The sequence below is a fragment of the Salvelinus fontinalis genome, chromosome 15, assembly GCF_029448725.1.
Source record: "Salvelinus fontinalis isolate EN_2023a chromosome 15, ASM2944872v1, whole genome shotgun sequence".
Taxonomy (NCBI): Eukaryota; Metazoa; Chordata; class Actinopteri; order Salmoniformes; family Salmonidae; genus Salvelinus; species Salvelinus fontinalis.
The window spans coordinates 24,163,082-24,307,260 of NC_074679.1; the positions used below are offsets into that span (position 1 = coordinate 24,163,082).

The 144,179-nt window shown below is 44.5% G+C and overlaps 1 protein-coding gene and 1 pseudogene across 2 annotated transcripts; both read left to right on the forward strand.

The window, feature by feature from the left end:
* The first annotated feature begins 5,659 nt into the window (after positions 1-5,659).
* On the forward strand, positions 5,660-66,844 carry LOC129811592 (coiled-coil domain-containing protein 9B-like). 2 transcript variants are annotated; one of them, XM_055863024.1, is made up of 14 exons: positions 5,660-5,979; positions 15,211-15,312; positions 17,199-17,303; positions 17,485-17,640; positions 17,838-18,002; positions 21,443-21,514; positions 56,280-56,464; positions 58,589-58,638; positions 58,761-58,811; positions 58,952-59,048; positions 60,375-60,408; positions 60,530-61,238; positions 61,596-61,678; positions 62,258-66,844. In XM_055863024.1, the coding sequence occupies exons 1-14, from the start codon at positions 5,968-5,970 to the stop codon at positions 62,282-62,284; spliced, it is 1,848 nt and encodes a 615-aa protein (XP_055718999.1). In that variant the 5' UTR covers positions 5,660-5,967; the 3' UTR covers positions 62,285-66,844. The 2 variants fall into 2 exon arrangements, with proteins under 2 accessions (XP_055718999.1, XP_055719000.1); XM_055863025.1 differs by lacking the exon at positions 5,660-5,979 and adding an exon at positions 6,015-6,643.
* Positions 66,845-81,367: 14,523 nt separating this feature from the next.
* LOC129812096 (1-phosphatidylinositol 4,5-bisphosphate phosphodiesterase beta-2-like) lies at positions 81,368-111,198 on the forward strand (annotated as a pseudogene).
* The last annotated feature ends 32,981 nt before the right edge of the window (positions 111,199-144,179 follow it).

The window sequence follows — 144,179 nt, forward strand, 5'->3', positions numbered from 1 at the left end:
CTCGGGAGCGCCACTTGCTGCGCCACTGAGTAGCCTCGTTTCACTGGCAAAAATAAGATTAAACCATCTAGTGTTCAGCGAAATAACAACACGTCAAATACAGGTAGCCTAGTCAAATAATTAACATCCAGTCACATTAACCGTTACTCTCTCACGGGAAACCTCCACTCTTGCGCGGACATTTAGAAATTAAACATGTACATTTGAAAAATAAGCTACGGGAGTTTTTTGAGCGTGAATTAAGACTACTTTCATGTAGTAAGACATGTATAAAAGCAACAGATACCATTAATAAGAAGGTGCTAGAAGCGTCTTACTTGTATATGGTGAGCTACCGAGTGGCTAGGACAGGCAAGCCCCATTATTATTGTGGAAGACTTCATTCTTCCTGCTGCCGTGAATATGGCTGGGACAATGCTGGGGGAAAAGGCCCAAAAAACTATACAGACAACACCTTCATCAAACACTGTTTCACGACGCATCAGTGACATGTCAGGAGATGTTTTGAAACAATTACTCCTTCGCATACAAGCCAGTGAATTCTATGCATTACAGCTGGAGTCAGACATGGCGTGTCTGGCACAGCTCCTGGTATTTGTCCGTTACATTTATGGGGGGTCAATTAAGGAAGACATCCTTTTCTGCAAACCACTGGAAACCAGGACAACATGAGAGGATATTTTTAAAGTACTGGACAGCTTTGTGACATCAAATGGACTTTGGTGGTCAAGATGTGTTGGTATCTGTACTGATGGCGCAAAAGCCATGACAGGGAGACATAGGGAGTGATACTGAGTAAGCTGGGTGCGCAATTATGCAGGTACTTTCCCGGAACGGACAACACAAACAACTGGATTCGTTAGACCCTTTCATGTCCTGCCTCCAGTCCACTTACCGATATCTGAACAAGAGAGTCTCATTGAAATTGCAATAGCAGTTCTGTGAAAATTGAATTTAATCAGAAGCCAGATTTCTGGCTAGGGCTGCGACCCAGAGTTATATCCTGCCTTGGCAAACCGAGCTGTTAAGACACTGATGCCCTTTGCAACCAGGTACCTATGTGAGAGTGGATTCTCGGCCCTCGCTAGCATGAAAACTAAATATAGGCACAGACTGTGTGTGGAAAATTATTTAAGACTGAGACTCTCTCCAATATAACCCAACATTGCAGAGTTATGTGCATGTAACAGTATAACTTTAAACCGTCCCCTCGCCCCGACACGGGCGCGAACCAGGGACCCTCTGCACACATCAACAACAGTCACCCACGAAGCGTCGTTACCCATCGCTCCACAAAAGCCGCTGCCCTTGCAGAGCAAGGGGCAACACTACTAATAGGTTTCAGAGCAAGTGACGTAACTGATTGAAACGCTACTAGCGCGTACCCGCTAACTAGCTAGCCATTTCACATCCGTTACACTCACCCCCCTTTCAACCTCCTCCTTTTCCGCAGCAACCAGTGATCCGGGTCACGGCACCAAAGTAACAGTATAACTTTAAACCGTCCCCTCGCCCCGACACGGGCGCGAACCAGGCACACTTCAACAACAGTCACCCACGAAGCGTCGTTACCCATCGCTCCACAAAAGCCACGGCCCTTGCAGAGCAAGGGGCAACACTACTAATAGGTTTCAGAGCAAGTGACGTAACTGATTGCAACGCTAGTAGCGCGTACCCGCTAACTAGCTAGCCATTTCACATCCGTTACATGCATCCCTTCAAGCACACCCTTCTCATTAATCTGTGGTGAGTTATTCACAATTTTCAATGAACATATATGTTTTTATATGTATGATGGCTAAATGAAGAGCAAAATTATTGATTATTATTATTTGTGCCCTGGTACTATATGTCACGTTCCTGACCTATTTCTGTTAATTTGTTATATGTGTTAGTTGGTCAGGACGTGAGTTTGGGTGGGCATTCTATGTTTTCTGTTTCTGTGTTGGTTTATTGGGTTGCCTGGTATGGCTCTTAATTAGAGGCAGGTGTTTGGCGTTCCTCTAATTAAGAGTCATATTTAGGTAGGCGTTGTCACAGTGTTCGTTGTGGGTGATTGTCTTCCGTGTCTGTGTCTATTTCACCACGCGGGACTGTTTACGGTTTGTTTGGTTTGTGTAGCCTATGTCTCCTATTCGTGCGTTTTCTTGTTTTATGTAAGTACGTCGTCTAGGTCTGTCTACACCGTTTGTTATTTTTGTTAGTTTATACAAGTTCGTGTTTCGTTAATAAAATATGTCTGTTCTCTACGCTGCGCCTTGGTTCCCTCAATACTCCTCCTCTTCCGAAGATGAAGAGGAGGAGGAATGCCGTTACAGAATCACCCACCAAAAATCCAGAACCAAGCAGCGTAATTTGGAGCAACAGGGAAGTATACAGGACTTATGGAGTTGGGAGCAAATATTTAACGGAGAAGGACCATGGGCTAAAGTGAATCACCGTCCATGGGAACACTCGGAGAGTGGAGGAGAAGAGAGAGAGGAACCGGAGTTATGAGGGAACGCGTCTTGCACGGAAGCCCAAAAAGCCCGTGAGTAACACCCAAAAATTTCTTGGGGGGGGGCTAAGAGGTAGTGGGCCAAGGGCAGGTAGGAGACCTGCGCCCACTTCCCAGGCTTACCGTGGAGAGCGGGAGTACGGGCAGGCGCCGTGTTGCGCAGTAGAGCGCACGGTGTCTCCTGTACGAGTGCATAGCCCATTCCGGTTTATTCCACCTTCCCGCACTGGTAGGGCTAGATTGGTCATGAGGCCGGCTCAAGCGTCTGGTCTCCAGTGCGTCTCCTGGTTATTCCACCTCCCCGCACTGGTCGGGCAACCGGGAGCATTCAACCAGGTAAGGTTGGGCAGGCTCAATGCTCAAGAGAGCCAGTAAGCCTCCACGGTCCGGTATTTCCGGCGCCACCTCCTCGCCCCAGCCTAGTACCTACAGTGCCTACACTACGCACTAGGCTACCAGTGCGTCTCCTGAGCCCTGTTCCTCCTCCACGCACTCTCCCTGTAGTGCGTGTATCCAGTTCGGTGCCTCCAGTTCCGGCACCACGCACTAAGCCTCCTGTGCGTCTCCAGAGCCCTGTACACACTGTTTCTTCTCCCCCTACTAATCCTGATGTGCTTGCCCTCAGCCCGGTGTCACCAGTGCCGGTACCACGCACCAGGTATAGAGTGGGCTTTGAGAGTCCAGTGTGCCCTGTCCCTGCTCCCCGCACTAGTATGAAGGTGCGTGTCCTTAGCCCGGTGCCTCCAGTTCCGGCACCACGCACCAGGTCTACAGTGCGCCTTATCCGGCCAGAGCCATCCGTCTCCCCAGCGCCATCTGAGCCATCCGTCTCCCCAGCGCCATCTGAGCCATCCGTCTCCCCAGCGCCATCTGAGCCATCCGTCTCCCCAGCGCCATCTGAGCCATCCGTCTCCCCAGCGCCGTCTGAGCCATCCGTCTCCCCAGCGCCGTCTGAGCCATCCGTCTGCAATGAGCCTGCAAAGCCGCCCGTCTGCCATGAGCCTGCAAAGCCGCCCGTCTGCCATGAGCCTACAGAGCCGTCCGCCAGACAGGAGCCGCTAGAGCCGCCCGCCAGACAGGAGCCGCTAGAGCCGTCCGTCAGACAGGATCCGCCAGAGCCGCCAACCAGACAGGATCCGCCAGAGCCGCCAACCAGACAGGATCCGCCAGAGCCGCCAACCAGACAGGATCTGCCAGAGCCGCCAACCAGACAGGATCTGCCAGAACCGCCAACCAGACAGGATCTGCCAGAGCCGCCAGAGAGCCATGAGCGTCCAGAGCCGTCAGCCTGCCATGAGCGTCGAGAGCCGTCAGCCTGCCATGAGCGTCGAGAGCCGTCAGCCTGCCATGAGCGTCGAGAGCCGTCAGCCAGCCATGAGCGTCGAGAGCCGTCAGCCTGCCATGAGCGTCCAGATTCGTCAGTCAGCCAGGAGCTGCCCTTCAGCCAGAAACGGCTATATACCCAGAACTGCCCCTCAGTCCAGAGCTGTCTCTCTGTCCGGAGCTGCCTTTCAGTCCGGAGTTGCCCCTCTATCATGATCTCCCTCTCTATCTTGATCTACCTCTTTATTCTGATCTATCCCTCTGTCTTGTGCTATCCCTCTGTCTTGATTTATCCCTCTGTCCCGGTGCTGTCCCTGTCATGGATGTTACTAAGAGGATTTTGTGGGGGTAAGATATGGGTGGACATTTTTAGGGGTAGATGGAGGCTAGGATTGATTAGGGTGGGGTGGGGACCTCGCCCGGAGCCTGAGCCACCACCGTGGTCAGATGCCCACCCAGACCCTCCCCTAGACTTTGTGCTGGTGCGCCCAGAGTTCGCACCTTATGGGGGGGGTTATGTCACGTTCCTGACCTATTTCTGTTAATTTGTTATATGTGTTAGTTGGTCAGGACGTGAGTTTGGGTGGGCATTCTATGTTTTCTGTTTCTGTGTTGGTTTATTGGGTTGCCTGGTATGGCTCTTAATTAGAGGCAGGTGTTTGGCGTTCCTCTAATTAAGAGTCATATTTAGGTAGGCGTTGTCACAGTGTTCGTTGAGGGTGATTGTCTTCCGTGTCTGTGTCTATTTCACCACGCGGGACTGTTTGCGGTTTGTTCGGTTTGTGTAGCCTATGTCTCCTATTCGTGCGTTTGTCGTCTAGGTCTGTCTACACCGTTTGTTATTTTTGTTAGTTTATACAAGTTCGTGTTTCGTTAATAAAATATGTCTGTTCTCTACGCTGCGCCTTGGTTCCCTCAATACTCCTCCTCTTCCGAAGATGAAGAGGAGGAGGAATGCCGTTACACTATAAGAGCTCTTTGTCACTTCCCACGAGCCGGGTTGTGACAAACTCATTCTTATGTTTAATAAATGTATTGTATAGTGTGTGTGTGGCAGGCTTATAATGATGGCAATAAACAACATTTGAAAGTGCACTGATCCTGGTGCTAGAGGGGGTACACAGCTGGAGGTTGAATGTTTGAAGGGGTACGGGACTATAAAAAGTTTGGGAACCACAAATTACATATTGCTGTTTTTCTAAAATAATAATCTTAAAGTATTTGTAAAATACCACTGTTGAGAGCATTTGATATGTGTAATCCTCTAGCAATGTTTGCTATGTGGGCCTAAGTGTTATTTAACCCAGAATAGTGTGCTGGGATGGTAACTTAATACTCTATCAAAGAAGCTGTCTGTCTGAAGCACTCTGGGAAAACTAAGCAACTGAGTGCAAGTCATAGTGTTTTGATTTCCCTGCCGCTTCCTTGAGCAGTCTGGCATTTGTCTGCCTGGAGCATACCCTTCAGGAGGAGTCGTGGGAAATCCTGCAGTCAACCCCCCACCCCAACCGATACCCTGCCTGGGCACTCACACTCACAGGCAAACCAGCTGTTAAAGAGATGGTAGGGGGATTGTTCTAACGACCAAATACATCCATCTCATTATGGGCTAGTACATGTTTGGAATAACATTATGACAGTGGCTGCAAATAGAACGCTGAATGGTACTTACTGGACTGCTGTTATTAGTATTGAGGGACTGTATCACTCTTAGAAAGACCAAAGATTTGCTTACTAAAAATAATCTCCCGTTTCCCTTTAAATTCAGAGAGGTGGGTAGGAGTGAGTGTATTGGTAGGGGGACAGTATTTAACCAGTGTGTTCTGAGCAGAGGACAGAAGGAGGAGGGGACAGGCAGGGAAAGGGGTGTGAGAGGTAATTTTAACTGAGAGCAAGTGCTCCAGAGAGAGGGAGAGAGCAAGAGCATGTGTGTGGGAGGGACAGAGAGTGAGAGAGTGTGAGAGCAAGCCAACGGACGGGGGCTGTAAATCCATTAACAGGGGCGCTCTGTGCATTTGTTAGACATCTTGGCTGTCAGCCCAACTTGGCTCATTGTAATCAAGGCATGATCGTGGACTACAAGCAGCCCTCTCCGCCACCTCGGCTGTTGCCTCGCGTTTGGACCCAGCCCAGGTTTCAACGCTGACATGGAGAGACTTGTGAGTGCCTTCTCGCTCCCTCTCACAATCTTTCTCTTGCACTCTCTCTAGCTCTTTCTCTCCCTGCCTCTCTCGTTGTCTCCTGCTACAGGCTAGTATCTCTGCTCCCCCCTTCCTCCTGTCTCCAGCTGGAGGTTATAGTTGTAACTAAATGCAGTGCTTCAGTAAGACATCCTGTCTCTATTCCCCTTCCTGGCCTACCAGTAGGTGCTGGGGATGCTGTGTGGGAAGGGACTAGAGAGAGAGAGGCTCTGCCGACCTCGGTTCTGCAGGCCTCCCTGCCTGGGCATGGGTGTCATAAACTGGCAGTCTCACAGCCTATGTGGGTGTTTACGTGTGTGGGGCTCAGCCAGATACCGTGGGCTAAGGACCTGCCTCCTTCACAGGCGATCACAGTGACAGGGGCTCGGAGAGAGAAAGGAGGTACCCCAAACCCAGACGGGTACATCCACATCCCCCTCACAGCGTTTTCCACATGTGGTGTCTCTCCCTCACTGTGATACTGTAGCTGGCTGTTCTTGTGAGCCGCCATTCGCCTGCATGAGTGCTGGTGGTGTTCCTTTCCCTTTCTGTCCTATTCCTGGTGTCATCATGGCCTGTTTTGTTTGGATACCCTGACAACCAGAACTCTAAAGCAGCTCGGCACTTCCCGCCCTGCCTCTCTGTGAGTCCCAACCTCTATCTCACTGTTTTCACAGGCTTTAGATTGAATTTGATGCTATCTCGTCCTGTTAAAGCAATTTGCTAATGTTCAGTTTGGGCTGTCTGTGAATCATTGCCATTGGCTACGCTGCACTGGAAACATACTTCAATCTTTTCAGTCTGTCCATTTAAAAAAAATAGCATGGCTGATGAATGTGATGAATGAATGTGATGAATTTTCCAACTGCATGTTAAGGTTTTTGAGGAATGTGAATGTTGGTCTTATTAACATGGAGCTTCAAATAATATATTATTTTCTTCAGTTAATTTTAAAACAAGATATTTGACCAACGCCCCTCTTCCAAAATCTCCTACCATCTGCGCCAGGAGTGTGGCAGCCACTCTTTGTGGCCAGTGCAGTGGCAGTGGAACGGCTTGGAAGGATCCCGTGCAGAGTCAGAGTGCTGTGTGGTGTAGGCTACGCTGGGAGTCATTGTTCTGCAAAGTGGAGTGTCACATGGAGCAGCCAGGATCATCTTTTGTCGTCACTTTGGCGGCGGTGGGTGACTGGCAGGCAGGCAGCTTTACAGTGAGTGCCACCTCCTGGCTCTCTGTCTGTGGCAGTCGAGCTGTCTGCTAGGTCTGTGCTGCAGACCTCACGGTAGTCCCTTTATATGGGGGAATTGTACAACATGGGGTTGAAAGGGATATGTTTGTTATGGTTTCCTCCCTGGTTAAGATTGTTGTCACACTGCCTCTCTGATGTCAAGTCATTGTATAACTAGATTTGAGAAGGCCTGGGTCTAGCTTTGTTATGGCCACTTGTTTGTTTTTTTGTTTAGACTGTCACCATTAGTGTTATTTGCTGTATATTTTGACCTTTCATACTCTTCATGATAAACCCATTACAAGGATGACAGGGGGAGGACAATGACATAATTGGCTTTGAATATCCACTTTATTGCCCTCCTGGCTCTTGTTGGTGTGTGTGCATGTGCATTTGTGTGTGTATTGTAGGAGCTCAAGGTTTACTCGCCTCATGAATGCTAGCCTTATATGAAGGATCGAGTGAACTTTGGGAATTGTATCCCAGAGTGGTGTTTCTGCTGTGCCAATACAATCTGGTCACTTTTCTCTGAGCACGGTGTGTGGCTGTTATTTGTTCAGAACGGACACTACAGTTTGTGTGGTGTGGGCGTTCACTTAGCCTGGAGAGGAAACAAGTGTTATTCAGAGCTACGTCATTAGCTCTGCTCAGGGCTTCCAAGTGCCTTTTTAAAATGTTCTCCGCTTGAGTTTTACTCGTCATACACAAGTGTCAGCACAGACACTGCTGGAGTGACATCTAAAAGGACCCACAAGGATCACAATAATGCAATTTCATACCAACACCAGCATTTAATTAGCAGATCAAATAATCATAAGTTGAGCTCAAAACCTGCTGCTTGTACAGTTAGCTGTAAGCACTTGTTTGCAGCTCCCAAATAAGATTTTTGATTGAACGTAGTGATGGTAGGCTACTTCTCTTTCCATAGTATCACATACAGTACCAGTCAAAAGTTTGGACACACCTACTCATTCCTAGGCTTTTCTTTATTTTTTTACTATTTTCTACATTGTAGAATAATAGTGAAGACATCAAAACTATGAACTAACACATATGGAATCATGTAGTAACCAAAAAAGTGTCAAACAAATCAAAGTATATTTTAGATTATTCAAAGTAGCCACACTTTGCCTTGAACACTCTTGGTATTCGCTCAACCAGCTTCAAGAGGTAGTCACCTGGAATGCATTTAAATGTTTATTTAACTAGGCAAGTCATTTAAGAGCAAATTCTTATTTACAATGACGGCCTACCCAGGCCAAACCCGGACGACACTGGGCCAATTGTGCACCGCCCTATGGGACACCCAATCACAGTCAGATGTGATGCACCCTGGCTTCAAACCAGGGATTGCAGTGACACCTCTTGCAGTGCCTTAGACCACTGTGCTACTCGGGAGCCTCAATTAACAGTGCCTTGTTAAAAGTTAATTTGTGGAATTTCTTTCCTTAATTAATGCATTTGAGACAATCAGTTGTTGTGACAAGGTAGAGGTGGTATACAGAAGATAGCCCTATTTGGTAAAGGACCATATTATGTCAAGAACAGCTTAAATAAGAACTGAGAAATGACAGTCCATCATTATTTTAAGACATGAAGGTCAGTCAATGCGGAAAATGGCAAGAATTTGGAAAGTTTCTACAAGTACAGTCGCAAAAACCATTAAGCACTATGACGAAACTGGCTCTCATGAGGAGTGCCACAGGAAAGGAAGACCCAGAGTTACCTCTGCTGCAGAGAATAAGTTCATATGAGTTACCAGCCTCAGAAATTGCAGCCCAAATAAATGCTTCACAGAGTTCAAGTAACAGACATAACTCAACATCAACTGTTCAGAGAAGACTGCGTGAATCAGGCCGTCAAGGTTGAATTGCTGGAAAGAAACCACTACTAAAGTACACCAATAATAAGAAGAGACTTGCTTGGGCCAAGAAACACAAGCAATGGACATTAGACCGGTGGAGATCTGTCCTTAGGCTGATGAGTCCAAATGTAAGATTTTTGGTTCCAACCGCCATGCCTTTGTGTCACGCCCTCACCTTAGTATTCTATGTTTTCTGTATTGGGTGGGTATGATTGTTTTGTATTGTCTAGGGGTTTTGTATGTCTAGGTGTGTGTGTAGTCTAGGCATATGTAGGTCTGTGGTGGCCTGAATTGGTTCCCAATCAGAGGCAGCTGTTTATCGTTGTCTCTGATTGGGGATCCTATTTAGGTTGCCATTTTCCAGTTTGGTTTGAGGGTTATTGTCTATGTGTAGTTGCATGTTAGCACTCATATATTATAGCTTCACGGTCGTTTTGGTTCTTTCTTTCTTTCTTTCTTTCTTTCTTTCTTTCTTTCTTTGTTTGTTTAGTGTTTCTTCGTTTGATTAAAAAGAATGCATACATATCACGCTGCGCCTTGGTCTCATCACTACGATGAACGTGACACTTTGTGAGACACAGAACGAACGAATGAACGAATGATCTCTGGCTGTGTGGTTCACACCGTGAAGCATTGAGGAGGAGGTGTGATGGTGCTCTGCTGGTCAAATCCAATTTTATTGGTCACATACACATGGTTAGCAGATGTTAATGTAAGTGTAGTGAAATGCTTGTGCTATCAAATTCACAATTACCTTATACACACAAATGTAAAGGGATGAATAAGACTATGTACATATAAATATATGGATGAGCGATGGCTGTGCGGCATAGGCAAGTTGCAGTAGATAGTTTAGAATACAGTGTATACATATGAGATGAGTAATGTAGTATTAAGTAAACATTATTAAAGTGGCGTTATTTAAAGTGACTAGTGATACCTTTATTTTCATTTATTTAAGTGTCCAGAGATTTGAGTCTATGTAGGCAGCAGCCTCTCTATGTTAGGGATGGCTGTTTAATAGTCTGATGGCCTTGAGATAGAAGCTGTTTTTCAGTCTCTCGGTCACAGCTCTGATGCACCTGTACTGACCTCGTCTTCTGGATGATAGCGGGATGAACAGGCAGGGGCTCGGGTGGTTGTTGTCCTTGATGATCTTTTTGACCTTCATGTGACATCGGGTGCTGTTGGTGTCCTGGAGGGCAGGTAGTTTGCCCCCGGTGATGCGTTGTGCAGAAGGCACTACCTTCTGGAGAGCCTTGCGGTTGAGGGCGGTGCAGTTGCCGTACCAGGCAGTGACACAGCCCGACAGGATGCTCTCGATTGTGCATCTGTACAAGTTTGAATGTTTTAGTTGACAAGCCACATTTCTTTAGCCGCTTGAGGTTGAAGAGGTGCTGTTGCGCCTTCATCACGCTGTCTGTGTGGGTGGACCATTTCAGTTTGTCCGTGATGTGTACACCGAGGAACTTAAAACTTTCCACCTTCTCCACTACTGTCCCGTTGGGGCTGGGGGGGTACTCCCTCTGCTGTTTCCTGAAGTCCACCATCATCTCCTTTGTTTTGTTGACGTTGAGTGAGAGGTTATTTTCCTGACACCACACTCCGGGGGCCCTCACCTCCTCCCTGTAGGCCGTCTCGTCATTGTTGGTAATCAGGCCTACCACTATAGTGTCGTCTGCAAACTTGATGATTGAGTTGGAGACGTGCATGGCCATGCAGTCATGGGTGGACAGAGAGGAGAGGGCTGAGAACACACCCTTGTGGGGCCCCGGTGTTGACGATCAGCGGGAGTGGAGATGTTGTTTCCTACCTTCAATACCTGGGGGCGGCCCATCAGAAAGTCCAGGACCCAGTTGCACAAGGCAGGGTCAAGACCCTGGGTCTCAAGCTTAGTGACGAGTTTGGAGGGTACTATGGTGTTAAATGCTGAGGTGTAGTCAATGAACTGCATTCTTACATAAATATTCCTCTTGTCCAGATGGGATAGGGCAGTGTGCAGTGTGATGGCGACTGCATCGTCAGTGGACCTATTGGGGCGGTAAGCAAAATGGAGTGGGTCTAGGGTATCAGGTAGGGTGGAGGTGATATGATCCTTGACTAGTCTCTCAAAGCACTTCATGATAACAGAAGTGAGTGCCACGGGGCGATAGTCATTTAGTTCAGTTACCTTAGCTATCTTGGGAACAGGAACAATGGTGGCCATCTTGAAGCATGTGGGGACAACAGACTGGGATAGAGATTGATTGAATATGTCCGTAAACACACCAGCCAGCTGGTCTGCGCATGCTCTGAGGACGCGGCTAGGGATGCCGTCTGGGTCGGCAGCCTTGTGAGGGTTAACACGTTTAAATGTTTTACTCACATTGGCAATGGAGAAGGAGAGGCCACAGGCTTTGGTAGCGGGCCGTGTCAGTGGCACTGTATTGTCCTCAAAGCGCGCAAAGAAGATGTTACATTTGTTTGGGAGCAAGATGTCGATGTCTGCAACGGGGCTGGTTTTCTTTTTGTAATCCATGATTGACTGTAGACCCTGCCACATATGTCTCGTGTTTGAGCCGTTGATTTGCGTCTCTACTTTTTCTCTATACTGACGCTTAGCTTGTTTAATTGCCTTGTATTCGGTCATGTTTCCAGTTGCCTTGCCATGATTAAAAGTGGTGGTTCGCGCTTTCAGTTTTGTGCGAATGCTGCCAGCAATCCACGGTTTCTGGTTAGAAAAGGTTTTAATAGTCACAGTGGGTACGACATCTCCGATGCACTCGCTAATAAACTCGCTCACCGAGTCAGCATATACATCAATGTTATTGTCAGAGCCTATCCGGAACATATCCCAGTCCACTGTCAGTGATTTATTTAGAATTCAAGGCATACTTAACCAGCATGGCTACCACAGCATTCTGCAGCGATACGCCATCCCATCTGGTTCGCGCTTAGTGGGACTATCATTTGTTTTTCAACAGGACAATGATCCAACACACCTCCAGGCTGTGTAAGGGCTATTTGACCAAGAAGGAGAGTGATGGAGTTGACCTGGCCTCCACAATCACCCGATCTCAACCCAATTGAATGGTTTGGGATGAGTTGGACCGCAGAGGGAAGGAGAAGCAGCCAACAAGTGCTCAGCATATGTTGGAACTCATTCAAGACTGTTGGAAAAGCATTCCAGGTGAAGTTGGTTTAGAGAATGCCAAGATTGTACAAAGCTGTCATTAAAGCAAATGGTGGCTACTTTGAAGAATCTAAAATCAAAAAAATGTTTGGATTTGTTCAACACTTTTTTGTTAACTACATGATTCCATATGTGTTATTTCATAGTTTTGATGTCTTCACTATTATTGTACAATGTAGAAATAGTAAAAATAAAGAAGAACCCTTGAATGAGTAGGTGTGTCCAAACTTTTCTTTTGCTATTTAATGTTTCAACCAGTTCATGTGGTTGTATCATAACCGTTTTTATTCAAAGCCAATCGGATGTTTTATTAAGTTATTGACAGTTGTGTAAATTCCTACTAGTGGCCAATTTCAAAGCTGCAAAAAAACTTGTGTGGAGGCGTCTCTCGGCTAAACACATTTTTCAGATATTTTTCTGATAAGTGATCATACTTAATGTAAAATTATGTAAAATGTGTTGTATATGCACATGATAGCATATTACATGGGCATTAATTACTATTTCTTGCCAGTTGAAAGTATGGGATTTTCATGCTCGCGGTCGTGCCACGTCACAGTCAATACAGTAGCAACATAACTTGGGGAACCACAACAATATAATAGATCTTAAGCACTGACTGCTAACATTTCTTTTTATACATTTTGTCTTATTTCACTGTGAAATTAACTTGGAATTGTTAAACATTGTTGCCTTTTGTAAATTTGACATTTATCTCGTGTGGGCTTCAATGGGAAAGTAGCACAGAAAGAACCCTCTATACAGAATATAAATGGAAATAAATAAATATTGTTCGGTATGATCAATACTGACTTTGCATAATATTGTCATATATAGTGTATATTAATACCCCAAACCATAGGTTTCCAAATATATTCTAAGTAAACTTTGCTATTGTGTCTTTTTTACCATAAATCATTGTTGTTCCAGTATGCTCCAATTATGCCCAGTTTGTATTGCAACACATTGTGCTTGTGTGATATCCATAATATTGAATAGACCTGAGCATAAATGTTTTTTATTTAAGTTGAATAAAATACTTAAACTACAGTTATGCATATTATGCATCTGTCCATGGTGCCTTCACCAAGATTTTAAATACAATTAAAAACCCCTGTACTCTCTCCACATCGTTTGGAGTGGACAGGTAGTCATTGATGCAGAGAAAGAAGAATATGTTCAGGATTGAAGGATATCAGGCATAGAAGACCTACAAGTAGTGGACAAAAATTGAAACAAATGAGGGACAGGAAGACGACTATAGGATGACTACTCATGCAGTTAGGGCCGGGGCGTTGTCATATTGTTGGCCCTCATTCATCCAGGTGTTTCTATTTTTTGGATCACCATTTGTAATACAACAGTAGAGCGGGAGATTTGAAACAGTCTTCAGATAGGCTTTAGGAAGGCAAGTTAAACTAATTAACAAGTATAGGAGTACAGCAAATGTTAACAGCTTTCAGATAATTCATTAACAGTTGTTTGTGTTATGGTCTTTGTGGATGGTGTCTTATCTACAGAGGGCCGGTACAGGTTTTTGTTCTAAACAAGCAGTAAGACACCTGATTCAACTAATCAAGTTTTGATTGAAGTCTATGATTAGTGGAATCCGGTGTACACTGGTTGTCAAGAACAAAAGCCTGAGCTCAAATTGATCTCTGCGGATACGATTGGACACCCCTTTTTATTAATGCTAATTCAATGATAAATAGTGATGATCATTTTATTCTAATAATTTTAGGGGAGATTATTGTAATTGTAAGCTTACATAAGAAATGTCATTTTGTAAGTGTTTAACATTTGGAAATTAATTACAATTGATTATTTAAGAGTGGGCTTATCTGGAACAACCATGGGCTTAAAGGGTACATTCAGTACCCATTAAGTCCAGTCTGTACTTTTAACATATTTGATCAAATATTTTGATGTCACATTAAAAAAATTGGGAAATTAAAGTCATAAAACTTCACGAGAGATTAATCTTTCATCTTATCTCCACTTTTCTTATGAAAATTAGGGCTGTGTATGTTAGAAATGTCTAAACCTAGATTTTGGTGGACTTAATAGGTACACTTACCCTAATAACATCAGAGACTGCTACGAGAATGCTCAGGATCAGAAGCCCAAAGTTTAACCAGATTTGTATTTTAGATTAGATTCTCCATCCCTGTGATTTGTGCCCTGAATACATTTCAAAATGGTGTGTCTGTCAACTTACCAGCTGTAGTTTTTATAGTTAATTGGATTTGTGTTATTAGGCCTAGCGGCCTTCATGGTTACTGTTTTGACTATTGTTCAGTCAAAACCACGGAGTGTCACAGTGGTATGACATATGAAATGCCTTCTGTTTTAAAAGTGGTGTAACACACACCCTGTTACAGCCCCATAAGAAGTCATCGAGGCTTTAGTCAGAGGCCTTTTGTCGTATGAGGAGACATGCTGGTCTGTTCTGTAGTACTGACAGCATCAGGATGTTTAGGATGCTATGCTTTGCTCTGGTATTCCTACTGGGTAACTGAGCCCAATTATGAACAATCCATGAGGACACGTATGTTTGTGGGTTTGTGTGTGTTTACTGCTGTTACTGTGCGTGACCGCAACAGACACAATTGGTGTAGAAAGATGGAGATAATATTTCATACTCATGGATGGATCCTTCCGTAAATCACGTCAAGCCGAGAATTATAAGAAGATCATTTTATCAGTGCTTGCTACATATTGTTGGCCGGATTTTGCTGAGAGTTAATCATTCTGAATGCCCATCATGCACTAGATTGTTTATTGTAGATACTGTAGCCACTCACAGGTAGGCTTGGTTTCTGTACAACACTTTGTGACATCAGCTGATGTAAGAAGGGCTTTATAAATAAATTGGATTGATTGAGGTACAAATAAGATTCTACATTAAGGCTCTGATGAGCTGAGTATTCTCTCTCTCGTCTCCAGACCCCCAGTGACGTCATGTTGAAGAAAGAGAAGGATGTGGAGCTGGATAAGAGGATTGAGGCGCTCCGCAGGAAGAATGAAGCACTCATGAAGAGGTACCAGGTGAGTTAGTGTTCAACTGTTCTTACTCTGAAACAGAGACACCATTTTAAATCTGCACTGAGAACATGGAGAAGTTAGAGGATTGGGGTTGACAGACCTGAAATTGTTTATTTAATTTGACAAATTATTATACAAAATTCTTGCAACCAATATATTGTTATATATATGGGGGATACAACCATCCAGCTCTACAGATTTTTCTGCGAAGAGACAGAATAATTAGAACATTTGTTCTGGTACTGTCCAAATTATGTAACTTGTTTTTGGTCGCAGGTTCAGGAATGGCTGAAGTATTGCAAAATTTACCTGGAGCTAACTCTGCAAATTAAACTGCTGGGTGATTTTGAAAGTCATAGTCAATCGATAAATAATATAATACTACTTTTAGCAAAAATGTTTATCTTTAATTTACAATCTGTGGAAACTGTGAGAATAGAAAGGTTCAGAACTTTTGGAAAACATCACAGCACAGTTGAAAAATATATGGCAAATAGAAATCAGAACTCAATGGTGTCCGTGGGGCGACGCACAATTGGCATAGCGTCGTCCGGGTTAGGGAGGGTTTGGCCGGTAGGGATATCCTTGTCTCAGTATGTAAATGTAATAAAATGTATGCACTCTACTGTAAGTCGCTCTGGATAAGAGCGTCTGCTAAATGACTAAAATGTAATGTAAATGTAAATGTGTTCAGAGATAGATGGGAGGGGTTGAACGTAGCTGAAGGATGGGATTAAAAACAAACAAAAGATAACTATTGTAAAATACATTGTGTCTGTAAAATGTATATAGTATGTGTAAGCTGGAAGTAGAAGCCAAAGTGGTGTTGTCCATTAGTTTGCTCCAATTAGGGGAGGGGTAGTAGGGTTAGGGGAAAATAATGAAGGAAAATGTATTTTAAAACATATACAGTATCAGTTAAAAGTTTGGACACACCTACTCATTCAAGTATTTTTCTTTATTTTTACTATTTTCTACATGTCTTAAAGTAATGATGGACTGTTATTTCTCTTCTTGCCATAATATGTACTTGGTCTTTTACCAAATAGGGCTATCTTCTGTATACCACCCTTACCTTGTCACCACACAACTGATTGGCTCAAACACATTAAGGAAAGAAATTCCACAAATGAACTTTTAACAAGGTACACCTGTTAATTGAAATGCATTCCATGTGACTTCCTCATGAAGCTGGTTGAGAGAATGCTAAAGAGTGTGTAAAGCTGTCATCAAAGCAAATGGTGGCTACTTTGAAGAATCTCAAATATATTTTGATTTGTTTAACACTTTTTTGGTTACTACATGATTCCATATGTGTTGTTTCATAGTTTTGATATCTTCACTATTTTTGTACAATATATAAAATAGTACAAAGAAAGAAAAACCATTGAATGGGTACGTGTGTGTGTATATATGTGTGTGTATACACACACACACACACACACACACACACACACACACACACACACACACACACACACACACACACACACACACACACACACACACACACACACACACACACACACACACACACACACACGTGTATGTATGTATGCATATGGGGGATTGGAAATTATGCAGACAATTACATTGATTCAAGCTACAATTTATATGCAATATTAAAGCTGATCTACACCCTAAAGAAAGAAAAAAAAGACCTGCCGTCTTTCTGGATTGGTTTAATCCTCATATCCCCAAACCAAGTGACATTGGAAACCTTCGATAATGATAAGTGTCTAGCAACTAGCCTTGTATGGACTGAAGATCTAAGACAAATACTGCATTTTAACTCACCTTTTTTACAGGGTTTGTTGACGACTAATAATAATATCAGGTTCCTGATGTTGTCCTGTCAAGTGTTTCTTGTTCTGTTTCATTCCATGCAGGAGGTAGAGGAAGACAAGAAGAGAGCGGAGAAGGAAGGAATGGTACTGCAAAGCCCTAAGGGTAAAGCAGGGGACTTAACCATCACCATCAACAAGTCTACCAGCGTGAGTTGCCCCGTCTGCCTACAGAGATGTGCACAGAGATGCTTTTACATACAGAATAGTTCTGAAATATGAATATTCTTACCAACACAATTACCATATGCATACACATATTATCAGCAATAGAGATGTTTTACTGAGATACTGTGATTCACACTGTCATGTTCACTTTGCTATTGAGTAGGATCCCCGTGTTGTGATGACCAAACCAGGCACGGGTGGTTCTCCCACCCCAAAGTGGGTCCAGGAGCTTGGGGAGAGGGAGGCGGAGGGGAACCTGCTGTGCTCTGGGCGGGGCAGGAGGAAGCAGCTACTGGTCACCATGGCTGGCAACACAAAGGTAAACAACATGACGAGCCTATGAGGGACAGCAGGAATTATAAAGTTCTGTGGCCAACTGTTGTCAAATGATGCCATTGAATGATACAAATTATGTTTAGGGCCAGGACTTTTTTCTGATAAGGTCACTTGGTCAGGGCAAAGTCCTAACCTCATTGAAATGATTCATATTGATGATCCATGTTTGTTTGATCCCAGGGTAAGAGGGTGGTGAGTGAGAGGCTGGAGAGAAGGCCAGGTCCAGGTCCCCTCAGTCCACTGGATGTGAAGAGCCCTACAGAGGACAACCAGCACCGTGTGGAATCAGCAGCAAGAGGAAAACACCAGCAGACTCACACAGCAAAGAGAGAAACAGGACCACAGGTCATCAATGCATACTTTGGGCCGAATCCTAGCTTGAGACATGAGACGCTAAACTGAGAGTCCTGGAGGAAACCGATAGGCCTATGTCATAATAGCCTGCTTTTTATAGATTGAGAATATGGCAGTAGTAAAAAAGGCTATGCACTTTTTTACACTGTCAAGACTTTGGCTAGTTTATATTGCTTCCACATCATTCCCTGCTCTGTACTTGTTGTCTAGCCACCTTCCCCTCCCCTCCCTTGTGTCTGTCCTCTCATACGCTGCTGTCTTGTTTTACATAGTTGTCAGACATGTCGGCAGGCCCCTCCCCTCCTGTAGTAAAGAAGCACAAAGGCTGTTGGACAGAGGGAAGGCTGCAGGGGTGGTGATTGACTGGGGAGGGGGGAGGGGACGGGACTGTGAACTCTTCTGTCACACTGGTCTGACCTGGAGCTATTTGGGCCTGCAGTTTTTTAAAATTGTTATTTTATTTAACTTGGCAATTCAGTTAAGAACAGTCTTATTTACAATGACGGCCTACCCCGGCCAAATCTGGACAACGCTGGGCCAATTGTGTGCAGCCCTATGGGACTCCCAATCATGGCTGGATGTGATACAGCCTGGATTCGAACCAGGGACTTTAGTGATGCCTCTTGCACTGAGATGCAGTACCTTAGACCGCTGCGCCACTCGGGAGCCCCAAGTGTAGCTAGTAGCTTCTGTAGTCAGAGCTGAGAGTGCTCAGTTGACATACAGTTTGTTGAAAAATTAAAATATCACATTTGATGGTATATGGTTTATTGTTTTCCACAGTGTTCTGATCTTGAGGGCCATTATACTGTAGCAGGGCCCCTCAAGCAGTCCTGGTGGGGTGTAGCTGCTGTGTTCAGACAGAGCCGAGAGCCCTTAGCAGACAGCAGACAATCAGTTTGTTAGTCCCTCTGTCTCTACAGTGGTCTGGCTGTTATGCTCACGAGACTGTAGGGAGAAGTATTTATCCAGCTGATTCAGGGCTTTCGTTATATTCACTCACACTGGGCCAGCCATTGAGAATGGCTGCAGCGAATAACTTGGAAAATAGATCATAAATGGTTTGTGTGTGTGTTTTCCTCCAAGGATTTTTCTTTAATTTGGTTTTCAGAGCCATTGTTTAAGCTTACCATTTAAGGACAATTAAGATGGTCCTTATTGAGTTACTGTATTTCAAGTCCCTAACATCCTGCCTCTTAGGGCTGCTCTTAGCTCTCTATTACTTCATGAGTTATGATTCGGTGATGTGATATGGTCATTTATAAATACGTACAGATGGAAACGTTTTAAAAGAACTGCCTGATGCAGGTGGTTTCATAGAAGCTGTGCAGGCACACATACGCACGCACACACAGTACTCCCAGCTGCTCTGTGAAATGCCACACGGTTTCTGATTTAGAGCCCTTGGGCACACAGAGTCTTTGGAACAGCTGCTAGTGCTCTGACTGTCGTCTGGAACACACAAGAACACACACATTCTTACACGCACATGGCCCAATCAACACACTGACGCACACTACCGGCAGCTGATCCTCCAGCACTAAAAAGTGAAACCCAGCCAGTCCTTCAGGCTCTGTGAACAGAGATAGGATCTGTGCTGCAGGAGGAGTGGAGAGCTGCACAAAGCTGTAGTGTGGGACAGGACAGACAGACCGAAGCTCCAGAATGATCTAGAACACAACCCTGTGGTTACAAGCTGCTGCTGCTACTGCCAGGTCCAGTGAAGTTAACGTGACAAATGTACAGGATGTTCCCTGGCTGTGTTTCTGGCCTATATCTATCTGGTCAGACGCTCGTAGTCATGCCATGTACACTGAATCAGCGTTTGAGCCATGGCCAGTGTTTGAGACAGCCGTGAAAAACTAGGCCTGTTTGCCAGGTCCACTTCTATTTGGACCCCACTTACATAATGTTGTTTAGCCTCTATATGGGGGCGATTGCTCTGCAGAACACTCTCTTCAGACAGTCAGCACTGTTACTGCAGCAGCATGGTTCCTATTAATCCACAGCTGACTATGGTCCAGTCTTCCTCTGGTCTTCTGTACCACTCATAGTGACCCAGTGAAGTTAATAGGAACCTATAAGCTCAGTGTGTTTGTGACCAGACCAGACGGTCTCTCCAGCGTGGAGGGTGGGGTAGTTACTGTGCCCCAGTGGCAGAACAGGAGGGAGGGGAGTGTCCCTGGGAAATAGGGAGGATGTGGGGGGTTGGTGGAGGTAGGACTGAGACTGGGAATGGATGATGACTGGAGTATCAGTAGGAAAGGATGAGTGACAGGGAGAGCCTCAGGGTGGTACTATCACTACAGGCCCTGGGATAGAGAGAGGAAGAGATGGAGAGAGAGAAAGAGAACCAGGCTTGCAGACAGGTTGTTTCCAGTCTCTGTTACTCTCCTAAACCACAGAGAGTCTGCTCTCCTCTGCCACATTGTTTCCCCATTCCCGCCGTCATGAAAATCATGATTTAATCTAATTAACATTTGGCTGCCTTTTGTTCAGAATGGGCTCATTATGGCGCCAACGACAGGACAGAGTGGGCAGCATGCCATTGAAGGGGGAAAGAGGGATGGAGATAGGAGAAGAAAGCGAGTGGAATAAAGCGTGTGAGAGAGGGGGAGGAAAAGTGATTTACAAGAGTTGTAAGAGAGAGAGAGAGGGATCCTTTTTGAGTGTGTGCGCACAGGGGAACATAACCCCAGGCTCAATGGTGGGACTCCGAAGGTCTTCTATCATTCCTCGGACAAGCTTCCTGACTGTTTCCAAAACTCCCTGTACCTCTCTCACTCTGTCTCACACTGTTCTGGAGATGGCTTTTAGTAGCACCAGCAGTCTAGGGTTTATTCAGTAGTGGAACGTTTAGAAGGTTGGCAGTAGAGACGTTGAATTTAATGGATACTGGGAAGAATATTGCCTTAAGAATATAAATAGTCAAACATATACGAAAAAGGTCATAGAAAAAAGATTGGGTAAGTGTCAAAGTAAAAAAAAAGAAGTAAAGTCTCTTGCTCCCACCTCTCCCCAGTGCTTCGCCCTGGGATGTAGATAATGGATATATCGGCAAGAAATTAGTACAATTGGGACTGTTTGAAAGGGGATCAGTTAAACATAGTCTGTTTTATTTATTTATCCCCCAGTTGATATTCCGTGAATTCTGTGTAAAATAGGTATTTCATAGTCTTTGAAAAATGATGATACCATGTGTCCACTTGGGGGCAGTGTAAGCTCTCTGAAAGTCTGAATTGTGCTGCTGAGTACAGGAACACATTCATTTTTGTGACAGCAATATCAGTGGGCAGCAGTGTGTATGTAGTACGATCCTTCTGTATAAGGACTTAGTTGACAGACATCATCATGGTTTTTGTGGTGCTGATAACTTCTTTCTCTCTCCGTTTCTCTCTCTCTCTCTCCATTCTCTCTTCTCTCACTTTCAGGATGAAGTGGGGCAGGGGAAGTGTTTGACAGAGGAGCGTCACTGGCTGTCAGAGTGTGAGCCTTACCACCAGGTAAGAGACCAGACCCCTTCTTATTGGCACTTAATTGCTTACTGTCCTAAGCCAATCAATTACCATGAATATAAATGTAACCTAAGTACCATATTACCAACGTTTCATTATGCATTCTTTCACATTTTGTTTAATTGTACAATTGTGCATACTTAATCTTCTTTTGAAGAGTGTGTGCATTGTTCATCATAGGATAATCCATGTCAAATCAGTGTGCACATGTCAGCGTAGGTGTTGAGTAACTCAGGAGTTGCGTGTTGAAACCCAGAGGCGGCAGCTCAGAGGCACGTCCGCTTCAAACGGTGTTACATGCAGACTGACTTACATCGTCATCAGGTTATTACTGCCTTATTACTAGTCCATTACTGCAAACCGAGCTTGCTGATGAGCCTCTTCAGCTCACTGGTGTTGGTCTTTAAAACACACACTGCGTACCAGACCTCTGGAGTCTGCCATAGTGTCAATGATTCGCCCCATGAGTTACGTGGAGCTGTAGCATCCACAATGTGCACAAAGTCTCCGGTGGTGAAACTCAGCTTTGTGCTGTTCCACTTCGGACGATCCTGCATCATTGACAGATACTCACATGTCCATCTTCTCCAGAAAAGTTCTGCAAGGTACTGGGCTTGTTTCCATCTCCTTCGAGCATACAAGTCGTCCTTCTTGAACAGACCTGGTGGCAACAATGGTTATCCTTTGAGTTGAATGATGTGATTTGGTGTTAGGGAATCCAAGACACTTGGGTCATTCGAGACTGAAGTTATTAGGCAGTCGTTTCTACACCTGCATTCTAGCTGTTTGGGGTTTTAGGCTGGGTCTCTGTACAGCACTTCGAGATATTAGCTGATGTACGAAGGGCTATATAAAATAAACTTGATTGATTGATTGATTGAATAGCCTCCATCTCACAGCCTCCATCTCCATCTCACTTCGTCATCAAACCTGCCTCACGACAGGTTGAAGAACACTCTTTACTTGCTGGATGAGCTGTTCCCACACACCGGCATGGTGAGCACTATGAGGAGTGTTGAATCTCCACTTTATACCGTCCTGCAACAGGGCCTTTTGAAATTTGTCTTGGTTTAGATCCTTCAGAGCTTCTCTTAGCTCACGGTTAAAGCTGACAAAATGTATTCCATTGTCCTCTCCTAAACTCAGCAAAAAAAGGAACGTCCTCTTACTGTCAACTTGTTCTCAGCAAAATTAACATGTGTAAATATTTGTATGAATATAACAAGATTCAACAACTGAGACATAAACTGAACAAGTTCCACAGACATGTGACTAACAGAAATGGAATAATGTGTCCCTGAACAAAGGGGGGGGGGGGGGGGGGGGCAAAACAAAAGTAACAGTCAGTATAAGGTGTGACCACCAGTTGCATTTTTTTAAATGTATTTTTATTTATTTATTTATTCTTATTTTTATTTTTTATTTTTTTTAAATAAATTTTATCCCATTTTCTCCCCAATTTTCGTGGTATCCAATCGCTAGTAATTACTACCTTGTCTCATTGCTACAACTCCCGTACGGGCTCGGGAGAGACGAAGGTCGAAAGCCATGCGTCCTCCGAAGCACAACCCAACCAGCCGTACTGCTTCTTAACACAGCGCGCCTCCAACCCGGAAGCCAGCCGCACCAATGTGTCGGAGGAAACACCGTGTACCTGGCCCCCTTGGCTGGCGCGCACTGCGCCCGGCCCGCCACAGGAGTCGCTGGAGCGCGATGAGACAAGGATATCCCTACCGGCCAAACCCTCCCTACCCCGGACGACGCTATGCCAATTGTGCGTCGCCCCACGGACCTCCCGGTCGCGGCCGGCTGCGACAGAGCCTGGGCGCGAACCCAGAGACTCTGGTGGCGCAGTTAGCACTGCGATGCAGTGCCCTAGACTACTGCGCCACCCGGGAGGCCCCCAGTTGCATTATTAAATACTGCAGTGCATCTCCTTCTCATGGACTGCACCAGATTTGCCAGTTCTTGCTGTGAGATGTTACCCCACTCTTCCACCAAGGCACCTGCAAGTTCCCAGACATTTCTGGGGGGAATGGCCCTAGCCCTCACCCGCCGATCTAACAAGTCCCAGACGTGCTCAATGGGATTGAGATCCGGGCTGTTCGCTGGCCATGGCAGAACACTAACATTCCTGTCTTGCAGGAAATCACTCACAGAATGAGCAGTATGGCTGGTGGCATTGTCATGCTGGAGGGTCATGTCAGGATGAGCCTGCAGGAAGGGTACCACATGAGGCAGGAGGATGTCTTCCCTGTAATGCACAGCATTGAGAGTGCCTGCAATGACGACAAGCTCAGTCCGATGATGCTGTGACACACCTCCCAAGACCATGACGGATCCTCCACCTCCAAATCAATCCCGCTCCAGAGTTCAGGCCTCGGTGTAACGCTCATTCCTTCGATGATAAACGCGAATCCGACCATCACCCCTGGTGAGACAAAACCGCGACTCGTCAGTGAAGAGCACTTTTTGTCAGTCCTGACTGGTCCAGCGACGGTGGGTTTGTGCCCATTGGCGACGTTGTTGCCGGTGATGTCTGGTGAGGACCTGCCTTACTACAGTCCAGCCTCTCTCAGCCTATTGCGGACAGTCTGAGCACCGATGGAAGGATTGTGCGTTCCTGATGTAACTCGGGCAGTTGTTGTTGCCATCCTGTACCTGTCCTGCAGGTGTGATGTTTGGATGTACCGATCCTGTGCAGGTGTTGTTACACGTGGTCTGCCACAGCGAGGACGATCAGCTGTCTCTCCTGTCTCCCTATAGCGCTGTCTTAGGGGTTTCACAGTACAGACATTGCAATTTATTTCCCTGGCCACATCTGCTGTCCTCATGCCCCCTTGCAGCATGCCTAAGGCACGTTCACGCAGATGAGCAGGGACTCTGGTCATCTTTCTTTTTGTGTTTTTCAGAGTCAGTAGAAAGGCCTCTTTAGTGTCCTAGGTTTTCATAACTGTGACCTTAATTGCCTACCGTCTGAAAGCTGTTAGTGTCTTAACGACCATTCCACAGGTGCATGTTCATTAATTGTTTATGGGTCATTGAACAAGCATGGGAAACAGTGTTTAAACCCTTTACAATGAAGATCTGTGAAGTTATTTGGATTTTTACTAATTGTCTTTGAAAGACCGGGTCCTGAAAACGGGACATATTTTTTTTGCTGAGTTTACAAATGAACCGTTGAATGGGACTGAAGCATGAGTCTGTGTCAAAGGAATGAGCCATTTTGAGAAGGATGGCTCAGCAGGTCAGACGTGAATATTACTCCATACCTCTTTACATTACTTCGTCCTCTCTTAACCTCAGTAGGTCTGCAGTAGTCAATGCCTACATGACTGAAAAGTGGTAGATCTGTAGAGATTCTGCCTATAGGAAGAGAAGCCATTTTCTGCTGTCCTACATTTCTATGTTTACGTTGACAAGCCAGACATTCCCGTATGATGGTGCTTGCTGCAGAGTTGGCACGCAGAACCCAGTATATGCGCTGCAGCCTGGAGAGCATGACATTTCTCCTGCTGTGGCCAACCAGGTCATGACAAAGGAACAGTTTTGAAATGTTTCTGTCTTTGGGAAGAATGGCTGGGTGTTTTGTTTCTTCAGACATGGCAGAGCTGCTAGCACTTTTTGCACCAAAGTACGTTCATCTCTAGGAGACTGAACGCATCTCCTTCATGAGCGGTATGATGGCTGCGTGGTCCCATGGTGTTTATACTTGCGTACTATTGTTTGTACAGATGAACGTGGTACCTTCAGGCGTTTGGAAATTGCTCCCAAGGATGAACCAGACTGGTGGAGGTCTACAATTTGTTTTATGAGGGCTTGGCTGATTTCTTTGTATTTTTCCATGATGTCAAGCAAAGAGGCACTGAGTTTGAAGGTAGGCCTTGAAATCCATCCACAGGTACACCTCCAATTGACTCAAATTATGTCAATTAGCCTTTCAAAAGCTTCTAAAGCTATGATATCATTTTCTGGAATTTTCCAAGCTGTTTAAAGGCACAGTCAACTTAGTGTATGTAAACTTCTGACCCACTGGAATTGTGATATAATTCACTGTAAGTGAAGTAATCTGTCTGTCAACAATTGTTGGAAAAAGTACTTGTGTCATGCACAAAGTAGATGTCCTAACCGACTTGCCAAAACTATAGTTTGTTAACAAGAAATTTATGGAACTTCCGACTTCAACTGTATACAAGGTCCCACAGTTGACAGTGCATGCCAGAGCAAAAACCAAGCAATGAAGTCGAAGGAATTGTCAGTAGAGCTCCGATACAGGATTGTTTCTATACAGTGCTTATACATCTGCATTGCTTGCTGTTTGGTATTTTCAGCTGGGTTTCTGTATAACATGTTATGACATCTGCTGCTATATAAATACATGTGATTGATTTGAAATTTTATTGTTTCGAGGCAGAGATCTGGGAAAGGGCACCAAAACATTTCTGCAGCATTGAAGGTCTTCAAGAACACAGTGGCTTCCATCATTCTTAAATGGAAGACGTTTGGAACCACCAAGACTCTTCCTAGAGCTGGCCCCCAGGCAAACTGAGCAATCAGAGGAGAAGAGCCTTGGTCAGGGAGGTGACCAAGAACCCGATGGTCACTTTGACAGAGCTCCAGATTTCCTCTGTTGCGATGGGAGAACCTTCCAGAAGGACAACCATCTCTGCAGCACTCCACCAATCAGGCCTTTTTGGTATTGGCCAGACGGAGGCACATGAGTAAAATGCACATGACAGCCCGCTTGGAGTTTGCCAAAAGACACCTAAAGGACTCTGACCATGAGAAACAAGATTCTCTGGCCTAAAGAAACCAAGATTGAACTCTTTGGCGTGAATGGCAACCATCATGTCTGGAGAAAACCTGGCACCATCCCTACAGTGAAGCACGGTGGTTGCAGCATCATGCTGTGGGGATGTTTTCCAGCTGCAGGGACAGAGACTAGTCAGGATCAAGGAAAAAAATTAATGGAGCAAAGTACAGAGAGATCCTTGACTAGTCTCTCAAAGCACTTCATGATGACAGAAGTGAGTGCTACGGGGCGATAGTCATTTAGTTCAGTTACCTTAGCTATCTTGGTAACAGGAACAATGGTGGACATATTGAAGCATGTGGGGACAACAGACTGGGATAGGGATTGATTAAATATGTCCATAAACACACCAGCCAGTTGGTCTGCGCATGCTCTGAGGACGCAGCAAGGGATGCCGTCTGGGTCAGCAGCCTTGTGAGGGTTAACACGTTTAAATGTCTTACTCACGTCAGCCATGGAGAAAGAGCCTACAGTCTTTGGCAGTGGTTCGCGTTGGTGACACTGTATTGTCCTCAAAGCACGCAAAGAAGTTGTTTATTTTTTCTGGAAGCAAGATGTCAATATCCGCGATGGGGCTGGTTTTCTTTTTGTAATCCGTGATTGTCTGTCTGTAGACACTGTCACATACGTCTCTTGTTTAAGCCATTGAATTGCAACTCCACTTTGTCTCTATACTGACACTTTGATTGTTTGATTGCCTTATGGAGGGAATAACTACACTGTTTGTATTCGGCCATATTCCCAATTGCCTTGCCATGATTAAATGCGGTGGTACGTGCTTTCAGTTTTGTGCGGATGCTGCCATCAATGCACGGTTTCTGGTTAAGGAAGGTTTTAATAGTCATAGTGGGTACAACATCTCCTATACACTTCCTTATAAACTCAATCACCAAGTCAACAACATTGACGTATATGCTATCTGAGGCTACCCGGAACACATCCCAGTCCACATGATTGAAGCATGGAATCCAATTGGTCAGACCAGAGTTGGATAGACCTAAGCACGGGCGATTCCTGTTTAAGTTCCTGTCTATAGGAGGGGAGCAACAAGATGGTCAGATTTGCCAAAAGAAGGGCGGGGGAGGGCCTTGTATGCATCGTGGAAGTTAGAGTAGCAATGGTCAAGCATGTTACTCGCTCGTGTACTGCAATCGATATGCTGATAGAATTTAGGTAGCCTTGTTCTCAAATTAGCTTTGTTAAAATCCCCAGCTACATTAAATGCAGCCTCAGGATATATGGTTTCCAGTTTGCATAAAGTTCAGTGAAGTTCCTTGATGGCCGTCTTGGTATCAGCGTGCGGAGGGATATACACGGCTGTGACAATAACGGAGGAGAGTTCTCTTGGGAGATAATACGGTCGGCATTTGATTGTGAGGAATTCTAGGTGAGGTGAACAAAAGAAAACACTCTAAAGTTTCTAAAACTGTTAAAATAATGGCTGTGAGTATAACAGAACTGATATGGCAGGTGAAACCCCGAGGACAAACCATCCAAAAAAATAATAATTTCAGCCTACCACTGTTTCCAATGGCTGTCATGTTTATTATGAGGCGAAATCCTCCCAGATTGCAGTTCCGAGGGCTTCCACTAGATGTCAACAGTCCTTAGAAAGAGTTTCAGGCTTGTTTTTGGAAAAATGAGCTAGAATGTATAGTTTTTCTAAGTGACTTCCATTTTGGCTGTAGTGTTTTCATGCGCATGGATGAGAGCGCGTTCTTTGTTGTTTATCTCCGGTAAAGACAATAACGATTCTCCGTGTTAAATTTTATAGTTTATTTAAGTATTAGGGTACCTGAGGTTTGATTATAAACGTTGTTTAACTTGTTTGGAGAAGTTTATTGGTAACGTTTGGGATTCATTTTGTATGCATTTTGAAGGAGGGAAACCGGTGGATTATTGAATAAAGCGCTCCAGCTAAAATTAGTTTTTGGGGTTATAAAGAAGGACATTATCGAACAAAAGGACAATTTGTGATGTAGCTAATGACCGTCGTTATGTTGGAGGAAAAAGGGGGAGGCTTGCAAGCCGAAGAACATCATCCCAAACGTGAAGCACGGGGGTGGCAGCATCATGTTGTGGTAGTGCTTTTCTACAGGAGGGACTGGTGCACTTCACAAAATAGATTGCATCATGAGCAAGCAAAATTATGTGGATATATTGAAGCAACATCTCAAGACATCAGTCAGGAAGTTAAAGCTTGATCGCAAATGGGTCTTCCAAATGGACAATCACCCCAAGCATACTTCCAAAGTTGTGGCAAAATGGCTTAAGGACAACAAAGTCAAGGTATTGGAGTGGCCATCAGAAAGCCCTCAATCCTATAGACAATTTGTGGTCAGAACTGAGAAAGCATGTGTGAGAAAGGAGGCCTACAAACCTGACTGTTACACCAGCTCTGTCAGAAGGAATGGGCCAAAATTCACCCAACTTATTGTGGGAAGCTTGTGGAAGGCTACACGAAAAGTTTGACCCAAGTTAAACAATTTAAAGGCAATGCTACCAAATACTAATTGAGTGTATGTAAACTTCTGACCCACTGGAAATGTGATGAAAGAAATAAAAGCTGAAATAAATCATTCTCTCTACTATTATTCTGACATTTCAAATTCTTTAAATAAAGTGGTGATACTAACTGACCTAAGACAGAATTTTTATTACGTATAAATGTCAGGAATTGTGAAAAACTGAGTTTAAATGTATTTACATAAAGTATCTGTTTTTTATTTTAATGCATTTTCAAACATGTCTAAAAAACTGTTTTGTATTTATTATGGATCCCCAACTACTCTTCCTGGGGTCCAGCAAAATTAAGGCAGTTTATTCACTTTTAAATACATTATAATACATTTGCAGATTTCATAACACACTGTGTGTCTTCAGGCCCCTACTCCACCAATACCTCAAATCTACAGTACAAAAATCCATGTGTGTATAGTGCATATGTTATCGTGTGTGGATGTGTATGTCTGTGTGGCTTCACAGTCCCCGCTGTTCCATAAGGGGTATTTTATTATTTTTTTAAATCAAATTTTAGTACTTGCATCAGTTACTTGATGTGGTATAGAGTTCCATGTAATCATGGCTCTATGTAGTACTGTGCGCCTTCCATAGTCTGTTCTGGACTTGGGGACTGTGAAGAGACCTCTTGTGGCATGTCTTGTGGGGTATGTATGGGTGTCCGAGCTGTGCGCCAGTAGTTCAAATAGACATGTCAATACCTCTCACAAATTCAAGTAGTGATGAAGTCAATCTCTCCTCCACTTTGAGCCAGGAGAGATTGATTTGCATATTATTAATATTAGCTCTCTGTATACATCCAAGGGCCAGCCCTGCTGCCCTGTTCTGAGACAAAAGCAATTTTCCTAAGTCCCTTTTTGTGGCACCTGACCATGACTGAACAGATCCTGTAGGACCTGCCTTGTTGATATTGCTGTTATGAAGGCAGAGAAGCGCTTTATTATGGACAAACTTCTCACCATCTTAGCTACTGTTGTATTATGTTTTGACCATGATAGTTTACAATCCAGCAGTTTAGTCACCTCACTTTGCTCAATTTCCACATGATTTAGTTAGTGAATGATTTGTCCCAAATACAATGCTTTTAATTTTAGAAATATTTAGGACTAATTTATTCCTTGCCATCCACTCTGAAACTAACTGCAACTCTTTGTTAACCTCTCTTGGGTAGGGGGCAGTATTTTCACGTCCGGATGAAAAGCGTGCCCAAAGTAAACTGCCTGTTACTCAGGCTCAGAAGCGAGGATATGCATATACTTGGTAGATTTGGATAGAAAAATCTCTAAAGTTTCTAAAACTGTTAACAATATGTATGTGAGTATAACAGAACTGATATGGCAGGGGAAACCCCAAGGACAAACCACCCCCCCCCAAAACAAAATTCGGCCTACCACTGTTTTCAATGATGTCACTTTTATTACAAGGCGAAATCCTCCCAGATTGCAGTTCCTAGGGCTTCCACTAGATGTAAACAGTCTTTAGAAAAAGTTTCATGCTGGTTTTTGGAAAAATTAGCCAGAAATTTGAGTTTTTCTAGGTGGCTCCCATCTTGGCTGTAGTGTTTCCATGCGCTTGGAAGACAGCGCATTCTTTGTTTTTTTTCTTCGGTAAAGACAATGACGATTCTCCATCTTTATTTATTTTATTTTATTTCACCTTTATTTAACCAGGTAGGCAAATTGAGAACACGTTCTCATTTACAATTGCGACCTGGCCAAGATAAAGCAAAGCAGTTCGACACATACAACAACACATAGTTACACATGGAGTAAGACAAACATACAGTCAATAATACAGTGAACAATAAGTCTATATACAATATGAGCAAGTGAGGTGAGATAAGGGAGGTGAAGGCAAACAAAATATATATATAAATAAATAAAAATATAAAAAGGCCATGCTGGCGAAGTAAATACAATATAGCAAGTATAAAAAAAGAAAAAAAGTAGAGATAGTAGAGATAGAAATAATGGGGTGCAAAGGAGCAAAATAAATAAATAAATAAATACAGTAGGTAAAGAGGTAGTTGTTTGGGCTAAATTATAGATGGGCTATGTACAGGTGCAGTAATCTATGAGCTGCTCTGACAGCTGGTGCTTAAAGCTAGTGAGGGAGATAAGTGTTTCCAGTTTCAGAGATTTTTGTAGTTCGTTCCAGTCATTGGCAGCAGAGAACTGGAAGGAGAGGCGGCCAAAGGAAGAATTGGTTTTGGGGGTGACCAGAGAGATATACCTGCTGGAGCGCGTGCTACAGGTAGGTGCTGCTATGGTGACCAGCGAGCTGAGATAAGGGGGGACTTTACCTAGCAGGGTCTTGTAGATGACCTGGAGCCAGTGGGTTTGACGACGAGTATGAAGCGAGGGCCAGCCAACGAGAGTGTACAGGTCGCAGTGGTGGGTAGTATATGGGGCTTTGGTGACAAAACGGATGGCACTGTGATAGACTGCATCCAATTTATTGAGTAGGGTTTTGGAGGCTATTTTGTAAATGACATCACCGAAGTCGAGGATTGGTAGGATGGTCAGTTTTACAAGGGTATGTTTGGCAGCATGAGTGAAGGATGCTTTGTTGCGGAATAGGAAGCCAATTCTAGATTTAACTTTGGATTGGAGATGTTTGATGTGAGTCTGGAAGGAGAGTTTACAGTCTAACCAGACACCTAGGTATTTGTAGTTGTCCACATATTCTAAGTCAGAGCCGTCCAGAGTAGTGATGTTGGACAGGCGGGCAGGTGCAGGCAGCGATCGGTTGAAGAGCATGGATTTAGTTTTACTTGTATTTAAGAGCAAATGGAGGCCACGGAAGGAGAGTTGTATGGCATTGAAGCTCGCCTGGAGGGTTGTTAACACAGTGTCAAAAGAAGGGCCAGAAGTATACAGAATAGTGTCGTCTGCGTAGAGATGGATCAGAGAATCACCAGCAGCAAGAGCGACATCATTGATGTATACAGAGAAGAGAGTCGGTCCAAGAATTGAACCCTGTGGCACCCCCATAGAGACTGCCAGAGGCCCGGACAACAGACCCTCCGATTTGACACACTGAACTCGATCAGAGAAGTAGTTGGTGAACCAAGCGAGGCAATCATTAGAGAAACCAAGGCTGTCGAGTCTGCCGATGAGGATGTGGTGATTGACAGAGTCAAAAGCCTTGGCCAGGTCAATGAATACGACTGCACAGTAATGTCTCTTATCGATGGCGGTTATGATATCGTTTATGACCTTGAGCGTGGCTGAGGTGCACCCATGACCAGCTCTGAAACCAGATTGCATAGTGGAGAAGGTATGGTGGGATTCGAAATGGTCGGTAATCTGTTTATTGACTTGGCTTTCGAAGACCTTAGAAAGGCAGGGTAGGATAGATATAGGTCTGTAGCTGTTAGGGTCAAGAGTGTCCCCCCCTTTGAAGAGGGGGATAACCGCAGCTGCTTTCCAATCTTTGGGAATCTCAGACGACACGAAAGAGAGGTTGAAAAGGCTAGTAATAGGGGTGGCAACAATTTCAGCAGATAGTTTTAGAAAGAAAGGGTCCAGATTATCTAGCCCGGCTGATTTGTAAGGGTCCAGATTTGGCAGCTCTTTCAGAACATCAGCTGACTGTATTTGGGAGAAAGAGAAATGGGGAAGGCTTGGGCGAGTAGCAGAGGGGAGGGCAGTGCTGTTGACCAGGGTAGGGGTAGCCAGGTGGAAAGCATGGCCAGCCGTAGAAAAATGCTTATTGAAATTCTCAATTATAGTGGATTTGTCGGTGGTGACAGTGTTTCCTATCTTCAGTGCAGTTGGAAGCTGGGAGGAGGTGTTCTTATTCTCCATGGACTTTACAGTGTCCCAGAACTTTTTTGATATTGTGTTGCAGGAAGCAAATTTCTGTTTGAAAAAGTTAGCCTTGGCTTTTCTAACTGCCTGTGTATATTGGTTTCTAGCTTCCCTGAAAAGTTGCATATCACGGGGGCTGTTCGATGCTAATGCAGAACGCCATAGGATGTTTTTCTGTTGGTTATGGGCAGTCAGGTCAGGAGAGAACCAAGGGCTATATCTGTTCCTGGTTCTAAATTTCTTGAATGGGGCATGCTTATTCAAGATGGTGAGGAAGGCATTTAAAAAAAAATACAATCTTAAATTGTATAGTTTATTTACGTATTAGGGTACCTAAGGTTTGTTTGACTTGTTTGGAAATGTTTATTAGTAATGTTTGGGATTCATTTTGTATGCATTTTGAGGGAGGAAAACTGGATGGATTATTGACTGAAGCGTGCCAGCTAAAATGAGTTTTTATGGATATAAAGAAGGACATTATCGAACAAAAGGACCATTTGTGATGTATCTGGGACCTTTTGGAGTGCCAACAGAAGAAGATCATCAAAGGTAAGGCATTTATTTTATCGCTATTTCTGACTTTCGTGGCGCACCTGCCTGGTTGAAATATGTTTTTCATGCTTTTGTATGTGCTGTCCTCAGATAATCGCATGGTGTGCTTTCAGCGTAAAGCCTTTTTGAAATCTGACACAGCGGCTGGATTAACAAGAAGTTAAGCTTTATTTTGATGGATTACACCTGTGAATTTATGAAAGTTAAATATTTATAATTCTATAGTTTGAATTTCGTGCTCTGCAATTTCACCGGATGTTGGCCAGGTGGGACGCTACCGTCCCACCTGCCCATAAGAAGTTAAGTGTTGCAGTCATTTCAGTCACTGTAGTAGCTGACATGTACAGTGTTGAGTCATCCGCATACATAGACACACTGGCTTTACTCAAAGCCTGTGGCATGTCATTAGTAAAGATTGAAATAAGTAATGGGCCTAGACAGCTGCCCTGGGGAATTCCTGATTCTACCAGGATTATGTTGGAGAGGCTTCCATTGAAGAACACCCTCTGTGTTCTGTTAGACAGGTAACTCTTTATCCACAATATAGCAAGGGGTGTAGTCAACACAAACGTTTTTCCAGCAGCAGACTATGATTGTCAAAAGCCGCACCGAAGCATAACAGCCCCCACAATATTTTTATCATCAATTTCTCCTAACCAATCATCAGTCATTTGTGTAAGTGACCTGTGCTTGTTGAATGTCCTTCCCGATCAGCGTGCTGAAAGTCTGTTGTCAATTTGTTTACTGTAAAATAGCATTGTATCTGATCAAACATTTTTTTCCAAAACTTTAAGGGTTGGTAACAGGCTGATTGGTCAGCTCTTTGAGCCAGTAAAAGGGGCGTTACTATTCTTAGGTAGTGGAATGACTTTTGCTTCCCTCCAAGCCTGGAGCTTCACACTTTCTAGTAGGCTTAAATTGAAAATATGGCAAATAGGAGTGGCAATATCGTCCGCTATTATCCTCAATAATTTTCCATCCAAGTTGTCAGACGCCGTTGGTTGATAGTGTCATGACCTTCCCTCCTGTGTGAGGATCAGAGAGAGCCCCTCTCTCTCCCACCAGAGAGGAGGGGGTGGAAGTTGACCATTTTACGATGGTCATAAATACCTTGCAGGAACTTTCTCTCCCACTCTGCAGAAATGGAAGTAAAAATATCCCTTTTATAACAGAGATAATTATTTTGTAGTACTGTAACATCCAATATTGGATAATGAAACAGTATTTCTGTAATCCAAACATTTGGAATGGTCCGTGGGTATTTAAATAACAACTCTGTCGAATTCATTTAGATTTTGTGATGTCATTAAAGACGGTAGAACAACATAACTATCTCTGAAAGTGTACATTTCCAAGTTGTCAGGTTTACATCTATGTTGTTTAACTTATATGATTAAATATGAAACTATTTGTGATAAGATGAAATGTGATGTTAGCCTTCTAAATGAGAATTGTTTTTCATATAAATGTTTTACGCAGTCAGGGACCACACCCACGTGAGCACAGACATTATGTTGGCGTCATGGAACGCCCCCTTTTGCCAGAGTGCATAAAACCCCTTTCACATTAGACCAAGCAGAATACGGTGTAAGCCGGATGTTGCAAATGGTTAGACTTTACCAGACCAGTTACGTGCAGCACGAGCTGAATACGTTACAAGTGGTTAGGAACTCTCGATGAGTGAAGAAGATAAAGACTACACATTCACAGTCTGCAGCTGTATATGTAAAATAGTCTAGTAAACTCGACCGAAGATGAGAAAAGAAGAACATTTCCCTATCAAACTACCATTGGTAGACCTCTATTTAATCGCGTAATAATTGAACGTGGTATGAAATTATTTGATAAAATAATCGTCATTGCATTAATGGTACTAACATCACAACAGTAGACATTCATTTTTTCACCTCTTCCACTCTCACTTTAAAGAATTCAAAATTACAATATATACTTGGCTGTGTAGTGTCAGCTTTTGTTGCAGGCAAATATTCTTTACATCAATAACATAGGAATCACTATAAAACTTATTGTATTCCCTCATATACACTATATTAGGCCCAGCCTTTGGAAATCTGGTTTTCCTAGATATGGCTACAATATTGTGCTCACTACATCCGATGGATCTGGCATCTGCTTTCAAGCAAATTTCTGCAGGTTACTTAAAGATGTGATCAATACATGTTGATGATTTCATCCCTGTGCTGTTTGTAACTTCCCTGGTAGGTTGACTGATAACCTGAACCAGGTTGCAGGCACTGGATACAGTTTGAATATTTTTCTTGAGTGGGCAGCTTGATAAAAGCCAGTCAATATTTAAAATCATCCAGAAAATATACCTCTGTTGATTTCACATACATTATCAAGCATTTCACACATGTTATCCAGATACTGAGTGTTAACACTTGGTGGTCTATAGCAGCTTCCCACCAGAATGGGCTTTAGGAGGGGCAGTATTTAACATGAGATCCTCTCTAATCTTTACAGGAATTTGGTTCTGAATATAAACAGCAACACCTCCACCATTGGCATTTATATATTTTTTGTAAATGTTATAACCTTGTATTGCTACCACTGTATCATCAAAGGTATTATCTAAGTGAGTTTCAGAATGTCATCTTTTACTAGCAAATTATTGATTTCGTGAACCTTGTTTCTTAAGCTACACATGTTAACTTGGGCTATTTTGATCACTTTTCTTCTGGGATGCTTACTTATTTTTATTGCTTTACTGGGAAGCTTAGCAGAAGTAGATAAGCTCCTGTTATTTATGTTAGTGCAGGGTGAACTGCAAACAGTGAACTTCCTCCTAGGGCACACCGGCTCAGTGCCAGCAGTATAAATCATAGGCACATGATTACTGCACACAATAGCTGTAGGATCAGCAGAGGCATTCAGGACAGTTAAGAGAGACATTAATTAGGTTACTTACATTGTGTCTACCAACGCCCCTGGTAATGTACATTTGCTGAAGCATTATGACAACTCTGCGTCACAATGGTAGGGATTGGCTGAGCTGGGCTTGGGTCATTGATAAGTCATTGTCTCAACACAGCCTTATGATGCTGTGAAAGGGTCCAGGAACCCAAATTATTTAGATGGATCCCATCCTCCTTATAAAAAATGTGTTTTGTTTCCAAAAGTTATCAAAATTGTCAACAAAAGTTACACCCATTGAGCTGCAATAATCACGTAGCCATTTGTGAAGAGAGAGAATCCTGCTAAAGCGTTCAATGCCACGATTCAGAGGGGGCACAGGGCCAGATATGAGGGTTATTTTGTTAGTGTCTAGCAGACTCTTTAAAATCCAGTCTCAACTGTTCAGAGCTGCCCTTCATAATGTAATTTAAACCCACATGGACTACGATAGAATCGATTTCAATGTCCTGACGTAGTACATTCGGGAGCAGCTTAGTAATGTATTTTACTCGAGCTCCGGGGTAGGACGTTGTTTTTGCACCAGGAATTGTCACATTTCTTACCAGGGAACTACCCAAAATCATATCTGGCGAGAATGACGAGGAAATCCACCCACTCCCACGCTTCACAGGATTTGGAGAACCCTTTATGGATAGGCAAGAAGCAGGATAACTTGAGCCCGTTGCTCCCGGCGCCTGGTGCAGGCCTCCAACAGATGGAGAAGCCCTACTTGATCCAGAGTAGGGATGGAAGGTTGCCGACGTCGACTTCGAAATCGTAGTAGTATGCACTGCGGCCGCATACACCGGCACCCCCAGCGACGAAGGTGCAGGAAGATCAGGCTCCAGGACGTCTAAACTATTCGTTGTTTGTATCCGCCCCGGGCCTCTCGTTGGGAGTGTAGATTGCTTTGTGGGAGGCCGCTGTCTTTGGCTTCCACGGCTCGTGACACGCGACCATCATTGATTGCCTTGCTCCTCTTGCTGTGCTCCTTTGACTCCGCTATCAGATGGGGAGCTCCGGGCAACACCGGCTAGTCGGATAATAAGGAGGAGATGCATCCAACAAGCGTGAACGCCGTCCAGCCACCGCCGTTTAAAATGTAAACATTCCACTCTGTGTTTTCCCCAGTTTCTTACGTAGGCTGGCGACCTGCGTGATCAAGAAAGCCACCTCAAGCCTATAATCCCTGGCAAGTTAACAATTGCATTGGAACTCTGAGTGATCCGGTTTGTCTCGAAACAAAGCGTGGTAGATACAGCACTGGAACTGTTCATTTATTTCTCCAGACAAAGAGGGCTCCATTGCAAAACTCATCTGGTACCAAATTAATTAGCTTGATGGCTAACAGCTTAGCATCTCTGTCAAGCAGGCTTCAACCTGTCTGTTAAGCGGGATTCCGGGTCAAGAAATAGCAGTCCTAGCTGTTAAAAGTTAACCGAGATGAGGAATCCACGCAAAAACAAGTTTGGTTTTCACTTTATCATTATGGGGTATTGTGTGTAGATTGATGAGGAAAACAATTCATTTAATGCATTTTTAGAATTAAGCTGTAATGTAAAAAGAAAAGGGGAAAGGGTCTGACTACTTTCTGAATGCACTGTATTTGACCCGTTTCAATAAGCTCGGCATATGTCGCACCTCACTATTTCACAGGAGTAGCTTTTTAACTTTTTTTCCCCTTTTAAAATGTTTTTTTTTGTTGCAGAAATGCCTTCTGGAACATGTGAACTTTCATGTGCCTTAATAACAAACGTGTATGCCATCTGTAAATACGAATACAATTGTTACATTTTGAGCCTAGTTGGTTTAGCCACTAGCCATGATTGGCTGCGTTAATGGGTGGGCTGGACATGCCGAGAGATGAATTCGGATTGGTCTGCCATTTAGCGTGCCTCTGTCTATAACATGAGATGCTCAGTTTGTGTGGATAATCCTTTCTACTGCAGCTTTTTTAAATATTCTTTTTAAGATGCCATGAATAACTGAAAGTTTTGCTACTGCTCTCAACATTGCTGCCCTGAAGTTAGTAGCGCTATCAACAAAGCTCAGTGGGAAAAAGTTGGATGATGATCGTGCCATGCTGACACTGACTCTGAAAATGAATTAGAGGAATAAGGAAATCCCTGATTTAGATAAAAACATTTTAATTGAACCAGACATTGTAGAGTCTTTTGATGACAATGGTGGCTAAGAAACGGTGTCGTTGTCACGGAAGAAGTTGACAGTTTTGAAGTCAGTGGAATGCCCGGTGGAAGCAGCGAGATTGCCAAAATGCGGAGAGAGTCCAAAAAGAGAACACAACGAAGGCTGTTGTGTAAAATACCTCACTCCGGATTACATCTTCAAACTAAGGGCAACCATGGCATCCATGACAGAGGGAGAGAAGCGTTCATCCATGCATACGGGTAAGAGTCTCACTACATTTTCAGATATTATACGTTTCTAATTTGTAAGAAAGTTGTTTTCATTGCAAGTTAAAGGATACTGTTAGCTAGCTCGCTAACATTAGCTGGCTGGCTCGCTAGCTAACATTATCTGTGTAGTAATACTATTAGTATCTCAGAAACCCATTTGTATTGCTAGATATAGCCTAATGTTAGCTAGCTAGTGTAACGGATGTGAAATGGCTAGCTAGTTAGCGGGTACGCGCTAATAGCATTTCAATCAGTTACGTCACTTGCTCTGAGACCTGAAGTAGGGTTTCCCCTTGCTCTGCGAGGGCCGCGGCCTTTGTGGAGCGATGGGTAACGACGCTTCGTGGGTGACTGTTGTTGATGTGTGCAGAGGGTCCCTGGTTCGCGCCCGTGTCGGGGCGAGGGGATGGTTTAAAGTTATACTGTTACACTAGCTAACATTGAACCTAGTTGTTAGTTTTAGCTTCCTCCATGGTAGTATTGCTGCGTTGAAAACAACTGGGAACTCTGAAAAAATACGAGCTCAAAGCATGACGTCAGTGATCTTCAGGTCGGAAAAGTCGGAGCTCTAGAAAGAAGCGTGATTTCTCGAGTTGGAATTCTGAGTTGGATGACCGTTCAAATCTATTTTTCCCCAGTCGGAGCTTGTTTTTTTAGGATATAGGCAGTTCTCAGTTTTGGACTGTTTCGTTCCGGAACCTATTTGCGAGAATCCGGTACCTCACGTGGTATGAAACATAAATGTTCACTGTTTGCAATGTAAATATTCAAATAAAAGCAACTAGTGTTCATTTGAGTTTCTACCTCTGTAATTATCCTGCCCCCTAAAAAACGTTGCCTAATGTGAAAACATATATTTTCAGCCCGCGCCTGATATTCTAAGAATTGATTCGGGTTGGGTAAGTCCGGGTATATGATTTGAGCAACATTGTAGCCTGGAGACCAACTCATAGCAGTTACTGTGGTGTGAGAGAAAAGCATGCCTGTATGTCTCAGAACCAGAACGAGATTCACTTTCTATGAGCTCTTTCCCTCGCTCTGCTCTGATAGACTTGAGCCTGCAACTACCATCATCATAGTCATGGGAATGGTGCTGGTGGTGCTGTAGCACCCCTGATAAATGTAAATACATTTTCCAAAGTTATAGAATTACTGCTGTCTGTTCAGAAATAACATAATTCAGAATACTACACCAGGAGTAGGCCTATAATTTAGACACATGGGATCAATAGCTTTTTTTTAAATGGCCTAGCAGTGCCTACATTTGGGAACGAGTGGTAAATGTCAGTGAACAGCATGCAGCCAAAACAGGCCTTTCGCAATATTTCAAATACAATCGTGGGATAGTACAGGTTGGAAAGCAAATGGCCCCTGCTGAAACAAAAATACACATCTGTCTGTAGGCAACTATTTATCAACTTACAAGTAGGCCTATTGAGCGAACAGCATTGTTTTTACAAACTGAAACGAGAGCGAGAGGCTTTTGCCACGAGCGCATCGGCCATCGCAGGTGAGTGAGCTGCGCATCATTGGGTGAGTCATTGAAACTGGAAAGTTTAGGACTAAGCTTAAGACTATAATTTCCTCCTCATATTGTATAATATGGGTGTCTCCTCCACACACACACACACCTAGGCTATTGATGGATTGAAGACAATTTTTTATTTTTTTTATTCTCAGTTTGTCAGTGTCAAAGTAGACTGACATTTCAATCATTTGTGCGGTATTAAAAGAGATTCTATTAAAGTCTCCAGTCATGTAAAATTACATAGAATTGCATGAAATGCGTTTATAAAAAGGCTCAATTTGTCCTGCACCCTAGGCTACAAAAGAAATTCTGCAAGCCCCTCTGCTCTACTGCTATAGTCTAGACCACTATACAAATGCGATGATATGCATACAATGCTTCACTATAAAGGTGATGTTCTGGTATCTCAGAGCTCTCCAGGTCACCTTCCTCTCACGCTCACGTTTTTGTTCCGGCACCTACCGATTTACAAATTAAGCAGTGGATATAGGCCAAGGACTAGATAAAGTGCATTTTTACTACTACTTTCATCACTTTTAGTCTTGAAATCTTTGGTTGTTTACTACACTGTTAATCCTTAAAGAGATGGATGGGGCTAAGGCTTAAGAGGGTGTCAACGATGCTGAATGGCTGTAGAGAAAGAAGAGCTCACCAGTAGGTGTACCAAAATATTCACAGGCCATTTTCTCAAACATGGGGTTACAAGTTTATCAACTTTAAAAGCAGAATTACTTTCCCATTGTTCCTCAACTGTAGTGTATAATATAACATTTTCTAGCCCTGAGTCTCTACTTTTTACACTATACAAAACACAATTTAAAATGTTGCTACATAGGACCGTGATCTGATTGTCTGAAGTGGGGCCGGGGGATGGATTTGTACGTGTCACAGATGTTTGTGTATACATGGTCAAGCACGCCGGATCCTCTTGTGGGGCAGGATACATGTTTTAGATGGGCTTGGTTAAAGTCACCCTTGACAATAAAGACTGCTTCTGCTTGAGACGATTCTTCTAATATTCTTGTACAGTTCACTGAGTGCCACCCTTGGTGTATGCTTGTGGCGGTATGTACACAGCTGTGATAATAACACGTGAATTCTCTCTGCATATAGTGGGGTCGGCATTTTATCGTCAGAAACTCCAGGTCAGGTGAACAGGAGCTTGCAATGTTTTCAACTTTGGTACACCAGGAATTGTTTGAGGAAACATCCCCCAACCCCCCGACTCTTACCAGAAGCCACTGTTCGATCCATTCGGAAAATGGAGAAGCTGTCTGGCAGACGAGTGTAAGCCACGTCTCAGTAAAAACAAAGACACAGCATTCCCTGGTATCCTGCTGTGATTGAAGCCTTGCTAAGTTCAAAGTAAAAAATGTCCAGCATTTGGACATTAGCCATCAGTATACTAGGAAGAGTAGGCCATGTAGCCCGTCTTTTCAGCCTCGCTTTCCTTCATCCTCTTCGTTGCATGCTTTGCCTTAGGTCATCTCGACCAGGGGGAACAGGTAAGCCCGCTGTGCGTGGAACAAAGTAGCGAATCTATCTATTCCAGATCTGGGAGACTAAGCTGTAAGTGTGTAGCTTCCGATTCATGACCCTCCTCAGTAGGTGTTGGTGCAGGGTTTTGTGTCATAATTTGCATTAATGCCTCAGATGCAGTGGTCAAGTTTATTCCAGTTTCTTTTGTCACCCATTGATTGTGATGTTGAAGGGATGCATCAGGCTTTGTGTTCAGCATCGGCCTAGTTTCTTTTGTCATCAATTGAACTTTTCCTTGCCTGTGCAAGAGGATTTTTCACATTCCTCTTAGACTTGCATTTTGGCAGCTGATGCAGCCAGCTCAACTTCGATTTCCACAAATTAACTATTTGCCTTTATTTGTGTTTCTTCCATATCAATGACATTATTTTCCAAAACTGCATATTTAGCTTTCAAAGCAGCATTCTCAGACTGTGCTTTAATTCTAGCACCGGATCACTTGACCTTGTGCTGGATGCATGCAACTTTTTTGATACAGCAGATGCACTGTCATGTGGAACAATGTCGACGACGTCATCATTTTCGCCACCATCCATCAATACTGGAATTATATTATTTTTCTTTGTTTCTTTCCATCCACCTTTACAACTTTTTTTCCACCAGAGCTTCAGAATGGGTGACTGCCATTTCCATTCACAATTTTCAGTTCCACACTTCAATATCAACAGTGCATTTCCAATAGCGCTTAACAGCTTCCCATCGCACCGATGGCTCATTCACAGTTGAATAGCTTGTGACAATGTTTCCAAAATAGACACGTCAAACATTTCCAAACCAACAATCACAAAGAAGTGGCTTAACTTGAAAATTATACCCGTACTGTACTCACGGTCTCTTTGGTTGGCAGCGCTGATTTGCTCCAGGTGACTTGATAAATCTATAAAGTGTGGAACTCCACTAAATCCATGACATTTTAACTTAAATGTGGTGGCTTTCGAATAGCTGTGGGAAAACTAGTTGCACGTTTGAGACGCGCATCCAAAATTCATTTTAGAAAACCCAAGAATCCAAATGAAATCGATGGCATGATGAATTAAACTTCACGTTTTATTTGTAGAATCCAAAATGATAAATGCAAGGCTAAGGTTTCAATATTCCAGGTAAACAAGAAAGATCAGGGTAAAAACGTATATGGTTAAAAAAATGTATGCCATCCCAGTATCACAAACATTTTCCATAACTAGTAGGCACTTACATACCCAATATGCACCTATCTGGGCAAACCCACCCGTACTTTCAACTGATTGAGCCCCGTACTTCCAACTGATTGAGCCTAGAGGGCGTAATTGCCATATTTTAATTCAAATTATAGGACCATAATAAGAGGCCACATAACCAAATAAATGCAAACACCATATATGTATATAGAAATTCAATATTATATTCCCTAATGAGCAATATCATCTAATAAACACATATTTGCATAACCAAGGAAATATAGAAACAGACTCCAACACTCCCGGTCTTCGGAGTTGAAGAAGACTGCATCTTTCCCAAAACAAAAGTACCGCCCCCTCCCTTACACCCCCCACTCCCTCTGGTAAGTTTTCCCCATGTGCCACCTGTGCTCTTGGTCTGTTAGTGTTGCCAGTCAAATATAGGGTAGGAGCAGGGCAGGTAGGGTAACAGATCAGGAGTGTGATAAACATCCAGAAGCAGGAGGCAGGCAGGGAGGGAGGGAACAGAGCCTTCAGAGGAAAGGGAGATATGTAGTCAGTTGTACAACTGAATGCATTCAGCTGAAATGTGTCTTCTGCATTTAACCCAACCCCTCTGAATCCGAGAGGTGCGGGGGGCTGCCTTAATCGACATCATTGGTGCCCGGGGAGAAATTGTTCTTGGGGGTTAACTGCCTTGCCAGGGGCAGAATGACAAATATTTACCTTGTCGGCTCAGGGGGATTCGACCCAGCAACCTTTCGGTTACTGTCCCAACGCTCCTACCCGCAAGGAAGGAGCCACATGACAAGTGATGCTGTTCATGTCCCACTCTGCTATACTACGTTGGTGTGTTCTCAGCCCGGCTGTGGAGAATGCTATGAGTTACGCAACCTCTTCCATCGTGGCTGGTTTTTGGATGCCAGCGTTGCATAAGAAGAACATGATCAGAGCTATGTTAGCAGTTATGATCTGATATAGCCTAGATATGAAGTAGTTCTGATTTGGGAGGTATCCAACACCGCTTCGGAATAAGTATGGTCATAGAGTTCAAGACAAGACAGAGCCCAGGGTATTCAATGGACACCAATAGAATAATAAATATAAAACCTATTGAACTTAAGTCCAATCAGTCTTGTTTTCATTTTCTGTTGAAAAATGTTTTGCTACAATGCCCTAATGAATATGACCCAGGTTATTTCTGTTGGCCAGTGTGCTGCTCCTCCCTGAACCCCTGTAACCCTGGGAGGGAGCACCGGCAGAGGCAGGAAATTGAAAGTGCTAACTAGTGGTGTGCATGGCGGAGCCAGCGGGGGCCTGTTAGAACATGTGAGACATGCCGTCCCCTGTGGCCCCTGCATCCTCCAGGACTGGGGAAGAATAGACAAAGAGGAGCGAGGAGAAGCAAACCGAGAGATGATCACGGATGCCACGTTCACGATTCTGCCTGCAGGAGAGCCACATGTTTTCCTGTCTCTGATTGGTCCACACCGTGGAGGAAAACATCTTTCTGCCTGTCCCTAGTTTATCCCTCTGTGCCCAATCAGTGGCTTTCGTCTGTCTGTCGGTCTCCATTATTCTTGTCTCCTGACTGCTCCTGTCCGGTCGTAAAAACCCTTCACAGAAAGAGCATGAATGGATCCACACATCGATTCTCCTGGTTTGTAGAGTAGTATCTACACTACATGGCCAAACGTATGAGGAAACCCCTTCAAATGAGTGGATTTGGATATTTCAGCCACACCTGATGCTGACAGGTGTATAAAATGAGCACACAGCCATGCAATCTCTACAAACAAACATTGGCAGTAGAATGGCCCGTACTGAAGAGCTCAGTGACTTTCAACGTTACACCGTCATAGGTTGCCACCTTTCCAACAAGTCAGTAGTCAAATTTCTGCCCTGCTAGAGCTGGCCTGGTCAACTGTAAGTGCTGTTATCTTGAAGTGGAAACGTCTAGGAGCAACAGCCGCTAAGTGGTAGGCCACACAAGCTCACAGATCTGGACCACCGAGTGCTGAAGCACACAGCGGGTAAAAATCGTCTGACCTCGGTTGCAACACTGATTATCTTGTTCCAAACTACCCCTGGAAGCAACGTCAGCTCAATAACTGTTCATCAGGTGCCTCATGAAATGGGTTTCCATGGTCGAGCAGCCACACACAAGCCTAAGATCACCATGCGCAATGCCAAGCGTCGGCTGGAGTGGTGTAAAGCTATCCGCCATTGGATTCTGGAGCAGTGTGTAAGTTATTTTGTCTGTAGCAACACACTCTCAGGAGACACACCCCTCACCTGCACAGTGCACACACTCTCAGGAATGACAAGCTCCAGCCTTTTTCCTCTCCCTGCTGTTGCCAAGCATCTAGTCTCCCTAAAGACAGGAGTTTATTGATATTTGAGATGCATCTTGGGGCCATGTGACAAGCACATCCGTCAACATCCCTGTGTACCTGAGAATGTTGTGAAGGGCATTTCTTAGAGCTCATATTAGTAGCAGTTTAGTTTGGCCAGCCATGGAAGCCTTACCACTAGTATCATCACGCTACGATACCACTAGTATCATCACGCTACGATACCACTAGTATCATCACGCTACGATACCACTAGTATCATCACGCTACGTTACCACTAGTATCATCACGCTACGTTACCACTAGTATCATCACGCTACGATACCACTAGTATCATCACGCTACGTTACCACTAGTATCATCACGCTACGTTACCACTAGTATCATCACGCTACGATACCACTAGTATCATCACGCTATGATACCACTAGTATCATCACGCTACGTTACCACTAGTATCATCACGCTACGATACCACTAGTATCATCACGCTACGATACCACTAGTATCATCACGCTACGATACCACTAGTATCATCACGCTACGTTACCACTAGTATCATCACGCTACGATACCACTAGTATCATCACGTTACGATACCACTAGTATCATCACGCTACGATACCACTAGTATCATCACGCTACGATACCACTAATATCATCACGCTACGTTACCACTAGTATCATCACGCTACGATACCACTAGTATCATCACGCTACGTTACCACGAGTATCATCACGCTACGTTACCACTAGTATCATCACGCTACGAAACCACTAGTATCATCACGCTACGTTACCACTAGTATCATCACGCTACGATACCGCTAGTATCATCACGCTACGATACCGCTAGTATCATCACGCTACGATACCACTAGTATCACCACGCTACGTTACCACTAGTATCATCACGCTACGATACCACTAGTATCATCACGCTACGATACCACGAGTATCATCACGCTACGTTACCACTAGTATCATCACGCTACGATACCACGAGTATCATCACGCTACGATACCACGAGTATCATCACGCTACGATACCACGAGAATCATCACGCTACGTTACCACTAGTATCATCACGCTACGATACCACTAGTATCATCACGCTACGATACCACGAGTATCAACACGCTACGAAACCACTAGTATCATCACACTACGATACCACGAGTATCATCACGCTACGATACCACTAGTATCATCACGCTACGATACCACGAGTATCATCACGCTACGATACCACTAGTATCATCACGCTACGTTACCACGAGTATCATCACGCTACGATACCACGAGTATCATCACGCTACGTTACCACTAGTATCATCACGCTACGTTACCACTAGTATCATCACGCTACGTTACCACTAGTATCATCACGCTACGATACCACTAGTATCATCACGCTACGATACCACTAGTATCATCACGCTACGATACCACTAGTATCATCACGCTACGATACCACTAGTATCATCACGCTACGATACCACGAGTATCATCACGCTACGATACCACTAGTATCATCACGCTATGTTACCACGAGTATCATCACGCTACGATACCACTAGTATCATCACGCTACGTTACCACTAGTATCATCACGCTACGTTACCACTAGTATCATCACGCTACGTTACCACGAGTATCATCACGCTACGATACCACGAGTATCATCACGCTACGTTACCACGAGTATCATCACGCTACGATACCACGAGTATCATCACGCTGCGATACCACTAGTATCATCACGCTACGTTACCACTAGTATCATCACGCTACGATACCACTAGTATCATCACGCTACGATACCACGAGTATCATCACGCTACGTTACCACTAGTATCATCACGCTATGTTACCACTAGTATCATCACGCTACGATACCACTAGTATCATCACGCTACGTTACCACTAGTATCATCACGCTACGTTACCATGAGTATCATCACGCTACGATACCACGAGTATCATCACGCTACGTTACCACTAGTATCATCACGCTACGTTACCACTAGTATCATCACGCTACGATACCACTAGTATCATCACGCTACGATACCACGAGTATCATCACGCTACGTTACCACTAGTATCATCACGCTACGATACCACTAGTATCATCACGCTACGATACCACGAGTATCATCACGCTACGTTACCACTAGTATCATCACGCTACGATACCACGAGTATCATCACGCTACGATACCACGAGTATCATCACGCTACGATACCACGAGAATCATCACGCTACGTTACCACTAGTATCATCACGCTACGATACCACTAGTATCATCACGCTACGATACCACGAGTATCAACACGCTACGAAACCACTAGTATCATCACACTACGATACCACGAGTATCATCACGCTACGATACCACTAGTATCATCACGCTACGATACCACGAGTATCATCACGCTACGATACCACTAGTATCATCACGCTACGTTACCACGAGTATCATCACGCTACGATACCACGAGTATCATCACGCTACGTTACCACTAGTATCATCACGCTACGTTACCACTAGTATCATCACGCTACGTTACCACTAGTATCATCACGCTACGATACCACTAGTATCATCACGCTACGATACCACTAGTATCATCACGCTACGATACCACTAGTATCATCACGCTACGATACCACTAGTATCATCACGCTACGATACCACGAGTATCATCACGCTACGATACCACTAGTATCATCACGCTATGTTACCACGAGTATCATCACGCTACGATACCACTAGTATCATCACGCTACGTTACCACTAGTATCATCACGCTACGTTACCACTAGTATCATCACGCTACGTTACCACGAGTATCATCACGCTACGATACCACGAGTATCATCACGCTACGTTACCACGAGTATCATCACGCTACGATACCACGAGTATCATCACGCTGCGATACCACTAGTATCATCACGCTACGTTACCACTAGTATCATCACGCTACGATACCACTAGTATCATCACGCTACGATACCACGAGTATCATCACGCTACGTTACCACTAGTATCATCACGCTATGTTACCACTAGTATCATCACGCTACGATACCACTAGTATCATCACGCTACGTTACCACTAGTATCATCACGCTACGTTACCATGAGTATCATCACGCTACGATACCACGAGTATCATCACGCTACGTTACCACTAGTATCATCACGCTACGTTACCACTAGTATCATCACGCTACGATACCACTAGTATCATCACGCTACGATACCACGAGTATCATCACGCTACGTTACCACGACTATCATCACGCTACGATACCACGACAATCATCACGCTACGATACCACGAGTATCATCACGCTACGATACCACTAGTATCATCACGCTACGATACCACTAGTATCATCACGCTACGTTACCACTAGTATCATCACGCTACGATACCACGAGTATCATCACGCTATGTTACCACTAGTATCATCACGCTACGATACCACTAGTATCATCACGCTACGTTACCACTAGTATCATCACGCTACGTTACCACGAGTATCATCACGCTACGAAACCACGAGTATCATCACGCTACGTTACCACGAGTATCATCACGCTACGATACCACGAGTATCATCACGCTACGATACCACGAGTATCATCACGCTACGATACCACGAGTATCATCACGCTACGATACCACTAGTATCATCACGCTACGATACCACGAGTATCATCACGCTACGATACCCACTAGTATCATCACGCTACGATACCACGAGTATCATCACGCTACGATACCACTAGTATCATCACGCTATGTTACCACTAGTATCATCACGCTACGATACCACTAGTATCATCACGCTACTTTACCACTAGTATCATCACGCTACGTTACCACGAGTATCATCACGCTACGATACCACGAGTATCATCACGCTACGTTACCACTAGTATCATCACGCTACGTTACCACTAGTATCATCACGCTACGTTACCACTAGTATCATCACGCTACGATACCACTAGTATCATCACGCTACGATACCACTAGTATCATCACGCTACGATACCACGAGTATCATCACGCTACGATACCACTAGTATCATCACGCTATGTTACCACGAGTATCATCACGCTACGATACCACTAGTTTCATCACGCTACGTTACCACTAGTATCATCACGCTACGTTACCACGAGTATCATCACGCTACGATACCACGAGTATCATCACGCTACGTTACCACGAGTATCATCACGCTACGATACCACGAGTATCATCACGCTAAGATACCACGAGTATCATCACGCAACGATACCACTAGTATCATCACGCTACGATACCACGAGTATCATCACGCTACGTTACCACGAGTATATCACGCTACGATACCACGAGTATCATCACGCTACGATACCACGAGTATCATCACGCTACGACACCACTAGTATCATCACGCTACGTTACCACTAGTATCATCACGCTACGATACCACTAGTATCATCACGCTACGTTACCACTAGTATCATCACGCTACGTTACCACGAGTATCATCACGCTACGTTACCACGAGTATCATCACGCTACGATACCACGAGTATCATCACGCTACCTTACCACTAGTATCATCACGCTACGTTACCACTAGTATCATCACGCTACGATACCACTAGTATCATCACGCTACGATACCACTAGTATCATCACGCTACGATACCACGAGTATCATCACGCTACGATACCACTAGTATCATCACGCTAAGTTACCACTAGTATCATCACGCTACGATACCACTAGTATCATCACGCTACGTTACCACTAGTATCATCACGCTACGATACCACTAGTATCATCACGCTACGATACCACGAGTATCATCACGCTACGTTACCACTAGTATCATCACGCTATGTTACCACTAGTATCATCACGCTACGATACCACTAGTATCATCACGCTACGTTACCACTAGTATCATCACGCTACGTTACCATGAGTATCATCACGCTACGATACCACGAGTATCATCACGCTACGTTACCACTAGTATCATCACGCTACGTTACCACTAGTATCATCACGCTACGATACCACTAGTATCATCACGCTACGATACCACGAGTATCATCACGCTACGTTACCACGACTATCATCACGCTACGATACCACGACAATCATCACGCTACGATACCACGAGTATCATCACGCTACGATACCACTAGTATCATCACGCTACGATACCACTAGTATCATCACGCTACGTTACCACTAGTATCATCACGCTACGATACCACGAGTATCATCACGCTATGTTACCACTAGTATCATCACGCTACGATACCACTAGTATCATCACGCTACGTTACCACTAGTATCATCACGCTACGTTACCACGAGTATCATCACGCTACGAAACCACGAGTATCATCACGCTACGTTACCACGAGTATCATCACGCTACGATACCACGAGTATCATCACGCTACGATACCACGAGTATCATCACGCTACGATACCACGAGTATCATCACGCTACGATACCACTAGTATCATCACGCTACGATACCACGAGTATCATCACGCTACGATACCCACTAGTATCATCACGCTACGATACCACGAGTATCATCACGCTACGATACCACTAGTATCATCACGCTATGTTACCACTAGTATCATCACGCTACGATACCACTAGTATCATCACGCTACTTTACCACTAGTATCATCACGCTACGTTACCACGAGTATCATCACGCTACGATACCACGAGTATCATCACGCTACGTTACCACTAGTATCATCACGCTACGTTACCACTAGTATCATCACGCTACGTTACCACTAGTATCATCACGCTACGATACCACTAGTATCATCACGCTACGATACCACTAGTATCATCACGCTACGATACCACGAGTATCATCACGCTACGATACCACTAGTATCATCACGCTATGTTACCACGAGTATCATCACGCTACGATACCACTAGTTTCATCACGCTACGTTACCACTAGTATCATCACGCTACGTTACCACGAGTATCATCACGCTACGATACCACGAGTATCATCACGCTACGTTACCACGAGTATCATCACGCTACGATACCACGAGTATCATCACGCTAAGATACCACGAGTATCATCACGCAACGATACCACTAGTATCATCACGCTACGATACCACGAGTATCATCACGCTACGTTACCACGAGTATATCACGCTACGATACCACGAGTATCATCACGCTACGATACCACGAGTATCATCACGCTACGACACCACTAGTATCATCACGCTACGTTACCACTAGTATCATCACGCTACGATACCACTAGTATCATCACGCTACGTTACCACTAGTATCATCACGCTACGTTACCACGAGTATCATCACGCTACGTTACCACGAGTATCATCACGCTACGATACCACGAGTATCATCACGCTACCTTACCACTAGTATCATCACGCTACGTTACCACTAGTATCATCACGCTACGATACCACTAGTATCATCACGCTACGATACCACTAGTATCATCACGCTACGATACCACGAGTATCATCACGCTACGATACCACTAGTATCATCACGCTAAGTTACCACTAGTATCATCACGCTACGATACCACTAGTATCATCACGCTACGTTACCACTAGTATCATCACGCTACTTTACCACGAGTATCATCACGCTACATTACCACTAGTATCATCACGCTACGTTACCACGAGTATCATCACGCTACGATACCACTAGTATCATCACGCTACGATACCACGAGTATCATCACGCTACGTTACCACTAGTATCATCACGCTACGTTACCACTAGTATCATCACGCTACGATACCACTAGTATCATCACGCTACGATACCACTAGTATCATCACGCTACGATACCACTAGTATCATCACGCTACGATACCACTAGTATCATCACGCTACGATACCACGAGTATCATCACGCTACGATACCACTAGTATCATCACGCTATGTTACCACGAGTATCATCACGCTACGATACCACTAGTATCATCACGCTACGTTACCACTAGTATCATCACGCTACGTTACCACTAGTATCATCACGCTACGTTACCACGAGTATCATCACGCTACGATACCACGAGTATCATCACGCTACGTTACCACGAGTATCATCACGCTACGATACCACGAGTATCATCACGCTGCGATACCACTAGTATCATCACGCTACGTTACCACTAGTATCATCACGCTACGATACCACTAGTATCATCACGCTACGATACCACGAGTATCATCACGCTACGTTACCACTAGTATCATCACGCTATGTTACCACTAGTATCATCACGCTACGATACCACTAGTATCATCACGCTACGTTACCACTAGTATCATCACGCTACGTTACCATGAGTATCATCACGCTACGATACCACGAGTATCATCACGCTACGTTACCACTAGTATCATCACGCTACGTTACCACTAGTATCATCACGCTACGATACCACTAGTATCATCACGCTACGATACCACGAGTATCATCACGCTACGTTACCACGACTATCATCACGCTACGATACCACGAGAATCATCACGCTACGATACCACGAGTATCATCACGCTACGATACCACTAGTATCATCACGCTACGATACCACTAGTATCATCACGCTACGTTACCACTAGTATCATCACGCTACGATACCACGAGTATCATCACGCTATGTTACCACTAGTATCATCACGCTACGATACCACTAGTATCATCACGCTACGTTACCACTAGTATCATCACGCTACGTTACCACGAGTATCATCACGCTACGAAACCACGAGTATCATCACGCTACGTTACCACGAGTATCATCACGCTACGATACCACGAGTATCATCACGCTACGATACCACGAGTATCATCACGCTACGATACCACGAGTATCATCACGCTACGATACCACTAGTATCATCACGCTACGATACCACGAGTATCATCACGCTACGATACCCACTAGTATCATCACGCTACGATACCACGAGTATCATCACGCTACGATACCACTAGTATCATCACGCTATGTTACCACTAGTATCATCACGCTACGATACCACTAGTATCATCACGCTACTTTACCACTAGTATCATCACGCTACGTTACCACGAGTATCATCACGCTACGATACCACGAGTATCATCACGCTACGTTACCACTAGTATCATCACGCTACGTTACCACTAGTATCATCACGCTACGTTACCACTAGTATCATCACGCTACGATACCACTAGTATCATCACACTACGATACCACTAGTATCATCACGCTACGATACCACGAGTATCATCACGCTACGATACCACTAGTATCATCACGCTATGTTACCACGAGTATCATCACGCTACGATACCACTAGTATCATCACGCTACGTTACCACTAGTATCATCACGCTACGTTACCACGAGTATCATCACGCTACGATACCACGAGTATCATCACGCTACGTTACCACGAGTATCATCACGCTACGATACCACGAGTATCATCACGCTAAGATACCACGAGTATCATCACGCAACGATACCACTAGTATCATCACGCTACGATACCACGAGTATCATCACGCTACGTTACCACGAGTATATCACGCTACGATACCACGAGTATCATCACGCTACGATACCACGAGTATCATCACGCTACGACACCACTAGTATCATCACGCTATGTTACCACTAGTATCATCACGCTACGATACCACTAGTATCATCACGCTACGTTACCACTAGTATCATCACGCTACGTTACCACGAGTATCATCACGCTACGTTACCACGAGTATCATCACGCTACGATACCACGAGTATCATCACGCTACCTTACCACTAGTATCATCACGCTACGTTACCACTAGTATCATCACGCTACGATACCACTAGTATCATCACGCTACGATACCACTAGTATCATCACGCTACGATACCACGAGTATCATCACACTACGATACCACTAGTATCATCACGCTAAGTTACCACTAGTATCATCACGCTACGATACCACTAGTATCATCACGCTACGTTACCACTAGTATCATCACGCTACTTTACCACGAGTATCATCACGCTACATTACCACTAGTATCATCACGCTACGTTACCACGAGTATCATCACGCTACGATACCACTAGTATCATCACGCTACGATACCACGAGTATCATCACGCTACGTTACCACGAGTATCATCACGCTACGATACCACGAGAATCATCACGCTACGATACCACGAGTATCATCACGCTACGATACCACTAGTATCATCACGCTACGATACCACTAGTATCATCACGCTACGTTACCACTAGTATCATCACGCTACGATACCACGAGTATCATCACGCTATGTTACCACTAGTATCATCACGCTACGATACCACTAGTATCATCACGCTACGTTACCACTAGTATCATCACGCTACGTTACCACGAGTATCATCACGCTACGAAACCACGAGTATCATCACGCTACGTTACCACGAGTATCATCACGCTACGTTACCACGAGTATCATCACGCTACGATACCACGAGTATCATCACGCTACGATACCACGAGTATCATCACGCTACGATACCACGAGTATCATCACGCTACGATACCACTAGTATCATCACGCTACGTTACCACTAGTATCATAACGCTACGTTACCACTAGTATCATCACTCTACGATACCACTAGTATCATCACGCTACGATACCACTAGTATCATCACGCTACGTTACCACTAGTATCATCACGCTACGATACCACGAGTATCATCACGCTACGATACCACGAGTATCATCACGCTACGATACCACGAGTATCATCACGCTACGATACCACTAGTATCATCACGCTACGATACCACTAGTATCATCACGCTACGTTACCACTAGTATCATCACGCTACGATACCACGAGTATCATCACGCTATGTTACCACTAGTATCATCACGCTACGTTACCACGAGTATCATCACGCTACGTTACCACTAGTATCATCACGCTACGTTACCACGAGTATCATCACGCTACGAAACCACTAGTATCATCACGCTACGATACCACGAGTATCATCACGCTACGATACCACTAGTATCATCACGCTACGATACCACGAGTATCATCACGCTACGTTACCACTAGTATCATCACACTAGAAGTCTTCACGGATCCACCTTTACCAGAATACCCGAGACCCGACCTGAGACCAGAACGGGTCCAGATCCAGAATTCGAAATAATTTCACGAGTCTGGGTCAGATCTGATATGATTGTCAGTGGTCTTGGGTATGTGTAATTTTAACTGACTTGTCTGGAAGGGCCTGTACAGATCCGAATGTGACAATAGGCTAAAGTCATAGAGCCTCCGTGGTGGCAAAAGTTAGGAGATATCTAATCAATGGAAATAGCTTTGAATTCCAACATTTTAATTCCGAGAGCCAACAGGTAGGCAGGCTGCTACTTAATATTCTGAACGGAGTTGTTGTTATTTGTAACTTTAGGATGAGAAAGTGCATTCACTGCAGCCTCAATTAACCTAGCTAGCTGACATTAGCTAGTTTAACAAGCTTCTCTTGGTTTGATGCAGTCAAGACAGGTACTGTGTAATCATATTTGATAATAGTCTCGCTATGGCAGCTGTTAGTCAACTATAACGCAAGTCGGCTTGGTTGCTTTCTGTCTCTCGTCTCTACCTCTCTGTGTCACTTGCTCACAGTACAGCTCCTTCAGACAGTGTAGCACTCTAGGACCCCGGGTGACTAGTCACAATGATGTGATGAAAGCCCATCCAATCTACTGATATGACCTCTTTTATGTATGAACCAAGTGCACTTGTTCAGTTCTCCCTCAGACCCCTGCTGTTCCTCTGATCTTCTGGACTGCCCAGAAGCCTCACCAACCCAAGGCCAATTATTATATAAGGCTGTTATTTTGACCTGTATTGCCACTGTCTCACACAAAGTGTTTGAAGAAAGCTTCCTCTCACAGCCGAAGTACAGATTGGATATCTGACCCTGATAGGCCTTTTGCAGTTTTCACCACTGGCACTAAGCTATGACTGGTACTTGTGTTCTCCTTGCAGGAGTCTGAGAGGCTAGACCCAGCAGGCGACACAGACCTCACCATCCCCACGTCTAAAGAGGAGCAGCAGGAGTACTTGTGCTGGAAGAAGGAGCGTGAGCAGATCGACCGTGAACGCTTGGCGCGCCACAAAAATGCCAAGGGCCAGTGGAGGCGGGCATGGGACATGGACAAAACAGAGAATATGTAAGCCCACTCTCCTCCCTGGCTGCTTTGCACTTCTTCACTTTAGTTTCCTCTGTCAATCATTTCAGTTTGGCTGTTCTGTTTGCTTGATGCATGTCTGAGTGCTCATTTTCCATTTTGATTATAAATTAATGTTACAATTAAAAAATGAGTACTCTGTATGTGCTCGTCTTCTGGTCTTGTTCTCACAACAACTACAGCTAACTACCACACATCTCATCTGTTACCATGCAAAATAGGCCATTCTCTTGTCATTGTAACTAAACTAAAACGTTAACTCATTCACTCATCAAGCAGATTACCTTCTCTATTACTTCCTCTATTGAACAATGATGTATCTCAGTCTTTCTATCTTCTGTACTTCTAAACGTAGAAATGGTTGCATTGAATTTTCTAAAGAAGCACAGAATGGTGTCTGCGGAAAGAAGATAGTGGTACAAACTTTTTTTAGATTTTTGCCCTAGCAGTACAGAGCTGATTCAAATAACCAACTCATTATCAAGCTTTGATTATTTGAATCAGCTCTCTAGTGCTATGGCAAAAACCAAAACGTGCACTTGGGGACCGAGTTTGGTAAACCCTGCTCTAAGGTACTTACAGAATGTTCATTTACTCTGGTGGAAGATTTCCATTGTTGGAGGTATTCACGCCATCCACATTTTGGACCATGCCCTATCCCATGATACTGATTTCACACTGTCACAAGACTTAATCCAATCAAGTCACAAGACATAAATAACAAGTCACAGCAAATGTAATGATGTTGGATGGAGACTGACAAATAACGCTATTAGAGGGAGGAGAAGGAATGACCTGGCAAAAATGTGTTTGTTCTCTTCTGAGGTATCGTCTTTATTGGATCACCTCTGTTTATGAGCTGTTCTTAGAAAATGGCTTTGATAAATCTTGAAAGGGTATTTATCCTATAATCTAACTACCCTCTCCCTAGTACTCTTACCACCCTCTCCCTTTGATTGCTATGCTAGACATTGGGCACTTTCACTAGAAGAAGTTTGTAACAAGCTGACATGCAATGTTTTGGAACCATGGAGAAAGGATAAAAGGCCAGTTTTAGGCCTTGAGCGCCACGGAATGAAAACATCTGCTTATATATAGCTTACATGATTTGAATTTGGAACCCATTATTTTACTATGTATGGAGCCGCTGTCCTTTCACACAGTGGTGTCCTTACTGCTTAGGAGCAAAATATATGAACACCCCTCTTTCTGTTCCTTGTTGGAATTCAAACACAACAGATGTGCTGTGAGCAGCACAGTGGCTGGATAAATACATGTTCTGTTTAGATGAAAGAAGCATCAAACTTTAAAGAAACAAGATAATAGGAGACTTTTTAGCTGGTGCTGGGATGCCTTTCCTTTTGTGGCATGGTTTCAAAAAGGCCTCAGAGACTAACTAGAGCAGGAAAAATATTTTGGATTCAGCAGTTTAGATGTTATCAATGAATAAGGAGTATAGGATCATGACCTCTAGCTACAGATTTGTAACGTGATTCTCCATTAGCCGTTACAGGAAAGGTACTGTTTGGCGTAGAGCAGAGAATTTTCGACCAACCTTAACGTGGCGATACTATCTTCATTCTCGACTCGGCCAAACATGAATCTTCTAAAATGTTTGTGTCCAGTTGCAGGTGGTTTGTTTGAATTTAAAAAATGCCCCGTTATTAAAATAAATATATTTTTTGCTCCATTAATAAGTAATCCAACAATGTGTAAGCAGCCATCTTGTCCATTTCAAATCTTCTCTCATTAATTGAGAGCGTTAAAAATCTGTAGCTACATGACCTCAAGATACCACAGTCATCTCTGTACAATGTCTCATTCTAGCTCTGAGCTCAGCGTGTAATGATTACTTGGAAATGAAAATGGCTGTTGAATGAAAGTAATGGAATGTAAATTGTTAGGTTAGTGGAACAACACAGATATTTGAGAAATGTCCAACCAAATGCATTGGACCCTTCATTAACCCTGGTAGGTAAGATTTTGTCTGTTTACTTTAACACCAAAACCATGGCCTCGTTATCTGGTAGTTCATCTGTTAATGGAACATCCCAGCTGTGTATTAGGTTTGAATTATTTCACTGTAAACTAAATGTTTCTCTTTAGGTTTTCAGATAAATCTCCTAGGGAGAGAGAAAGGGGGCCTACAGCCAGAGGTGAGGAATTTACTCTGTAGTAAATTATCTTCATCTCAAACACTGAGGAATAGTCAGACCATAATCAAGTATGTCTTATTTCAAATGATACCCAATAATTGTTGAACTTGTTTGATTTCCAGGAGGAAGAAATGCAAAGAGAGGTCACCCCAAATCAAATGCTGATTCACGGGGTGAGTTTCAATGCTTTATACTGTGTACCTGAATCATTTAAGTGTACCTGAATCATTTAAGCTCAGTACAAGCTACCAATCAGCCAATTATGGAGAACTATTCTGCTGTTTCTCTTGGCTTTGCTTGTTTTCATCTCCAGGTCAGCAGCTGTGGGGCAAAGACAAGCGGGGTAAAAATGTTCCAGTGGTCAGCAGTAAAGCCAAGGGCAAGGACCGGCTGACTGGGAGGGCCAGAAGGTGAGTGGCAGTAACAGCAGATTTAATCATAACAGCCTGTGTTGATGTAAGGAAACCACACACCTAGCCTGGCTGTATGCAAAACACACTGGGACTTATTCTAAAGAGCACAACGTGTCAAATGACCAAAAACAGCTAATTCACTTGTGCATTCTTCCGTTTAATTTCAAAAAGCTCACTGTTCCAGCTTTTTGTTCTGAAGCCATTGGTGAGGCTAGACTACTTTTAGGTTCTGTTAGCGGTGCTTGAGAGGCAGGTATTGGTGGCTGTGCAGTCCTCTGTGAGATTGAGCTGACCAGGGGGAAGAGCAGTCAGGTATGTCCAGGCAGAGTGGTCTCTTGCCTCAGTTGTCTGTTATTAGGTTTTGCTACTGGTGCTAATTGGAAAAGACCAGAGCGTGAAGAGAACTGCTCAGACCAGCCTTACCTCTTAGAAAAAAAAGTTATATCTAGAACCTTAAAGGGTTCTTCGGCTGTCCCCACAGGATAAAATTTTGAAGAACCCTTGTTGGTTTCAGGTAAAACCCTTTTGGTTCCACGTAGAACCGTTTTGGGTTCCATGTAAAACCCTTTCCACAAAGGGTTCTACATGAAAACCAAAATGGTTTTACCTGGAACCAAAAAGGGCTATGCCTGGAATCAAAAGGTTTTTTACCTAGAACCATTTTTTATTTAACTAGGCAAGTCAGTTAAGAACAAATTCTTATTGACAATGACAGCCTACACCGGCCAAACTCTAACCTGGACGACGCTGGGCCAATTGTGCGCCACCCTATGAGACTCCCAATCACGTCCGGTTGTAATACAGCCGGACAGTAATACATTGTTCAATAGAGGAAGTAATAGAGAAGGTAATCTGCGCCACCCTATGAGACTCCCAATCATGTCCAGTTGTAATACAGCCTGGACTCTAACCAGGGTCTGTAGTGACGCCTCTAGCACTGAGATGCAGTACCTTAAGACTGCTGCGCCACTCTGGAGCCACAAAAGGGTTCTCCAATGGGGTTAGCCTAAAAACCCCTTTGGAACCCTTTTTCTAAGTGTAGACTGTAGAGCATTTCTCAGGATGTACAGAGGGCAGCCATGATTAAACACACAGGTGTGTAAGTGTATCTACAATCATCCTTCTCTATTTTGTCTCACTCACACTCTCTACATATCTCTCTCTATCTTTGACCCCACACAGAACAGATATCATAACAAAATATGCAGAGTATTTTCTGTGTTTTTTTTCTAAGTGCAAAAGCACTAACTCTGTTATCAGGATACTTTGAAGAATATAGACCACTCATTCTGAATGTTTCTAATAATTATTTTAATATTTCAGATGGGATGCCAGCGAGGATGGGGAGGATTTGCAGGTGAGAGGTTTTGATGATATAGCTGTGCTTTGGTGAAAAAAATGTCTGTGCTTGGGCTCAACAAAAACATCTTTGTCTTCTTTATCATATTACTAATGGAATTTTATTTTTGCTCCTTCAGGCCTCTAAGACTAGTTTGGAGGAATTCTTAGAAGAGCTTGATGCTTTGGCTGACCCTGACATAGATGACTCCACTGCAGAAACTCCAGAGGTCAAAGATGGTGACCTCAAAATGGAGTCTTCGCTAACCCTGGATGTGGTGAAGACCGAGAAAGTGAGTGGAAGCATCAGTCCTGGCCTAGACAAGGCCGAGACGGCTCAGGCCCCAGCCGACCCCCTGGAGGACGAGACATCCAGACAGGGGAAGGCTGAGGTCTCGTCCCCTCAAGCTACAGAGAAGAAGGTCCGCTTTTCAGAGGAGCTCATCAAGGGGCCCGGGGCCTACGAGAAGCCCAATACTGGAGCCCAGAACTCTGCCCGCTCAGAAACCAAGGGCACCAGCGCGTTAAAAGTTGCCTCCCCCATCAAAAACGGACAGAAGTTGGAGGAGCAGAAGCAGTCCCCCGAGGGCGACCAGGAGGATGCTGGTAATGCCCTGGACTGGGGGGATCAGCAGGCTACAGCTGTCCAGGCACAGAGCTCATCTGATGGGCAGAGACAGGGTCAGGAGGGCCCTCCGTTTCTTGATGCCTCCAAAACAGAATGTGCTGAAAGCGGCCATGACGGTGTGCTCAGCCCTGTTCTCCCCATTTCACACAGTGATGTCAAAGACCCTGCCCCTCCGCAGGATACTTCTGTCCAGCCTTTAGAGCATGCCAAGAGCAATACAGGTAGGCAATGGTTTTGTTTGTGGTTAGTCCCTGTCAAATATCCATATCTACATGTACATAATACCTCAATCAGCCTGACTAACCGGTGTCTGTATGTATCCTCGCTATTCTTATAGCCTCGCTACTGTATATAGCCTGTCTTTTTACTGTTGTTTTATTTCTTTACTTACCTATTGTTCATCAAACACCTTTTTTGCACTATTGGTTAGAGCCTGTAAGTAAGCATTTCACTGTAAGGTCTACTACACCTGTTGTATTCGGCGCACGTGACAAATACATTTTGATTTGATTTGAAATAGGTACAGTGTATAGTTATCACTATGATGCAATGTAAGTAATGCTTGGTTCCCTTCACAGAGGAGCTGATTGACTCCAGTCTGTCTGTTCTCAGCCTGGAGTCAGGAGAGACTCACCCAACCCACACCACCAGTACCGATAAGGTCAGTATGGACTGAGAGAATATGAACAACTGGATGGATGGATGGAAAGAAATGAGTGCATGACTCATCTGCATTGTAGTCTGGACTATGAGAGGGAGTGAATGAAAGAAAGAAACTGTGGATGGATTGAAAAGGTGATGAGTGTATGATTCATCATCACTGCAAATTTGGGATTTTTGATTGATGCATGAGTGCATTCCCTATGGTCTTCTGTAGTGTTTAAGTAGATTTGGAATAGACAAGAGAGACAATGCATGTTCAGAACTACTGTAGCAGAGTGATAATGCATTACCAACCACTGTAGCAGGGTGATAATGCATTATCAACCACTGTGGCGGGGTGATAATGCATTACCAGCCAATGTAGCAGGGTGCTAATGCATTACTAACCACCGTGACAGGGTGATGATGCATTACCAACCACTGTGGCAGGGTGATAATGCATTACCAACCACTGTAGCAGGGTGATAATGCATTACCAACCATAAATATAAGTACTGTATATGCCTTCCTTTTGAGTAAAAACAATAATGTACTATTACACCTATGTTTAACCCCTTTTTATTGTTTTGTTTCATAGGCAAGAGAAAATGGGAAGATTGTTTGAAGGACTTTTGACGTTGCTATAACATTTTCTAGAACTGAACAACAACATGCTTAATTAATTCAAGCGTTTACCATGAGCCTTTTAGTTTAATACTGCACTTGCTTCCAATAGCTCTTTGTAGACGTCCTGTGTCTAGTTGGTCAGGTAAACACTAACATGCGCAATGTTGTTTCTTTTGAAAGGATGCTAGCTGCTCAAGGTGGGAAAAGGAAACGATACATGTTCAAGTGAAGTTATTTTGAGCCTTTTGTCTGCTTGAAAATACTTTGCTTACAAGCACTTTATTCTTTATGAGGTATGAGTATTGACATGTCATACATTACTTAAAGTTGGAATCCTTAATGGTGAAACAGCTACGTCCGTTTGCGATATTACAACAACAAAGAAGTTACTGCAAACAACGAACACAGTTTTTTCCCCTCTGACATCATTACACGCGTGATAGAAAGGCACAATATGTATTGCAATTTTTTTTACCATGCTGCACTCAGCTCAGCAACAATAACACCGGTGGTGGTGGGGCAGCCCGTGGTGCTGTTTCCCCTTACTGCGGATTCCATCTTTAAGTGTGTTATTTGAATGGCTGTTTTTGTTTACATTTTAAGTATTATTTCAAGGTACCAGTCCTAATGCTTGTATTAGTTCAGTTCCTATGGATGACTAACCTAAACAGGCCCTGCCATTAACCTTTGCCAGCCTTAGCAGTTGAATGACAAAATATAATTAGCATTATATGCTAATAGTTGTACACTGACTTTATTTACAGTACTAGTCAAAAGTTCGGACACACCTACTCCTTCCAGGGTTTTTCTTTATTTTTTACTATTTTCTACATTGTACAATAATAGTGAAGACATCAAAACTATGAAATAACATATATGGAGTCATGTAGTAACCAAAAAAGTGTTAAATACATCTAAATATATTTTATATTTGAGATTATTCAAAGTAGCCACACTTTGCCTTGATGACAGCTTTGCACACTCATGGCATTCTCTCAACCAGCTTCATGAGGTAGTCACCTGGAATACATTTCAATTAACAGGTGTGCCTTGCTAAAAGTTAATTTGTGGAGTTTCTTTTCTTCTTAATGCGTTTGAGCCAGTCAGTTAGGTTGTGACAAGGTAGGGGTGGTATACAGATGATAGCCCTATTTGGTAAAATACCAAGTTCATATTATGTCAAGAACAACTCAAATAAGCAAAGAGAAACAACAGTCCATCATTACTTTAAGACATGAAGGTCAGTCAATCTGAAAAATTTCAAGAACTTTGAAATTTTCTTAAAGTGCAGTCACGAAAACCATCAAGCGGTTTGATGAAACTGGCCCTTATTAGGGAAATTAAGACCCAGAGTTACCTCTGCTGCAGGGGATAAGTTCATTAGAGTTACCATCCTCAGAAATCAGCTATTAACTGCACCTCAGATTGCAGCCCAAATAAATGTAACAGACACATCTCAACATCAACTGTTCAGAGGAGACTGCGTGAATCAGGCCTTCATGGTCGAATTGCTGCAAAGAAACCACTACTAAAGGACACCAATAAGAAGAAGGGACTCTCGTGGGCCAAGAACTTGAGCAATGGACATTAGACCGATGGAAATCTGTAATTTGGTCTGATGAGTCCTAATTTGAGATTTGTGTTCCAACCAGTGTGTTTTTCTGAGACACAGAGTAGGTGAGTGGATGATCTCTGCATGTGTGGTTCCCACTGTGAAGCATGGAGGAGGTGGTGTGATGGTGTGGGTGTACTTTGCTGGTGACACTGTCTGTGATTTTATGTAGAATTCAAGGCACACAACCAGCATGGCTTCCACAGCATTCTGCAGCAGTATGCCATCCCATCTGGTTTGCGCTTAGTGGGACGATCAATTGTTTTTCAACAGCAAAATGGCCAAAACACATCTCCAGGCTGTGTAAGGGCTATTTGACCAAGAAGGAGAGGGATGGAGTGCTGCATCAGATGATCTGGCCTCCACCCTCACCCGACCTCAACCCAGTTGAGATGGTTTGGGATGAGTTGGACCGCAGAGTGAAGGAAAAGAAGCCAACAAGTGCTCAGCATATGTGGGAACTCCTTCAAGACTGTTGGAAAATCATTCCTCATGAAGCTGGTTGAGAGAATGCCAAGAGTGTGCAACGCTGTCATTAAGGAAAAGGGTGGCTACTTTGAAGAATCTAAAATCTGTTTTGATTTGTTAACCTGTTGAGGCTGGGGGCGCTGTTGTCACTATTTATGGTAATCTTGTAATTTTTGAAACGGCTTCCTACAAAACTCTTGATCGTACAATATGCATATTATTATTGTTATTGGATAGAAAACAGTCTATAGTTTCTATAGGAGTTGAAATTTTGTCTCTAAGTGGAACAGAACCCATTCTACAGCAATTTCCCTGACATGGAGTCAGATTTCAGAAATTTTGGCCCCTGATCTGGAGTCAGTTAAAAGGCCACTGTTATTGCTATGAGTATACGGACACTGCTTACGTCTTCCCCTGGATGCTTTTACGTGATGACGATTTGAATGGGGTCGATTGCGTGTTCACAGGCACTATAAATTAAAAAACCCTGTAGTTAGTAAGTCTTTTGGAGCTGCGTTATGCGCGTGGAGGACACCGACCCGCACCTGTTCCAAGCATTAGTGTTGGGAGTAATCTTTCTCCGGTCATGTTAAGACTCGTTATAGGAGTTAAAAACATCATAAGGTAGTTAATTTAAAGCGTTTTATAGCAATTTATATCCGTTTAGTGCGATTTTGGGACATTTATTTCTGAAACGCTGTGAATCGCCGGGCACGCTTCCAGTTCATGCTGAACGCAGTTGGCATTTCCACATGGCAAGAGGACAGCTTTCCACCAAAAGACGATTAGACCCAAGAAAGGATCCTTTGCCCAAGATACTGATGGAAGAACAGCTCAAAGTAGGACATTTTTATTATGATAAATCGTGTTTCTGTCGAAAAATGTTAGTGGCTTAGGACGCCATGTTTTTTGACGTAGCTTCGCTTGGCGCAAACTGTATTGAAAAGTAAGGATAATTTAAAAAATGTAATTCCGCGATTGTATTAAGAATTAAATTGTCTATCAATCGATGTCCACCCTATATTTTTTAGTCACGTTTATGAGTATTTATGTATAAGAGTAGATCACAGTCTAATATGGCGCACGGACATTTTCTCACCAGCTGGGCTACTTTCCCCATTGTCTAACCATGATTTTGGTGGCTAAATATGCACATTTTCGAACAAACTGTATATGCATGTTGTAATGTGATGTTACAGGGGTGCCATCTGAAGAATTCTGAGAAGGTTAGTGAAAAAAATAATATATTTTGGCGATGTTGACGTTATCGCTCACTTTGGCTAGAATTAATGCTGGGGTAATGTTTGCACCTGTGCTATGCTAATATGACGATTTATTGTGTTTTCGCTGTAAGACACTTAGAAAATCTGAAATATTGTCTGTATTCACAGGATCTGTGTCTTTCGATTAGTGTATGCTGTGTATTTTTACGAAATGTTTGATGATTAGTAAGTAGGTAAACACGTTGCTCTATGTAGTTATTCTAGTCCATTTGTGACGGTGGGTGCAATTGTAACCTATGCCATCTACCTGAAATATGCACATTTTTCTAACAAAACCTATCCCATACCATAAATATGTTATCAGACTGTCATCTGATGAGTTTTTTTCTTGGTTAGGGGCTATAAATATCTTAGTTTAGCCGAATTGGTGATAGCTACTGGTGTTGGTGGACAAATAAAAGATGGTGGATTATGCTAATGTGTTTTTAGGTAATAGATGTACATCTTTACATATTGTGTCTTCCCTGTAAAACATTTTAAAAATCGGACATGTTGGCTGGATTCACAAGATCTGTGTCTTTCATTAGCTGTATTGGACTTTAATGTGTGAAAGTTAAATATTTAAAAAAAATATTTTTTTTGAATTTCGCGGCTCTGCCTTTTCAGTGGGGGTGGGGGGGGAGTGCCGCTAGCGGCACCCTCAGCCTAGACAGGTTAAACACTTTTTTGGTTACTACATGATTCCATATGTGTTATTTCATAGTTTTGATGTAATCACTATTATTCTACAATGTATAAAATAGTACAAATAAAGAAAAACGCTTGAATGAGTAGGTGTTCTAAAACTTTTGACTAGTACTGTATGGAACTTACTGTATGTAAGTAGAAAGCTCTGACCATTGCACTTAACTACTGAGATATGATAGCTCATTCATTCATATGGTAGTTTACAGCTTGGTTTGGTGAAACCAGTTACATGAAGTAAAAGTAAATTAAAGTGCATTATTTTAGTGTGGGAATGATTACTTTGTAATATAAAGTTAAATAGTTATGGTTTTCAAATGCTAAAAAGTTAAAATGTAGGTAAAATTGTTTCATATTTATTCAAATGTTTTCGGGGAACCCTTTGACTTCTCATTTTGAAATGTTGTGGTATTAACTAACTGTCATTATTGATTTTATTTATTTATCCTCTCATTTGGACTACTGATTGTCAAATATAATTTGCTGGAGAATAAACCCTTGTTGACATGCATTAGCGGCTGGATTGTTTTATTTTAAGTAGGGAAAGGCAATTTATTTGTACCCCTTTGTTGTTTTATTATACTTTAATAGTCTGACAACATCATTTGACAAAGAGCCTTATTATATAATAAATAGTGTGTTAATGAAGCACTTACATTGTTCTTTTTAGAGCACTTATTTAGGCAATTCAGTGTACAGCACATGTTGGAGAGGGAACTGTGGCAGTTAACATCTTCAGTTATCTTCTGACCTGCCAAAGCAATTTTACTTTCAGTAGGACTGGCTTTCCTTAAGCATTATAACACTGGCATTAAAAGTGCATTGCCATAACCAGGTGACAAGTCACAGTATTAGGTTGAGGTCATTTCATTTGTAATTGAAATGACTTTTGGAGCTGTGGAGGTGAAAAAGAAAAGAATGGCTGGAATTGAGAGCTAACAGAACTGAAGTTATTTGTTGGGAGAAAAGAGAATTTCCTCCATAATGTATTGTAGTTGAACGGATCAAATTTATCCTGGGAGAGGGAGAAAGGGAAAGAGTTGAGCATAGGGATATTTTTTATGAGAAGTAGTGGAATTTACTTCAACCATGTGACTAGTGCAGAACATACTTCCCTGTTCAGTGACTGTTTGCTTATACATAATGGTTGCAGTTTGTTTGGTAAATGTATTTATTCAAGGTTCGCTTGATATTTATGTTATCACCAAGCCTTGCCTAAGGCCTCTTGAAAATTGAGAAGTGATTGTCTGACATTACTGCTCCTTTCGGCGTCAATGTGAATCACCCAACCATGTGCACAATGGACTCACACAGGATGTGTGTGTGTGTGTGTGTGTGTGGGCATAGAGCTTTATTCACAGCTTTTTTATAGTCAAGTTCCTTGTTTGTTTAACTTGGAAGTTAGCATACAGCACATAAATATAGTACCCGCTGCTACAGATTCTGTCTTGCTCTTTTTGTCGTGCTTTACTAGGGTTGCAAAATTCAGAGAACTTTCAATAAATTCCCTGGTTTTCCAGAAATCCTTGTTGGAGGGTTTTGGATTTCCTGTTTATTCCCTCCTGATTCTGATAAAAGCAGGGAATTTGTTGAAAGTTCCAGGAATTTTGCAACCCTAGCTTTAGACAGAGTATGTCTTGTCCCCTGTCCCTTCCCTATAACAGCATGAAAACAGAGTGAATGTGAAATTTATTTTTCCTATGTTATGTACACAGTGCATTCGGAAAGTATTCAGACCCCTTGACTTTTTCCACATTTTGTTACTTTACAGCCTTATGCTAAAATGGATTTAATAGTTTCCCCCCCATCAATCTACACACTATGATGACAAAGGAAAAACAGGTTTTTGAAATTTTTGCAAATGTATAAAAATAAGAAACTGAAATATCACATTTACATAAGTATTCAGACCCTTTACGCAGTACTTTGTTGAAGCACCTTTGGCAGCTATTACAGCCTTGAGTCTTCTTGGGTATGATGCTACAAGTTTGGCACACCAGTATTTGGGGAGTTTCTCCCATTCTTTTCTGCAGATCCTCACAAGCTCTGTCAGGTTGGATGGGGAGCATCGCTGCACAGCTATTTTCAGGTCTCTCCAGAGATGTTCGATCGTGTTCAAGTCCGGGCTCTGGCTGGGCCACTCAAGGACATTCAGAGACTTGTCCCAAAGCCACTCCTGCGTTGTTTTGACTGTGTTCTTAGGGTTGTTGTCTTGTTGGAAGATTAACTTTCGTCCCACTCTGAGGTCCTGAGCGCTCTGGAGCAGATTTTCATCAGTGATCTCTCTGTACTTTGCTCTGTTCATCTTTCCCATGATCCTGACTAGTCTCCCAGTGAAAAACATCCCCACAGCATGATGCTGCCACCACCATGTTTTATCGTAGGGATGGTGCCAGGTTTCCTCCAGATGTGACGCTTGGCATTCAGGCCAAAGAGTTCAATCTTGGTTTCATCAGACCAGAGTATCTTGTTTCTCATAGTCTGAGAGTAATTTAGGTATCTTTTGGCAAACTCCAAGCGGGCTGTCATGTTCCTTTTTCTGGAGCTCTGTCAGGGTGACCATCAGGGTCTTGGTCACCTCCCAGACCAAGCACATTCTCCCCCGATTGCGGAGTTTGGCCTGGAGGCCAGCTCTAGGAAGAGTCTTGGTGGTTCCAAACTTATTCCATTTAAGAGTGATGGAGGCCACTGTGTTCTTGGGGACCTTCGATACTGCAGAAGTATTTTGGTACCCTTCCCCACATCTGTGCCTCGACACAATTCTGTCTCAGAGCTCTACGGACAGTTCCTTCGACCTCATGGCTTTGCTCTGACATGCAATGTCAACTGAGGAACCTTATATAGACAGGTGTGTGCCTTTCCAAATCATGTCCAATCAATTAAATTTACCACAGATGGACTCCAAGTTGTAGAAACATTTTAAGGATGATCAATGGGAACAGGACGCACCAGAGCTCAATTTCAAGTCTCATAGCAAAGAACCTGAATACTTCTACAAATAAGGTCTTTTTTAAATATATTTTTTATAAATTTGTTTTCGCTTTGTCGTCGTGGGGTTTTGTGTGTAGCTTGATGAGGAAAAAATGTAACAAAATGTGGAAAAGGGGAAGGGGTCTGAATACTTTCTGAATGCACTGTATGTCACGTTTTAAATACAATTGACTTCCCATACTCAATTTGGGGACTGATAAGCAGCACCAGTGAATTTCCCAAGAGAAGTTTCTGATGATTCGCATGCATATCAGCTGCCAACTTCCCCATATTGGATAGCTTATGCAAAGTACTTAACCACCATTGATAACAGGCCAACTTTAGAAAAATATGATACTGTGTGATCTGTGTTCCATAAGAGTTGGATTGAATAATGTAATATGACACAATAGCAGCACACGATAACCCTTGATTTGACTGAAATTGAAGGCAAAAACTAATTGTGTTTCAGAATGGGGGACTGTGACAGTGTTAAGCTGCCTCCATTTGGGAGTCATTTCTGATTCATTTCAAATGAGCTCTCCATGGGCCTGCTCTAACACCCCGTTGTGTTGGAGACAGTTTCCTCCACCTTCTCTGGTGAGAATCCTCCAAGGTGTTAATCTTTTAATTACCTTTTCCTCTGGCGTTCACTAGGGCCACCTGTCATTAAGGCCCTGGGTCCTGTGACTTCAGCATGGTGCTTTGTGGCTCCTTGTTTTTTTAGTTGCATCTGCATCAGCCCTTACTTTCATGTTTCATAGCTTTTTACCTGGTAGAAAACAATAGGCAATCTATCCTTTGTCTCTTTAAAATACCGGATTCTCATTTCATGGACATGGGGCCACAGTCTCTAGGTTTTCATTCCATTAATGAAAATGAATTAACTCACTGAGCCACCAGATATAATTTACAGTTTGAACACAGTGTGCTCTCCCTCCTCTGCTCCCAGTGGCGACTAATCATTTTTTAGGGGTGTGATGCACCTCTATGCTTTAACTGTGTGAGTATGAGTAGCTTTGGAAATAAGTGGTACAAACTGATGAGGGATTAAAGAGGAGTATGGGACTATGCCACCTTCACACACAGCAAGATAAGAATTGAAACACAGAGCGTTTTCTGTCGTAAAGGATGTGACAGTAGCTCGGCTGTCAGTCCAAAGCACCCTAACATTTGGTAGCAGAGAGGCTCTGAGCGGGAAGCCAATCCTGTCACCATGGGTGATGCTGTCACTGCAGGAGACAGGGCCTTTCAAGGGCATTAATACGTTTCAGTCCTGACTGCTGCATTCTCACCCGGGGCTAGAAGAGAGGCCTCACCAGGAGTAAGCTGTCTCCTTCAGACAATCATGTTCTGTCAAAGCAAAAGCCTTATCTGAACCAGGTTCAGAAATGCTTGTAACCCCAAGTGCCTTGGTGAGGAAAGTAAGCTCCTAAAGCTACGCTCTGGATATGCAACCAACTTTCTCTCGCATATGTTAGGGTGATAGTGAATCTGAGGCGCCATGACATTTTTACATCTCTATATCTGTAGTTGTAATAACCTCTTTCAGATCATGGTCTGGTTAATAGTCATTGCATTGATTGGCGTGGGTTAAACAGAGGAACCACCTTATCCAGCCCTGTGGCCCTGACACTCTGTACAGACAGGTGGTTTTTGTCAAGCCTCGTCCCCTACTGAGCGTGTGCATCATCCCTCTGCCCTTATATGGCGACCCATGCTGTACCAACCAACAACGCCTAAGCAGCTGGCCTGGTCCATCACAGGCACACGGGAGGGATCTGAACGTCCTCTGCTCTTCCTTTTCTCCCGCCCCCCAGAGAGGGGGCTAACAAGGCCGTCAATGTACAGCTTGCCTTATTGATCTGAGCCATGGCGTCATGGTGCCTCCGCTGGTAATGTGTCGTCAAACAGCTCCAGCAGACAGCCTGTCAGACTACCATATTGATTGTTACTGTGATGTTTTGTATGAAGTAAACGTATTGCTTTTCCCTGAAGTCATATTTTGTCACCCTCTGATATTTCAGCAGGAAACCCTCCATTGGTTAGAGGTCAGTCTTCAATCTTAAGGTAAAGGCAGCCCCCAGTAGCCTTCTATATAACAGAAAACAGTGGGTCTCAGTAACAAGCATTTTACCTATTCATTTTTTATTAATCTATCCTATAGGGAACCACAGCTAAACTGACTGAAGACCAGCACTTCCGTTGTTCCTTATAGAATAAATGCATTGTTATGAAATATCAGCATAGGGTCTTGGCAGGTGTCGTTGAGATGTTCAATAGACAGCCTGGTTCTGAAAAAAATAGGCGGATAAAACATCAACCTCACCATGTGCTTATTGCATTACGTCATGGTTCTACACCTGTGCCCCATGTTGTAATGGTGAAATCATATACACTTTCATAGTCCAGCAATCATCTGAGAGGTCCTGGTTAAAAGGTCCCTGAAAACAAAGGGCTCAACTCAACTGAACTCGCATTGAGGTATTTACACAGTAGCTCTGTTTCCCATGGTCAAATAAATCCCAGCATGGTTTGAGGCACTGTATAAACCTCGATACTTTATCATATGGTATCTTGTGGGAAAGAGTGACTATGACACCATGTGCCTGACTTTAGTTTGATTAATAACATCTGGGCCGATAATTCTTCCCGGACTTTAATAATTGAAGAGCCTATTATGAGCTTGCTTCATATTGTTCTCCTGTGTTGAAAGAGCTCATTAATTATTCACAATTCCTGTGATAGTATCTTGTTCAGACAATGGGGTTCTAAACTTATATTATTTTGCCTTTGTTTTAAAAGTCTCTCCAGGGTGGCATTTTGGCACATTAAAATAATGCTTGGTGTCACTGCAGTGCATCAGAGACTGATAAACATAAGAAGTTCTGGGATATCCAAAGGCAAGTAGAGGAGAGCTGCTGTGGAAGAGTAATGTCCTGATGACTAACACTGTCAACAGTATCAACAGTCACTCATCCTCCATAGCTGGCATTGAGCTAATCCCCACTGGTAATGTAACTCTCAACTCCCTGGGATGCAAGATGTTGCCCGCTCAGCTTTGCATTGTCCAAGTAGTGGTAGCTGTGCTTGAACTTCAAATACTGTAACATAATCCAGCTGGAGCTGTGAGATTGAGCAAACTGTTGTTTTTTAAACAGATGCCTTAGAAAAGAGGATAACAGGACATCTTTCATCGTTGCTAGAATCTCTGACTCAGGTGTGATGTTTTGAGAGTAGTGGGATGACTAGGGCCAGTCCACATGGTCAGGAACAACTCCTGGCCCCAGTGATGACAGAGCAGCAACCCCCATCTCCTACAGAGTACTCCATCATGTAAACATTCTCCTGGGTGACTGAGTTTAGAGGTCAAAAGGTCACTAGCCCCTCCCCCTCTTCTTCGTGGGCAGATATAGAAGAATAAGAACATCAGATGAGACCGTCAGATCCACTCCTTCATCAATATCCTGCTCCATTATTATTTTCATCCATAAGCATAGGGTCTTGTAAGCATTTCACGGTAAGGTCTATTCGGCACATACATTTTTTGTTGTTGATTTGATTTTACCAACTGAAACATTCAAAACATGTCACTGCCGTGTTGTAGGGCCTATGGGGAAAGAACTGTAGCGATATCCACTGTGTGCTGTGCACAAATCTGTTCAAAGTATCCTGCTACTTGTGCCTGCTGTTTTACAATAGTCCCAAGTGTTTACATTATGTTTGTTTACATCTCAGTGTAACAGATACCCACCATGACAGCTTTTCAGTGCAGCACTACTCAACTGAGGCTTACATTTCACTGTGATACAGTGTGATGGTCCAACCAGCAACGGAACCTCCCCACCACTCAGTGAAAAATAAGCCTTTCAAAGAGTGTTTGCTGGAAATAGTACTGACCCAGTATTATGTAATGCGTTTCTCTTTCCTTTGTGGACTGTAACTACAGAGCGTTCAATCAATACACCTCCCTCACATGCCGTTCAGTTCAAGTAGAAAGCATACATACATACAGGCTTGTTTTTTCCCCTCTCCAGAGCTCACCAGAAGTGAGTCAGAAGCAGGAATATGAAAGAGAGAGAAGGAGATATATCTGACTATGTGCTGTGGCAGATTGATAAACAATGGGCCTTGCCTCTGTTGAACACATCTTAGGCTGTTCATACTGTAAAAGTCACAGATTTGAGGCTCACATGAAGACATCGACTGTAAACTGACTGTCCTTTGAGCTGTAGGACAAAAAAACAGTCCGGATTATCACTGGTTCTTAATTCAACTTGGTAGCTGGTTAAGAGTTGAATATGTCTACAACAAGCCCTTTGACTAGATAGTGATATAACATTGCTTATCTAATATATTTTAACAGGAGATAATCAGACTACGCAATTTGAAAACAGCTTCTATTAAATTTGATTTATCAGACACCTGTATCAAAATATATTTTTTCATAAACGATTTCAGATCTCTTAAAATAAAATGTTTAATATGAAAGGTGTTATTATTAAGTTACTTTGCATGAACCTTTTTTAAACAAAATCTAAATGAAGAAGCATTTTACAAGGAAGTTTATTTGCCTCGTAATATATGCCTAGACCTAACATAGTCTTAATAAAAAGTGTTGAATTAGACTAAAAGTTTGATCAAGGCCAAAGGATGTTCAATATCTGCCCTATATACATGATCAAATACTCAATACATTTACATGGTTATATGCACATACCTGAGCTTAGCTCAATAATACAGGTTCCTCTATGCCAGCAATCCAGATGTATCCGTAAAAGGAAATATAGAGGACGAAATGCTATTTAAATGCGTCCTGTTGTTCAACAGCTCGGCCCATCAAAGGCAGTGATAAATGGTTGTGTTATAGAATAACATTGGAGGCCTATAAGTAATGGTAGTTTACATATCCTGCAAAGGCATATATCCTACCAGTTAAATACAGGTGTGTTATGTCCTTGTCCATAATATGGTTATAAATAAATTACTTGGTGGAGCTGTCCAAAGCAAAGATGACTTACATCAATTAAGGCATACAGTAACAGAAAACGCATAGTATTTTAGGGGAAACAATATTTCTTTGAAGCAGTTTAAGTCTATAATTGTCAGTCATACACATTCAGATTATTGGTATATAGATATCAATAAAATACGTGCATGAAGCCTGTGCAATTCTCGCAGCATCATCTGTTCTTTGATATCTCTTCCACGAAGACCACTGTCTGTAGGCTATCCGACACCCCTGCATAAGTCTGTCAAACACTCCTGGTTCGATTCCTGTTTAATGGTCTGGTTACTCTCCTTTACGCAAACCTTGTTGTCTCGTAGCGGAGGTGCGCTGCGGAACCTTTGTGGATGAAGGAGCAGCATCCGCCGCTGCTTGATCCGCATTGCCAGTAGTTGATCGGTCCGCATTCATCTCCCCTTTTTCATTATGCATGGTGTTGTGGGCTCCAGTGCGCAACGGGCTCCGATTGTCCACAGCAGGCTGAGACGCCTGGTTATCTCTCCCCGCAGTGTTTGGTCTCTCCGCAGTTTGTGCGGCTATGTGGCTTTGGGCAGACGTGTAGAGCCCTTTCGGTTGCGAATGCGCACTTTCTGATAAAACGCCGTCTGAGATGACCGCGGCGCTCTCGCTTCTGCCCTCCCAGTGAAATGCCTTGGTCTGAGACTTTACACCAAACCTGGTTTCATTGACAGATAAAATGTCTGTCTGTGTAGAGTTAGTGTCTGAGACGTTAGTGCTTGTGGATATGTTTGTTGAGATGTTAGCAGAGGCTGTGACCTCATCGGGCACCCCTTGCTTCCCCGCTGGAGAGGATGCGCTCGTTGGCTTCCATATCAAGCTGTAGTAAATGGCTAGAATGATGGCTGCTAAGGACACAGACAATACATATGCGAAGACAGTGGCTAGTCTCACCCACTTTTTGTTCGTCTTCGCAGCCATTTTAGCCTTTTTGTCCCCTGTATAAGTGGCAGGTTTGCCCCTCTCCATGTTGGGCATAAAGTCCCGCTCTCTCATATTGCCCCGATGTTTCCCTCGATGCTCCACTACCCCGTCCGTCTTGAAGATTTATTGTTATCCACAATCCAAGAGAACACAGGAACCTATCCCGTCGAGAGAATACGTATTACCTCAGGCTTTCTGTGGACCACATGCGTTCTTGAACCGTTTACTGCTAAATATATTTTTGGTTAATTAATTTCATCCTAGAAGGCACTGCGGTTTGTCTCAGAAACCAAGTTTAACATTGTGTTTCATCATGGACATCATGGATGAGGCAGGCAGCTCAGGGTCTCTTGTGAATTTCAGCATCCACCAGCAGAATCCCGGTCCCGTACGACCAATGTTTATTCCGACGGCATTTCCCAAGGAATCATATATACAGCGAATCCGCAGTAAAGGATGTCATTTAAAAAATCAATTAGGTGAAATCATACGGTACACAGCTGTCTTTACGGTAGCCTACAACAAATTAAGTGGTTGTCTCAGCTAAAAATATAGGAGAGGGGGCGGGTGAAGGTTCTTAAAGAGCCAGCAGCTATATGCAGCCGGCTGCAGTAACTAATGAAACCGCACCAAACGCAAATTTCACCCCAACACTAGAGTTAAAAAATAAATATATGTATGCGGATGGTGTAAATTGTCCAGACCGAGTAGCCTATGATTACGTCATGACATCAACGTGGAACTGGTACTAGGAATGAAGCAGTGTGTGTTGCTGTGTCGAGTCTAGACTGTAATTATGAGAATGAGGGATGGAAAGCTTGAAGGGCAGTTACTGAAGGCTCAAATTAAACGTCACCAATAAGCAGTGCAAACGCTTGGTGCCGTGGCGCGCATGGTTTCAGCCCCTTGTCATTTCATCACCTTGGACAGTGGCCGATAACCTATATTTACGCGATAGGCCTACTTGGCACATGGCAACAACTGATCCTAAATTGGCAGAGCAGAGGACATTGGGTGCAAATGAAAAACATGTAATATAGTATATGTGGGTCTAATACAAACCTTTTAATAAAACATAATTGGTTTTACGGATTGATTCCACAGCTTGAAAGGTCAACCGTTTAAACAAAGCTTCTGCGAATCATGGCAGCTCAGCAGGATCATCTGGGGGTATAGATGACGCAGCCAGGCTAGCTCTAGTGTCTCTAGTCCAGCGGTGCCCAGCGCATGGTCAGGTGACATCACACAAGACACGATCTCAGGTGACTGGGGTGGGGCTTGACTGACTTATTTGCCTGCTATATTGTGACGGGGAGTGAGGGGTATGAGTGAAACACCGTTTTTCTTTTGATCCTGGCCCATCTATTCATTATATGAATCCCATACAGGTACTTTTGACTGAGAAACTCAACCATGTAAATGCTTGATATTGTATGTTGTAGGTCTACCGTACTGTATGCTTTATTGCTGCATTGGAAATCATTTCCACTGGCCTATCAAGTTTCCCCTTGAAAAGTGTGAATCATGTTATTTTTGATCTAATTGGTAGATGGGTAACTCTGATGGGGCTGGGGCCCACAAACACATCTGAATTCATCATGAGGGGCCACAGTAAAACATTTTAGTGACTCCCCCTCTTGACAGCAGATATATATACATATATATATTTGCCATGTGCATGGAGAAGAATTAGCAATTTTATGACAAATGTCATGACATTTGCCCATCCCTGATCTAATCTAATGGAAGTAAGATACATTATTATTACCACAAACACTTTTATCCTTATGTAACTTGGGTCCTCCGATCCCTATACAATTTTCCTAAGGTATTACTTGCGGTTAAAGTGAATATTACCCAAATGACAGGGGGGGAGGAGTCAGGAGCAGAGGCCATGAATCAACATTAATCAGTGCCCTCCCTGCCACATCTGAACATCTAATATGATGCAATATGTTTCATTTCTCGTCTCCACAATACTAAATTCTAATTAAAATCAATATACCGGTAGAATCGCAATCACAGATTGAACAAGCATCCTGGCTATTGTCTCTCAATATTGTACAGCATGGCAGTCTACATTTGGGTACTGATTGTTATGTAAGGTATGCAGTGACATTTGCTTAAGTCTTGTAAAGCATGTGTCTGAGGAGAGGAAAAACGTCAACAGGAAAAACGTCAACAGACTTAATTACTGCCAGGGTCCATAGAACGTCAGTCATTTATTTGCTAGTGACCAGGAGTGATCAAAATAAAATCTAATTGAAAACGGAATAATTCACATCATCAAACATAAATTCAGTGTCACACTAGTTTAGTGAAGTTTCCTGACAGCCCCTTCACCAAGTAAAATAATGTATTTTTTGTATTGTTGGGCTCATTTGCTGTATCTGCATTACATCTCTTCAAGAGTACAGTGAGAGAACAGGTAGGGTAGAGCAGTCACTGGTCAGGGCCATGGTATAGAGGGGTCACCTCCACCAGTCACACAACAGGAGAGGAACAATAGGATACATAACGGACAAGAGACGGCATACCCTGGAGCCACCAGAGGTCAAATGCTACTTGGTCAAAGGAGGTGGGTTTACCAAAAGGTCAGAGGTGAGTTGGCTATTCTTATAAGTGCAGCAAATTCCTGGAGAAAATCTTCAGTTGAAAACAAGTTAATTAGTTCACTTTGAATGAGAATCAGAGAAAGCTCTTTCTGAAATACATAATGACATTTACAAGACTCCATTAATGTAAAACATCCATTGCAATTTACAAAGTGTTACCTCTATAAATAATACAACTTGTCTGTCTTCAATACCAATAGCCATAGTTCGGTGGAAGTCGTGACAGTACCCCCTCCCTTGACGTGCGGCTCCAGCAGCGTCCCGACACCGGCCTCGAGGACGACCCGGAGGTCGAGGTGCAGGGCGATCCGGACGGAGACGGTGGAACTCCCGCAACATTGAAGGGTCCAACACGTCCTCCACCGGAACCCAGCATCTCTCCTCCGGACCGTACCCCTCCCAGTCCACGAGGTACTGAAGGCCCCTCGCCCGACGCCTCGAATCCAGTATGGATCTAACGGAGTACGCCGGGGCCCCCTCGATGTCCAGAGGGGGCGGAGGAACCTCCCGCACCTCAGACTCCTGGAGTGGGCCAGCCACCACCGGCCTGAGGAGCCACACATGGAACGAGGGGTTAATACGGTAATCAGGGGGAAGCTGTAACTCACCTCGTTCAGTCTCCTCAGGACATTGGATGGCCCCACAGACCACAGACCCAGCTTCCGGCAGGACAGATGGAGGGGCAGGTTTCGGGTCGAGAGCCAGACCCGGTCCCCCGGTGCGAACACCGGGGCCTCACTGTGGTGACGGTCTGCGCTGGCTTTCTGATGCAGCACGGCTCGCTGAAGGTGAACATGAGCGGCGTCCCATGTCTCCTCCGCGCGCCGGAACCAGTCGTCCACCGCAGGAGCCTCGGTCTGACTCTGATGCCAAGGAGCCAGGACCGGCTGATACCCCAGCACGCACTGGGAGGGGGAGAGGTTAGTGGAGGAGTGGCGGAGCGAGTTCTGGGCCATCTCTGCCCAGGGCACAAACGCCGCACACTCCTCCATCCAGTCCTGGCAATAAGACCTCAGAAACCTACCCACATCCTGGTTTACTCTCTCCACCTGCCTGTTACTCTCGGGGGGAAAACCCGAGGTAAGGCTGATCAAGACCCCCAGACGTTCCATGAATGCCTTCCAGACCCTCGAAGTGAACTGGGGACCCCGATCAGACACTATATCCTCAGGCACCCCGTAGTGCCGGAAGACGTGCGTAAACAAGGCCTCCACAGTCTGTAGGGCCGTAGGGAGACCGGGCAGAGGAAGGAGACGGCAGGACTTAGAGAAACGATCCACAACGACCAGGATTGTGGTGTTTCCCTGTGATGGGGGGATATCGGTCAGGAAATTGATCAACAGGTGCGACCATGGCCGTTGTGGAACGGGTAAGGGGTGTAGCTTACCTATGGGCAGGTGCCTGGGAGCCTTACACTGAGCACACACCGAGCAAAAGGAAACATAAACCCTCACGTCCTTGGCCAAAGTGGGCCACCAGTACTTCCCACTCAGACAGTACACCGTTCGACCGATGCCTGGATGACCAGAGGAAGGTGACGTTTGGGCCCAATAGATCAGCCAATCATGAACAGCAGACGGAACGTACAGACGCCCAGCGGGACACTGGAGGGGAGCGGGCTCTGCACGTAACGCCTGCTCAATGTCCGTGTCCAGCTCCCACACTACCGGTACCACCAAGCAGGAGGCCGGGAGTATGGGGGTGGGATCCATGGGCCACTCCTCTGTGTCATACAGCCGGGACAGTGCGTCTGCCTTCACGTTTTGGGAACCTGGTCTGTAAGAAAGTGTGAAAACAAAACGGGTGTAAAACATGGCCCACCTTGCCTGACGAGGGTTCAGTCTCCTCGCTGCCCGGATGTACTCCAGATTGCGGTGGTCAGTCCAGATGAGAAAAGGGTGTTTAGCCCCCTCAAGCCAATGTCTCCACGCCTTCAAAGCCTTGATGACAGCCAACAGCTCCCGGTCCCCCACGGCATAGTTTCGCTCCCCCGGGCTGAGCTTCCTCGAGAAGAAGGCACAGTGGCGGAGCTTCGGTGGCGTACCCGAGCGCTGAGAGAGCACGGTTCCTATCCCAGCCTCGGACGCGTCCACCTCCACTATGAACGCCAAACAGGGATCCGGATGGGCCAGCACGGGAGCCGAGGTAAACAGAGCTCTCAGGTGACCAAATGCCCTGTCCGCCTCAGCTGACCACTGCAAACATACCGGTCCCCCCTTCAGCAGTGAGGTAATAGGAGCCTCTACCTGACCAAAACCTCCGGTAGTAGATTGCTAACCCTAGAAACCGCTGCACCTCCTTTACCATGGTGGGAGCCGGCCAATTACGCACGGCTGGAATGCGGTCACTCTCCATCTCCACCCCTGAGATGGAAATGCGGTACCCAAGGAAGGAGATGGACTGTTGGGAGAACAGACATTTCTCAGCCTTGACGTACAGGTCATGCTCCAACAGTCGACCAAGCACCCTGCGCACCAGGGACACAGGCTCGGCGCGTGTAGCGGAGTATATCAGAATGTATTCAAAATATACACCACTACACCCTGCCCGTGCAGGTCCCTAAAAATCTTGTATACAAAGGCTTGGAAGACTGATGGAGCATTCATCAACCCATACGGCATGACGAGGTACTCATAATGCCCTGAGGTCATACTGAACGTCGTCTTCCACTCGTCTCCCTCCCTGATACGCACCAGGTTGTAAGCACTCCTGAGATCCAGTTTGGTGAAGAAGCGCGCCCTGTGCATTGACTCAATCGCCGTGGCGATAAGAGGGAGCGGGTAACTGTACCTCACCGTGATCTGATTTAGGCCTCGGTAGTCAATACACGGGCACAGACCTCCCTCCTTCTTCTTCACAAAAAATAAACTTGAGGAGGCGGGTGAAGTGGAGGACCGAATATACCCCTGATGCAGGGATTCGGAGACATATGTTTCCATAGCCGCCGTCTCCTCTTGCGACAGGGGATACACGTAACTCCTGGGAAGTGCAGCGTCTACCAGGAGATTTATCGCACAATCCCCCCCGTCGATTGGGGTGGTAATTGAGTCGCCTTCTTTTTGGAGAAGGCGAGAGCCAAATCGGCATAGTCGGGGAGAATGCGCACGGTGGAGACTTGGTCTGGACTTTCCACCATAGTAGCACCAACGGAAACCCCTAAACACCTCCCTGAGCACTCTCGCGACCACCCCGTGAGAACCCTCTGTTGCCATGAGATGGTGGGGTTATGATGAGCTAACCAGGGAACGCCTAGTACCACGAGAAACGCAGGAGAGTCAATGAGGAAGAGACTCATTCTCTCCTCATGACTCCCCTGTGTCACCATGCCCAGGGGGATGGTAGTTTCCATAATTACCCCGGACCCTAATGGTCGACTGTCCAGAGCGTGAACTGGGAAAGGCCTAACCACAGGAACAATAGGGATCCCTAACCTATGGGCGAATGCTCTGTCGATAAATTTCCCAGCCGCTCCTGAATCGACAAGCGCCTTATGCTAGGAATGCGGGGAAAACTCAGGAAAGTAAACATGCACAAACAGGTGTACAACAGAGGGCTCTGGATGAGTGTGGTGCATGCTCACCTGGGGCGACGCCAGAGTGCCCTGCCTGCTGCCTCGACCCCTAGAGGAATCAACCCGGCATCGACCAGCAGTGTGACCTCTGCGGCCACAGATGGTATACGTGAAAGCCCCTCCTCCGGTCTCCCTGAACGCAGCACCTTCCAGCTCCATAGGCACCGGAGCGGTGGTGCTGGAAGAGGGAATCGACAGAGCCCTCTCTGGACGTCCGCGGGTGACCAGCAGGTTATCCTGTTGAGGCTAGGGGGTGCTGTTGTCACTATTTATGGAAATCGTGTAATTTTTGAAACGGCTTCCTACTAAATTCTTGATCGTACAATATGCATATTATTATTATTATTGGATAGAAAACAGTCTCTAGTTTCTATAGCCGTTGAAATTTTGTCTCTGAGTGGAACAGAACTCATTCTACAGCAATTTCCCTGACATGGAGTCAGATTTCACACATTTTGTCCCCTGATCTGGAGTCAGTTAAAAGGCCACTGTTATTTCTATGAGTATACAGACACTGCTTACGTCTTCCCCTGGATGCCTTTACGTGATGACGATTTGAATGGTATCGATTGCGCAATCACAGCCCCTATAAAACAAAAACACGTGTAGGTAGGAACTCTTTTCCAGATGCGTCAGGCGCGCGGTGGACACCGACCCTGCTCTTTTTCCAAGCATTAGTGTAGCCAGTTAGATTTCTCCGGTCATGTTTCTACTCGTTATAGGAGTTAAAAACATCATAAGGTAGTTAATTTAAACCGTTTTATAGCAATTTATATCCGTTTAGTGCGATTTTGGGACATTTATTTCTGAGACACTGTGAATCTCTGGGCACGGTTCCAGTTCATGCCAAACGCAATGGGCATTTCTACATGGCAAGAGGACAGCTTTCGACCAAAAGATGATTAGACCCAAGAAAGGATTCTTTGCCCAAGATTCTGATGGAAGAACAGCTCAAAGTAGGAACAATTTATTATGATAAATCGTGTTTCTGTCGAGAAATGTTAATCGCTTATGACGCCATCTTGCTAGACGTAGCTTCGCTTGGCGCAAACTGTATTGAAAAGTAAGGATAATTAAAAAAATGTAATTCCGCGATTGTATTAAGAATTAAATTGTCTATCAATCGATGTCCACCCTATATTTTTTAGTCACGTTTATGAGTATTTATGTATACGACTAGATCACTGTCTAATATGGCGCACGACATTGTCTGACCAGCTGCGCAACTTTTGTCATTGTCTAACCATGATTTTGGTGGCTAAATATGCACATTTTCGAACAAACTGTATATGTATGTTGTAATGTGATGTTACAGGAGTGTCATCTGAAGAATTCTGAGAAGGTTAGTGAAAAAATTAATATATTTTGGCGATGTTTACGTTATCGCTCTCTTTGGCTAGAATCAATGCTCTGGTAACGTTTGCATATGTGGTATGCTAATATAACGATTTATTGTGTTTTCGCTGTAAGACACTTAGAAAATCTGAAATATTGTCTGTATTCACAGGATCTGTGTCTTTCGAGTAGTGTATGCTGTGTATTTTTACGAAATGTTTGATGATTAGTAATTTGGTAAACACGTTGCTCTATATATTTATTCCAGTCCATTTGTGACTGTGGGTGCAATTGTAAACTATGACATCTACCTGAAATATGCAAATTTTTCTAACAAAACCTATCCTATACCATTAATATGTTATCAGACTGTCATCTGATGAGTTTTTTTCTTGGTTAGTGGCTATCAATATCTTAGTTTAGCCGAATTGGTGATAGCTACTGGTGTTGGTGGACAAATAAAAGATGGTGTCTTATGCTAATGAGTTTAGCTAATAGATTTATATCTTTACATATTGTGTCTTCCCTGTAAAACATTTTAAAAATCGGACATGTTGGCTGGATTCACACGATCTGTGTCTTTCATTAGCTGTATTGGACTTTAATGTGTGAAAGTTAAATATTTAAAAAATATATATTTTTTGAATTTCGCGGCTCTGCCTTTTCAGTGGAATGTGGGGGGGGGGGGGGGTGCCGCTAGCGGCACCCCAGTCCTAGACAGGTTATCCAACCGAATGGACATGTCCACCAGCTGGTCGAAGATGAGGGTGGTATCCCTGCAGGCCAACTCCCGAAGACTGCCTGGAAGCGGCGCGTGAACACCGTGAAGTTGTCCAACGCCGTATCTCCTTCTCCCCACACGGCGTTAGCCCACTCCAGAGCTCTCCCTAAGAGGCACGAGACGAGGGCAGATACCCTCTCCCTTCCCGAGGGAGCCGGGTAAACGGTGTCCAGGTATAGGTCCAGCTGTAGCAGGAACCTCTGGCACAGTCCCATCATCCTCCCCGGGAAGGGTGAGACGCATCCCACTGGGACCGGGTACAGGAGGGACGAGTAGTGGCAACCCGGGTTGTGCTGGTGGAGGTGCTGGAAGGACTCCCTGTCTCTCCAAGCAGTCCATGATCTGGACAACGTGTTCCATCGCGACACCGAGATGTTGTATCAGCACGGTGTGTTCTCTGACGCGCTCCTCCACTTCTATACCCGGGGTACCTGCTCCTGCTGACTCCATGGTGTGGTGTGGAATTCTGTAAGGGGTGCGTAACTGGTGGCAGTGAAGTCAGACACAGGAGAGCATAACGAGGTAATAGCCGGAGCAGTTTAATTCAAAACCAACGGCATACAGAAAATAACCATCATGGGTACAAAATCCGACACGCACCAGTAACCAATGTGCACAAGCACTTACAAACAAACACAAAGACATGGGGGAACAGAGGGTTAAATAGACAACACTAAATGATGGAAATGAGAACCAGGTGTGTAGGAAAACAAGACAAAACAAATGGAAAATGAAAAGTGGATCGACGATGGCTAGAAGACCGATAACGCCTACTGCCAAGCGTCGGCCGAACAAGGAGAGGAACCGACTTCGGTGGAAGTCGTGACACCTGTCACCATGAAGATGGACCCTAAGGGCTAGTACAACCAGAAACTACTTGGAAATAATTGGTTTACAGTGAGTAAATACTGCCACATTATATTATCTGCCTGGTTGTTAAGTTGAACAGTTTAGATCCTTATGTATTGAATCCAGACCAATAGAAATGTGTCCTGGAAGCTGTGCTGGCTGCTTCAGACTCCACAGCTCTGGAATGGGGTCCGTCAGGATGTGGGATGACTCAGTGCCCCAACCACTGTTACCAAAATGTATGTTAACAGATGTGAATTGGATCTAGTTGTGAGATGGTTCATGGCTCTGCATTGCGCGTCACAGTCCCAGCAGCCTCGTGAATTGTATTGATCACAGCTGATGTGGGTTTTGCCAGCCTGTTGCGCTGCACAATGTTCACTGGGCTGACAGCTGCTTCCTTCTCTCTCTCTCTCTACTGTAGTGCTTTCTCTTTTGCTCTTTTGCTTTCTACCTCTGTCTCGCTCCTCTCACAGCACCTTCTGTTCTGCAGTACATCAGTCTGTTAACCACGTGTTCCATACAGAGGATTCAGGCAAGTAGTAGAAAGCATAATTCAATTTACTATGGGTGCTGCAGATGCCTATCTGTTCATGCAATCATAAAATAATAATTGTTCTATCATAGTCATTGGCTTGTGGTTTTATAATTCCCCATTTCTAGTAGACAGACCTCCTGGATGTTGAGAACATATCAGGAAAATATGCAAAACTTTCTAAAGTGAGTACCATTGTCTAAGAGGTGTACAGCTTCCACTGCTGCGTGGTCAAATCAAATCAAATGGATTTATATAGCCCTGATATCTCGAAGTGCTGTACAGAAACCCAGCCTAAAACCCCAAACAGCAAGCAATGCAGGTGTAGAAGCACGGTGGCTAGGAAAAACTCCCTAGAAAGGCCAAAACCTAGGAAGAAACCTAGAGGAGAACCAGGCTATGAGGGGTGACTAGTCCTCTTCTGGCTGTGCCGGGTCGAGATTATAACAGAACATGGCCAAGATGTTCAAATGTTCATAAATGACCAGCATGGTCAAATAATAATAATCACAGTAGTTGTCGAGGGTGCAACAAGTCAGAACTTCAGGGGTAAATGTCAGTTGGCTTTTCATAGCCGATCATTGAGACTATCTCTACCGCTCCTGCTGTCTCTAGAGAGTTGAAAACAGCAGGTCTGGGACAGGTAGCACGTCCGGTGAACAGGTCAGGGTTCCATAGCCGCAGGCAGAACAGTTGAAACTGGAGCAGCATCACGGCCAGGTGGACTGGGGACAGCAAGGAGTCATCATGCCAGGTAGTCCTGAGGCATGGTCCTAGGGCTCAGGTCCTCCGAGAGAGAGAGAGAAAGAAAGAAAGAGAGAATTAGAGAGAGCATACTTAAATTCACACAGGACACCAGATAAGACAGGAGAAGTACTCCAGATATAACAGACTGACCCTAGCCCCCCGACACATAAACTACTGCATCACAAACACTTGATATGTTGAAGATATAGTAGATCCCCAGTTCCTCTGCTGAGCTGCTGCTCTCATCTTTCTCTGCTCTTGTCTGGAGTTTCCTTGCAGTGATTTGCCTGTCTGGTCAGGCTTGAGCTCCCAGGCATCCTGTGTATGGAAAACAGACACCAGGACGTAGCAGGCCTCATTTCCCCCTCTCCAAATATACATGGAGAAGTAGAGGATAGTAGAGGATGACAGGGAATACAAGAGAAAGTGTCAAATAATGTACTTTTTTTACTGTGTGAAAGAAAGAGAGCATAAAAACACAAACAAAATGCTTTGCCTACACAATAATCATCATTGTGATAACATGGGAACATAGGAATTACTTTTGGTCACTCATCTTTGTTTTATTAATGTCTGTCCATTCTCATCAACAGCACCCTAATGTCAGGAATGTGTTCAACCTGAATTTTCCAAACAGCGACCATCTAGTAAAAACCCTCACAGGCCCTGACATGGTGAATTTGGCTTACCACAGCTTCTTTGCTAACAAGGAGAATGTGATACAGGTAATACACTTCAAAATCCTTACGTCATTACATATTTTCATCACAGCAACATGACATAACCAGAGCTCATACTGCACATACTGTATGTAGCATAACTTCAAATCATTAAGTGTCATAAACATGCATCAATAGGTATGTAAACGTCTAGAGTACATTTGCTTATCAGCATCACCTAACCACCAACATTTGTTTATATTAGTTGCTAGATTCCAAACTGGCTCTGCAGCACTAACCTTGCCTCAGGTCAACCACTAATATGAGCCTTCATTTCCACCACAAAGCAGCCTCTGTCCTTGCACTCTTTATGAGTTTACGACTACAATATCCAGTTTTAATTAACTCCAATGAAAATAACAATTGGTTCTCTTCCTGAGGCACTGTGACTGATCATTTCTATGTCCTCTAGTGGTCAAAAACGAAACAGTTATTATCATGACAAGTAGTAAATCCAGACAGCAATTTCATGCGGTTGTGGTCTGATGTTAAAGAACTGGGCTGCTGATATCCTGTCCATTGCTTACAACCCATCGAGGAGCAACGCATTCAGACATGTCTTCACGGAGAAAATGTGAGTGGACAAGGACCGGTCTCTCTTTATGTTGAATGTAAAAAATGTAATGTAAAAAAATCATGATCCTCTCCCTCCTAGGTATGTCCGCATCTCCCTTCAGACCAATAAGGATGTTAAGATCCCTGTCAAAAAGTGAGTCACAGACAATTTTGTTGAATTTGTTGAACAGCTCCCACAACAGTTCAACATATTCAATCAATTTAAACTAGATGCATGTGTTGTCTTTATTTTCATCTTCAGTATTTACAAGATGTTTCTAGCCGATAAGAGGGTGAAGAGTGCCCTGGCTTCAGCACACCTCCCCACAATTCTGAGTTTTGCATCTGTATAGGGCGGCAGGTAGCCTTGTGCTTAAGAGCATTGGGCTGTAACAGAAATGTTGCTGGTTTGAATCCCCGAGCAGACTAGGTGAAAAATATGTGCTCTGAACAAGGCCCTTAACCCTAGTTGTTCTGGAGAAGAGCGTCTACTAAATGACAAACACATAGTTTCAGTACTTATAGTCCTTTCTGAATGTGTGTCATGAATTATTTCCAGTCGAATGTAATAATGTTAGAGGTAAATTGTGTGTTCTCTCAGGGTTTGGCGTGGTCAACAAGAAGCAGCGTGACCCCCGCCTCACTGAAGAGCTCTTCTCCCGTATCGGACCTGACCAGGTGAAGGCCCTCATCGAAAAGTATGAGCCCTGCTCCTCCAACGCCAACAGAGGAGAGATACTGCCCCACCACCACAGACTGCCCCTCCACCATAGAAAGCACTGAGCTAGGCTGAAACACCTGCATTTTGGAGCTGCCTTACTCAAGAAAGCAAAAAAGAGACCAAGTTTGTATGCAGCTTTATTAACTGAATGATTTTATTTCTTGTTTTACATTGTTTGCAAACTGATATGTGACAGGTATTAATGTCAAAATAACATGGAAAAACATGCATACCTGTTTTTAGCTAAAAAGGTGGGGATCAATGACGGTTTGCCACTGCCCACAGGTCAGCTGTTTGTTCACCCACCGGCAATTGCTAATAACCCATCCGACTGACTGTATGTGATAAAGTGAAAATCTGAGGCCAGCACCTAACCCTAGCCGTAAATACAGAAAACGCACTACAGTCAAACAAGGCAGTACGCTTTTTTTGATACAGGGTGCAGGATTTTTTTTGCTGCCTGGTTTAGATATGTTTCTGCTTATAATTTTCATTTTTGTAGGCTATTTGTTAGTCAACTTGTCTATAATTAGATACATGTAGCTTTTCTTTTGGCATTATATGGGGCCCTAGAAGACAAATAAACCCTTGCTCAGCAGAATAATGTTTCCTAATAGATCGATAGAACGAATGCTTCAATCTAGTTGACATCAAGTTTTCGCTGTCATCTTTCGCAAAGCAAAGATGTTTTGGGACTGGGAAGAAAATACAATAACAAACAAAGTCTATATTTTCTGTACAAAATGTTCAAATGACATAAATTTTACTGGTTGTAAGGAAGACCTCCCGGGTGGCGCAGTGGTCTAGGGCACTGCATTGCAGTGCTAGCTGCACCACCAGAGTCTCTGGGTTCGCGCCCAGGCTCTGTGGCAGCCGGCCGCAACCGGGAGGTCCGTGGGGCGACGCACAATTGGCATAGCGTCGTCCGGGTTAGGGAGGGTTTGGCCGGTAGGGATATCCTTGTCTCAGTATGTAAAAATGTAATAAAATTTATGCACTCTACTGTAAGTCGCTCTGGATAAGAGCGTCTGCTAAATGACTAAAATGTAAATGTAAATGTAGATACACATAGATGCAGTCTGATTACTACATACAGGACAGGAGAACTAACCGATCATCATTGACTGCACTTTATTCCCAATCATTACTGTATTTTCAATCCAGTGTTTTATAGAAGAGAGATGTGTAACACTGCTATAATGTGCATGTGTCTTATTCTACAGGTCAGCTGTTCTATCTGACATCTGTGGTAATACTGGACAACCTGGCCAAGTGTCAGGACATGAGCCAACCGCTGCCACATTGCCTAATCAAGTCCAACACATACCAGACAGATCAGACGAGAACTGCCTTTAGACCTGATATCACACATTTGAACACGGCTATGGTAAACAAGGTTTATGAAAGTCTACTCGGAGCTATAAAAATGGAAAGGCATTTTCTTGTCAGTAAATGTGAGCACAGAGCTGGTAATAGAAGCATTAAAAAGTCTATGGATGAATGATAATTTATACAATCCTTTTTGTGTTATTTCATTAATTAAAATGACTGGAAATCGTACAGACGGTTGCTTATGCCTTTGAGTGTCTCTAGAGTGTAATGGAACATATTTCCCTGTGATCCCTCCACAGTGGGTCAGTTTTCCGGCGTGTCGTCTCCGGAGATGTACCGCCAGTGTCTGCTGGCCGGCTGCCGTTGCTTGGAGCTGGACTGCTGGAAGGGAAAACCACCATCATCCACGGATTCACCATGACAACCGAGATCCTGTTCAAGGTCAGGTGTCAGTCAGTCCTCATCTCTCAGTGCCAGGCAGTGCAGTAGTAAACAAATTATTCACCCATTTTCAACGGAATATGCAACCTATGTTGGGAGATTCTAGCCCTAGTCCTAACACTTACCCCAATGCTATATTGGACTGTAACGGGTGTCGTCGTCTGAAGAGGAAGAATCGGACCAAAACGCAGCTTTTATTTAAACTGAACACTAGAACAAAATAACAAAGTGCAAACCGAAACAGTCCTGTCAGGTGCAGAAAACACTAAACAGAAAATAACTACCCACAAAACACAGGTGGGAAAAGGCTTCCTAAGTAATGTTCCCAATCAGAGACAACGATAGACAGCTGTCCCTGATTGAGGACCACACCCGGCCAAAACAAAGAAATACAAAACAGAAAAATGAACATAGAATGCCCACCCAAATCACACCCTGACCAAACTAAAATAGAGACATAAAAAGCTCTATAAGGTCAGGGCGTGACATGGACCTTAATGCTAGAGAATAGTCCTATTGATCCGATATGGTGTGTGCCAACAAAAACAAAGCATCTAACTAATGTAGACCATTGACCAATTGTCTACCCCTCTTGTAGTCCCCATAAACACATCCCTCATTCATTAAGACTCACAGACAACAGAGATCGAGTGTTACTAATGATAGAGACTGTTACAACCGTAGTCCAGACCCCAGTGCCTACAGAAACAGTGTACCAGGAAGTGGCCCCTGCTTTACATCTCACAGTGACAGCTTCCTTTGTGGCTCTGCCAGCAGGTGTCCATTGAGACACAATACAGAGTGTCATATTGGGCCTGGGCACTGGAGCATGCGTGCAGCACAGCAGCCTCTCTACTCCACACTACACCACACCACACATCCCATGGCCCCTTCACTCAACACTGCCATTTAAGGGCACCCAGAGCTCCGCTATAACTGGTAAACAGACCAAACCAAACGCCTCAGCATAGTTTACTGTCACACACCGATTTCCTCCAGTGAACGTTATTTATAATAAGGATTACAAGGAGAAAATCGTAACTCTTTGAATTGAAAATGGATGGCCCTCCCTTCAGCAAAATATATTTGTAAAAAACAGTTGATCGTTGTCAGGGTTTACCAAAATTGGACCCAGAAGCAGACCAGGACAAGGTGAGTATGAAGATGGTGAGTATTTATTAATAAATGAGAACATGGAGGTAGATAGTTCCAGGTGGTGGAGTGGGCAGCGGAGGTGTGTTGATGGGATTGGATAGTCAGATCCAAGGGATAAACAAAAACTGGCGACGAGCAGACAGGGATGGGATATGGTTTCTGGGTGAATGGCTGTAGACAGAACGGAGGTAAGTTAAAGGCAAGCAAGACGTACAAAACAAAATAAACTCTATCAACTGGAGGCTGGTTCGTGGGCACAACATACTGTTCATGGCTAACGATCCGGCAGGGAATGGATGTCAGGTCCGGGCTTAAGAAGAGGAGAGATGATCAGGACCAGGTGTGCAGATAGCTGATGGGATACAGGTGCGGGTAATCAGAACTCTCCCAACTGGCTACATTGCCCGGCAACCAGACAGGGTGCGTTCCAGGACACCGGAAAAACACTCCAGGACAGAACACAGGCAAAAAACAGACTCAGGAAACGGGATTCGTGACAGTACCCCCCCTCCGACGAACGCCACCGGGCGGACTACCCGGAGCGCCAGGGTGGAGGCGGTAAAAGTCACAAAGCAGGTCATCGTCAAGGATCTGACGCCGAGGAATCCAACTCCTCTCCTCTGGACCATATCCTTCCCAATCCACTAAATACTGGAACCCTCGACCCCGCCGTCTGGAGTCCATGATACGGCGCACCGTGTAGGCAGGACCACCTCCGATCATCCGAGGAGGAGGAGGACGAGGAGGAGGGGGCAACAGAGGACTGAGAAGAACCGGCTAGAGGCAGGAGACATGAAAGGTGGGGTGTACTCTAAGCGTTGCCAGCAATTTGAGTCGGACCACAACAGGGTTAATGATTCTCTCCACCACAAACGGACCAATGAACCTTGGTGACAGTTTCCTCGACTCAGTCCGTAGAGGAAGATCCCATGTAGCCAACCAAACCTTATCTCCGATGGTATAAGCGGGAGCAGGAATACGGCGACGATTCGCCTGGATCTGATACCGGTCAGAAACTTTAAGGAGGACCTTCCTGGCCCGATGCCAGGTCCGGTGGCAACGACGAATGTGGGCCTGGACAGAAGGAACCGAGAGATCCCTCTCCTGAGAAGGAAACAAGGGAGGTTGGTATCCGTACAGGCATTGGAAGGGGGACGTCCCAGTGGCAGATGAAGGAAGGGTATTATGGGCATACTCGACCCAGGGTAATTGAGATGACCAAGAGGTGGGATCAGAGGAGACAAGACAACGTAGCGTAGACTCCATCTTCTGGTTGGCTCTCTCCGCCTGACCATTAGATTGTGGGTGAAATCCAGAAGTGAGACTGACTGTAGCTCCAATGGCCAAACAGAAGGATCTCCAGACAGCAGAGGTAAACTGAGGACCACGGTCAGAAACAATGTCACTGGGCAATCCGTGGACCCTGAAAACCTCCCTAACAAGGATCTCGGACGTCTCCGTGGCAGATGGAAGCTTGGAGAGAGGGACAAAATGAGCAAACTTGCTGAATCTGTCCACAATGGTCAGAATGACCGTGTTCCCAACAGAAGAGGGCGATCCCATGACAAAATCCAGGGCCAGATGCGACCAAGGTCGCCGAGGAATAGGTAGGGAGTGAAAAAGCCCAGAGCTGGGCCGATTGGTACTCTTGTTTTGCGCACAAACAGGACATGCGGCAACAAACCTCCGGGTATCTTCTCCCATGGCAGGCCACCAAAATCGTCTGCGCAGTAGCGCCATAGTCCGAGCAACGCCAGGGTGACAAGCTATCTTGCTGGCGCGGGACCACTGAAGGACAGCAGAACGGACCGACTCAGGCACGAACAACCGACCGGGTGGACCGTTACCGGGGCCGGGCTGCGTCCGAAGGGCCGCCATCACATCCTCCTCAATCCTCCATGTAACGGCTCCCACGACAAGGTTCTGGGGAAGAATCATCTCAGTCTTGGCCCCACTCTCATCCGTCTTGGAGAACATCCGGGACAAGGCGTACGCTTTGCCGTTCTTCGACCCAGGTCGGAACGTCAGGAGAAAATTGAAACGTCCAAAAAACAACGCCCACCTGGCCTGACGGGAGTTGAGACGTTTAGCCGATTGCACGTAAGCCAGATTCTTGTGGTCCGTCCAGACCACAAACGGTTGCTCCGCTCCCTCCAACCAGTGACGCCACTCTTCCAAGGCAAGCTTCACAGCGAGAAGCTCCCGGTTACCCACATCGTAGTTTCTCTCAGCTGGTGAAAGACGACAAGAGTAGAAGGCGCAGGGATGGAGTTTACCGTCAGTAGAGCTACGCTGGGACAGGATGGCGCCCACCCCCACATCGGACGCGTCCACCTCAACAACAAACTGACGGGAAGTGTCAGGTTGAGAGAGAATCGGGGCGTTGGTGGATCGGCTCTTCAAGTCCAGAAATGCTCGGTCTGCCTCAGGAGTCCAACAGAAATTCCTGGTACAAGACGTCAAGGCAGTAAGAGGAGCGGCCACCCGGCTGTAATCCCGGATAAACCTCCGATAGAAGTTCGCAAATCCCAGGAATCTCTGGAGCTGCAATCTCGTACCGGGCTGGCCCCAATCCCAAACCGCCCGAACCTTCTCTTGGTCCATCTTGATCTCTCCCCTGGAGATGATGTACCCGAGGAAGGACGTAGTGTGGGCGTGAAAATCACACTTCTCAGCCTTCACGAACAGACGGTTCTCCAATAACCGCTGCAGGACCTGCTTGACATGCTGGACGTGGCTAGAAAGCTCCCTCGAGAAGATGAGGATATCATCCAGGTAAACGAACACAAAAATACCAATCATATCTCTCAGCACGTCATTCACCATACTTGGGAACACAGCAGGAGCGTTAGTCAGTCCAAACGGCATCACCTGGTACTCGAAATGTCCCATAGGTGTATTGAACCCAGTCAACCACTCGTCCCCCTCTTTGATCCGAACCAAATGATAAGCATTGCCTAGGTCAAGCTTCGTAAACACCGTAGCACCCTGTAATGAGTCGAACGCAGAGCTCATCAAGGGCAGGGGATACTTGTTTTTGACTGTAATATCATTCAAACCCCGATAATCAATACACGGTCGAAGTGAGCTATCCTTCTTGCTCACAAAAAAGAATCCTGCTCCCAGGGGTGATGACGAGGGGCGAATGAGACCTGCAGCTAGAGACTCATTGATGTAGGTCTCCAAGGCCTCACGCTCAGGTCGAGAGATACTGTATAATCGTCCCTTGGGAAAGGCAGCTCCAGGGAACAGCTTAATCGCACAGTCATAAGGTCGGTGGGGAGGAAGTGACAGAGCCTTCTGCTTACTGAATACTTCACCCAAATCGTGATATATTTCTGGAACCAGGGACAAATCAGGGGGAGCAGACTCACTGCCCTGACTGGGGATAGCATGAGAACAGGCTGTCCTAAGGCAGTTAGCATGACACTCAATGCTCCAACTAGTTACCCTACCCGTCACCCAATCAACCGAGGGATTGTGTTCTCTCAGCCAGGGGTAACCAAGAACCAGGGGAACATGGGGCGAGGACAAAATGAAGAAGGAGATAACTTCTGAATGATTCCCCGACAACATCTTAACCGGTTCAGTCCTCATCGTGATCCGTGCCAGACTACTGCCGTTCAGAGTGGTAGCTTCAATGGCTTTCGGCAATTGCTCCTTGGAAAGCCCCAGCTGTTCCACCAAATCGGCATCAATAAAGCTGCCATCGGCACCTGAATCGATAAAAGCGTTCATCGCTAAACTCTGATTCTTATTCATGAGGGTCGCAGGAAAACAGGGTCTGACAGGGTTCTTGAGAGGTTGAAACTGGCTCGCTAAAAGACCTCCCAAAACTAGCGAGCCGGGCAGTTTAACGGGCGCTGAGGACAAGCGGAGATGTAATGTCCCGAGCTACCACAGTAGAGGCAGCTGTTGGTCTCACGTCTACGTTGGCGCTCCACCTTAGTTAACCCGTGTCGCCCTATAAGCATGGGTTCAGGATCTCACGGCAAGACCCCTCCACTAATCCTGTGTGGGGAATAATGATCAACACGTTCTGGTCCACTTCCTGACCCGAATGGTAACCGAGTCTCAGATTGATTAGACGGACCCCACTGCTTCTCCCTCCTTCTCTCTCGGACTCTATTATCTACCCGAATAGCTAAGGTGACCAAACTGTCTAGGTCACTAGGCTCTGGATAGGAGATCAGCTCGTCCTTGAGTTGCTCCGACAACCCCTGGTAAAAAGCCGCTTGTAGGGATTCCTCATTCCAACCACTCTCCACAGCCAATGTCCTGAATTCAATCACAAAGTCTGCCACACTGCGAGCTCCTTGGCGAAGAGAGAACAAACATTTAGCTGCGTCCTTACCTCGGACTGGATGGTCAAAAAGCTTTCTCATCTCTGCCGTGAAACCCTGGTATGACGTCATGCAGGTGTCCCGTCGTTCCCAAACGGCTGAAGCCCATTCCAGAGCTCTACCACGCAGCAGCTCAATAACAAAAGCTATCCTAGCCTTATCTGTGGCGTAAGAGTAGGGCTGCAGATCAAAAACTAACCCACACTGCAAAAGAAATGAACGGCATCCTCCCAAATCTCCCTCGTACTTATCCGGTGTCGGAACCTTGGGCTCACGGAAGGAACCCGCTCCCGAATCGGCAGGTGATATGGGTGAAACAGGTGGTGGATGATCCGCCGACAAACTGAGCTGATCCTGGATACTCGTTAAGCTAGCCGATAAGTTCCGGATTGAACCCGCTATCTCGTGTACCGCCGTGTTGTGTTGTCCCAACATCTTCTCCTGCTGGGTAATTGCATGGCAAACGGAGTCCAGGTCCGCTGGGTTCATCGCTGGCCGGATCGTTGTCAGGGTTTACCAAAATTGGACCCAGAAGCAGACCAGGACAAGGTGAGTATGAAGATGGTGAGTATTTATTAATAAATGAGAACGTGGAGGTAGATAGTTCCAGGTGGTGGAGCGGGCAGCGGAGGTGTGTTGATGGGATTGGATAGTCAGATCCAAGGGATAAACAAAAACTGGCGACGAGCAGACAGGGATGGGATATGGGTTCCGGTTGAATGGCTGTAGACAGAACAAACGGAGGTAAGTTAAAGGCAAGCAAGACGTACAAAACAACAAAACAAAACAAACTCTATCAACTGGAGGCTGGTTCGTGGGCACAACATACTGTTCATGGCTAACGATCCGGCAGGGAATGGATGTCAGGTCCGGGCTTAAGAAGAGGAGAGATGATGATCAGGACCAGGTGTGCAGATAGCTGATGGGATACAGGTGCAGGTAATCAGAACTCTCCCAACTGGCTACATTGTCCGGCAACCAGACAGGGTGCGTTCCAGGACGCCGGAAAAACACTCCAGGACAGAACACAGGCAAAAAACAGACTCAGGAAACGGGATTCGTGACAATCCTCCCTTATACCCAAAATAATAATTAAAAGATAAAGTGGATACAAAGAACATGTCTCTTCATTCTGTAAGCATTACATGGCAACGCAGGAATTTTGATAGCGGGCCATAAACATGTTATGCAAATCTACGTTATTTTACATATATTAGCAGAATATTTTTTTATACCACACAAATCACTGAACTTTCAGGCTAAGAATGGACAGAGAGATAGGCCTATGTGTTCATCTTATCATATTTCTCCAGTGCCAGTGTGTCTTGTTTGCAATGAATCTGTCACGCCTGCTCCCGCTCTTCCCCCCTGGCACTCGAAGGGCGCAAGGCTCCCCAGTATTACGCACACCTGCCTTCCCCCGTCATGCTCATCAGCGATTATTAGACTCACCTGGACTCAATCACCTCTGTCATTACCTCAAATCAAATCAAATCAATCAAATTTTATTTGTCAAATACACATGGTTAGCAGATGTTAATGCGAGTGTAGCGAAATGCTTGTGCTTCTAGTTCCGACAATGCAGTAATAACCAACGAGTAATCTAACCTAACAATTTCACAACAACTACCTTATACACACAAGTGTAAAGGGATGAAGAATATGTACATAAAGATACATGAATGAGTGATGGTACAGAACGGCATAGGCAAGATGCAGTAGATCACAGGTGTCAAACTCATTCCACAGGGGGTCGAGTGTCTGCGGGTTTTCGCTCCTCCCTTGTACTTGATTGATGAATTAACATCACTAATTAGTTAGGAACTCCCCACACCTGGTTGTCTAGGGCTTTATTGAAAGGAAAAACCAAAAACCTGCATACACTAGGCCCTCCGTGGAATGAGTTTGACACCCCTGCAGTAGATGGTATCGAGTACAGTATATACATATGAGATGAGTAATGTAGGGTATGTAAACATCTAAAAGTGGCATTGTATAAAGTGGCTAGTGATACATGTATTACATAAAGATGGCAAGATGCAGTAGATGGTATAGAGTACAGTATATACATATGAGATGAGTAATGTAGGGTATGTAAACATTATATTAAGTGGCATTGGTTAAAGTGGCTAGTGATACATTTTTTACATCAATTTTTCCATTATTAAAGTGGCTGGAGATGAGTCAGTATGTTGGCAGCAGCCACTCAATGTTAGTGGTGGCTGTTTAACAGTCTGATGGCCTTGTGGTAGAAGCTGTTTTTCAGTCTCTCGGTCCCTGCTTTGATGCACCTGTACTGACCTCGCCTTCTGGATGATAGCGGGGTGAACAGGCAGTGGCTCGGGTGGTTGTTGTCCTTGATGATCTTTATGGCCTTCCTGTGACATCGGGTGGTGTAGGTGTCCTGGAGGGCAGGTAGTTTGCCCCGGGTGATGCGTTGTGCAGACCTCGCTACCCTCTGGAGAGCCTTACGCTTGTGGGCGGAGCAGTTGCCGTACCAGGCGGTGATACAGCCCGACAGGATGCTCTCGATTGTGCATCTGTAAAAGTTGTGCTTTTGGTGACAAGCCGAATTTCTTCAGCCTCCTGAGGTTGAAGAGGCGCTGCTGCGCCTTCTTCACCACGCTGTATGTGTGGGTGGACCAATTCAGTTTGTCCGTGATGTGTACGCCGAGGAACTTAAAAATTACTACCCTCTCCACTACTGTCCCGTCGATGTGGATAGGGGGGTGCTCCCTCTGCTGTTTCCTGAAGTCTACGATCATCTCCTTTGTTTTGTTGACGTTGAGTGTGAGGTTATTTTCCTGACACCACACTCTGAGGGCCCTCACCTCCTCCCTGTAGGCCGTCTCGTCGTTGTTGGTAATCAAGCCTACCACTGTTGTGTCGTCTGCAAACTTGATGATTGAGTTGGAGGCGTGCATGGCCACGCAGTCGTGGGTGAACAGGGAGTACAGGAGATGGCTCAGAACACACCCTTGTAGTGCCCCAGTGTTGAGGATCAGCTGGGTGAAAGATGTTGTTACCTACCCTCACCACCTGGGGGAGGCCCGTCAGGAAGTCCAGTACCCAGTTGCACAGGGAGGGGTCGAGACCCAGGGTCTCGAGCTTGATGACGAGTTTGGAGGGTACTATGGTGTTAAATGCTGAGCTGTAGTCGATGAACAGCACATAGGTATTCCTCTTGTCCAGATGGGTTAGGGCAGTGTGCAGTGTGGTTGCGATTGCGTTGTCTGAAATTGGAGTGTGTCTAGGGTGTCAGGTAGGGTGGAGGTGATATGGTCCTTGACGAGTCTCTCAAAGCACTTCATGATGACGGAAGTGAGTGCTACGGGGCGGTAGTCGTTTAGCTGGGAACAGGAACAATGGTGTCCCTCTTGAAGCATGTGGGAACAGCAGACTGGGTTAAGGATTGATTGAATATGTCCGTAAACACACCAGCCAGCTGGTCTGCGCATGCTCTGAGGGTGTGGCTGGGGATGCCATCTGGGCCTGCAGCCTTGCGAGGGTTAACACGTTTAAATGTTTTACTCATGTCGGCTGCAGTGAAGGAGAGTCCGCAGGTTTTGGTAGCGGGCCGTGTCAGTGGCACTGTATTGTCCTCAAAGCGAGCAAAGAAGTTGTTTAGTCTGTCTGGGAGCAAGACATCCTAGTCCGCGATGGGGCGGGTTTTCTTTTTGTAATCCGTGATTGACTGTAGACCCTGCCACATACCTCTTGTTTCTGAGCCGTTGAATTGCGCCTCTACTTTGTCTCTATACTGATGCTTAGCTTGTTTGATTGCCTTGCAGAAGGAATAGCTACACGATTTGTATTCGGTCATGTTTCCGGTCACCTTGCCCTGGTTAAAAGCATTGGTTCGCGCTTTCAGTTTCGCGCGAATGCTGCCATCAATCCCCAGTTTCTGGTTTGGGCATGTTTTAATAGTTGCTGTGGGTACGACATCGCCGATGCACTTGCTAATAAACTCGCTCACCGAATCAGCGTATTCGTCAATGTTGTTGTTTGACGCAATGCGGAACAGATCCCAATCAACATGATCGAAGCAATCTTGAAGCGTGGAACCTCCCCTATATCTGTCTGTTCCCCCGCCCTGTTCCCCCGCTTCAGCATTGATTGTCATATGTTCTTGTATACCCGTGTGCTGATGCTGTTCCTGTCTTGTTCCATGTCTGTTTCCGATTAAATGTTTGACTCCCCGTACTTGCTTCCCGACTCTCAGGGCACTCGTTACAGAAACTGCCTCTGTTTGCAATGAGAGAAGGTCACAAGTGTTTCCTTATAAGCTGTCTGGGTTTTAAAATCTTCTATTGTACAGAAAGTGAATAGCTTAATCAATTGATAGTGAACAGAATTAGATTACTTCCCAAGCAAAGTAAATGTTTTGTCTCCCAGGCTATAGGTTGTAGCTCAGCCTCTGAATGTCAAAGAAACAAAATAATGATATCCTCATATGCATTGGAGTCACATTTTTCCCCGGTATTTTACAGCTTGTTTCTAGCATTGTTGACCAAAGTGCTGTTATAGATCACTTTATTTAATCGGATCTGTTTTATTTTCCTCAAAATCTTAAGTTTACAAGGGGTAGGCCTGTGCTTTTTGCCATTTTCTTTATAAAAAGGTTGGCCTATGGCATACCCTCTCCTACCCCCTCAATTTGAGTCTTGGTTTTAACTGAACAGCCCTTCACCGGCAAGGAAGTTGTCACGCCCTGGCCTTAGAGAGCCTTTTTATTTCTCTATTTGGTTAGGTCGGGGTGTGATTTGGGTGGGCATTCTATGTTTTCTATTTTTTGTTGGCCGGGTATGGTTCCCAATCAGAGGCAGCTGTCTATCGTTGTCTCTGATTGAGGATCATACTTAGGCAGCCTTTTTTCCCACCTTAAGTTGTGGGATCTTGAGTTTGTATAGTTACTGTGTAGCCTGCAGAACGTTACAGCTGTTTATCGTTGTCTCTGATTGGGGATCATATTTAGGTGGCCATTTTCCCTTTTGGTTTTCTGGGTTCTTGTCTATGTGTAGTTGCCTGTTCAGCACTCTTTGTATAGCTTCACGGTTCGTTTTGTTGTTTGGTTAGTTTTGTTCAGTGTTCATTCGTTAAATAAAGAGAATGTACGTATACCACGCTGCACCTTGGTCTCCTCCCTGCGACGGCCGTGACAAAGGCACTACATTTGACTTCTTTTCAGATTAAAAACATGGTTTGACTTTAGCCATATCAAAAGCAGGAACACTACAATCACAAACACTTATTTGTATGCTATTCATAATATGATCCCACTGGGCACATTCAACGTCTATTCCACGTTGGTTCAACATAATTGAATTGAAAACGACGAGGAAACAACGTTGATTCAACCAGTGTGTGTCCAGTGGGATGTGACTATTTATATAATATGATTGAGCCTGTAACCTGCATGTAGACTTTAAGGGATCATTATCTAAGCTATATTGTGTTTTCAAGGGTGAAGCAGGAGGAGAAAATGGCTAACTATTTTAAAAGCATTTTTGGAGATATGGACAAGTACCCTGTGAGTGGGACTGTCTGTCAGGAACTGACAGGTCCCTTTGTCTCAGTCATATATACCTTCATAGACAAGCCAGGTCTCCCATTACTTTTTGTCTTAATACTGTACCTGAGCAGTTCAGATGGTCTATGGCCACAGTTTTAAGGCTTATGAATTTAATCTAACATTGTCAGATGATTCTTAATTTCTCAATGCAGTCATGCTTGGTTTGTGTGCTTACGAAGAAGAAATGAGGCAGAACCTTCAGCCTCCCCACCTTTTCCTGTTTCACATTACTACATTGCTAGTTGACCCGTATGGGTCTTTGTAGCCTTCTAAACTCATTGCTGTGTAAAGCCACCTTCCCTGAACAGAGTGTGTTTCCGCTTGTGTGTGTGCATGTGTGTGGGCATGCCTTGTCTCCCTCCCTGAGGTGCTGACTTGCTGCACCCTCGACAACTACTGTGATTATTATTATTTGACCATGCTGGTCATTTATGAACATTTGAACATCTTGGCCATGTTCTGTTATAATCTCCACCTGGCACAGCCAGAAGAGGACTGGCCACCCCTCATAGCCTGGTTCCTCTCTTTGTTTCTTCCTAGGGAGTTTTTCCTAGCCACCGTGCTTCTACACCTGCATTGCTTGCTGTTTGGGGTTTTAGGCTGGGTTTCTGTACAGCACTTTGAGATATCAGCTGATGTAAGAAGGGCTATATAAATCAATTTGATTTGAAGTGTGTTTTCTCCCCTGTGTGTGGGTGACTCAGCAGCTGAAGCCAGGTCTGCAGATCCCCAGTCCAGAGGAGCTCATGGGGAAGATCCTGATCAAGAACAAGAATGGCAGCCATGAGAAGCCCAGCCAGGCCAGCCCCAAGAAGACAGCAGGATCAGACCAGCCCATAGTCACAGTTAGCACTGACCAGGAGCCCAACCAGGAAGGGCCCGCTAACCCTGAGGGCCAGTGTGTGACTGGAGTGTAATACAGGACAAAAACTAAACCAAATTACATTGTATTGTGGTTGTACTGTGCTTGTTATACAGATGATGTTGCAGTCACATTTTTGTAGTGAGTGTTGAGGCTGTATGTGTCTTATGGGGGAGGTGACCATGACCGGGGAGGAGGTGATCATGATCGATGACCACGAAGAACAGCAGGAGGACGAGGACCAGGATGAGGAGAAGATGAAGAACTCTGATGAGGTGGAGAAAGATGATGGTTCTATGCCTGTTTCTATGTCACCAGATCTTTCAGACAGGAGGTTAATTTATGTATATCCTTCTATAGGGCACAGCGGGACAGGAAGTGACAGCATATGAGGAGATGTCTGTCAATTACATCCAACCCACCAAATTAATTTATTTGGATAACTCCAGAAGTGACTGGTGATTTGCTGATGTTAAGTTGGGGCAGGAGTTAGATGAGGGTAACTTTTGCCTCTACAGAAATAGGAATGAGAGATGCAGTTTTTCTTAAAATAATAACCTCATATGATAAAAAATTACTTTACACAAAGTACATGTTATAGAACCTGTTTATCTAGTTGTTGTTGCTGACGGAAACTAATATTCTGCATGATCCCTCTGTCACTTCCGCCAAAGTCGGTCCCTCTCCTTGTTCGGGCGGCGTTCGGCGGTCAACGTCACGGGCCTTCTAGCCATCGCTGATCCACTTTTCATTTTCCATTCGTTTTGTCTTTGTCTTATACACCTGGTTTCAATTCCCCAATTACTTGTTCATCATTTAACCCTCTGTTCCCCCATGTCTGTTTGTGAGTAATTGTTTGTATGTAGTACGGTCCGTTAATGTGGGCTCTCTTTTTTGTATTGCATTTGTATATGTTGAGTAAAGTACGTTTATTTACTCATATCTGCTGTCCTGCGCCTGACTCCTCTACACCAGCTACACACAGACCTCATTACACCCTCTCATTATCCTGTGGACAGAGAAAAACAAGAGCTACCTCATCTCATCTTTTGTGGAGGCCAAAGGGGAGATTATGATATCCAAGACTGCAGTGGAGTTTGTGGGGCATCCTTTTTTCAACTGTTACTTTACCCCTGATTGAATTACCCTCATAATACTAATAAATCATAATTATTTTCTGCCACACATTGTGAATGCAAACTCCCTTAACATGTCAATCCAGGCATAACAAGAGGCAGATGAGAATAATCTACCCTAAAGGAACCAGACTAGTCCAACTACAGCCCACAGCCCCCTGGAATGCTGGCTGCCAGATGGTGGCGCTCAACTATCAAACTATGGGTAAAGCTACTGTATAACATCTATCTGGGATTATGATTGTTTTATGGCTGATAAACTGGTGTAATAATTTATGATTGTCCCCATTATTATTATTAGTCATGATAAGGCACATTTGTAGAGTTTCTTTATTGATGTTAAGTGTTTCTTATATTCACCACCGCAGGTCAGTGTTGCACTGTTTTGAGTTGCACAATGCTCTACTGCACATGCCACAAAAATGCAGATCCATCTCGCATGAAAATGTTGTGCTGTATGCAGTAGTGAAGAAACATGAATGTGATTTTGAAAAGTTCTGAAAATATGTGTTTTTTTCTCCAGATTTCCCAATGTAGCACAATGTGTCTTTATTTGAATTCAACAGAAGAACAGACTACCTCCTCAATCATGACCTCTGCTGCGGTAGTAACAAGAAGTTTGACCCCTACTGTGACAGGATCGACACCATCGTTGACAACACACTGACCATCAAGGCACATTATTATTATTATTATTATGTTAACTCCAATCTCAGAGAGAGCAGCAGACATCGGCACTATTCGGTATTCTTGCTTTTGTGCCAGGCATTTAAAACATCTAAAAAAAAATGTATAGGACTAACGTGTGTGAGTTCTAATGTAGTTATTGGACTGTTTAGTCATTATCAAACCACTCTGGATCATTATCCACGGTTCCACTTTGGAAGAGCTGATGCAGCTGGCTGTTTGTAACTGGGGGCTATTTTCCTCCCACAGGCTTTCTCTCTCTTTGTCTCTCATCTCTCTCTTTCTGTGTGTGTGTTCATCTTGGTTGAATATGTCTGTCTGTTTTGTGATACTCTACTGTAAGTGGACAGTCAATATGTATACAGGTCTGCTGTGTCTGCAGCTCTATTTCTTCTTGGATTTTTCTATAAATAATGGGGAAATTTGTGACATTGGGATCAAATTTCTAAATGGTTTGAAACAACAACAAAAATTGTTTTATGCAGTTCCACATGTGTACTTAGAGGAATAGAGGTGAATATATTCAAAAAGCCCATAACTCCACCTATACAACATCATAGGCCTAGGACTATACATCCTTTAAGCAGGCATTATACAGACATTTGGCAAATCAATTCAAGGTTTTTCAGGGACTTTTTCAAGCACTTAATTGTAATCTTCAAGGACCTCAATATTATACAATTGTATCATTTATATAATTGTACATACAGGGCCTAATATAGAACCCTCCCCCAAAAAAGCATGCAAAAAGTAGGCTATTACCAGTTTAAGAATAATAATGTATTTTTGGTCTTGCCAATGCATTGATATTCAAATTATTGTTACATTCTAAAATATGTGAGAAACAATGTGGACATTGTCTGACTAAATAGATTGGATGCATGCATGCTGACTTTTCTGTAGCCTATGTGGCCGACACAGAGACACATAATAAACCCATGTGTCACGTTCGTCGTTTAGATGAAGAGAGGAGATCCAAGGCGCAGCGTGATAAGAATACATTCTTCTATTTATTTAACGAAACGAAGAACACTGAAACAAACTATGCAAAACAACAAACGAACGTGAAGCTATTTATTAAACAAGTGCAGACACAGGCAACTTACATATAGACAATAACCCACGAAATACCCAACGGAATATGGCTGCCTGTCTCGATCGTCTTTCGGTGAAAGAGTGGACCAAGGCGCAGCGTGAAGTGAATACATCTTCTTTTATTTTTAACGAAGACGAAACGAAGAACACTGACAAACTATACAAAACAACAAACGACCGTGAAGCTACAAAACGAAAGTGCAGACACAAGCTACTAACGTTTAGACATAGACAAAACGAAACAGTCCAGTGTGGTACATAAACTGACACGGAAGACAATCACCAACAAACAAACGGTGTGAACAGCCTACCTTAATATGGTTCTCAATCAGAGGAAACGTCAAACACCTTCCCCTAATTGAGAACCATATCAGGCAACACATTGAACCCAACATAGAAACACATAACATAGACTACCCACCCAGTTCACGTCCTGACCAACTAAACAAAGTTAAACAAAGGAAAATAAGGTCAGGAACGTGACACTGCCTAAATATGGTTCCCAATCAGAGACAACGATAAACAGCTGCCTCTAATTGAGAACCAATCTAGGCAACCATAGACCTACAAACACATAGACTAGTAAACACCCCAAGAAACATACAAAACCCCTAGAGAAGACAAAACACATACATCCCCCATGTCACACCCTGACCTAACCAAAATAATAAAGAAAACAAAGATAACTAAGGTCAGGGCGTGACACCATGAATAGCGGTAGAATTCATCTCACCATTTGAATCTCACCATTGCCGTTTTTATGATGAGAAAGTGGCCAAAAACCAGGTTATTTTTTTAATGGAATGATTTGTATGGAAAGCCAAGTTGAAGCCAACATCAGATGTTGTCATCCTCATAATAACCGCATGTGTTTTTACCACAACAGAGTAGCGCAATCAATTGAAGTGGTGGGAAACAAACGTAAATGCCCACATCTCTCACAAAAATGGATAAAAAATTAAATCACAGATAATTATATGGGAGCATGAGAACTTATAAATTGACTACAATAATTACAAGAACATTTCAAGCACCAAATTGAGGAAATGTTCAGATTTTCAAGGTAAGCCTATTCCAGTAGGCTGCTTAAATTTCTGAGCTCCAAATTCAAGTTCAAGTAGTCGATATAGGTTTTAAGTATCAAGGTCTTTAAGAATTTGATTTTGCAATGCATACATTATTTTAGATTTCTGTGCCCACGAAAACTGTTTCCACCCCATTACATAAAGACACAAAATTTTACCTATTTACACTGCATTACTGAGATCTCTATACAAAAAACTGTCCGACAGCTAGATCCAGGATTCTCACAGGGTTCAAGTTCAATGACTAATTTAACTGATTCATACTTAACAACTTGCACTGTCATAAATGCAAGGACAGAAAATAAATGTTTTATGCCACACGATTGTGGACAAATCCGTCAATACAGCAACCATGATCAAGGGTTAAACGTAGGTTGTAAATCAACTCGTACATTTGATTGAATCTAGCTATGATCCTCCTTATATATTAAGGTAATGACATGAAAAACATGGGGAGATTATTATCAATGACTTATCAACAGTTGTAACAAGAGGTCCAGTGTAGGAAATCCTCAATGTTAACCTAGTTAATAGAAAAACCCTTTCCATAGGCCAACGTGTTTCTAAAGGCATTACAGTCATTTAACTGACTTGCCTAGTTAAATAAAGATTAAAGAAACATTTTAAATGAAAACAAATCCTCAGTGGAGGCTGCTGAGGGGAGTACGGCTCATACTTATCTTTCCGAGTTGGTCCTGCCGTACATACCAATACGTACGCTACGGTCACAAGACGCAGGCCTCCTAATTGTCCCTAGAATTTCTAAGCAAACAGCGGGAGGCAGGGCTTTCTCCTATAGATCTCCATTTTTATGGAACAGTCTGCCTACCCATGTGAGAGACGCAGACTCGGTCTCAACCTTTAAGTCTTTACTGAAGACTTATCTCTTCAGTAGGTCATATGATTGAGTGTAGTCTGGCCCAGGAGTGTGAAGGTGAACGGAAAGGCTCTGGAGCAACGAACCGCCCTTGCTGTCTCTGCCTGGCCGGTTCCCCTCTCTCCACTGGGATTCTCTGCCTCTAACCCTATTACAGGGGCTGAGTCACTGGCTTACTGGTGCTCTTTCATGCCGTCCCTGGGAGGGGTGCGTCACTTGAGTGGGTTGAGTTACTGACGTGATCTTCCTGTCTGGGTTGGCGCCCCCCCTTGGTTTGTGCTGTGGTGGAGATCTTTGTTGGCTATACTCGGCCTTGTCTCAGGATTATAAGTTGTTGGTTGAAGATATCCCTCCAGTGGTGCGGGGGCTGTGCTTTGGCAAAGTGGGTGGGGTTATATCCTTCCTATTTGGCCCTGTCCGGGGGTATCTTCGGATGGGGCCACAGTGTCTCCTGACCGCTCCTGTCTCAGCCTCCAGTATTTATGCTGCAGTAGTTTGTGTCGGGGGGCTAGGGTCAGTTGGTTATACCTGGAGTACTTCTCCTGTCCTTTCCAGTGTCCTGTGTGAATTTAAGTATGCTTTCTCTCTCTCTCTCGTTCTCTCTTTCTTTCTCTCTCTCTCTGAGAACCTGAGCCCTAGGACCATACGCCAGGACTACCGGGCATGACGACTCCCTGCTGTCCCCAGTCCACCTGGCCTTGCTGCTATTCCAGTTTCAACTGTTCTGCCTGCGGTTACGGAACCCCTACCTGTCCCAGACCTGCTGTTTTCAACTCTTAATGATCGGCTATGAAAAGCCAACAGATTTATTCCTGATTATTATTTGACCATGCTTGTCATTTATGAACATTTTGAAAATCTTGTCTCTCTCTAATTTTCTCCTTCTTTCTTTCTTTCTCTCGGAGGACCTGAGCCCTGGGACCATACGTCGGGACTGCCGGGCGTGGTGGCTCCTTGCTCTCCCCAGTCCGCCTGGCCTTGCTGCTGTTCCGGTTTCAGCTGTTCTGCCTGCGGTTATGGAACCGCCACCTGTCCCAGACCTGTTGTTTTTCAACTCTTAATGATCGGCTATGAAAAGCCAACTGGAAATTATCCATGATTATTATTTGACCATGCTTGTCACTTATGAACCTTTTTGAACATCTTGGCATAGTTCTGTTATAATCTCCACCCGGCACAGCCAGAAAAGGACTGGCCACCCCTCATAGCCTGGTTCCTCTCTAGGTTTCTTCCTAGGTTTTGGCCTTTCTAGGGAGTTTTTCCTAGCCACCGTGCTTCTTCACCTGCATTCTAGCTGTTTGGGGTTTTAGGCTGGGTCTCTGTACAGCACTTCGAGATATTAGCTGATGTACGAAGGGCTATATAAAATAAACTTGATTGATTGATTGATAATAATGGCTGGAACGGAGCAAATGGAATGGCATACAAAAAAATGCTAACCATGTGTTTCATTCCGCTCCAGGCATTACCACAAGCCCGTCTTCCCCAATTAAGGTACCACCAACCTCCTGTGTATCATATATATCCGTTATCATAACTCCATCATCATTCCTTACAGATCTATTTAGGCCAGTTTCTGTCAGACGAGTGTGAAGACTGGCGTGTAAGAAGTACCGGACCAAGTGGTATCCCATACCGAACACCATTAACCCAGTGTGGAACGAGGAACCATTTGTTTTTGAGAAGGTATACTCATTCAATTCATTCAGCTATAATTTCTATAAGCTAACCATTTTGCCTTGTTGAATGCATGTAAGAAGGGTCAAGCTTGTTGTTGTGTGGACAGATCCTGCTGCCTGACATGGCCTCCCTCAGGATCGTGGTTCACGAGGAGGGCGGGAAGTTTCTGGGCCACAGGATCATTCCCACTGAGACCCTTCAGTCAGGTCTGTATGATAACATGTTACATTACCTTTCTCTTATACCTGTGAAGTAACACTGTTATTAATCTAGTAACACCACAGTATTAACATGGTGTTGTTACAGTGTTGAGTGATTACAGCTTTATAACAGATATAAGAGCAACTTCATGTAGCGTTACCTACAGTATTTCTACATGGGTTTAAACTGCACTTCTGCCCAGTCTTCCCGACAATGAGGCTGATTGAAGTAGACCTTGAGTCAGAAGGCTTCTGCCTGTGTCTGATTGATTCATGGGGGTTTGTGCCCTGCAGGCTTCCAGCACATCTGTCTGCGCAGCGAGAGCAACATGCCGCTCACTCTGACAGTTCTCTTTGTGTACATCAAGGTCAAGGACTACATCCCTGCTGCTTTTGCAGGTACAGCGCACTTACTTTCAGTTTCTATTTTCAGAAAAGGTACAGAATAATTTGTATTCACATTTCAATTTTCACATTTCAATTCGGATGTTTGTGTAGGTAGGATAGGTAGGACACCTATAGATGGTGTTTTAAGTCATTGATTTTAAATACAATTTTCACTAGGGGACTGATTTCTTCTGTACTGTCTTGTTCTGCCTCAGATTTCAAAGATGCCTTATTCAACCCAACAAAGAATTCTGAGAAGACAACAAAGGCAACAGAGGTAAATCAATTCCCAGACAGAGCTCATTGAAACACGTGAAAATTACATGTTTCACTCCTAAGGTTCTCCTTTCACAACAAACCATTTCCATAGTGAGATGTGAACAGGGCTTGGTTGGCTTTATGGTGTCTTTGTTAGGGATTTGATGGATTTGTGCTCTGTCCCCACATTCATCAGCAGACTATGTCTCCCCCTATGAGACGCCCCTTGTCAACATAACACAGACTGTGGGAGAGGAGACTGCATTTGCAGAAACAGGTAAGAAGGCTGTTTCCTGTTGGGTAGGGCCAAGATTTCAATTCACTATACTAAAGATACTAAAGCTTAATCTCCAGTGAAGTAAGCTGATACTTCTACTAGTACCCAGGATACCTCACCTACTCCTGAAGAGGCCCCTTCAGAGCCTAAACCCAACATGGATTCAATGTCACCCCCAAACACTGTCAGTGTGGAGGATGAAACTGCCCCAATCATTCAGCCATCTGTTGTTGACCCCATCCAGAGTGTTGAGACGTTTCCAGAGCCTGAGGCCCTCCCTAAGGTTGACCCAGAGGCTGAAACAGCCACAGAGTTGACTCCTGACCCCAAGGTTGACTCCACTCCACTTGATTCCACCCTAGATGTTTCACCCGATGTCGTCCCTACCCCTGATCCAGATGTTGAATCCACCACAGGAGGTTGGTGGCACCTTAATTGGGGAGAACGGGCTTCTGGTAATGACTGGAGCGGAGTCAGTGGAATGGTGTTTGATGCCATTCCATTATTTCTGTTCCTGCCATTATTATGAGCCGTTCTCCCCTCAGCAGCCTCCACTGGAATCCACTCCTGTTGCTGACCCTGCTGTGGCTCCTGACCCTCCATCTGAGCCCAGCTCATCTGATCCTGCACCTGAGGACTCCACTTCTGTAGATGCCAATGAAGGTAACACCAGTGACTCTTCTGTGTTGTAAAAAGGAAACACATCAGTGGCGGTTGATGCATTTAAGATGAGGGAGGATGTTTCTTTTCATGAGCATTGCTGATTCAGAGGGGTTGGGTTAAATGCGGAAGATACATTTCAGTTGAATGCATTCAGTTGTACCAGTGACTAGGTATCCTCCTTTCCCTTATTTATGTTACAGCATATTGGATGACTATCATTCATATTCCATTCACCCAGCTCAATGTAACATCGATAGGTTTAGACTACTACATGATACTCTAATTATCCCTATACCCATCATGAGGTTGCCACAACCTAGCCTATAAATGAAAGTGTACAACATAGGTGTACAGGTTGATAGAAATTTGAGCAATCAAGTTAATTGATCTTGACACATTCAATAACACCTTGCACACTATTGCCTGTATCTAGCTGATCTAGGGTGTAATCATTAGTCCAACAAATGCAAACAAGAGTTCAGGTATGTTTATTCTCTTTTCGTTCAGCTTGCTTCCATTTAAGAAACGTTTTTCAACAGAATCGGCAGAATGAATACACCCCTGCTCACACACAAGCACAGTTCACTTTCATACCAACCACATACAAACAGCATGATCCCTTTGATCGTATAATTCCTCTCACCTGTTCCCTTCGCTTGTGGACTTCAGTTCACAACACATCAGCTGTCTGTGACCAAGCAAAAAAAACTTTCCAAGCCAAACCTTCAAATCATAACCGCTACATACAGCCTATATCTTTATCACCATATTAGCTAACGCCATAATCAACATAGCAACTAAAACTAAAACGTTAGTAAATCCACTACAATCATGCAGTACAGAGTACAGTAAGCAAGTAGTCCAGGTGGAAATAAATTAATAAAACCTGTCACGTGTGCTCCCTCTCCAGCCTCTAGGTTACCAGGCTGCTCGTTATGGCACACACCTGTCACCACCGTCATCAGACTCACCTGGAATACATCACTTCCCTGATTACCTTCCCTATATATCCCTTTGGTTCCTTACCCAGGCATTATTGTTTCTGTGTCATGTCTGTGCTTTGTTCGTGTTTCTTATTTTGTAGTGTTTATTTATTAATACACTCACTCCCTGAACTTGCTTCCCAACTCTCAGCGTGCATCATTACAGAATAACGCCTCACCTAAGGGAAGCATCAGGGAGTGTTTTTGTTGTTGTTTTTTTTGGTGGGAATGACATCGGGTCCGGGAGCCGCTACAGGCCTGCGCTGGTTCGTCAAGCTCTCATGCCTCAGCAGGATTTCCAGGCTCCCCTGCCACAGCCGGCTTGCATGCTTCCACCGGCTCGTCAGGCTCTCATGCCTCAGACGGATTTCCAGGCTCCCCTGCCACAGCCGGCTTGCATGCTTCCACCGGCTCGTCAGGCTCTCATGCCTCAGCCGGATCACCAGCTCCAGTGCCTGTCAGGTTCCCGCACCCCAGCCGGTGACAGGTTCCCGCGCGTCAGCAGGGGTGACTGGGCCGCTCCTGATCCCTGGGATTGTCCCTTTGGTTGGCGTCCTGCGGCTGGAGCCGAACGCAGGGGAAGAGGGTACTGTTACGTGTGCTCCCTCTCCGGCCTCTAGGTCACCAGGCTGCTCAATATGGTGCACACCTGTCACCATCATTACCCGCACATGTGTCATCAGACTCACCTGGACTCCATCACTTCCCTGATTACCTTCCCTATATATATATATATATATATACTTATACCTTTATTTAACTAGGCAAGTCAGTTGAGAACAAATTCTTATTTTCAATGACGGCCTAGGAACAGTGGGTTAACTGACTTGTTCAGGGGCAGAACGACAGATTTTTACCTTGTCAGCTCGGGGATTCGATCTTGCAACCTTTCTGTTACAAGTCCAACACTCTAACCACTAGGCTACCTGCCACTCCCTTTGGTTCCTTCCCCAGGCATTATTGTTTCTGTTGCTGTGTCATGTCTGTGCGTTGTTTGTTTCTTATTTTGTATTATGTTGTGTTTATTTATTAAAACACTCACTCCCTGAACTTGCTTCCTGACTCTCAGCATGCATCGTTACAAAACCAAAAGCTTACCTTGACTTGGAAGAGTTCCAATGTTGGATAGCCATAGTCAGCTTAGCATCCCTCTCTATTTGAGCCGGGTGTTTAAGTAGGCTAAACTAGCTAGCTGCATTCGCTAGCTAAGTGAAAGTAAAAAATACTATGAAATATAGCTCTCTCCCTCTGTCTCTCTTTCTTCTCCTTTAAATTAATTTGTTCAAAACATTTCAACTATTGTCTTTTTATCTCTGAGTTAACTACTCTATTTTATGCACTGCAGTGCTAGCTAGCTGTAGCTTATGCTTTTAGTACTAGATTAATTATCTGATCCTTTAATTGGGTGAACAACATGTCAGTTCATACTGCAAAAGCTGATAGGTTGGAGGACGTCCTAATTACTGTGTAAGCCTATGGAAGGGAGTGAGAACCTCAAGCGTTCTAGATTTTGTATTGAAGTCAATGTACCCAGATGAGGCCAGACACTAGTTGTCCTCCAGCTACACCATGGTGCTACCCTACACAGTGCTGTTGAGGCTACTGTAGACCTTCATTGCAAAACAGTGTGTTTAATCAATTATTTGGTGATGTGAATATATTTAGTATCTAAAAAGGACAACTTTTTTAAAGTTTCACAATTTTTATTTTTATGAAATTCACTAAGGAGGATGCTCTGATGAGCCTCTGAAATTCATATATCATATATGTCCTCTTTCAGAGCTGTCCACAGTTGCCTGTGAGGACATGAAGGAACTGGAGAAGAAGTTCCAGAAGAAAATCCATCCAGAAATACAGCGACACATTCAAAGCGTTCAAAAAGAACGCCATGAAGAAAGAATATTAATGGAATACACTAGATGTTTTTAGGCCCTCTGTAGTTAAAGTTTTCTGACTCAACAAATGTATGTTTTATTTTAATCTCATCCACTAGGGGTGGTGGCAGACACACAGAATGTATTCATGTTGTTTTTCTCTTGGCCAGTTTAATTAACAAGAATTATATTTAGACTGATAATAATTAGCTTCCGGGAGATTTGGAATATTCCTCAGCTAATGTGTTTTTCTTGGTAGAGCACTTAATGAAGGGATAAAAATATCCTCTAAATGGGTCTGCTAAATGACTAAAATGTAAAATGTAAGATATGTTTTTAACTAGAAACATTTATTGCTTGTGGAAGAACAATTCTAGGCTTGTACCCGGACGCTTTTGTTGAGTAATAGGGCCAGGTGTTTTACCTGACCATTCCCTGTTACATTATCAGGAAAACCTCCTGGCCCTAGGATCCTACTTTAAATCGGCATACTGCTGCTAGGATGAAGTAACAGACCTCTATGTGAGGCAGTGATGTGGAGGCCTAATAACGCCCCTGGAGCCGCTGATAGAGCCACGTGAGTTTACAAAGATCATCCCATATAATTAGAAAATAGATTACTAGAATGGGTATGAACCTTCTTATGATGGGATAAAGGTCAGACATTTTGGTCAGGGAGTTGTTCATACATGGTTTGCTAGCGATGTGATAAGATATTGTGTAAAATAATGAATTTTAATAATTTATCTGCACTAGCTTTGTTAGCTAGGTAGCCAGACAGTTTTAAAGGAATGATTCCAATACTTGTTCAAATGAACTGCCAATATGCCAACATTCCATTCAGACAATGCAGTCAATCCACAGCCATACACCGGCTGAAATCTGTTGATGATAGGACTTAGACAAGTTGTAAATGCAACAAGTACTGATATCGTAACATATAATAGCGCTCACAGCTTTCTAAGAAAACATACATTTTATGGTCTGTTTACATATATTTTAGAGACTATTTATACAGAAATTTGGTATAAGGTTGTCAATAATTATATTACTCAATTTATGATATACCACATGCCTTACTTTTATTTTCATGCATACGTCAAATATGGATTATGCCTATACTGTCATTCATTCCAATTAGACTGGTTTGGAGTTCTCCCTGATCAATATGGCTGCCATTTTCACCCCATTATGGAACATTGAGAGTTTATGAGATAGCCGCTCTAGTAATTTAATAGGATCTCTATGAATCATCCATCCCCCTTTGGGTATTACTGTAGGGATCAGCAGCAGACTATTGTCCCCTTCGCCATGTCATGTCTAAAACCTGGTCTCTGATGGTGAGACGGCAGAGACCGTCCCCAGGGAGGAGAGCGTGATGGAGCAGAAGGCGAGGCTGCAGGTGGATCTCAGAGCTCTGTGGGTGGAGCAGTGTGATCAGATGAAGAAGAGGTACAGTGAAGTTCAGACAAACTGCCAGAGTCAATTCGATATTAAGGATATTATTGATAGTTCTTTGCATAAACATAATGTATCTCTTATTCAAGGATGTCTTTATTTTTACATTGCATCCATGTACTGGATAAGCAGTTGAGGTAAGGTGTGTTTATTTAAAGCCAATAGTGTGTAATGAACTTACACCTGTGACTCTATTCACCTGAGCACCCTAACCACTTCTCAACATACACTGCTCTTGGCTCTGTTTACCACGCCTATCAATTTCCTCTGGACTCACCCAAAAGTGGGACTCATTCCCATGTGCACAGCCCCACCATGCACCTCAACTTATGAGTGAATCTCACCTCATGCCTTCAGCTGATGGCTGGAAGCCAGGCCTGTAGCACAGTATTGATTATCCATCACAACCAGGTGCTCTGTGGTGCTCTTAGCATAAGCTCTGGATCTGCATCAGATAGAGGTCAATCAGGTCGTTTTCTCTGGGATGTGACCTCACCGCCTAGGGAACAAACCCCCCCCCCCCCGCCGCGGACTGGAAGGCCAATCGAGCTAGAGACAGCAGCATCTCATAGTCAGGTCTCAGGCAGTTACAGTCATAATCTGTTTCTGTCAGAGTGCGTGCAAATGCATGGCAAAGGTTGTGTTACAGTAGTTTTTATATACAGTTGAAGTCGGAAGTTTACATACAGTACACCTTAGCCAAATACATTTAAACTCAGTTTTTCACAATTCCTGACATTTAATCCTAGTAAAAATTCCCTGTCTTAGGTCAGTTAGGATCACCACTTTATTTTAAGAATGTGAAATGTCAGAATAATAGTAGTGTGATTTATTTCAGCTTTTATTTCTTTCATCACATAGTATTTGGTAGAATTGCCTTTAATTGTTTAACTTGGGTCAGACGTTTTGGGTAGCCTTCCACAAGCTTCCCACAATACGTTGGGTGAATTTTGGCCCATCCCTCCTGACAGAGCTGGTGTAACTGAGTCAGGTTTGTAGGCCTCCTGGCTCGCACATGCTTTGTGATGGCCACTCCAATACCTTGACTTTGTTGTCCTTAACCTATTTTGCCACAACTTTGGAAGTATGCTTGGGGTCATTGTCCATTTGGAAGACCCATTTGCGACCAAGCTTTAACTTCCTGACTGATGTCTTGAGATGTTGCTTCAATATATCCACATAATTTTCTTCCCTCATGATGCCATCTATTTTGTGAGGTGCACCAGTCCCTCCTACAGCAAAGCACCCCCACAACATGATGCTGCCACCCCCGTGATTCACGGTTGGGATGGTATCCTTTGGAATGCAAACCTCCCTCTTTTACTCCAAACATAACGATGGTCATTACAGCCAAACAGTTCCATTTTTGTTTCATCAGACCAGAGGACATTTCTCCAAAAAGTACGATGTTTGTCCCCATATCAGCACTTGCAAACCGTAGTCTGGCTTTTTTAAATGGCGGTTTTGGAGTAGTGGCTTCTTCCTTGCTGAGCGGCTTTTCAGGTTATGTCGATATAGGTGGAGATCTACCATTTGTTTTCTGAGGCCTTGGCTGATTTCTTTTGATTTTCCCATGATGTCAAGCAAAGAGGCACTGAGTTTGAAGGTAGGTCTTGAAATACATCCACAGGTACACCTCCAATTGACTCAAATTATGTCAATTAGCCTATCAGACGCTTCAAAAGCCATGACATAATTTTCTGGAATTTTCCAAGCTGTTTAAAGGCACAGTCAACTTAGTGTATCTAAACTTCTGACCCACTGGAATTGTGATACAGTGAATTATAATAATTATTATAAGTTAAATAATCTGTCTGTAAACAATTGAAAAATGACTTGTGTCATGCACAAAGTAGATGTCCTAACCGACTTTCCAAAACTATAGTTTGTTAACAAGAAATTTGTGAAGTGGTGGAAAAACTAGTTTTAATGACTCCAACCTAAGTGTATGTAAACTTCCGACTTCAACTGTATATTAAGTTTTACAGCACATACCACATGTTCATCAGATCTCTAACACATTTCAGTGGAGACTTCCGCTAGGTCTGTTTTGCACTTGGTAGAGCTGCCGCTCTGTTACTGAGACTTCCTGTTGCCTGTTTCCTGTGTGGCTGACAGCGACTTGCCAAGCCGTTGGAGATGTCCACAGAGAGACACATCAGTGAACTCAACACTCTGGAGAGGTGGGCCAAAACACATCACAGTAGCCTACCTATATGATGCAGGACCTCTAAATATAGATAAGGAACTCATGTGTGTGCCTGTGTGTGTCTGTAGAAAGCGCATGTGTGCATGTGTATTAGACAGGGAAATTATTTGACCTTTTACAAAGACAATAACTGAAGTAATAAATGAGTCAGCCATCTGTGCAGGTTATTGTGGGTGCGGGCTTTTATGTATGTGTGTATGAGAGAGAGTGAAATACCGTATATGTATATATATTTATATATATATATATGTGTGTGTGTGTGTGTGTGTGTGTGTGTGTGTGTGTGTGTGTGTGTGTGTGTGTGTGTGTGTGTGTGTGTGTGTGCTTATACAGTGCCTTGCAAAGGTATTCACCCCCCTTGGCATTTTACCTATCCTGTTGCATTACAACCTGTAATTTAAATGGATTTTTATTTGGATTTCATGTAATGGACATACACAAAATAGTTAATTGGTGAAGTGAAATGAAAAAAATTACTTTTCTAAAAAATAAAAAACGGATAAGTGGTGCGTGCACATGTCAGATGTGTGCGCACTGGTAGCAAAGTCAGGTACAGGAGAGCAGAGATTTGTGAACAGGCGCACACTTTATTTAGGCAAAAGTGCAAAACAGTCACAAGAATTATGTTCAACAATAAACATCTTCGTGAAAAAAGAACACAGAAAAAACAAGCCAGTCTGGCACGTCAACAATACACACGTAACACAAATAATCTTACATAAAGACATGATGGGGAACAGAGAAATAAATACATGTAGATTAATTGGGAAATGAAAACCAGGTGTGCAGGGAACAAGACAAAACAAATGGATACATGGAAAATGGAGCGGCGATGGCTAGAAAGCCGGTGACGCCGAACGCCGCCTGAACAAGGAGAGGAGCCAACTTCGGCGGAAGTCGTGACAGCATATGTATTCACCCCCTTTGCTATGAAGCCCCTAAAGATTTGGTGCAACCAATTACCTTCAGAAGTCACATCATTAATTAAATATAGTCCACCTGTGGGCAATCTAAGTGTCACATGATCTGTCACATGATCTCAGTATATATACACCTGTTCTGAAATTCCCCAGAGTCTGCAACACCCCTAAACAAGGGGCACCACCAAGCAAGTGGCACCATGAAGACCAAGGAGCTCTCCAAATAGGTCAGGGACAAAGTTGTGGAGAAGTCCAGATCAGGGTTGGGTTATAAAAAAATATCCGAAACTTCCACGGAGCACCATTAAATCCCTTATTAAAAAATGGAAAGAATATGGCACCCACAATAAACCTGCCAAGAGAGGGCCGCCCACCAAAACTCACGGACCAGGCAAGGAGGGCATTAATCAGAGAGGCAACAAACCAAAGATAACCCTGAAGGAGCTGCAAAGCTCCACAGTGGAGATTGCAGTATATGTCCATAGGCCCACTTTAAGTCGTACACTACACAGAGCTGGGCTTTACGGAAGAGTGTCCAGAAAAAAGCCATTTCTGAAAGAAAAAAATAAGCAAACTGTCACGCCCTGGCCTTATTATTCTTTGTTTTCTTTATTATTTTAGTTAGGTCAGGGTGTGACATGGGGAATGTTTATGTTTTGTTGGTTTTGGGTGTTTATTTGGTATAGGGGTTATGGGTTGTAGTGTATGGTTTTGTGTTGAGTATAGATGTCTAGAGTTGTCTATGTTGGTTAGTATTCTAGGAGAGTCTATGGTTGCCCGAATGAGTTCCCAATTAGAGACAGCTGATTTCGGTTGTCTCTGATTGGGAGCCTTATTTAGGGTAGCCATAGGCTCTCATTAGTGGTGGGTAATTGTCTATGTAAGAACGTTAGTAGCCTGTATGTTTGTGCACAACGTTTGTAGCTTCACGGTCGTTTTGTTATTTTGTATAGTTTGTATTAAGTGTTCGTCTTTCATTTAAATAAATTCATTATGACTGCATACCTTGACGCGTATTGGTCCGACCCATGCTTCTCCTCTTCAGACGAAGAGGAGGAGAACGATTGTGACAGAATTACCCACCATAGGACCAAGCGGCATGGAAGGCGGCAACAGGACCTACCTACACAGGATCTCTGGAGTTGGGAGGACGAATTGGAAGAAGATCCATGGGCACAGCCGGGAGAATATCGCCGTCCCAAAGCTGAGCTGGAGGCAGCGAAAGCAGAGAGGCGGCGATATGAGGAGGCAGCACGGAAACAAGGCTGGAACCCCGTAAGTCAAACCCAAAAATTTCTTGGGGAGGGGCTCATGGGGAATGTGGCGAGTCCAGATGGGAGAACTGCGTCAACTTCCGGTGCTTCCCGTGCTTCCTCTAAGAGGGAACCTGAGCCAGTCGGGCTGAGATTGGAGGGGAGCAATGGGAATGATGCAGAGACGGTTAAGGATTTATTGGGGAGGTTGGAAGAGAGTGAAATGAGGGAGCTGCTGTGTTGGTGCGTGATGCACAAGATCCACCCGACAGAGCGTGTGCGGGATGTGAGGTTACCTGAGTCAGCTCTACATGCTCGTCCTGATGTGCGTGCTAACCGTCTGGAAAGGACAGTCCCACGAACCAGGCCTCCTGTATGCCTCCCTAGTCCTGCACCTTCTATATTAGCCCTATGTACTAACTCTCCTGTGACGGTCCCCAGCCCAGTACAACCAGTGCCTCCTCCACGCACTAGCCTTATGGTGCGTGTCTCCAGCCCTTTACCACCAGTGCTTAAATTACGCACCAAGCCTCCTGTGTATACCCAGAGTCCTGTGCGTCCTGTTGCTGCTCCCCGCATTAGCCCTGAGATGCGTGTCCCCAGTCCGGTACCACCAGTTCCGGCCCCACGCACTAGGCTTAATGTGCGTCCCCAGGGTCCAGTATGCCCTGTTCCTGCTCCCCGCATTAGCCCTGAGATGCGTGTCCCCAGTCCGGTACCACCAGTTCCGGCCCCACGCACTAGGCTTAATGTGCGTCCCCAGGGTCCAGTATGCCCTGTTGCTGCTCCCCGCACTAGCCCTGAGATGCGTGTCCCCAGCCCGGTGCCACCAGTCCCGGCACCACGCACCAGGCCTACAGTGCGCCTCAGCCGGCAGGAGTCTGCCGTCTGCACAGCGTTGACTGAACTGCTCGTCTCCCCAGCGCCATCTGAGCCATCCGTCTCCCCAGCGCCATCTGAGCCATCCGTCTCCCCAGCGCCATCTGAGCCATCCGTCTGCAATGAGCCTGCAAAGCCGCCCGTCTGCCATGAGCCTGCAAAGCCGCCCGTCTGCCATGAGCCCACTGAGCCGTCCGCCAGACAGGAGCCGCTAGAGCCGCCAGCCAGACAGGAGCCGCTAGAGCCGCCAATCAGACAGGAGCAGCCAGATCCGTCAGCTAGCCATGAGCAGCCAGATCCGTCAGCTAGCCATGAGCAGCCAGATCCGTCAGCTAGCCATGAGCAGCCAGATCAGTCAGCTAGCCATGAGCAGCCAGATCCGTCAGCTAGCCATGAGCAGCCAGATCCGTCAGCTAGCCATGAGCAGCCAGATCCGTCAGCTAGCCATGAGCAGCCAGATCCGTCAGCTAGCCATGAGCAGCCAGATCCGTCAGCTAGCCATGAGCAGCCAGATCCGTCAGCCAGCCATGAGCAGCCAGATCCGTCAGCCAGCCATGAGCAGCCAGATCCGTCAGCCAGCCATGAGCAGCCAGATCAGTTAGCCAGCCATGAGCAGCCAGATCCGTTAGCCAGCCATGAGCAGCCAGATCTGTCAGCCAGCCATGGGCCGTCCCTCAGTCCGGAGCTGCAGTCCCTCAGTCCGGAGCTGCAGTCCCTCAGTCCGGAGCTGCCATTCCTCAGTCCGGAGTTGCCCCTTACCCTGGAGCTGCCCCTTACCCTGGTGCTGCCCCTTACCCTGGTGCTGCCCCTTACCCTGGTGCTGCCCCTTACCCTGGTGCTGCCTCTTACCCTGGTACTGCCCCTTATCCTGGTACTGCCCCTTATCCTGGTACTGTCCCTTACCCTGGTACTGTCCTTTAGTCCGGAACTGCCCCTTAATGCAATGGGGTTAATGTGGAGGGGGGTCGTTTGGAGAAAGACTGGGAGGTGGTTGGGTACTGTGGTGACGAGGGGACTACGACCAGAGCCGGAGCCGCCACCGTGGAGGGGAGCCCACCCAGACCCTCCCCTAGACTGTGTATGGTGCGCCCGGAGTTCGCGCCTCAAGGGGGGGGTTATGTCACGCCCTGGCCTTATTATTCTTTGTTTTCTTTATTATTTTAGTTAGGTCAGGGTGTGACATGGGGAATGTTTATGTTTTGTTGGTTTTGGGTGTTTATTTGGTATAGGGGTTATGGGTTGTAGTGTATGGTTTTGTGTTGAGTATAGATGTCTAGAGTTGTCTATGTTGGTTAGTATTCTAGGAGAGTCTATGGTTGCCCGGATGAGTTCCCAATTAGAGACAGCTGATTTCGGTTGTCTCTGATTGGGAGCCTTATTTAGGGTAGCCATAGGCTCTCATTAGTGGTGGGTAATTGTCTATGTAAGAACGTTAGTAGCCTGTATGTTTGTGCACAACGTTTGTAGCTTCACGGTCGTTTTGTTATTTTGTATAGTTTGTATTAAGTGTTCGTCTTTCATTTAAATAAATTCATTATGACTGCATACCTTGACGCGTATTGGTCCGACCCATGCTTCTCCTCTTCAGACGAAGAGGAGGAGAACGATCGTGACACAAACACGTTTGGTGTTTGCCAAAAGGCATGTGGGAGACTCCTCAAACATATGGAAGAGGGTACTCTGGTCAGATGAGACTAAAATTGAGCTTTTTGGCCATCAAGGAAAATGCTATGTCTGACACAAACCCAACACCTCTCATCACCCCAAGAAAATCATCCACACAGTGAAGCATGGTGGTGGCAGCATCATGCTGTGGGGATATTTTTCATCGGCAGGGACTGGGAAACTGGTCAGAATTGAAGGACTGATGGATGGCACTAAATACAGGGAAATTCTTGAGGGAAACCTGTTTCAGTCTTCCAGAGATTTGAGACTGGGACGGAGGTTCACCTTCCAGCAGGACAATGACCCTAAGCATACTGCTGAAGCAACACTTGAGTGGTTTAAGGGGAAATTTAAATGTCTTGGAATGGCCTAGTCAAAGCCCAGACCTCAATCCAATTGAGAATTTGTGATATGACTTAACGATTGCTGTACACCAGCAGGAACCCATCCAACTTGAAGGAGCTGGAGCAGTTTTGCCTTGAAGAATGGGCAAAAATCCCAGTGGCTAGATTTAAGCCAAGTTTATATAGACATAATTGCTGCAAGAAAGTGGCTCTACAAAGTATTGACTTTGGGGGGTGAATAGTTATGCACGCTCAAGTTTTCAGTTTTTTGTCTTATTTCTTGTTTGTTTCACAATAAAAAATAGTTTGCATCTTCAAAGTGGTCCAGTATCTGTTTGGATTACACTGTATTACACTCACACACACACTCATGTTGTGTAAATCAAATGATACAAACCCCCCAAAAATCTATTTTAATTCCAGGTTGTAAGGCAACAAAATAGGAAAAATGCCAAGGGGGTGAATACTTTCGCAAGGCACTGTATATGTGTGTATGAGACAGGGAGTGTGTGTGAGTGTAATCCAGTGTCTCCAGCCGGCAGATGGTTATCCAAGGCAAGCCATTAGCCACCAGGTGTTCAAATAGGAGTATAAGGGATAAGATACCTTCTGTTTTTACTTATCAAACAGATACTGGACCCCTTTAATTACCCCTTACACTTACAAAATATGAACTGGAACAAGATCTTACAGCCTGGCTGCAGAATATATTTTTTGAATGGTAGTTTTTATGTAATGGGCAGAGTGAGGCTTTCACTTAAATGGCCTCAAAATCATCTCCAGTGACGAGTGTTCTCTGTTTCATCCCCAAGTGAATCCAAGGAGACAAAGAAGTAAGGGCAGTCAAAGCGCTCAGGTTCAGACAAGGCAAGGTGAGCTGAATGTGTACTTATGGAATCACATAAAAGACCACTCATTCAACTTATTGATTCAATCATTGTTCGATGTACTGGTACAGTACAAACAATATAGTGCTCATGTATTCAGAGCTTTAAATGCTGGTTGGAAAGTAAATGGTTTGCACGTGGTAGAGTGCTGCTGTGTTCTGAGTTGGAACAACTTCATTTTAGACATAGACTACATAGTTTAATGGTAACATAATCAATTAGATTATTGATATATATATACTTAGGCTGAAAAGGGCAGTGAGCGTGGGCCTGGCTGAGGAGTCTGCCAAAACTGATAAAGTGGCAAGTATATTCGTTTTGAGTTAAAATAGAACCTGCTATTACAGATTATAATTATAGATGTCTCAGGACTATGACTTTAATGGCAACAACAGGATGTACACGTGTCTCTGTAACTATTGCAGGGCTTTCCACATCCACATTGGGAAATTCACATGGTTTTCATTATCATTATCTACTGTGGTAGACAGGGAGAGTAACTATGGTAACACTGACTGAAAGAGCTTTTCCTGAAGTGTATTGTACAGAAAAGTGTCTGATTCATTCACATGACCACCCTGTCTGTTCACTCACACGCAGACACACGTGCATGTACTCTCTCTCTCTCGCATGCACGCACGCACATACTCACGCACACACACACACACACACACACACACACACATACACACACATACACGCTGAGTTGAGTTGAGTGCGGAGCAGAGCACCCTTACCAAAGGGCTGGCCTGGCTGTTATAGGATGTTTACACAGAGTGAGGACAGGGCACATGTGGAGAGAGTGAGTGAGTGAGTGAGTGAGTGAGTGAGTGAGTGAGTGAGTGAGTGAGTGAGTGAGAGTGAGAGTGAGAGTGAGAGTGAGTGTGAGTGTGAGTGTGAGAGTGAGTGTGAGTGTGAGAGTGAGAGTGAGAGTGAGAGTGAGAGTGAGAGAGAGAGTGAGAGTGAGATAGTGATGTGTTGTGTTGTTCTTCTCTTTACCATGTTGGCTCATCAGGATTCAGCCCAACTGCATCTGGGTCACCAGCACATCAAGTCTACTCTGCTCCTTTCACACTAGTTCAATCTGGTTGATCTGAACACCTCAACAAGGAGAGTTTAAAAGTAGATTTATGAAATCTTTTGCTCTTTCATACAGTACTGATCAAAAGTTTTAGAACACATACTCATTCAAGGGTTCTTCTTTATTTTTACTATTTTCTACATTGTAGAATAATAGTGAAGACATTGAAACTATGAAATTACACCTATGGAATCATGTAGTAACCAAAAAAGTGTTAAACAAATAAAATAAAATTGTATATTTGAGATTTTTCAAATAGCCACCATTTGCCTTGATGACAGCTTTGCACACTCTTGGAATTCTCTCAACCAGCTTCACATGGAATTATTTTCCAACAGTGTTGAAGGAGTTCCCAGATATGCTGATCACTTGAATGCTGATTTTCCTTCACCCTGCGGTCCAACTCATCCCAAACCATCTCAAGTTGGTTGAGGTCGGGGGATTGTGGAGGCCAGGTCATCTGATGCAGCACTCCATCACTCTCCTTCTTGGTAAAATAGCCCTTACACAGCCTGGAGGTGTGTTGGGTTATTGTCCTGTTGAAAAACAAATGATAGTTCCACTAAGCAGCGTATCGCTGCAGAATGCTTTGGTAGCCATGCTGGTTAAGTGTGCCTTGCATTCTAAATAAATCACAGACAATGTCATCAGCAAAGCACCCCAACACCATAACACATTCTCCTCCATGCTTCACGGTGGGAAATACACATGCGGAGATCATCCGTTCACCCACACGGCGTCTCACAAAGACAAGGTGGTTGGAACCAAAAATCAGGACAGATTTCCACCGGTCTAATGTCCATTGCTCGTGTTTCTTGGCCCAAGCAAGTCTCTTCTTCTTATTGGTGTCCTTTAGTAGTGGTTTCTTTGCAGAAATTCGACCATGAAGGCCTGATTCACACAGTCTCCTCTGAACAGTTGATGTTGAGATGTATCTGTTACTTTCACTGTATCTGTGAAGCATTTATTTGGTCTGAAATGTCCAAGGCTGGTAACTCTAATGAACTTATCCTCTGCAGCAGAGGTAACTTTGGGTCTTCCTTTCCTGTGGCGGTCCTCATGAGAGCCAGTTTCATCATAGCGCTTGATGGTTTTTGCAACTGCGCTTGAAGAAACTTTCAAAGTTCTTGAAATGTTTCATATTGACTGACATTCATGTCTTAAAGTAATGATGGACTGTCATTTATCTTTGCTTATTTGAGCTGTTCTTGCCATAATATGGACTTGGTCTTTTTCCAAATAGGGACATCTTCTGTATACCACCCCTACATTGTCACAACACTGATTGGCTCAAACACATTAAGAAGGAAAGAAATTCCACAAATGAACATTTAAGGCACACCTGTTAATTGAAATGCATTCCAGGTGACTACCCCATGAAGCTGGTTGAGAGAATGCCAAAGCTGTAGAGAGTGTGCAAAGCTGTCATCAAGGCAAACAGAGGCTACTTTGAGGAATCTAAAATATATTTAAATTTGTTTAACACTTTTGGTTACTACATGTGTTATTTCATTGTTTTGATATGTTCACTATTATTCTACAATGTAGAAAATAGTAAAAATAAAGAAAAACCCTTGAATGAGTAGATGTGTCCAAACTTTTGACCGGTAGTTTGCATTTCAGAGAGGGGTTATAATGTGATAACATATTTGGTCAACACAACAAAATACCACTTGATGGGATTGGACAAGTCTAATCTATTGTGACCCAACAGTATTGATCTCCTCTCAGGTTGCACCTACTGAGTGGCAAGAAAAAGTATGTGAACCCTTTGGAAATACCTGGATTTCTGCATAAATTGGTCATAAAATTTGATCTGATCTTCATCTAGGTCACAACAATAGACAAACACAGTCTGCTTAAATTAAAAACACACAAACAATTATACATTTTCATGTCTTTATTGAACACACCGTGTAAACATTCACAGTGCAGGGTGGGAAAAGTATGTGAACCCTTGGATTTAATAACTGGTTGACCCTGCTTTGGCAGCAATAACCTCAACCAAACGTTTTCTGTAGTTGCGGATCAGACCTGCACAACGGTCAGGAGGAATTTTGGATCATTCCTCTTTACAAAACTGTTTCAGTTCAGCAATATTCTTGGGATGCCTGGTGTGAACCGCTCTCCTGAGGTCATGCCACAGCATCTCAGTCGGGTTGAGGTCAGGACTCTGACTGGGTCACTCTAGAAGGCGTATTACATTTACATTTACATTACATTTAAGTCATTTAGCAGACGCTCTTATCCAGAGCGACTTACAAATTGGTGCATTCACCTTATGACATCCAGTGGAACAGCCACTTTACAATAGTGCATCTAAATCTTTTAAGGGGGGGGGGGGGGGTCAGAAGGATTACTATATCCTATCCTAGGTATACCTTAAAGAGGTGGGGTTTCAGGTGTCTCCGGAAGGTGGTGATTGACTCCGCTGTCCTGGCGTCGTGAGGGAGTTTGTTCCACCATTGGGGTGCCAGAGCAGCGAACAGTTTTGACTGGGCTGAGCGGGAACTGTACTTCCTCAGTGGTAGGGAGGCGAGCAGGCCAGAGGTGGATGAACGCAGTGCCCTTGTTTGGGTGTAGGGCCTGATCAGAGCCTGAAGGTACTGTGGTGCCGTTCCCCTCACAGCTCCGTAGGCAAGCACCATGGTCTTGTAGCGGATGCAAGCTTCAACTGGAAGCCAGTGGAGAGAGCGGAGGAGCGGGGTGACGTGAGAGAACTTGGGAAGGTTGAACACCAGACGGGCTGCGGCGTTCTGGATGAGTTGTAGGGGTTTACGTATTTTCTTCTGTTGAAGCCATTCTGTTGTTGATTTACTTCTGTGTTTTGGGTCGTTGTCCTGTTGCATCACTCAACTTCTGTTGAGCTTCAGTTGGCGGACAGATAGCCTTACATTCTCCTGCAAAATGTATTGATAAACTTGAGAATTCATTTTTCCTTCGATGATAGCAAGCTGTCCAGGCCCTGAGGCAGCAAAGCAGCCCTAAACCATAATGCTCCCTCCATACTTTACAGTTGGGATGAGGTTTTGATGTTGGTGTGCTGTGCCTTTTTTTCCCACACATACTGTTGTGTGTTCCTTCTAAACAACTCAACTGTAGGTTCATTATCCACAGAATATTTCGCCAGTAGCGCTGTGAAACATCCAGGTGCACTTTTGCAAACTTTAAGACGTGCATCAAGTTTTTTGTAGTTGACAGCAGTGGTTTCTTCCATGGTGTCCTCCCATGAACACCATTCTTGTTTAGTGTTTTACGTATCGTAGACTCGTCAACAGAGATGTTAGCATGTTCCAGAGATATCTGTAAGTCTTTAGCTGACACAAGGATTCCTCTTAACCTCAATGAGCATTCAGTGCTGTGCTCTTCAGTCATCTTTGTAGGGTGGCCACTCCTAGGGAGAGTAAAAACAGTGCTGAACTTTCCCCATTTCTAGACAATTTGTCTTACCGTAGACTGATTAACATCAAGGCTTTTAGAGATACTTTTGTAACCCTTTCCAGCTTTCTGCAAGTCAGAAAATCTTAATCTTAGGTCTTCTGAGATCTCTTTTGTTCGAGGCATGGTTCACATCAGGCAAGGCTTCTTGTGAATAGCAAACTCAAATTTTGTGAGTGTTTTTTATAGGGCAAGGCAGCTCTAACCAGCATCTCCAATCTCATTGATTGGACTCCAGGTTAGCTGACTCCTGACTCCAATTAGCTTTTGAAGAAGTCATTAGCCTAGGGGTTCACATATTTTATCCAACCTACACTGTGAATGTTTTAAGGATGTATTCAATATAGACAAGAAATATTCAATAATTTGTGTGTTATTAGTTTAAGCACACTATGTTTGTCTATCAATCAGGTCAGATAAAATTTGATAACCAATTTATGCAGAAATCCAGGTAATTACAAAGAGCTCACATACTTTTTCTTGCCACTGTACTGTACCATCTAATTTGTAACAGGTAGAGTAACTGACCAGATGAACTGTTTACAGACATACTCTTCATGTCCTTCAGGCATTCACACTTGCTTGGCATTCACACACAGCCATACAAAGTCTCTGCTCTCATTGACACGTATTGGTACTGTAGTCTACAGACAGCAGTCCTCAGCAGGATACTCTGGTGAAGAGACACCAGGCCTGGCCAATCAGGTGCTGTAAACAAACAGCACCTGTTTACTTTACTTTCACATACATTTTGAAGTAAGTATTCATATATTTTTTGTTTGAAAATACAAGTCGTTGAATATTGGAATGTATTTGGAAATACACTTGGAAAGCATTGGCATGTATTTGAAAATACTTAAATACACAGAGCATTTTCAAATACACATAAATACTCCCATTCATTTGAACCCAGGTCCTACGAGTATTTGAAAATATTTTCAAACTGTAGGCTATTTACAGGAAATTATTTGAAAATACTTTCAAATAATTCCAAAAGAAGTACTGATTTGGTCCATGTTACTTGAAAATACTCAAATACACAGAAAGTAAGTATTTAAATAACAAATAATCAAATGCACATGTATTTGAACCCTGGTCTGACACATTCACATACACACACCAGTCCGCACATGTCTGTACGCATGCATTGGTATATAGTGGCGGTTGTCGTAAATGTTGTTACAACAGATTGGCCATCCAGGCCTTAGCTCATCTGCGTATTGGATGGCCAACACATGTAATAACGCATAATGCATATAGTTCAATCTTAAGCATGTACAGATCCTATATGCCTACTGGTAGACAAATTACAAATGTGGATTTTTATCTTGTGTTCCAACATGTGCTAGATACAGAATAGTTCCGATGCTGACGTGTAAACATCATATGGAATATTTTTTTGGATGAACGTATAGGCTTCAGATTTTCCAGTTCATGCTTCCAAAATTAAATATCATGCAGACCTGAATGCAGGGATGCAGAGGTCATCCACCTTGCCCTTTGGGTAACATATACATCTATAAGGGTTAATTATATTATTTTAATTAATACTGTAATTAATAAATATGTTTGTTATTTCTTTATCTCTGCGTTGTCTCCCTCTTTGTTACGAGCCGGTTTGGGTTATGAGTCTCTGTCTCACCCACTCACCCTCTCTGACCTCTCACCTCCACCTGTCTGCAGCTCAATCAGGGGGCCCAGGTAGAGCACGAGAGGAAGATGAGGTCACTTCCTGATGATCTGCGAGAGGCTGTGAACGTTTGTGTGGGGACACACTTCCCTGAGCAGGTAGACCAGGCTGGTGAGAAGCAGCAAGACAGGGTGGGCTTCTATGGAAATGTCTTCCTGTGGTAGACATGATCCTGGACCTATCTCCTCTCCTTCCTCTTCCTCAGAAATAGGAGATAGATTTGTATGGTCAATATCTGAGAATATTGGGCGTGACATGATAGAGGTGTTGATACTAGTGTGGGATGTTTTTATTACTATTTTTGAATTCTTCTATGTTTCACAGTGCTCTAATACAAATCGGAGGGCCTATTAAGGTTATCTATGAGTTGATGAATTGGATAGTCATCTTAGAGTTAATAGAGGTCCGTACAAGTTGGAATGTTAGGCATTTTTCAAACACAAGCCTCTAACTCTTAAGTCTCATTGTCACAGTCTGTAGTAGTTCTCTTTTTGGCTTAATAGATAGACGAATGAGGTACAAAGTGGCGAGAAGGAGAGAGAAATTGCATTTCTCTCAGTCTACTTGAATCGAGGGGATCTGTCACAGTTCAATTGGACTCAGTTTTATTAATTACATTTTCCCACACATATTTCATACAATGGCTTTCTATGCATAAGAGCACAGAATCCATGTTGTAATTTGCTGAGAAACTTTAGATAAAGGAAAGGTCGAAGATCAGAACAGAGAAGTCGCCCATTATGCAGGCTTTGTGTCAATTCTATTCTGTTTTTATGGATGAAATGATGTGCATTTAGGCAGACTTCCTCCCACCGTGGGAGAATATCTTTACCAGCGTCTATGTAGTTAGTAGCAGTGATGTGAAATACAAATTCATACTCAATCATGTGTATTGTTATAACACATTTGTTTTCAGAGTATACAGTAATATAATACGGTCACATCGCTTGTTTGTTGTATTGTGTGTGTGAGCTTGTAGAGCTATGTGAGTGTGCTTGTTTGTATACAGGCATATTCAGCAGAAATGTCTACTTTGACATTATTGGGTATTGTGTGTAGGCCAGTGATAAAATAGGCCCAAATGACAAGCGTGTACAGGCCAGGGTGAATCATCAGCAGCATGTCCATTACTGAGTGAGCTGAGTGCATCTTAATGACAGTGAAGACAGGGGAGAAGCAATTTAGTAAAAGCATGCAGAGGCACTACGCTATTTATAACTAGCTATGCTGTTTGAGCTCACTGGCTCTTTTGTATTTAAGCAGATGACACATGTGAAGACTGGTTCCTATTGCCAGAGTGCCTCTGTCTCTCTGTACTTTCAATACAGGGAAACCAGAGATTGGAGCCCTGGCAGATCTTCTGCTGTAAAGCTCTTCTTCTGCCTGTCCTGGCCACCAATCTGGAACACAATGGGCTTACTCATTCATAATTACACATAATTACAATGCTCTTTCTCTCTGTCTATTAAGATTTTAGCCCCAAATGGGTAATTCATTCCCACAAAGGCAAGGCGATGAGACAGGTACGTGGAAGGTGCAGGTCTCATGCCACACATTTGGGGATATGTTGTCAGGAGCTGAGGAATACTCTGAGTTGAGACATTCATCACACTGGCAGTTAGATGAGGGAGAGGCTGTCACACCAGGAAGAGGCACGGGGACTCGTTTATCAGACCTTTACATACAGTGCCATCAGAAATTATTCACACCCCTTTACTTTTTCCACATTTTGCTGTGTTACAGCCTGAATTTAAAATGGATAAATTGAGGTATTTTATCACTGGCCTACACACAATACCCCATAATGTCAAAGTAGACATTTCTGCTGAATAATTAAACATGAAAAGCTGAAATGTCTTCTGTCAAGTATTCAACCCCTTTGTTATGGCAAACCTAAATAAGTTCAGGAGCAAAAATGTACTTAATAATTAAGTCACATATTAAGTTGCATGGACTCACTCTGTGTGCACTAGTTAAAGTTATAAACATGATTGTTGAATGACTACCTCATCTCTGTATCCCACACATACAATTATCTGTAATGTCCCTCAGTCGAGCCGTGAATTTCGAACACAGATTCAACCACAAAGACCAGGGAGGTCAGAAGGACAGCTATTGGTAGATGGGTAAAAATAAAAAAAAGCAGATATTGAATATTCCTTTGAGCATGATGAAGTTATTAATTACACTTTGAATGGTGTATTAATACACCCAATCACTTCAAAGATATATGCATCCTTCCTGACTCAGTTGTCGGAGAGGAAGGAAACCACTCTGGCATTTCACCATGAGACCAATGGTGACTTTAAAACAGTTACAGAGTTGAATGGTTGTGATAGGAGGAAACTGATGATGGAGCAACAACATTGTAGTTACTCCACAATACTGACCTAATTGACAGAATGAAAAGAAGGAAGCCTATAGAGAATAAAAATATTCCAAAACATGAATCTTGTTAGCAACAAGGCACTAAAGTAATAATGCAAAAAATGTGCAAAAGGATTTCACTTTTTGTCCTGAATAGAAAGTGTTTAGTTCGGGGCAAATCCAATAGAACACATTACTGAGAACCACGCTCCATATTTTCAAGCATATTGGTGGCTGCATCATGTTTACATTTACATTTACATTTAAGTCATTTAGCAGACGCTCTTATCCAGAGCGACTTACAAATTGGTGCATTCACCTAATGACATCCAGTGGAACAGCCACTTTACAATAGTGCATCTAAATCTTTTAAGGGGGGGCAGAAGGATTGCTTTATCCTATCCTAGGTATTCCTTGAAGAGGTGGGGTTTCAGGTGTCTCCGGAAGGTGGTGATTGACTCCGCTGTCCTGGCGTCGTGAGGGAGTTTGTTCCACCATTGGGGTGCCAGAGCAGCGAACAGTTTTGACTGGGCTGAGCGGGAACTGTACTTCCTCAGTGGTAGGGAGGCGAGCAGGCCAGAGGTGGATGAACGCAGTGCCCTTGTTTGGGTGTAGGGCCTGATCAGAGCCTGAAGGTACTGAGGTGCCGTTCCCCTCACAGCTCCGTAGGCAAGCACCATGGTCTTGTAGCGGATGCGAGCTTCAACTGGAAGCCAGTGGAGAGAGCGGAGGAGCGGGGTGACGTGAGAGAACTTGGGAAGGTTGAACACCAGACGGGCTGCGGCGTTCTGGATGAGTTGTAGGGGTTTAATGGCACAGGCAGGGAGCCCAGCCAACAGCGAGTTGCAGTAATCCAGACGGGAGATGACAAGTGCCTGGATTAGGACCTGCGCCGCTTCCTGTGTGAGGCAGGGTCGTACTCTGCGGATGTTGTAGAGCATGAACCTACAGGAACGGGCCACCGCCTTGATGTTGGTGGAGAACGACAGGGTGTTGTCCAGGATCACGCCAAGGTTCTTAGCGCTCTGGGAGGAGGACACAATGGAGTTGTCAACCGTGATGGCGAGATCATGGAACGGACAGTCCTTCCCCGGGAGGAAGAGCAGCTCCGTCTTGCCGAGGTTCAGCTTGAGGTGGTGATCCGTCATCCACACTGATATGTCTGCCAGACATGCAGAGATGCGATTCGCCACCTGGTCATCAGAAGGGGGAAAGGAGAAGATTAATTGTGTGTCGTCTGCATAGCAATGATAGGAGAGACCATGTGAGGTTATGACAGAGCCAAGTGACTTGGTGTACAGCGAGAATAGGAGAGGGCCTAGAACAGAGCCCTGGGGGACACCAGTGGTGAGAGCGCGTGGTGAGGAGACAGATTCTCGCCACGCCACCTGGTAGGAGCGACCTGTCAGGTAGGACGCAATCCAAGCGTGGGCCGCGCCGGAGATGCCCAACTCGGAGAGGGTGGAGAGGAGGATCTGATGGTTCACAGTATCGAAGGCAGCCGATAGGTCTAGAAGGATGAGAGCAGAGGAGAGAGAGTTAGCTTTAGCAGTGCGGAGCGCCTCCGTGATACAGAGAAGAGCAGTCTCAGTTGAGTGACTAGTCTTGAAACCTGACTGATTTGGATCAAGAAGGTCATTCTGAGAGAGATAGCAGGAGAGCTGGCCAAGGACGGCACGTTCAAGAGTTTTGGAGAGAAAAGAAAGAAGGGATACTGGTCTGTAGTTGTTGACATCGGAGGGATCGAGTGTAGGTTTTTTCAGAAGGGGTGCAACTCTCGCTCTCTTGAAGACGGAAGGGACGTAGCCAGCGGTCAAGGATGAGTTGATGAGCGAGGTGAGGTAAGGTAGAAGGTCTCCGGAAATGGTCTGGAGAAGAGAGGAGGGGATAGGGTCAAGCGGGCAGGTTGTTGGGCGGCCGGCCGTCACAAGACGCGAGATTTCATCTGGGGAGAGAGGGGAGAAAGAGGTCAGAGCACAGGGTAGGGCAGTGTGAGCAGAACCAGCGGTGTCGTTTGACTTAGCAAACGAGGATCGGATGTCGTCGACCTTCTTTTCAAAATGGTTGACGAAGTCGTCTGCAGAGAGGGAGGGGGGGGGGGAGGGGGAGGAGGATTCAGGAGGGAGGAGAAGGTGGCAAAGAGCTTCCTAGGGTTAGAGGCAGATGCTTGGAATTTAGAGTGGTAGAAAGTGGCTTTAGCAGCAGAGACAGAAGAGGAAAATGTAGAGAGAAGGGAGTGAAAGGATGCCAGGTCCGCAGGGAGGCGAGTTTTCCTCCATTTCCGCTCGGCTGCCCGGAGCCCTGTTCATGTTATGGGTATGATTTGAATCACTCCTAGATGCAGGGGACCTACGTGGTTCTGGTACCAGTTCTGACCGATATTTTCCCTTATAAGTCGATCTGTGGACACAGTAGATCAAAATTGCTTGCATTGAGCGATAGCCCTGGTTCCCACGAACACAGTAGTATATCTGAGCCCGTGTGACATAGTATGTGAAATTTGAAACCACTAGAAGCTGGTATGTCCCTCCTACAATTTCATTCTCTCTTCCGACTGTCCATCACCTCCTGGCTGAACCCTACTTTGCAACCACTGACAAAGCACATGTATGGAGTGCGATAGCTGCCAAAAGGTTGAATGTACCTATCATTAAGATCATAAGAAAATCCATAAGTAAATTGTTAGGATAGTATGAAAAGCCATGTATGAAACGTAAAGATTAAATTAGATCTGTAAACGCACAAACCCTATGTTACAACTATGAATTAACATTTACATGTTCAATTCTAACTTTACATCTCCCTTTATTCGGTTACAGATCTTTTTTATGCGTACAAACTTTTGTCAGTAATGTGGCACCTGCAAAGGACATGAACCGAACGTACTGTAGCTAGTTGAAGTTAGCTAGTCAATCAAGCAACTCTAGCCCAGACATTAGAGTTGCTTTGCAGCTTCCAGTTTAATTTCCAAAATAAAAGTCTAGAGCTTGTTTTAGAACTGCATTCAATAATGATGTTATACCAGTAGATGGCGTAGTATAGGCTTGGGCCTTCAGAAAATGACTTGTGTTAGAATGATAAAGACACAGAAAAGCCTTGTCTAGAATAACTGCCTGAGCTGCAAAATAGAAAATAAATAATACTTTTCGGCACAACACCGGCAACCCACATTACGCACACCTGGCAACCATCATTGCGCACACCTGCTCCCCATTGTTATGCACACCTGGACTTCATCACCCTGATTACTCTCCCTTCATATAGCCCTCAGTTGCCTCGGTCATCAGGCTGTGTTGGTTTTTGGGTACGTTCAGTACGTATCTCCTGTTTAGTATTATTATGAAACTCACTATCTGCACCTGCTTCCAGACTCCCTGCATATACGTTACAATTATGCTATATTTAGAAAGCATATAAGTCATTGCAAGCCTTGCTCATACAGTTTTGTTGAATAGGAAATACATCATATCAAATATTTCATATTTTATCATATTTGTACTGTGGACTTGAGCTTGTGTCCTCAAAAGTGACTACACCTCAGTCATTTATAACAATTTGTACCAGAAAGGTGAGACCTTTAACCTTTTTTTGAGCAGCATTACTAGTAATTGTTTATGGCACTCTCATGATAAATAATTCATTTTGGGGATTATGTAGATTACATTTTCAGTTACATTTAACTGGTTAAGGACTGGGGAGTTTTTCAGGATAAAAAAATGTATGGAATGGAGCTATGCACAGGCAAAATCCTAGAGGAATACCTGGTTCAGTCTGCTTTCCACCAGACACTGGGAAATTAATTCACGTTTCAGTAGGACAATAACCTAAAAGACAAGGATAAATCTACACTGGAGTGAATGTTCTTGAGTGGCTGAGTTATAGTTTTGACTTAAATCTGCTTGAAAATCTATGGCAAAACTTGGAAATGGTTGTGTAGCAATGATAAACAGCCAATTTGACAGAGCTTGAAGAATTTTGAAAATATTAGTGGGAAAATATTGTACAATCCAGGTGTGGAAAGCTCTTAGAGACTTACCCAGAAAGACTCACAGCTGTAATCGCTGCCAAAGGTGATTCTAACATGTATTGACTCAAGGGTATGAATATTTATGTAAATTAGATATTTCTGTATTTAATTTTCAATACAATTGCAACAATTTCTAAAAACACTTTCACTTTGTCATTATGCGGTATGGTGTGTAGACGGGTGAGAATTCAGGCTGTAACACAACAAAATGTGGAATAAATCAAGCCCTGTACTGTAGATTATGTGGCGTAATGCAATTCTACATCATTACAGAAAGCAATGTATTGTATAAACCCTCTCTTTGTTATGCACGTTATAAGCACTTCCAATGTAGCTAATGTCCATGCTCCAGGTCCAGAAGGTTGGAACTTCCATTCCCCAATTGGACTTCTCCCATCTTCTAAAGCTTTGACATTTAAAAAAAAAGAGGATATCAGTGTCCACAGGCCATTTGCTCAGGACAGCTTGAGCCTGAGATTACTGTCACCTCACATACTGCTGAATGTGTGATACCACTCAGCCTTGAGTCACTTCTATCATAATGTTACATAAGGACCAGCAGAAACTCACCCACCAGCTGGAGGGCGAAGGGCCCAGGCAGGCACTGTCCAGGCAACACCGTGGACAGCTCACAGTCCAGGGAACACAGTACTAGATTAGGTGTATCAATCAATCGCTTTGGTGATCAAAAACTGTGGGACAGATAAATTCCTCTCTGGAATTGCACCTCCCTTTTGAGAATCAATCAGAATTAAATTATCTGTGGTGTTTGTGATTTTGATTTGATTTCTCTGTCGATGATAGAGAAAGAGAGAGAGAGAAAGAAAGAGAGAAAGCATCAAAGACATGATCATTTCAGTTGACTGAATAGATGGGTGGTATGAGAGAGAAATAAAGCAGATAGGAAAGGAGAGTGTGAATGAGAGAGAGAGAGTAAAGGACATGACAGAAGGTGCAAGGTTTCTCTCTCCCGCTGAAGATGTGTGTTAGCCTGTGTGGGCTGGGAGGGGCGGGTTATGAACAACACCATGTGTAGGGTGGAGAGGGATATGAGCACCCCACACCATCCTACACAAAAGGGCAATACATTCACAGCCCAAGGATGAACGGGGTTTTCAAGTCCAATCAAATTAACAACCCAAGGCATATTGTTAAATAAGTGGATTTTAACAGGCCCATCTCCTCTAGTTCTATCAAATAAATGCTTTCCCATTTTTGCAAGGTCTCAGACCTTATGATTTAGCCTTTACTTGTGACTCGAATGAGTGACTTCTTGGTCCCACCTATGGTTTAAATCCTAATGCCCCCCCTCCTGTTTGCCAGGGAGGTCCTTCCCCTGTAATATTTACCCTCAGACCTGCCCAGGTGATTAATTCTGCTCTACCTCTGCCTCCCTGCACCATCTGGAAACACTGTTGCCTAGTGATACCTCCATAATGGCTCCAAGCTCCTTTTTTAATGGGCCCATGACTCACAGTGAGCAGAGTAGCTAAAACAACAACAGTTACACACAGTGGCCCTGGTGAGGTCATGATTCCAACGAGAGTGTGATATTTGTAGCTCTTTGACTGGGACTTCGATAGCACGAAGTCCCAGTCAAAGAGTGCTTTAGTTCTCCAAGCCAATGTAACAGTCCTGACCTGTTTTATGTTGTTTTTATGTGTTTATGGTCAGGGCGTTAGTTTTGGGTGGGCAGTCTATGTTATTTGTTTCTATGTTGGTTTTGGTTTGCCTGGTATGGCTCTTGATTAGAGGCAGGTGGTTTGCGTTTTCCTCTAATCAGGAGTCATATTTAGGTAGGGCATTCTCACTGTTTGTTTGTGGGTGATTGTCTCCTGTGATGTCTTTCGTCGTTGTGTTCGATGTATTCACTTTCGGAGCTGTTTGGCTGTTCGTATGTTTCGATGTACGTTCCTGTTCGTGAGTTTACGTTTGTCTATGTAAGTTTATGTTCAGGTTGCGTCAACGTCGTTTTGTTATTTTGTAAGTTTGTTAAAGTGTTTGTTTTTTCGTATTGCCATCATCATTCAGTTTTCGTTGTTATAAAATAAAAGATTCCCTGACTCCGCATTTTGGTTAGAAGATCCTTCTCTCCTCACCTCATCTGAGGATGAGGAAAGCGACAGCCTTAACAGCCAATTGCCAATTGGAAGCTGGGAGAGCTGTACATTACCCGCATGAGATGCATGGTTAAAAATAGTAAGGGTTTGAAAGAGTGAATTAATGTAATTCATGGTGGGAAACCAATTAGTATGACTGGCAGGTCTATCCAAGATGGCGTAGCAGTTCAGACGTCTTTGTCTTTGTCGTGTCCCACGTATATATATCTTTTTTTCCTTCTAATATATTTCAAATATATATTTTTTATTTTTAACCTCAGTTTCAACATACTCTCCTGCAACCCGCCTCACCCAATGTGGTATGTATCTGCTATTTTCTATACTTTAGAACCGGAACCCCAAACAGAGGCTAGTCAGCTAACTAGCGACTAGCTAGTAATCAGTTAGCCACTGCTAGCGGTATTCAGCTAACCTTAGTCCGGTCAACTCCTGCCAGTCTGCACAGTGCGATTCAACCCAGCGCATACCGGACTGCTTTCTCTCCACATCTCCGATTTCCTTCCGCAAGCTCTGAGCCTTTTCACCTGGATCATCGCAGCTAGCTAGCTGCTATCTGAGTGGCTACCCCCTGGCTAACGTCTCTGTCCCGAAGCAAGCACCAGTGAGCCTGAAACTAGCCTCGTGCTAGGCCTATCTCCCGGCTAGCTGAAGAGATCCATCAGCCACTCCTTGGGCTACAATACCTATTTTGCCAATTGGCCTGGACCCCTTTTACTGCCGACACGGAGCCCCACCGATTACATCACGACTGGTCTACCGACGTAATCCACCCGAGGGGTTTCAACATGCTCCTCCGTCGCGAAGTCCCCTGAAGGCCCATCTGCTAGCCGCGGCCCGCTAGCTGTCTAGAGCATATCGGACTGTTAGCTGAAGAGGACCATCAGCCACTCCTTGGGCTACAATACCTATTTTGCCAATTGACCTGGATCTTTTACTGCCTACATGGAGACCTGCCAATCCAACACGACTGGTCTGCCGCCGTAACTGTCCGAGGGGGCAACAACAGACTTCTTCTGTCGCGACGTCCCAATAAGGCTCTTCTGCTAGCCTGATAGCCACGGCCTGCTAGCTGTCTGAATCGCCGTGTCTCCAGCTCGCCTAGCTATCCACTGGTCCCTCTGATCAATCGGCTACGCATGCCTCTCCCTAATGTCAATATGTCTTGTCCATTGCTGTTTTGGTTAGTGATTACTGTCTTATTTCACTGTAGAGCCTCCAGCCCTGCTCAACATGCCTTAGCTAGCCCGTTTGTTTCACCTCCCACATATGCGGTGACCACACCTGGACTAAATGATGTCTCTAGAGACAAAACCTCTCTCATTGTCACTCAATGCCTAGGTTCACATCCACTGTATTCACATCCTACCATACCCTTCTCTGTACATTATGCCTTGAATCTATTCTCCTCGCACAGAAATCTGCTCCTTTTACTCTCTGTTCCGAACGTACTAGGCTACCAGTTCGTATAGCCTTTAGCCGTACCCTTATCCTGCTCCTCCTCTGTTCCTCTGGTGATGTAGAGGTAGCGCCTAGCTCCACTACCACTCCCCAGGTGCTCTCATTTGTTGACTTCTGTAACCGTAAAAGCCTTGGCATCATGCATGTTAACATTAGAAGCCTCCTCCCTAAGTTTGTTTTACTCACTGCTTTAGCACACTCTGCCAACCCGGATGTCCTAGTCGTGTTGGAATCCTGGGTTAGAAAGGCCACCAAAAATCCTGAAATTGCCATCCCTAAATATAACAATTTCCGATAAGATAGAACTGCTAAAGGGGGCGGAGTTGCAATCTACAGCAGAGATAGCCTGCAGAGTTCTGTCATACTATCCAGCTCTGTGCACAAACAATTCGAGCTTCTACATTTAAAAATCCACCTCTCCAGAAACAAGTCTCCTACCGTTGTAGGTACTGTTAGGTGACCTAAATTGGGACATGCTTAACACCCCGTCCGTCCTACAATCTAAGCTAGATGCCCTCAATCTCACACAAATTATCAATGAACCTACCAGGTACAACCCCAAATATGTAAACACGGGCACCCTCATAGATATCATCCTGACCAACCTGCCCTCTAAATACACCTGTAAAGGCAGTCAATGTTGTTCTCCTCCTCAAACGAGGAGGAGCATGGATAGGACCAAGATGCGGATTGAGGGAAATAAGCCATCTTTTAATCAAAACAGCAAAACAATACACTACAAAACTACAAAACAACAAATGAGACTAACCTTCAACTGTCCTGTGAGGACACAGGAACAAACACCCACCAAAAGCCTACTGCCTATGGCTACCTTAAATCTGGCTCCCAATCAGAGACAAATGAATGACAGCTGTCTCTGATTGAGACCCAATCCAGGCAGCCATAGACATAACTAGACGACCTAACAAACACTATCCCATACACATACAACACCCATAGACTAACCAAACACACACAACATACAATGCCCACCCCAACTCACGCCCTGACCAACTAAACATAATCAAAATAACATAAAAATATGTCAGGAACGTGACAGAACCCCCCCCTTAAGGTGCGTACTCCGGGCGCACCAGCACAAAGTCTAGGGGAGGGTCTGGGTGGGCGTCTGTCCACGGTGGCGGCTCTGGCGGTGGACGAGGTCCCCACCCCACCATAATCAATCCCCACTTCTTTATCCCCCTCCCAATGACCACCCTCCCACTAACCCCACCTAAATGAAGGGGCAGCACCAGGATAAGGGGCAGCACCGGGATAAGGGGCAGCACCGGGATAAGGGGCAGCACCGGGATAAGGGGCAGCACCGGGATAAGGGGCGGCAGGTCCTGGCTGAGGGACTCCGGCAGGTCCTGGCTGAGGGACTCCGGCAGGTCCGGGCTGAGGGACTCCGGCAGGTCCGGGCTGAGGGACTCCGGCAGGTCCGGGCTGAGTGGCAGCTCCGGACTGTAGGGCAGCTCCGGACTGTAGGGCAGCTCCGGACTGTAGGGCAGCTCCGGACTGTAGGGCAGCTCCGGACTGTCGGACGTCTCTGGCAGCTCCTGACTGGCGGGCGTCTCTGGCAGCTCCTGACTGGCGGGCGTCTCTGGCAGCTCCTGACTGGCGGGCGTCTCTGGCAGCTCCTGACTGGTTGACGTCTCTGGCAGCTCCTGACTGACGGGCGGCTCTAGCGGCTCCTGACTGACGGACGGCTCTACTGGCTCGGGACAGACGGGCGGCTCTAATGGCTCGTGGCAGACGGATGACTCAGATGGCGCTGGGCAGACAGATGGCTCAGACGGCGCTGGGCAGACAGATGGCTCAGACGGCGCTGGGCAGACAGATGGCTCAGACGGCGCTGGGCAGACAGATGGCTCAGACGGAGCTGGGCAGACGGCAGACTCTGGCCGGCTGAGACGCACTATAGGCCTGGTGCGTGGTACCGGAACTGGAGGTACCGGGCTGAGGGCACGCACCTCAGGGCGAGTGCGGGGAACAGGAACAGGGCACACTGGACTCTCGTGGCGCACTCTAGGCCTGGTGCGTGGTACCGGAACTGGAGGTACCGGGCTGAGGGCACGCACCTCAGGGCGAGTGCGGGGAGAAGGAACAGTGCGTCCAGGGCTCTGGAGACGCACAGGAGGCTTGGTGCGTGGTGCCGGAACTGGAGGCACTGGGCTGGAGACACGCACCATAGGGAGAGTACGTGGAGGAGAAACAGGGCTCTGGAGATGCACTGGAAGCCTGGTGCGTGGTGTAGGCACTGGTGGTACTGAGCTGGGGTGGGAAGGTGGCGCCGGATATACCGGACCGTGAAGGAGGACACGTGCTCTTGAGCACCGAGCCTCCCCAACCCTACCAGGTTGAATGGTCCCCGTAGCCCTGCCAGTGCGGCGAGGTGGAATAGCCCGCACTGGGCTATGCAGGCGAACCGGGGACACCACCTGTAAGGCTGGTGCCATGTACGCCGGCCCGAGGAGACGTACTGGAGGCCAGATACGTTGGGCCGGCTTCATGGCATCCGGCTCGATGCCCAACCTAGCCCTCCCAGTGCGGCAAGGTGGAATAGCCCGCACTGGGCTAAGCACGCGTACTGGGGACACCGTGCGCTTTACCGCATTACACGGTGTCTGACCAGTACGACGCCCTCTCACTCCACGGCAAGCCCGGGGAGTTGGCTCAGGTATCCTACCCGGCTTCGCCACACTCCCCTTTAGCCCCCCCCCCAAGAAATTTTTGGGTGAGCCTCTCGGGCTTCCAGCCTCTCATACGTGCTGCCTCCTCATACCAGCGCTCCTGGGCTGTGGCTGCCTCCTTCTCCTCCCGAGAGCGGCGATTCTCTCCCACCTTAGCCCAGGGTCCTTCTCCATTGAAAATTTGCTCCCAACTCCATTCCTCTTCTCTCCATTGCTTTAGTTCTTTTTCTCTCTCCTCAATCCGCTTGGTCCTGTTGTGGTGGGTGTTTCTGTAAAGGCAGTCAATGTTGTTCTCCTCCTCAAACGAGGAGGAGCATGGATAGGACCAAGATGCGGATTGAGGGAAATAAGCCATCTTTTAATCAAAACAGCAAAACAATACACTACAAAACTACAAAACAACAAATGAGACTAACCTTCAACTGTCCTGTGAGGACACAGGAACAAACACCCACCAAAAGCCTACTGCCTATGGCTACCTTAAATCTGGCTCCCAATCAGAGACAAATGAATGACAGCTGTCTCTGATTGAGACCCAATCCAGGCAGCCATAGACATAACTAGACGACCTAACAAACACTATCCCATACACATATAACACCCATAGACTAACCAAACACACACAACATACAATGCCCACCCCAACTCACGCCCTGACCAACTAAACATAATCAAAATAACATAAAAATATGTCAGGAACGTGACAACACCTCTGCTATCTTCAACCAGGATCTCAGCGATCACTGCCTCATTGCCTGCATCCGTAATGGGTCTGCAGTCAAGCGACCACCCCTAATCACTGTCAAACGCTCCCTAAAAACACTTCTGCAAGCAGGCCTTTCTAATCGACCTGGCCCGGGTATCCTGGAAGGATGTTGACCTCATTCCATCTGTGGAGGATGCCTGGTTATTCTTTAAAAGTGCTTTCCTCACCAGCTTAAATAAGCATGCCCCGTTCAAAAAAATTGAGAAACAAGAACAGATATAGCCTTTCGTTCGCTCCAGACCTGACTGCCCTTGACCAGCACAAAAACATCCTGTGGCATACTGCATTAGCATCAAATAGCCCCCGTGATATGCAACTTTTCAGGGAAGTTAGGAACCAATATACAGCCAGTTAGGAAAGTAAAGGTAAGCATTTTCAAACAGAAATTTGCATCCTCCTCCAAAAAGGTCTGGTCCACTGTAAAGTCCATGGAGAATAAGAGCACCTCCTCCCAGCTGCCCACTGCACAGAGGCTAGGAATAACTGTCACCACTGATAATCCACGATAATTGACTATTTCAATAAGCATTTTTCTACGGCTGGCCATGCTTTCCACCTGGCTATCCCTACCCTGGTCAACAGGCCTGCAACCCCCACAGCAACTTGCCCAAAATGTCCCCAAGTCCCAAGTCCAGATTCTCCTTCACCCAAGTCCAGATAGCTGATGTTCTGAAAAAGTTGCAAAATCTGGACCCCTATAAATCAGCTGGGCTAGACAATCTGGACACTCTCTTCCTAAAATTATCTGCCGAAATTGTTGCAACCCCTATCACTAGCCTGTTCAACCTCTCTTTCGTATCGTCTCAGATCCCCAAAGATTGGAAAGCTTCAAAAGGGGGAGACACTCTAGACCCAAACTGCTACAGACCTATATCTATTCTACCCTGCCTTTCTAAGGTCCTCGAAAGCCAAGTTATTAAACAGATCACCAACCATTTAGAATCCCACCGTACCTTCTCCGCTATGCAATCGGGTTTCCGAGCTGGTCATGGGTGCTCCTCAGCCACGCTCAAGGTCGTAAACGATATCATAACCACCATCAATAAAAGACAATACTGTGCAGCCGTATTCATCGACCTAGCCAAGGCTTTCGACTCTGTTAATCACCACATCCTCATCGGCAGACTCAACAGCCTTGGTTTCTCAAATGACTGCCTCGCCTGGTTCACCAACTAATTCTCTGACAGAGTTCTGTGTGTCCAATCGGAGGGTCTGTTGTCCGGACCTCAGGCAGTCTCTATGGGGGTGCCACAGGGTTCAATCCTCGGGCCAACTCTTTTCTCTGTATACATCAATGATGTCGCTCTTGCTGCTGGTGATTCTCTGATCCACCTCTATGCAGACGACACCATTCTGTATACTTCTGGCCCTTCTTTGGACACTGTGTTAACTAACCTCCAGACGAGCTTCAATGCCATACAACTCTCTTTACGTGGCCTCCAACTGCTCTTAAATGTAAGTTTAACTAAATGCATGCTCTTCAACTGATCGCTACTCGCATCTGCCCGCCCATACAGCATCACTACTCTGGACGGTTCTGACTTAGAATATGTGAACAATTACAAGTACCTAGGTGTCGGGTTAGACTGTAAACTCTCCTTCCAGACTCACATTAAGCGTCTCCAATCCCATATTAAATCTAGAATCGGCTTCCTATTTCGCAACAAAGCATCCTTCACTAATGCTGCCAAACATACCCTCGTAAAACTGACTATCCTACCGATCCTTGACTTTGGCGATGTCATTTACTAAATAGCCTCTGTCGTGGAAAATCGGTTCAAAATATAACGCTTACAAGAACTTGTAAATTCAATTTAGGCTTTTAATACAACGTATCACAAGCCGGGATGGTCCGCGGATCACACACCGTTTCCCAGAGCCCTGGCTCTTGTATTTATACACATACAGCATATGAGTCCCTCACATATGCAAACGAAGATACTTCCCACCATTATCTTTTAATTTAGGCTTCCTGCTTGTTTACGCCCAATAACGCCCATGTCTGATTTCAGTTAGGTTATAATGGTAACAGGACCCTTTCTTGTCCTAAAAATAATATATGTCTGTCTATCCTATAGGCCTACGTCTTTGGCATGTTTGCCTTTATTAGAAGCAGCAGACTATGTGTCCCTCTATCATTAGTGTGTTAATGTACTCTTTGTTATGTTTGCCTTTATTAGAAGCAGCAGACTATGTGTCTCTTCTATCATTAGTGTGTCCAGTTGTCCTGGGCGCCTATGTGTCACCTTCTCTTCCTGTAGTCTGTTTTAGTGTTCAGCTGTTTTTACCAGCCTGTATCCATTCACTCATGTCTGTCCCCAAATGTATCATTCACT

What these genes read in the sequence shown, in the direction of transcription:
- LOC129811592 (XM_055863024.1), top strand. An exon ending in CCATGGCTGGCAACACAAAG is followed by an intron (nt 17,641 to 17,837) that starts GTAAACAACATG and finishes GTTTGATCCCAG; the next exon opens with GGTAAGAGGGTGGTGAGTGA. An exon ending in ATGGACAAAACAGAGAATAT is followed by an intron (nt 56,465 to 58,588) that starts GTAAGCCCACTC and finishes GTTTCTCTTTAG; the next exon opens with GTTTTCAGATAAATCTCCTA.